The sequence below is a fragment of the Cherax quadricarinatus genome, chromosome 10 (assembly GCF_038502225.1).
Source record: "Cherax quadricarinatus isolate ZL_2023a chromosome 10, ASM3850222v1, whole genome shotgun sequence".
In the NCBI taxonomy this organism is placed as follows: Eukaryota; Metazoa; Arthropoda; class Malacostraca; order Decapoda; family Parastacidae; genus Cherax; species Cherax quadricarinatus.
Window position 1 is genome coordinate 16,798,202 of NC_091301.1, and position 144,179 is coordinate 16,942,380.

The following is a 144,179-nucleotide window of genomic DNA, read 5'->3' on the forward strand; positions in this document are numbered from 1 at the left end:
GAAAATAAGAAGTGCGTCTGTCTGGCTCTCAGCAGACGGAGGATCAAGCCTCCACCGCTTCTTGCGCTGAATAACCCTCATGGATTTAGCGCTTAATATGAATTATTATTTGAAAGCTGACTGCAAGTGCAAGTAATATGCGCAAAATAGGATGACTTGGAAGATGTATAAATCTGTGGTGTAGGGGGAGGAGGAGGGGTAAGGGTCGTCCTAGGAATGGATGGAGGGAGGGGTTAAAAGAGGTTTTCTCTTCAAGGGGCCTGGACAGGCATGTGTAAGCGTGTTAGATGGGAGTGAATGGAGACGAATGGTTTTCGGGACCTGATGAGCTGTTGGAGTGTGAACTGGGTAATATTTTGTGAAGGGATTCGAGGAAACCGGTTACCCGAACTTGAGTCCTGGAGGTGGAAAGTATAATGCCTGCACATTAAAGGAGAGGTCTGGACTATTGGCAGTTTGGAGGGACATCTAAACTGTCGCATCCGCGCGCCTCTGCATAGACAGTGATTATGTGTGAATGATGATGAAAGTGTTGAATGATGGTGAAAGATTTTTTTTTTTTTTTTTGGTCACCCTCCCTCGGTGGAAGACGGCCACCTATGAATGTAAACCAACTGGAACTAAGTTCTACCGTCTGTGATTGTACAATTGTGACAACAGGCGATAAGTTGTGACACAAGGAGTAATGTAAAGAAAAGAACTTTTACTTGTCAACATACCTAATGTTTTTTTTATATTTCAACTTTCTCACAAGGCTTCGTTCACCTGTGGTGAACTTTCTCAAGCGAATCTTCTGTTTCTTCGTTATTTTATTTAACACTCTCTTTAATGATTGTGACACCTTATATCCACCAGAGCTTCCAGGGCTCATTTTGCTTGCTAATAACAACAGCTAATGACCTCAGCTGTTACAACTCCTAAAATAAGCGAACTTCCCCGTCTCCCCGGTCTCTATCCAATGCGTTTAGCTTAATCTGTTGAAGAATTTTTGATTATTAATTATTCGTATACAAACACCAGGACTAAGAATGATGAATGAGACTGGTGCTGGGTGATGCTGGTGTGGGTGATGCTGGTGTGGGTGATGCTGGTGTGGGTGATGCTGGTGTGGGTGATGCTGGTGTGGGTGATGCTGGTGTGGGTGATGCTGGTGTGGGTGATGCTGGTGTGGGTGATGCTGGTGTGGGTGATGCTTGATGAGGGTGATGCTGGTGTGGGTGATGCTGGGTGGGTATGTGGTTAGGTGATCTGGTGTGGGTGATGCGGTGGGTGATGCGTGGTGTGGGTGATGCTGGGTGTGGGTGATGCTTTGATGGCTGGTGAGGGTGATGCTGGTGTGGGTGATGCTGGTTTGGGTGATGGGCTGGTGGGGATGCTGGTGTGGGTGATGCTGGTGTGGGTGATGCTGGTGTGTGATCTGGTGTGGGTGATGTGGTGTGGGGTGATGCTGTGGGTGAGTTGGTGTGGGTGATGCTGGGTGGATGCTGGTGTGGGTGATGCTGGTTTGGGTGATGCTGGTGTGGGGGATGCTGGTGTGGGTGATGCTGGTGTGGGTGATGCTGGTGTGGGTGATGCTGGTGTGGGTGATGCTGGTGTGGGTGATGCTGGTGTGGGTGATGCTGGTGTGGGTGATGCTGGTGTAGATGATGCTGGTTTGGGTGATGCTGGTGTGGGTGATGCTGGTGTGGGTGATGCTGGTGTGGGTGATGCTGGTGTGGGTGATGATGGTGTGGGTGATACTGGTGTGGGTGATGTTGGTGTGGGTGATGCTGGTGTGGGGTGATGCTGGTGTGGGTGATGCTGGTGTGGGTGATGCTGGTGTGGGTGATGCAGGTGTGGGTGATACTGGTGTGGGCTAAACTGGTAGTTGGGTGATTCAGTGAGAGGACTGGTGGAGGTTGGATGTTTCCTTCCGCCAAAACTGTCCGTGTGTTGTGCTTATTTCCTGTCAGCATGAATAACTCATTACGACTGTAACCAGATATGAACAGGTAAATAGTTCATTACCATTGTAACTTGTTTAGCCATCAAAATTTTACGATCCAGTTCCTGCCAACATTATTTGCCTCTGTAATCTTTTCGACTACCGTCAACAGGATGGGTATGGGGTGAATAATAAAAATATTAAGCTAACTGCCTAAACTGTGGGTAGACAGCCTGATGCTGCTGCTAGACAGCCATTACATAGTTGCTCGGAAGATAATGCGAGATATTCCAACGAGGCTTTCATCAGCTAGACCGCAGTAGACGGTGAGATGACTTATATTTTAACTAGCCAGTCTTTAGCTTCTATCCCTCCTTCCCAAGCTAGCCCCAGCTACTCTTTATTAGTGTTTAATGGCCCCCAATAACGAACCCTATCTCAAGACCCTGCTGCTTTTCCCCATTCCAAGCCCCAGGAAGGATGTCTCTCTCTCTCTCTCTCTCTCTCTCTCTCTCTCTCTCTCTCTCTCTCTCTCTCTCTCTCTCTCCCGCTCTCTCTCTCTCTCTCTCTCTCTCTCTCTCTCTCTCTCTCTCTCTCTCTCTCTCTCTCTCTCTCTCTCTCCCCTGCATTTCTTGCGTTTGTAGCTGACTCTTCCTTCTACCGTCCACGAAATGGTAAAGGTATATTTCCTCTTTCTTCCACCATGGTGCTCCACCACTGGTGCTCCACCACCGGTTCTCCATCACTGGTGCTCCACCACTGGTGCTCCACCACTGGTGTTCCACCACTGGTGTTCCACCACTGGTGTTCCACCACTGGTGCTTCAACATGGTGCTCCACCACCGGTGCTCCACCACTGGTGCTTCAAGGTACAGCAATTAAAACTTGAGAGCTGATTTTGATGACAGAGCGACTCCCCCCTCCTGGAAAGTTGACTGAAAAATGACCTCCAAGCCTGTGTGTGTGTGTGTGTGTGTGTACTCACCTATTTGTGGTTGCAAGAGTCGAGTCATAGCTCCTGGCCCCACTTCTTCACTGATTACTACTGGGTCCTCTCTCTCCATGCTTTAAATTGTACCTCGTTGTGAACTACTTTCCTTCAAAGTTCATTTTAGTCACTTTACGGAGGTCTTCTTAAAATGATCGCTTAGCAAAACACCGAGAGAATTTCGATTAAAGGAACATTGCTTCAGGAGAGGATAAATTGACCTCTCGGATCTTTAAGCAGAAAGAGGTGAGTACGATGACTTGAGGCCAAGATCAATCATAACGAGTACATGATGAATAATATACATAATGATGAATAACACACATAATGATGAATAACACACATAATGATGAATAATATACATGATGAATAACACACATAATGATGAATAATATACATGATGAATAACACACATAATGATGAATAACACACATAATGATTAATAACACACATAATGATTAATAACACACATAATGATGAATAACACACATAATGATAAATAACACACATAATGATTAATAACACACATAATGATTAATAACACACATAATGATGAATAACACACATAATGATGAATAATATACATACTAAAGAATAACACACATAATGATGAATAACAACACACATAATGATGAATAACACACATAATGATGAATAACACACATAATGATAAATAACACACATAATGATGAATAACACACATAATGATGAATAACACACATAATGATGAATAACACACATAATGATGAATAACACACATAATGATGAATAACACACATAATGATGAATAACATACATACTAAAGAATAACACACATAATGATGAATAACAACACACATAATGATGAATAACACACATAATGATGAATAACACACATAATGATGAATAACACACATAATGATGAATAACACTCATACTAAAGAATAACACACATAATGATGAATAACAACACACATAATGATAAATAACACATATAATGATAAATAACACATATAATGATAAATAATAAACATGTACAACATCTGAGTATTTTTTCCTGATACTCAGTTGTTTTACAGGTGTCTTATACATCATTTTCTCGAAATTATATATATATTTTTTTTCCCAAATAAAGCTCCTCTATACAGTATATTTTTCTGTAAATGTGCTTACAAAAAGAAAAAAAAATAATTTAAAACTGAATAACACGTACTATGAAGGCCTTTCATATGCTATTAAATTATCTAGGTACTTTCTCAGTCGCATTTACAAAAAAAAAAAAAGAGCGCTGTACATTAGGGCTTCATAAGAAAGGTTTCTACGTACACGGTCACTAAGATGCCTTTTTAACACTTCACGTAGACATAAACTGTTCGGTAATGAGCTGGTGTCAGAAAGTTTGGCTAATTAAAATTATCATTCAGTCCACGAACAGCACTACCTGGAGTGTACCTGGAGAGGGTTTCGGGGGTCAACGCCCCCGCGGCCCGGTCTCAGATCAGGCCTCGTGGTGGATCAGGGTCTGATTAACCAGGCTGTTACTGCTAGTCGCATGTAAACCTACGTACGAACCACAGCCCGGCTGATCAGGTAGTGGCATAGGTGTCTGCCCAGTGCCTTCTTGAAGACAGTCAGGGGTCTGTTGGCAATCCTCCTTATGTATGCTAGGAGGCAGCTGAACAGTCTTGGGCCCCTGACACTTATTGTGTCTTTTAGTGTACTCCTGGCGCCCCTGCTTTTCATTGAGGGAATGTTGCATCTCCTGCCGAGTCTATTGCTTTCGTAGGGAGTGATTTTCGTGTGTAGGTTTGGTACTAATCCCACTAGGATTTTCCAAGTGCATATTATCATGTATCTTTCTCGCCTGCGTTCCAGGAAATACAGATCAAGGGACTTCAATCGTTCCCAGTAAATTAGGTGCCTTATCGTACTTACGTGTGCAGTGAAAGATCTCTATACTTTCTCCAGGTCAGCAATTTTGCCTGCCTTGAAGGGGACAGATAGTGTACAGCAGTATTCCAGCCTAGATAGAACAAGCGATTTGAAGAGAATCATTATGGACTTGGCGTCCTTAGTTTTGAAGGTTCTCATTATTCATTCTATCATTTTTCTAGCAGATGAGGCAGATACACTGTTTTGGTCTTTGAGGGTGAGGTCCTCTGACATTATCACTCCCAGGTCCTTCACATTAGTTTTTCGCTATATTGTGTGGTTAGAATTTGTTTTATACCCTGATAAAGTTTTAATTTCCTCAAGTTTTCCATAGCTGAGTAATTGAAATTTCTCTTTATTGAACTGCATGTTGTTTTCTGAGGCCCATTTAAAGATTTGGCTGATGTCCGCTTGGAGTCTTGTGGTGTCTTCGGTGGAGGACACTGTCATGGCAATCCGGGTGTCATCCGCAAAGGAAGACACGGAGCTATGGCTTACATCTCTGTGTCAGATATGAGGATGAGGAACAGGATGGGAGCGAGTACTGTGTCTTGCGGAACAGAGCTTTTCACTGTAGCTGCCTCAGAGTTTACTCTGTTTTCTATTACTTTTTGTGTTCTATATGTTAACAAGTTATAGATTCATCTACCATCTAAGGCAACAGAGGGTAATATTACATCCGATAAAGGGGTGGGTATCTCCACTTCCTTTGGATCCGCATAAAAGTGTCAGAGACTATTCACAGCTGCTCGTTTCGGTCACTTCCTCAGAAACATTATATGACTGGATTACAGACAAGATGATATATTTAAGGCGGTAAATGACAGAGATTAAACAGTTCTTTGAACAGATGGCGTAAATGTCAATACTGTTGTGCTAGATACAAGACACAGACGATGTCTGGAAGGAAGCATAGTAAGGAGGAGGAGGAGGAGGATGTGAGTGAGAAAGAGAAAGGCTATCATTTTTTGATAAAAAATAGAATACATCAGCAATGTGCTGCTAACCTATTCTGTATGATAGTTACGCAGTGGGAACTAATTTGGGGAAATGCGATGGAGAGGTATAAGGAAGTAAGGGAGAGGGAGAGTTTGGGAGACGAGAGAAGATATCAAGTCAGTCCCCAACTCCTGTAGCAGACAGGAGTTGGGGACTGACTTGATAAAGCTTTGCAAAGTTTACAAAGAGCGAAACGTTGTCGCAATACAAGCTTACTCTGCACCTGATTGAGAAGATCTCCCTAACTCAGTCTGTTACGGCTCCAGTACATGCAAAATCAGGCGAGAACGAATGTAACACTATACAAATCAATTAAAAAAATCAGAAACAAAAGAAATGCTTAGATGATTTTTAGCTACACAGAATCTGTCTCTTACAAATACGCCGCAGTTAAACCACTGAGACAGTGAAGGACGAGGAGTGAGCCTTCTGTTATACTATACTAATAACCTTAAGCTGACAGCAGTTAGTTCACAGTAGATAACCTTAATATGGACTCTAAGGTCTTCTATTTTTGCCTTTTCCCATGTACTCCCAGGTACTCGCTTGTCTATCATCTCCAACTCTCTCACTCTCTACCTTTCTTACTTCTCTCCTATGCTTTCCTCCCTACCCAGTTTCTCCTCTCTTCCTGCTCTCCACTAACTCTCACTCTCTCTGTCACTCTCCGCCCTCACTCACACCTTCCTACCTCAGAGCGACGCGGATGAATCAATACTTCTTGTTGTATCAAGGAAGGAACAAGAAAATATAGAAAAATCTTTTGACGGTGATGTCACAGGCACCTAGAGAGAGAGAGAGAGAGAGAGAGAGAGAGAGAGAGAGAGACAGACAGACAGACAGAGAGAGAGAGAGAGAGAGAGAGAGAGACAGACAGACAGACAGACAGACAGAGACAGACAGAGACAGACAGAGACAGACAGAGACAGACAGAGACAGACAGAGACAGACAGAGACAGCTCGAGCTCCACCATGACTCTCCCAGGGGAGTCATCATTACCTCACCTTCATTAAGCTAACTTTTGTCAGCCGTTGTCAGCTTCGGAAAATTGACGCTTTGTGCTGCGTCTCGACCCAAGTGATATTGAGGGCACTTTGTCGCTGCCTTCTCTGTGGGCCTTTTGACACTGTGCTTTGTGGGTCCTTTGACATTTTGCTTTGTGGGTCCTTTGACACTTTGCTTTGTGGGCCCTATTGACACTGCACTTCGTGAATCGTTTGACACTGTACATCGGGACAACTTTCGACACACTGTTCTTTGTGGATCTTCTGTCTCTTCTTCGTGGACTTTATTGACGCTACGTTCTCTGTGGGTATTTTGACACAACGGTCTTCGAGAGATCTTGAAAACAAGGTCATTCTTGTACCTCTTTTCACTGCGTTAACGAGGATCGAGACCAACTTTCTAATACAGTATGTAAATTTACACCCGATACCTATCTGCGTATTTACCGTTAAAACTGTATCACCTCTGTTGCCTCTGTCACCTCTTTATCAAGCTCATTTAACAAATTTACCATCTTAAGACTGAAAAGATATTTCATAATATCCCTGTGGCTCATCCGTGTTCTTATTTCACATCTTCGTCCTCTCGTGCCTTGGTCTCGCATTTCGCTCTGTCTGGTCTTCTGTCATTTCCTCTAAGTCGTTATCATGTCTTCCATGGTTTTTTCTTTCTCTCCTAATATTGTTTCCTTCAATGACTCACGTTATCGTAATGACACCACCCGTGGTATAGTTTTTTCATTCAATATTTGGAAAGTTACAACTTTGGAACGTGTGAATTTGGAACGTGTGGATTAACTGCTGGTGTTGTTCGTTAAAAAAAAAATGCTTCGTAAATATCGTGTACAGGTTGCTCAAGGATTTTTACTGCGGCATCTGAGAGCAATCTATGATCTGCTAACTTTCTGTTCGCTGACGATGTTATGTAGTTGACACACACCTTTGGCGATATATTCTGTGTAATAAATACTCCCAGATCGCTCATGCTTGCATTTTATAGTTTATTTCCTCCTAGTTTTTATGCTTGCATTTTATAGTTTCTTTCCTCCTAGTTTTTATGCTTGCATTTTATAGTTTCTTTCCTCCTAGTTTTTATGCTTGTATTTTATAGTTTATTTCCTCCTAGTTTTTGTGCTTGTATTTTATAGTTTATTTCCTCCTAGTTTTTATGCTTGTATTTTATAGTTTATTTCCTCCTAGTTTTTGTGCTTGTATTTTATAGTTTATTTCCTCCTAGTTTTTATGCTTGAATTTTATAGTTTTTTCCTCCTAGTTTTTGTGCTTGTATTTTATAGTTTACTTCCTCCTAGTTTTTATGCTTGAATTTTATAGTTTTTTCCTCCTAGTTTTTGTGCTTGTATTTTATAGTTTCTTTCCTCCTAGCTTTTATGTTTGTATTTTAAAGTTTCTTCCCTTCCACTTCATACTTTGTATCTGGTATTACTCCAGCCTCTTCGATTTGCATGACCTTTCACTTATTTGGAATAAACTCCACTAGCTACTTGCTTCACCATTTATGCCGCCTGTTCGAGTCTTCTTGTTGCCTGTGTCCGTTCTCTTTTTTTCTGGTGTTCTTTCTAACAGATTCACGTTATCAACAACGACCTTTAGGGAACCCTACTTGGCGTCTCACTCATTCTGAGTCTTCATCTGTTACAGTTGTCTGTCTGTTCTTGACGTAACTTCTGATCATTTTTTTTTTTGAAAGAACAGAAGACACAATACCGTGGCTATAACATATTACAAATAATCTGCACCTAGAAGAGGAAGCTTATGATGCCGCTTCGGTACATCCTGGACCATTGTCAAGCCACCACTGAGAGAGTAAAGGCAGAGAAGAAATGAAAACAGGTTGTGAGGAAGGAGGAAAGAGGGAGTTACCATTACCATTACTACTTCTGCTGCTGCTGTTATTTCTACTAATATTAATAATACTAATACTATTATAATTTCTTTCCACTCTCTCTTGCCGACCTTTCTTCTTGTCTTCCCTGCTTTTTCTCTCTCAGTTGTGGCTTGACGATGATCCAGAAACGACCGAAACGTCGTTTTAGTTTCATCTTCTAAGTGGGGGTTATTTGTGAATTGGATTCTTCTTTTTGTACCCCTGCTTGTGTTTTCTATTTTGAACCAACCTCCAGTGTAGTACTCTATGCGTGTGTGTAGTGTGTACGTGTACTCACCTATCTGCACTTATTTGTGGTTGCAGGGGTCGAGTCACAGCTCCTCTGCATGTGTGTGTGTGTCTCCAGTACACAAGCACAGTGTGTCCAGCGGTACACATGGACATGTGTGTGCCCTGTAAGACACACCCCACATTCACCCCTACCAAGGCGGTGGCTCTCACTATCAGCCGGGGATAACAGGGTGATAAACATAGGCCGCAAAACACTCCATCGAGACTCACGTCGGGGCGTAATGGAATTAACACACCTAATTTAGAAGTTCCCCATAATTCCCCCTCTGGTAACTTGAAAATCCTGAGTAATGGGGAAATCTTCGGAGTCAGCGAGAACGAAATTGCAATTACATTTCTGAGCGTGTGTGAGGGGCGAGTGGGGAGACGAGAAGATTTTTCTTTCTCACAGGAAGTGAAGGGAAAATGCCAACGGGGAGTTGGGGTGACTAATTAGTGATGCCAGACCAGCCACACTCGTGGAAAGAGTGTTTTCAACACCTGTTAGATGGCCCGTTGTTTGCGAGACAAACTTGTTGTTTACAAGACAAACTTGTTGTCTGCGAGACCAGTTTATTGTTTACGAGGCAAACTAGCTGCTTGAAGAAGCCAACCCGTTGTTTGGGAGGCCAACTCATTGCTTGGTTACGAGGCCAACTCGTTTGCGGAACAAAACTCCTAATAAACAACTGCACCATTTTCCTAAAGGCTGATCATATATTCACTATTTCTTACGTGAGGACCAAAACCTAAACAAAAAATGCAATATCGTTTATACTTTTACTAGCATATAGTTTTTAATATCGAAATTCTTTAGATGAAATATAAGAGATTTTCAATATTTTCAAGACCTACATTACCCGCAATGCTTCATTGTAAAAGCTCATTATGCTGCAGTTATTTTATATACATTTCAGACTCCCATAACAAAATGCTTTAGTAAATACTGAGTTTTAAATAAGTCTGAAAAGACAAAAGAATGTAAAGCAAGCGATAAGCTGTGAGCGTTACTGCAACACGTAGGTACAATAACAGTGAATAGGAAGTAGAACAGTTTCGAAATACTCCATGTAAAGATACGCAAGAACAAGGGGGGATAGAGGATAGCCCATAGCAATATCAAAGGGATCTCTTCTGCATCCTAGCCACACCATCAACAATTTATTACGCGCTAGACAGCACAGGGGCAAAGATGACAAAGGAGTGTATTTTCTCCCTTGAGAACATGTTCGAAAAAATATGTGGAAGATACTGGAAACAAGTTTGATTGAATGGATTTATGAACACAGAAGATTGTTAGAATATTGAAAGCAATAATGTGTGTTATTATTTACTCTGCTGCAACCATATTATGCAAAGAAAATTGGAAACTGTTTAAATTTAAAAGTTTTATATAAGTTTCGAAATGTAGCGTCAAACTTTACGGCATCTGTTTAAAACTTTAATTTGTTTGTAAGCCATTTTATTTCGCTTTAGCTGGTGGTAATCTCCACAAAACAATCAGCAATATATTACTGAAGAGGCCCATTTAATGTACCACAATGATATTGGTTCTGGATAGTCATAATATATATAAATATATATATATATATATATATATATATATATATATATATATATATCATGATGAAAGTGTGTTCAGCACTTGTCGATGCTGAAGAGTACCTCAAATGTCGATAAGAAAACAGCACTCGAAATGAGATTATATATTTCGACTCTCAAATGGAGTTCTCATCAGCAGGATAAGAATAAAATCACGAAAGGAGTTGGTAATCACACTCTTACGTCTTGGTAATTCTGGATTTGATCTGAGCGTATTTAACCCAGCGAGCCCTTGTGGTTGACGACGTAAATTGGACGTGACAGCAGCGGAAATTCAATTATTTTACAGCTGATGAAGTGGTGACAGTCGGAGCCCACAAGGATCCTTGGGATCCCAGACCAAGATGGAAGGTAATCTTCCTAAATCTGGCTGTGTGAGTACTTGCGCCTGCTTGCGCGTCTGTCTATCAGTGTATGGGTCTGCCTGCGTTTCTGTCTGCCATTGTATGGGTCTGCTTGTATATCTATGATTGTATGGGTTTACTTGTTTGTTTGACTGTCTTTCTGTGAGTGGGACTGATTGCTTGTACGTTTATCAGTGTGTTCGTCTGTTTGTTGATTGATTGCCTACCAATGAGTAGATCAGCTTACATGTCCAAAAGTTAAAGTTTTTGCTCGTGTAAGGGGACTGCCTCCTTGTATGGCTGTCTGTGTGTGTGGTTCTGCTTATTAAACTGCCTGTCTGGCTCTCTGCTTCCCTGTACATCCGCCTGACTGACTGTGTCTCCCTGTCTTTTCACCTGTGTGTCTGCCTACTTGTATGTCTCTCTGTGCCTTTTTATCTATATGTCTGTTTTCCCTCTCTTCGTTTGTCCTCCTCATATATTTGTATTTGCATTTGTTTAATATCTCATCTCATGAAGAATGTGTCACTTGTGCAACATCTGGGAATCTTTATTCCGTGATAATGATTCTCAAATGTTACACATGTGTCTCATTCTTCAACTTGTCGGTTGTCTAAACCATTTATATCACATATCATCTACGAGATTTTAATTTTTATCTTAGATATATAGCTTCTCTTATCCTCTCACTCCTTCCTTCCTTCCTTCACAGATTTACTACTTCCTTACCTGCCTCTTATTCTCTTCCCTACCTTTCTCCCTCATTACTTCCTTCCCACTCTCTCTCCCTACCTCTTTCCCTTCCTCACCATTGTCTCTATCTCTCATTATCTCTCCCACACCCTCTCTCTGACTCACTGTCTACTCTTAGCCAAAAATCGCACAAAGTGTTGTGCGTGCGCCAACACACAAGTTTGTCTCACTTTCTCTGTCGAGTCTTCACCTGTAAACTTTACCTCTCCCTCTTATGTAAAGTCTGAGTCTTCATTCTGTTTAACTTGGACAAAAGTTAACAAGAGACGATCTGTTATGTCAGGAAGGAGGCGGCTTATTTTTATACTGATATTCTTATTAAGTTTTGTTGTTAGTTATTTGCTGAATAACTTGCAAAAGATGATGATAAAGGAGTTTAGATGGAGTGATGATTATTATCATGATGATTATTATCATGATTGTTCCCTCGTATGATAGTTACCAATTGTTAAACGCACCTGTCCATAGATACTTGGCCTGTTTTGCGGGCGTGTGCTTGCGTGCGTGCGTGTGTACTCATCTAATTGTACTCACCTAATTGTGGTTGCAGGGATCGATTCATATCTCCTGGCCCCGCCTTTTTATTGGTCGCTACTAGGTCCTCTGTCCCTGCTCCATGAGCTTTTTCATACCTCGTGTGTGTGTGTGTGTGTGTGTGTGTGTGCATGCGTGCGTGCGTGCGTGCGTGCGTGCGTGCGCTCAACCCATAATTATAAGAAACAGTCGTAATTCCGAATGTTTCTCATCAGTCTTCATATCAATGTTGTGAGATTATCGTCACTGGTGTTCTCTAATGACTACACCAATAAATCATTGTTGAAGCTTAATATATTTAGCTGATGTTTTCCTAAATTCCTGCTCTATGAACTGTTATCTGCGTTCAGGAGCTACAGTTAAAGAGAAGTAAATATACGGCTTCCTTGGTGTAACATTTCGGTCATCTGAATCTACGGCTTTACAGAAGTAAGATTAGAGACAAGATTGGCCCACTTAAGAGTATCTCTGGTCAGATCACTGACAGTGATAAGGATAAACCATATCACGGACGGGGATAGAAATTCTCAATACCTACTTCCTCTCAGTTTTCACCCAGGAAAATACTAGCGATATTTCTGAAATAAAAGATTATGTAGAACAGGACGATAATAAACTATGCACGATTGCGGTAACTAGTGACATGGTCCTCAGACAAATAGAGAAACTAAAACCTAACAAATCCCCAGGCCCTGATGAAGTGCTTACAAGGGTGTTAAAGGAATGTAAAGAGGAACTTAGCATACCTTTGGCTAATCTTTTTAACATATCACTACAAACTGGCATAGTGCCTGATAAGTGGAAAATGGCAAATGTAATACCTATTTAAAAGGCAGGTGACAGGTCCTTGGCTTCGAACTATAGACCAATAAGCCTTACCTCCATAGTGGGAAAATTTATGGAGTCAATAATTGCGAAGCAATTCGTAGCCATCTTGATAGGCACAGATTGATTAATGAATCTCAACACGGTTTTACAAAGGGGCGTTCCTGTCCTACGGATTTACTAACTTTTTTCACTTAAGTGTTTGAGGAGGTAGATCATGGTAATGAATATGATATTGTGTGAACATTAAAATGGTATAAAATACCGACAGATTGTTAGGTAAGACACATATGCAACAGTTAGGTATCTTTATTTCGAAACGTTTCGCCTACACAGTAGGCTTCTTCAGTCGAGTACAGAAAAGTTGATAGAAGCAGAAGATACTTGAAGACGATGTAATCAGTCCATCACCCTTAAAGTTTTGAGGTGGTCAGTCCCTCAGTCTGGAGAAGAGCATTGTTCCGTTGTCTGACAACGGAACAATGCTCTTCTCCAGACTGAGGGACTGACCATCTCAAAACTTTAAGGGTGATGGACTGATTACATCGTCTTCAAGTATCTTCTGCTTCTATCAACTTTTCTGTACTCGACTGAAGAAGCCTACTGTGTAGGCGAAACGTTTCGAAATAAAGATACCTAACTGTTGCATATGTGTCTTACCTAACAACCATGATATTGTGTAAACAGACTTCAGTAAGGCTTTCGATAGAGTTCCACACCAGAGGCTATTGAGGAAACTTAAGGCACACGGAATAGGAGAAATTTTTTACTGGGTAGAGGCATGGCTGACAAATATGCAGAGAGTTTGCATAAATGGGGAGAAATCAGAATGGGGGCACATCACAAGCGGTGTTCCTCAGGGGTCAGTGTTGGGCCTCTTGTTGTTCACAATTTACATAAACGACATAGATGAGGGAATAAATAGCGACATAAGCAAATTTGCTGATGACACCAAAATAGGCCGTCCAATTCATTCTAATGAGGACACTAGAGCACCCCAGGATGATTTGAATAGACTGATGTAATGGCCGGAGAAGTGACAGATGCAGTTTAATATAGACAAATGCAAAGTTCTAAATGTTGGACAGGAAAATAACCATGCGACATATAAACTAAATAATGTAGATCTTAATACTACTGATTGCGAAAAGGATTTAGGAGTTCTGGTTAGCAGTAATCTAAAACCAAGACAACAGTGCATTAGTGCTCGCAATAAAGCTAACAGAATTCTTGGCTTCATACCAAGAAGTATAAATAATAGAAGTCCTCAGATTGTTCTTCAATTCTAGATATCCTTGGTTAGGCCTCATTTAGACTATGCTGCTCAGTTCTGGTCACCGTATTACAGAATGGATATAAATGCGCTGGAAAACGTACAAAGGAGGATGACAAAGATGATCCCATGTATCAGAAATCTTCCCTATGAGGATAGACTGAGGGCCCTGAATCTGCACTCTCTCGAAAGGCGTAGAATTAGGGGGGGATATGATCGAGGTGTATAAATGGAAAACAGGAATAAATAAAGGGGATGTAAATAGTGTGCTGAAAATTTCCAGCCAAGACAGGGCTCGCAGCAATGGTTTCAAGTTGGAAAAATTCAGATTCAGGAAGGATATAGGAAAGCACTGGTTTGGTAATAGAGTTGTGGATGAGTGGAACAAACTCCAGAGTACAGTTATTCAGGCTAAAACGTTGTGTAGTTTTAAAAATAGGTTAGATAAATACATTAGTGGGTGTGGGTGGGTGTGAGTTGGACCTGACTAGCTTGTGCTGCTGGGTCTGGTGCCGTGCTCCTTCCTTGAGTGGAGGTGACCAGACAGGGTGGGTCATTGGGCTAGTCCGGGGGGATGGGGGACATGTACCTGCTCCGCATGGGTCGGTGGGCCTGCTGCGGTGTTCCTTCTTTCTTGTGTCCTTTACCGGAAGCCGGTCATCATCTCGGGAGGCTGAATACTCCATCCTGCCTCTGATATTACTGCTTGGCTTCCAACACCACTTGTCGGTTATGATATAATGATAATGAGTACGAAAAAAAATATTGGTATTGCATATAAAGAGGGTTGTAGAAGAATAAAAATAGTCAAATTGTTTCGATGAGAAGTCTCACTTTTTTTCCTTGTACGCCATGGTCCCCATTGTGCGTGCGCGCACACACATAAGAACATAAGAACATAAGAACGAAGGAACACTGCAGAAGGCCTACTGGCCCATGCGAGGCAGGTCCAAGTCCCTACCGGCTTAAGCCAATGCACCCAACCTAGTCAGGTCAGGTCACATTGACTCAAGGGAGGAACACGGCAACCGACCCGTTAGCACAAGCTATCAGGTCTAACTCACACCCACCCACATCTACTCATGTATTTATCCAACCTATTTTTAAAGCTACACAACGTTCTGGCCTCTATAACGGTACTTGGGAGTTTGTTCCACTCATCCACAACTCTATTACCAAACCAGTACTTTCCTATATCCCTCCTGAATCTGAATTTTTCCAACTTAAAACCATTGCTGCGAGTCCTGTCTAGGCTAGATATTATCAGCACACTATTTACATCCCCTTTATTTATTCCTGTCTTCCACTTATAAACCTCAATCATATCCCCCCTAATTCTACGTCTTTCTAGAGAGTGCAGTTTCAGGGCCCTTAGTCTATCCTCATAGGGAAGGTTTCTGATACATGGGATCATCTTTGTCATCCTCCTTTGTACATTTTCCAGAGAATTTATATCCATTCTGTAATACGGTGACCAAAACTGTGCAGCATAATCTAAATGAGGCCTAACCAAGGATGTATAGAGTTGAAGAACAACCTGAGGACTCCTATTATTTATGCTTCTTGATATGAAGCCAAGGATTCTATTAGCTTTATTGCGAACACTTATGCACTGTTGTCTTGGTTTCAGATTACTGCTAACCAGAACTCCTAAATCTTTTTCGCAATCCGTAATATTAAGATCTACATTATTTAGTTTATATGTGGCATGGTTATTGTCCTGTCCAACATTTAGAACTTTGCATTTGTCTATATTAAACTGCATCTGCCACTTCTCCGACCACTGCATCAGTCTATTCAAATCTTCCTGGAGTGCTCGAATGTCCTCGTCAGAATGAATTCGACGGCCTATTTTGGTGTCATCGGCAAACTTGCCGATGTCGCTCTTTATGCCCTCATCTATGTCGTTTATGTAGATTGTGAACAGCAGGGGGCCCAACACTGACCCCTGTGGAACACCGCTCGTGACGCTTCCCCACTCTGCTTTCTCCCCATTTATGCAAACTCTCTGCTGCCTATTTGTCAACCATGCCTCTATCCAGGAAAAAATTTCTCCTCCTATTCCATGTGCTTTAATTTTCCTCAATAGTCTCTGATGTGGGACCCTGTCAAAAGCCTTACTGAAGTCCATATACACAATATCATATTCGTTACCATGATCTACCTCCTCAAATACCTTAGTGAAAAAAGTTAATAAATTCGTAAGGCAGGAACGTCCCTTTGTAAAACCATGCTGAGATTCGTTGATTAATTTATGCTTTTCAAGGTGGCTACGAACTGCCTCGGCAATTATTGATTCCATAAATTTTCCCACTATGGAGGTTAGGCTTATTGGTCTATAGTTCGAAGCTAAGGACCTGTCACCTGTTTTGAAAATAGGTATCACATTTGCCATTTTCCACTTATCTGGCACCATGCCAGTTTGTAGTGATATGTTGAAAAGATTAGCCAAAGGTGTGCTAAGCTCCTCTTTACATTCCTTTAGAACCCTTGCATACAGTTCATCAGGGCCTGGGGATTTGTTAGGTTTTAATTTATCTATTTGCCTAAGGACCATGTCACTTGTGACCCTAATAGTGCACAGTTTATTATCGTCCTGTTCTACATAATTTATCATTACTGGAATATCACTGGTATCCTCCTGTGTAAAAACTGAGAGGAAGTATGTGTTAAAAATTCTACACATTTCCTTATCACTGTCAGTGAGCTGACCCGAGGAACTTTTGAGTGGGCCTATCTTGTCCCTGATCTTACTTCTGTATACCTGAAAGAATCCTTTTGGGTTAGTCTTCGATTCTCTTGCAACTTTAACCTCATAATCTCTTTTTGCTTTTCTAATTCCCTTTTTTATTTCTCTCTTTAACTGAATATATCGATTTCTTAATTGCCCCTCTCCTCTTTTGATTTGCCTATATATGCCTCTCTTTTGACCAATCAGATATTTTAATCTATTGTTCATCCATTTAGGATCATTTTTGTTTGATCTGATTTCCCTATTTGGAACATAATTTGACTGAGCAGCTAGAACTATGCCCTGGAAAGCATCATATCGGCAACCATCACCACCTACCTGACCCCTAGTCAGGTCATTCCAGTTCAGCCCACCTAAGTAATTTTTCAGTCCTATGAAATCAGCCAAGCGAAAGTCAGGGACGGAGACTTGATTGCCATTATTAGGGGAATTCCATGATATGTTAAAACTGAGTGATTTGTGATCACTCTCCCCAAGCTCATCATTAACCTCAAGATTATTAATTAGTGTTTCCCTACTGGCAAGAACCAAGTCAAGGAGGTTATTTCCCCTAGTTGGCTCTGTCACAAACTGTTTTAAAAAACAATCCTGGATCGTATCAAGAAAGTCACCCGACTCTAAATTTCCTGTCAAATTGCTCCAGTCAATCTGTCTATAGTTGAAATCTCCCATTAGCACAACATTTTCGTATGTAGATGCCTTACGAATTTCGTCCCATAGAAGTTTACTGCACTCCCTATCAAGATTTGGGGCCCTGTAAATCACACCCAAAATTAGTTTTTCTCGGCCCTCGAGAAGCTGTAACCAAACAGATTCAGTGGCTGACGCTTCTAATTTAATATCTTGTCTAACACAACAATTTAAATTGTCTCTGACATACATCGCTACTCCACCACCTTTCCTGTTGACCCTGTCAGTGTGGAATAATTTATAGCCTTGTATGTGACATTCAGATGGCATCTCTCTATCTTTCAGATTGAGCCAGGTCTCTGTTATAGCAATAATATCTATGTTTCCTGCACTTGCAATTAATCTTAGCTCATCTATCTTATTTCTAACACTCCTGCTATTAGTATAGTAAACCTTAAGGGAGCTAGTCCCTTGCTGCCCTCTGCTGTCCCCCTTTGTTTTCTGACCTGTTCTATTGTCTTTATTTATAACTTCATGCTGAATGCCTTTTATACATTTACTGTTTCCAACCCTAGTGTTGCAACCTGCTTGTTTCCCACACACACCCATACCTCTATCTTCCATCAGTTTAAAATCATAGGCATTTCACCAATGGCCTTCTCAATCGAGTCTGCAAGTGCTACCACCCCTGCCCCAGAGAGATGAACCCCATCCCTTGCATACATATCATGTTTGCCATAAAAGTTGTTCCAGTTGTCAATGAATGGGATTGCAAGTTCCTTGCAGTATCTGTCTAGCCAGCAATTTACACCAATTGCCCTAGACAACCATTCATTTCCTACTCCCCTTCTAGGCAAGATGCTACATATGATTGGGATCCCTCCCTTAGACTTAATGAAATCTATAGCTGACCTGTACTTATCTAGCAGCTCTTCTCTCCTACCCTTCCCAATATCATTTCCACCAGCACTGAGACAGATAATGGGCTTGTTCCCATTACCTGACATGATATTATCCAGTCTGTTGACAATGTCCCCAACACCAGCTCCAGGGAAGCACACTCTATCTCTCATCTTCTTATTCCTATTACAAAAAGCACGGTCAACATATCTTACCTGAGAGTCACCAACCACAAGAATGCGCTTACCTTCATTAGCAGGGGCAGTAGTACCCTTACCTTCACTGGCCACTGAAGTACATTCATCCTGGAGAACAGAGAAGCGATTTCCTACCTTCAGATCTTCACTCTTAACTTTCCTTACTCTGATGCGCCTCCCATTACTGTGAACAACTCGCCACTTGTAGCAGGTGCTGGGCTGCACCTCACTGCTGGTACCCGTTGCTACCTCCCCACCTACAGCCTCCTCACAGTGAGAGACAGACTGCACCTCACTGCTAGAAGCCTCATTCCCCACATCTCCAACCACCTCACACTCTCTCCCAGGCCCATTGAGGTGGACCTTCAGCCTCCTAATCTCCTCCTGGAGAAGCAAGACCTCCTCCTTCAACTCTCCAAACTCAGTTTTTAAAACACTGCAGAAGCAAGCCATGCTTTGTAACCGTCCACGCTAATCCCCAAAGCAGCTCAGGGTCTGTGACCTCACGTGACGACTGACCACTGAACACACACACACACACACACTATATATATATATATATATATATATATGTATATATATATATATATATATAATGTATATATATATATATATATATTATATATATATATATATATATATATATATATATATATATATATATATATATATATATATATATATATATATATATATATATATATATATATATATAAACACTGATCTCTAGCCGAAGGAGACTCGAACCTACGAACCTTGGAACAAGGTACGCAGTGCGTATCTTGTTCCAAGGTTCGTAGGTTCGAGTCTCCTTCGGCCCGAGATCAGTGTTTGTGTATATTTCGCCTGCTCTTGCGAATTCCTTGCATATATATATATATATATATATATATATATATATATATATATATATATATATATATATATATATATATATATATATGGGCTAGTATATATTACTAAATGTAAAAGGAGAGACTTTCGTTTTTCCTTTTGGGCCACCCCGCCTCTGTGGGATACGGCCGGTGTGCTGAAAGAAAGAATATATATATATATATATATATATATATATATATATATATATATATATATATATATATATATATATATATATATATATATATATGGTTGTGAAATTTATTAAAAAAAAAAAACTGAAAAAGAGATACTCTGGGAATCTGAGATCTGAGATTTGACATCTCAGAGTCTACATCTCAAATACTTCATCCAGCGTTCTAGCAGAATGCTGCGGGCGTTACCCCTCTGGATAGCAACACTGATAATTGCCAAGGAAGATGGGAGACAATAACCACTAGCTCTCGCAAGGTTACCGTCTAAGTAGAAAGGTTAAGACAGAGGATAACTTGGACATCTTCCAGGTCAACAGTCAAATAGTCTTCCTTCAGCACCGTAGCGAAATTATTTTGTTTGATGTTAAGATCTGTGACAACATCTTTTGAAGATGTACCTGTGAAGGAACATGTTTGGATGTTTGTTCTTTGTGGAGCAATGGGCGGAAGTTTGAGATTAATCTCGCTACACTGACTTTACTTCCCATTCAACATTCCTGGCGTCTGTTTTTTTTTTCAATAACATTGATTAAAAACTTCAATTATGAGCAGAGATAAAATAAATTATTTGGCATACCTGGCAAAAAAAAAAAATCCTTTAGAGACAAACGTAGATGAATAAGGAACAATATTCGAGCATTTCACAGAAAAAATGTGATATTTTTTTTTTGACAAAGTATCCAGCCATCGTCAACATGCCGATAATATATAAGGAAAAAAAATTGGGGAGAAAATTGTTTTCACTGGTTGGCAGCAGCTCGGCCCTTGTCAGGTTCTTATCTCGGATGTTATCAGTAGGTATTGATAACCCGGGGGATGGAGGGGGGGTGAGGAAAGTGGGGTTGAGGGGAAAGAGGGAGGAGGTAATGGTGAGGTAGTGAGGGAAGGAAGCGAGAGGCCTGGGCAACTATAATTAAAGGTGATGCTTCTTGTCCTGTCATGTCGTTATCTTGCTAATAGCTTGTGATGGTGGGAAGATGTTACTGGCGACGAGAAGGAAGAAGAGATGGAGAGAGAGGGAGGAAGAATAGAGGGAGGGGGAGGAAGAGGAGGAGGAGAGGAAGAGGAGGAGGAGAGGAAGAGGAGGAGGAGAGGAAGGGGAGGAGGAGAGGAAGGGGAGGAGGAGAGGAAGGGGAGGAGGAGAGGAAGAGGAGGTGTGAAGGCTTACTCAGCCCTGTAATAACTTCAGACAGTATTACTCAGGCTGGCTCCTCCTCAGGAAAATTAATGAATAGAAAAAGAAATAATAACAGACAAACATAAACACTTTATTATATAGAAAATATAAAATATAAAACACTTAAATATGAAATATTAATCCTACATTAAAGAAAATGAAAAATGAAAAATATAAATGATAACTGAATTCAACTCTAATGTATATAGGGGTGTCTGGTGTTGGTGACACTGTGTTGTTGAAATCGTAGCCGTTGCTGATGATGGGGGGGGGAGGGGTCGCAGGTGTTGGTTACGACGCACTGGGTAGTTCTTCACAATATAGCCTTGAGTATTATATCCCGATGACAGGAAAGCAGGTTCTTTACCGCTGCAATGATGAGGGGCTACGTCCTGCAATTTCATACAGGTGCACAGGTAATTAAATCCAAAAAGGGGAAGTCTCAGGACGTTAGTCCATCTCCACCAGTTCTTCTCATTGATTGACATGTGACCCTCTCTGTCATCCAAGCTGAAAAGATAGACAGGTTACCCACTGCTTAAATAATCACTCTCCATGATAAGTACAATACCTAAAAGATGTGGTGATTATTACAACAGTCAACATAAAGCAAGGCTGAAAAGACTAAGTTTATTATTGGTCAAAAGTGAAGCTTTCAACCTATAAATCCACTAGAATACAAGGCAGGCATGTACTTACAGTAGTGCTGGGAGCTGTGAGTCTAGTGATTACTGTTTGGACCAGGACCCCACACGTCACCTTTCGGGGGGTGGGGGGGAAGGAGGAGGGGAAGGGATAGTGGGAGCTAGACTGACCCTACCTTAACAAGCAGCCGGCAGTCAAACTATCACTTTCGGGGTGGGGGAAAAAGGCGGGAATAGCGGGAGCTTGACTTACCCTACCTTAACAAGTAGCCGGCAATGAAACTATTGTTACTATATACTCCCTCGCTACTCCTATCTATTGAATTTTTCCCTCACAGGAGGAGAGGAAGAGGAGGGGGAGGAAGAGGAGAAGGGGAGGAAGACGAGGAGCAGAAAGAGGGGAGTCTACCTACCTGGATTCTACCTGGAGGGTATTCCGGGGATCAACGCCCCCGCGGTCCGGCCCACGACCAGGCCTCCTGGTGGATCAGGGCCTGATCAACGAAGCCGTTACTGCTGGCCGCACGCAGTCCAACGTACGAACCACAGACCGGCTGAGGACGAGGGCGAGGGGAAAAGAGAAGGAAGAGAGGGAGGAGCAGGAGAAAAACGAGACATAGGTAGGAGTAAGAGGGCCAGAAGAATGAAAACGAGAAGAGAAAGAGAAGGTGGAAGAAGAGAATAAAGAGGACAAACAAGAGGAGGAGGAAACTTAAGAGAGGTAAAGGTAGTGAGGTACCAGTAACACATTTTAACATATAATTAAACTTACTTGCAAACAGTTCACTGTATGTAGCTACATGGAGCTACTCTTCATACCGCTAAACACACACAGATCCAGCAGACATCATACAACACGTGGTGGGTGGAAGGCAATTACATCTGATTCAGGAACGGAAGAGTCTAAATTAAAATTTTTGAACGCAACCAATCAGTCAGGATTATATGAGGCAGAACTTAATTTTTTTTTAGTGTCATTCGTGGCAGATAGATTAAATTTGCTTCTAGAACTCGTTGCGGTTTAAGACTTTTTTTAAGGTAGAAAGAAGAAAGTTTCAGAGAAAGTGCTTTATTAAGTCGAGGCGCAGGATAATACACGAAATATATGTTGAAGAATACACTGCTAGACTGAGAATGAGAGTTTACCATATCTTAGAGATTAGGATATTCTGATGGTGAACAGGTGATATCCTTAACGGCCACTGCGTAGCCTACTTTAAACCTTGTAAACCAAGAATCTCTTAGGATACTGATAAAAATAAATCTACATGACAAAAAAAAAAAGTAATAATACATCTGCGTAGACCATCTAGACAACTACTCAACATTACACTTAATTAAGCACTAAGTAAAGAGGAAGTTATTATCCTGGCGAGTAAATCACTTTCTTTTTTTATTATTATTCTTTTCTGTTTTCTGGGGATAACTCAATAAAACGGAAAGTTTTTAAAATTAATCTGTAGTGTCTTTTCAATCTTTGCTCTCTGTTTTAACTAAGAAAACGAAAAAACTGAAAAAAGGAAGCTGGTCCCTATGATGTTAAACCAAATAATCGATTAGTTAACAAAATAAAAGGCAAACAAAACGAAAGAAAAAATAATAAATAAGAAGCATAATAATGTGTTTTTTGGGGGTCAGAGGTTCATTAACAAGCTTCCTCGTGGGGCAAGTCAGTTCTATAGAAACAAGGAACTTGACTCAGACTTGAGGATCGAAGGAAATCATTCATGTGTTGCTAAAACTTTTGTTTTTTTCGTTTTTTGAACTTTTTTTTTTACTAAACTTTAATAAAGGCAAGAAAAACAGTACAATTTTACAACAAGTTTAGTAGGCATATCTAGAACAAGAAGAAAAAATGTCAGGGTTCGAGTAGGTAGATTACTTTTACACCTTTCCTGAATCTCCGCTGTGTACACTTGTTGTGGACATTCAGTACTGTTTCCGTGCTTTAAAATGAGTCCATTTGTTCAGATTTATGTACAGAAGCATAAGCTGCTTTTAAAATAATTCTGACATGACTCTATCAGCAAAACACTAGTACTGTAATATCCTCTAATGTGCCTTGGTAACAAGTCTTGCGGACCGGAACGATCCACTCCTACTATAGGCAGCAGACAACCCCAAGCAAAACTCCTAAGATGGTGCCTCGACTGGCGATCCTGAGGGCATTTCTACCACAGGCAGGAGACATCCTCCCCAGCAGGATGCCCAAGATTTTCGGGAACGCCTGTGCCGATGATCCAGAAGACGATGGGATCCCATTTGCCCTAAGTTGATGTTTCTTTTCTGACAAGTGAACGATGTTCATGTGTGCATTAGTGGGTTCTCTCCTCATTGGGCACTCTTAATGATGGTTTCTCTCACTCAGAAACGTATTTAATTTCCAGCTAGGCATGGATCCGTCAGGCATGATCTCAAGCTGCATAATAGCTTATACAGTAGAGTTTGATCTCAATGCTAAACTATTAGTCAGATAGCAGGATACAGGTCATGTTTTGAGAGGGAGATCCTGGGAAGAGAGCAGAGTTGTTTCAGCAATAGGAAAGATGTAAGAGCGGCAGGAAGAGAAAGGTGAGGGATGGCAGGATGGGAAGAAGTGAGGGACGGCAGAATGAGATGCGAGAGATGGCAGGAATAGAAAAGGTAAGAGATGACAAGATTAGAAGAGGTGAGGGATAGCAGGATGAAAGGAGGTGAGGGATGGCAGGATGAGAAGAGGTGAGGGACAGCAGGATGTGAAGGATCATCCCACTTATTTCAATAGCAGTATCGTGTTTTGCTCATCTTACCTAATTGTGGTTGCAGGGGACGAGTCTCAGCTCCTGGTCCCGCCTCTCTGTTGGCCACTACTGGTTGGTCACTTCATGAAAGTAATCGATTTATGCATTGTGTTTTATCCAGCCGTTTTAACCCTTCACTCCCTGTTTCTCGTCTTTTACCTCTTCTATCATCCTACCCTCCCATCCATTCCTATCCTGTCCTATTTCCCTGAATATCACCACTTTCGGCTAGGAAGCAAGCACGGAGAGTTTGCATATATTTAAATGGTAGAGAGGAGCTTGACTTTCTTATCGTTGATCTCCTTGAACTTCTTGAAGATGACCTCGAGGGTGGCCACGTCGGGGGCGCTGGAGCCAGGGATGTTAGCGATGGTCTCCGTCAGACCCTCCGTCACCTTCTGCAGCTCTGACCAAGTGTCGCACAGCGCCTGGACCTGGTGGGGAAGTAAGGTGCAGGTGAATGCATTTGTTATATACATCAGATGACTGTATATTCTTCTAATGTTCATAAAATAAACGAGTGTTATTAGACAATTCTAAAGTCTGGAAACTTACAAAAAAGTGGCACTTCGCACGCTCACCTATAAATGACCTTACTGTAGTTTTTTTTATATTAAACTGCTGTGTATGTGTGTGTTTGTGTATGTGTGTGTGTGTGTGTGTGTGTGTGTGTGTGTGTGTGTGTGTGTGTGTGTGTGTGTGCGTGTGTGTGTGTGTGTGTGTGTGTGTGTGTGTGTGTGTGTGTGTACTCACCTATTTGTACTCACCTATTTGTGGTTGCAGGGGTCGAGTCCTAGCTCCTGGCCCCGCCTCTTCACCGGTTGCTACTAGGCCCTCTCTCTCCCCGCTCCATGAGCTTTATCAAACCTCGTCTTAAAACTGTGTATGGTTCCTGCCTCCACTACGTCATTTTCTAGGCTATTCCACTGCCTTACAACTCTATGACTGAAGAAATACTTCCTACTATCTCTCTGACTCATTTGTGTCTTCAACTTCCAATTGTGGCCTCTTGTTTCTGTGTCCCCTCCCTGGAACATCCTGTCTTTGTCCACCTTGTCTATTCCACGCAGTATTTTATATGTCGTTATCATGTCTCCCCTGACCCTCCTGTCCTCCAGTGTCGTCAGGCCGATTTCCCTTAATCTTTCTTCATAGGACATTCCCCTTAGCTCTGGAACTAACCTTGTTGCAAACCTTTGTACTTTCTCTAGTTTCTTGACGTGCTTTATCAAGTGCGGGTTCCAAACAGGTGCTGCATACTCCAGTATGGGCCTGACATACACGGTGTACAGTGTCTTGAATGATTCCTTACTAAGGTATCGGAATGCTGTTCTCAGGTTTGCCAGGCGCCCATATGCTGCAGCAGTTATCTGATTGATGTGTGCTTCCGGAGACATGCTCGGTGTTATACTCACCCCAAGATCTTTCTCCTTGAGTGAGGTTTGCAGTCTTTGGCCACCTAGCCTATACTCTGTCTGTGGTCTTCTGTGCCCTTCCCCTATCTTCATGACTTTGCATTTGGCAGGATTAAATTCGAGAAGCCATTTGCTGGACCAGGTGTCCAGTCTGTCCAGGTCTCTTTGAAGTCCTGCCTGGTCCTCATCAGATTTAATTCTCCTCATTAACTTCACATCATCTGCAAACAGGGACACTTCTGAGTCTAACCCTTCCGTCATGTCGTTCACATATACCAAAAATAGCACTGGTCCTAGGACCGACCCCTGTGGGACCCCGCTCGTCACAGGTGCCCACTGTGATACATCATTACGTACCATGACTCGTTGTTGCCTCCCTGTCAGGTATTCTCTGATCCATTGCAGTGCCCTTCCTGTTATATGCGCCTGATGCTCTAGCTTCTGCACTAATCTCTTGTGAGGAACTGTGTCAAAGGCCTTCTTGCAGTCCAAGAAGATGCAATCAACCCACCCCTCTCTCTCTTGTCTTACTTCTGTTATTTTATCATAAAACTCCAGAAGGTTTGTGACACAGGATTTGCCTTCCGTGAATCCGTGCTGGTTGGCATTTATACTCCTGTTCCGTTCCAGGTGCTCCACCACTCTCCTCCTGATAATCTTCTCCATAATTTTGCATACTATACACGGGAGGCCAGGAGGCCTGGTCACAGACCGGGCCGCGGGGGCGTTGACCCCCGAAACTCTCTCCAGGTAAACTCCAGGTAAACGTCAATGACACAGGTCTATAGTTTAGTGCCTCTTTTCTGTCTCCTTTTTTGAAAATGGGAACTACATTTGCCGTCTTCCATACCTCAGGTAGTTGCCCAGTTTCCAGGGATGTGTTGAAGATTGTGGTAAGTGGTACGCACAACATATCTGCTCCCTCTCTAAGGACCCACGGAGAGATGTCCGGTCCCATTGCCTTTGAGGTATCGATGTCCCTTAGCAGTTTCTTCACCTCCTCCTCATCTGTATGTATGTCGTCCAACACTTGTTGGTGTATTCCTTGTTGGTGTCCCCATCTGGTCTGTCCCCCCAGAGTCCTTCCTGTCTCTACTGTAAATACTTCCTTAAATCTCGTGTTGAGCTCCTCACATACCTCTTGATCGTTTCTTGTGAGTTCTCCACCTTCTTTCCTCAGCGTTATCACCTGGTCCTTGACTGTTGTCTTCCTCCTAATGTGGCTATACAGCAGTTTCGGGTCAGATTTGACTTTCGATGCTATGTCGTTTTCATACTGTCGCTGGGCCTCCCTCCTTATCTGCGCATACTCGTTTCTGGCTCTTCTACTAATCTCCTTGTTTTCCTGGGTCCTATGCCTCCTGTACCTTTTCCATTCTCTGTTGCACTTAGTTTTTGCCTCCCTACACCTTCGGGTAAACCAAGGACTCGTTTTGGTCTTCCTATTATTTCTGTTTCCCTTGGGAACAAAACTTTCCTCTGCCTCCTTGCACTTTGTTGCCACATATTCCATCATCTCGTTTACTGATTTTCCTACCATTTCTCTGTCCCACTGAACCTCCTGCAGGAAGTTTCTCATACCTGTGTAGTCCTCCCTTTTATAGTTTGGCCTGTCCCCTTCAGTTCCTGTTACCTTCTCCACTTGTAACTCTACTATATAGTCAAAACTCAGAACCACATGATCGCTAGCTCCAAGGGGCCTCTCGTAAGTGATGTCCTCAATGTCTGAACTGCTCAGGGTGAACACAAGATCCAGTCTTGCTGGCTCATCCTCCCCTCTCTCTCTGGTTGTGTCCCTGACATGTTGATGCATGAGGTTTTCAAGTACCACATCCATCATCTTGGCTCTCCATGTTTCGGGACCTCCATGTGGCTCCAGGTTTTCCCAGTCGATCTCCCTGTGGTTGAAATCGCCCATTACCAGTAACTTTGCTCTGCTCGAGTGAGCTCTTCTTGCCACCTCAGCCAGTGTGTCCACCATCACCCTGTTGTTTTCTTCGTACTCCTCTCTTGGCCTCCTGCAGTTCTGTGGTGGGTTATACATCACTCCAATGACTACTTTATGTTCTCCGGACTGAATTGTACCTACAATGTAGTCTCTTTCTCCAATCATGTCCATGCCTTCCATTTCCTCAAATCCCCATTGGTGTTTTATGAGCAGTGCAACCCCTCCTCCCCCTCTACTCCTTCTATCTTTCCTCAGGATCTGATATCCTGTTGGGAAGATTGTGTCTGTTATTGTCTCAGCGAGTTTTGTTTCTGTGACTGCTATGATGTCTGGGGATTTTTCACTGATTCTTTCATTCCACTCCTCATGTTTATTCGTTATTCCATCCGCGTTTGTGTACCAAACCTTTAGTTTCTTTTCTATCATTGTGGTCATGCAAGTATATTGGGGTTGGGGGAGCGAGAGCCTTGGTGGGGGCCTATATGGGGCTGTGGTGTAGGTGGGGTTTGTGTTGATGGGGGTGGGGTCAGAATGCCCATAAGGGACAGCTGTTGGGGTGAGGTTTGTGATATGGGGGTTGGTGGCAGAGGGAACAGTGAGTGGGTTGTAGTATAGGTTGCTCAGTTGCGTTGGGAATGTCGCGGGTGGAGTCTTTTGGTGGGAGATTCTGTGGGGTGTGTTTGCCCTTCCTCCTGTGTCTGGGTCCTGCTCATTTTCATTGCTTCTCGTTCCTCCTTGCTTCTCTGTACCCTCTCTTTCAGTGTAGTCCTTTCTTCTTGTGTTCTGTCGCGGTCGAGGTATACTCTCTGGTACCCCTCTTTGTCCCTCAGTCTTGCTTTCTCTTGCAGAATCCTGGTTCGAACTGATTCTTCCTTGAAAGTTACTCTGACAGGCCGTATCCTTCCACTCGCAAACCACCCAATTCTCTGAAAATTTGTCACCTGGGTCATATTGCCCTCCCCTATTGTTTTCATGATGCCTTCAATCATTTTTTTCTCCTCCTGTTTTATTTCTTCAAAGTTGGCCCCCTGGCCCCCTTGGCTTCTTGGAGCCCGTACACAAAAACTGACCTCGCCCTTTCCTCCTCCCACTGAGTCTCCATCTGCTTCCTCTGAGGCATTTTATTTCCTTCCATTGACATGTTCTTGCCTTCAGTCCCTGTCATATCTGAAACTTCTATTCTCAGTGAACTGTCTTTCATGACCAGCTGTCCCTTGCTACTGCAGTTGGCTGTTAGAATCTCTGCATATAACAAACCTTCATTGTCTTCGGACCTGTGTGTGTGTGTGTGTGTGTGTGTGTGTATGTGTGTGTGTGTGTGTGTGTGTGTGTTTGTGTGTGTGTGTGTGGTGTTGTTGTTGTTGTTGTTGTTATTGTTGTTGTTGTTGTTGTTGTTACTAGTTGTCAAAGGTACCTTAGTACGACGCATAATTTTTAATTTCATTATACTGATATTGCAAGTGTAAATTAAGCTAAATCCTAACAACGCGCTGTAAGTAAGAGTACAGTGCCCTTAGACTGATGAAGTCGTCTTATGTCTGAAGGCTGCCTTGGAAGTTTTAGTCACATGACTATTACCGCGGGAATATCTCCACAGTAACTAGCACCACTACATTTTCTACACAGCTACTAGCACCGTAACAGTTCCTCCCCAGCAAATAGCACCACAACAACCGGCTATCAGTCACTATCACCGCCGGTCACCTTCCAGGGTAAAACTTGGCCAGCAGTCCCCTGCTGCTCACCTTGGCCACTCGTTCGTCAGCTGTCTTCTTAGCCAGGCTCCACCGACCATTTAGTGTTTCCACCTCGTTGTCTGCCTTCGTCTGCTTCTCCATTTTCGACCTGGACTCCGAGGCAGCGTCCAGCTTGCCCTTGTTCTCCTGGCACGCCGTCTCAAACTTCTGCAACACAGAAGTGAAAAGTGTATGTATGGAGGATACTAGCACAGTGTGACGTTACATGTGTGTGAGTGTGTCACCGAAGACTGATCCATTTGCTAGACAGACATAATGGGGTAAAAATGAACCCCTCATCGTGGGTGCCTTCCTGATGGTCAAGGGCTTTTGATCCAGGACGTGTGATCCACCTTCTCCTTCCTCGGATCAATTCTAATTGTTTCCTATTCCCAAAGAGCTGTATAACCCTTTCGATTTTTTCGAGAATATGAAAATGTAATACAAGAACAGTAGAAATAACAATAATAATAATAATAATAAATATAATAATAATAATAATAATAATAATAATAATAATAATAATAATAATAATAATAATAATAATAATAATAATAATAGTAGTAGGGTAAAAGGAAATACACTCTTGTACCACGTAATATCTAGAATAAAAGACGAAGTGACAGCATGGGAAAATGTATGAATATTGGCTAAGGTAATATTCAAGGCCCTTCAGGGATCAGTATCATGACCAATATTATTACTGATATATATAAATAACCTGCCACAGGGGATAATATACTCTTTGTTATCTCAGAGGGATGACGGCGTGAAGCTAGCAATAATTTTAACGGAAGAGTATTGGAATACAAGAAGACTTGGATGACCAAGGAGGAGAATAAGGATAAACCACAAAAAAACTTGGATGACCAGCAAAAGTGGTCAAACAGGTTTGGAATGGGGTTACTGGCTTCATTTAGCGCAAGGTCATGCATGCTGTGGATGATTCGATCATGCCTGAGACAGATGGCAGTTTGGAAGCCACGGAACTCTAAGAATCAATCAAGGGTAACAGTGAACATCTTATTCTCCAGGTGCACTCTGAGTGGGAAGTGGGGGATGTTGCAGTACGAGGGCCATCTAAATTGTAATAGCTACATTATCTAGAAAAAATAGTATTTTTGTCTTTGGGTCACCTTGCCTTGGCGGTGATGTAAATAATAATAATAATAATGATAATAATAATAATAATAATAATAATAATAATAATAATAATAATAATAATAATAATAATAATAATAAACTAACGAAGATATCCAAAAAACTACCATTCATTATCGCGTTTATTAATGCCAGAAGACTCCACCATATCCTCATTTCACACTGTTCATTATCTTAGGTAACTCTCAACGTTAGTTTATGAACGTTCACTGCAATTAGTAAAAAAAAATTAATTTCCAAATGTTATGCTAGATTATACGAGACAAGGTTAGGAAAGGTTAGCTTACATGAACCTGTGAAACGCATATTTGATTGTAAATATGTAAATAATAAAAAAACGAACGGCCGCGATGCGTCTGGCAGTCAGGGGTTTGGGTAAATTCACGCAACGTTGAAATTAGCGCTGGTTCCATGCATGGTGTCAAGCTGGGCTATGTAATTATAACATCAACACTTCCTAAGCTTAGGCTCGGGAGTCCTTGGACCATGTCTATTATACTGACAAAAAATTAAAGTCACAATACCGGTGGCTGGAACAATTCTCTTCTACTATTATTACAACATATTCTTTCACTACTGATACAATATTATTACAATATATTCTTTCACTACTGCTACAATAAATTCTTTCACTACTGCTACAATAAATTCTTTCACTACTGCTACAATAAATTCTTTCACTACTATAATAAATTCTTTCACTACTACTACAATAAATTCTTTCACTACTATAATAAATTCTTTCACTACTACTACAAAAAATTCTTTCACTACTACTATAATAAATTCTTTCACTACTACAAAAAATTCTTTCACTACTACTATAATAAATTCTTTCACTACTACTATAATAAATTCTTTCACTACTACCACTACTACAATAAATTCTTTCACTACTACCACTACTACAACAATTTCTTTCACTACTATTACTATACTCGACACCACTGCTATTACTACAGTCTCATCGCTGTAACATACCTTCACTTCCTCCAGAAGGGCTTTAGCATCTTCGAGCTTGGCCGGCTTATTCAGCTGGGTCTTGATGACAGTCTCAGCCTCCTCCATCCAGGGCTTGAAGTTTTTGACGCCGTAGAGGTATTCAGCGAAGTACTTCTGGTCCTGGGTGATGGAGCCGGCCTCCATCTCCACCTTTTCATGGAGGTCTTGGATAGTCTCTTTGATTGTGTGGAATTCCCTCATGTGGGCCAGGGCCGTCTCGTTGGTCTGTCCTTCCTCAGGTTCTGCAGGAGAAGGAACGGTAAGGCGACCCACGAGAGGTATTGCGAAGAGCACTTAGAAAGTAACTCCAGGAACACTGGCTATCTGATCCGAGCTAAGATACCCTAGCCTGGACAATATCTGAGTTGTACTGAGCTAATTTTTTCAGAGTTATCAATAAGAAAAAGACTAATTGTAGCTTTTTTTTTTAAATGTTAAAAATAACACCGCTGATTAACGTGTTTAAGACAATGTTCAGTTTGGCATAAATTCGCACTGAACGATACGTTGTCTGACGTCCAGTTCTTGAAACGCATATTGTCCAATGTACTTAGCAGCAGTTGATGCTCTGCAGCACATTTTTGCCCTAGATTTTCCCGACTATTTTTTTTTCGTGAAGAAACTCACTATATCATTAAAATGATAATCAAGTTTGCAATGATGAAAAACCAGTGAAAAATACAGTTAGCTCTCTCTTATCAAGCTCCTCTGTCAGACAGCATTTTTTTCTGTAAATGCTGCTGAAAAAGTGCATCGAAAACTGAACAGTGCGTATTATGAAAGCCTCGCCATTGAGCTATTCAATTTTGGACGTGCTAGTTCATCCATATTTACGAAAAACTGCACTGTATAGCAAAACTTTATGAGTATATATCATATCTATGCTAAGAGGGTAAATAAATCTTTTAATTACAAAACAAACGGATAAATGAAGGGAACAGTTCCTTAGGTTTAAAATCTGAAGAAAAACTGCTGTATAAAATTAGCTAAATTTTTTAAGAAACTTTAAACACAGTAAAAATCTATTCTAATCACATTTCCAAAACATGTTAGACTACACAAAAAAATAATGCAACATATTTTATGAATCTATGATAGTCTTAATACATCTTATGTTAGTAGTTAATTGTTAGCCAAACACATAAGAACATAAGAACATAAGAACGAAGGAACACTGCAGAAGGCCTACTGGCCCATGCGAGGCAGGTCCAAGTCTCCTACCGGCTTAAGCCAATGCACCCAACCTAGTCAGGTCAGGTCACATTGACTTAAGGGAGGAACACGGCAACCGACCTGGTAGCACAAGCTATCAGGTCCAACTCACACCCACCCACATCCACTCATGTATTTATCCAACCTATTTTTAAAGCTACACAACGTTCTGGCCTCTATAACTGTACTCGGGAGTTTGTTCCATTCATCCACAACTCTATTACCAAACCAGTACTTTCCTATATCCTTCCTGAATCTGGATTTTTCCAACTTAAAACCATTGCTGCGAGTCCTGTCTAGGCTAGATATTTTCAGCACACTATTTACATCCCCTTTATTTATTCCTGTCTTCCATTTATACACCTCAATCATATCCCCCCTAATTCTACGTCTTTCTAGAGAGTGCAGATTCAGGGCCCTTAGTCTATCCTCATAGGGAAGGTTTCTGATACATGGGATCAACTTTGTCATCCTCCTTTGTACATTTTCCAGAGAATTTATATCCATTCTGTAATACGGTGACCAAAACTGTGCAGCATAATCTAAATGAGGCCTAACCAAGGATGTATAGAGTTGAAGAACAACCTGAGGACTCCTATTATTTATGCTTCTTGATATGAAGCCAAGGATTCTATTAGCTTTATTGCGAACATGATAGAGATAAGCTTAAAAGAGTTTAAATTATTATTGTACAAAGGTTTTGGACCTATGATGTGTGTTTCGCTATTATGTGGGTAATGGCAAACTAGCAACTAAACGTTAAATAAACTACTGGGATAACAAACAACAGTATTAATGATTGTTGGTGAAACTCTCAGGCTGTACTAGGCTTCCCAAGCTTAAGCAAGTTTAACAGTGACAGGCTGAAGAAAATTAATGCAATTATACAAAATCAATTTGTGGATTATTATTTAAGTAATTAAGCATGAAAGTCTACTAAATGAAAAAAACGTAAACATAAATTCATACATAAGTGTAAAATGATAGTAAAATACCCAGAGTAGTAGATCTAAGCAGAAAAAAAATCACCTGATAAGCAATATAAATTTTTAAATATGCTGAAGTATAAATGGAAAATACTATTTAAGTGTGCACATATCTCACTCAAATCCAATAATTTGTTAATAAAGTCTAATGACACGAGGCATCTATAAAATGAAACAATTACTTAACAGAAAATTAAAGTAACACTTATGAAGGAAACATATATTATATATATATATATATATATATATATATATATATATATATATATATATATATATATATATATATATATATATATATATATATATATGTAAATTAGGCAAAAACCGAAAATAACAGAAGCGGCAACAACAAAATATATCTCGTAAAAAAGCTGTGTAAGAATTAACATAGGATTAAAAAATAAAATAATTAATTCATAATTAATAAATTATTTAAAATTAATACTTGGTTAAAATGCAGCCTTCACATGACTCCTCATACACACTTAGGAGATTCATCAGTCTGAAAAATCAGTGAATGGGAGAACATACACTAACCAAACTCATACACGTTGTGTATATGTGTCTACATGTTATCCATATATGTGTTTACGTATTGTGTATACCCATGTTTTGTATGTGAGCATAAATAGTCGTGTGTGTGTGTGTGTGTGTGTGTGTGTGTGTGTGTGTGTGTGTGTGTGTGTGTGTGTGTGTGTGTGAGACATCAATGATCACATCATTAATCAGATTTGTGGCATATAAAAATTTCTTCCTTTCAAAATTGCACAAGATATTACATTCATACAAATTAATATTATATTTAGGGATAGTGGTGATATATGGTTCATTTCAAAATAAAATGAAGGTTATTTTTTAAATTGCATGGAGAAAATAAATCTTAAATAATTTTTTTTTTAATTCTGATAAAAACGACCGAGTGTTAGCACGCTTATAGACATTGTCAGTAGTATTAACAAAATTATAAAACAGTTTTGAAAATAAAATAAATCGTCGATTATTCAAATGAAGAATAAAGTTGCGAGTAACAAAATAAATCAAGAAATTAAAAAACGCCGATGAAATTAAGTTTGCAAAAGCAGTTAGAGTGAACGATGCTTCAGTAGCTCAGAGCTGAGCTTCGAGGCAGCAAGCATGTGTTGATACATATATTAGAGCAGATATTTTTCATTGTGTTATTCACAGTTATGTAGTTTACCAGTTTTTCAATTATTTTTTGTCAAGTTTCTTCAGCGATATCCGTCCTGTGGCGGGATAAACGTTGAGATCACAAATGCTGTAAGAGAAAGAAGCCGCAAGTGAATATTGACACATTCGTGGAAGTAAAATACATGCATTCATGAAGGCAATATACATGGCTGCGTGATAGCAATATACATGGCTGCGTGACAGCAATATACATGGCTGCGTGACAGCAATATACATAGCTGCGTGACAGCAATATACATGCTGCGTGACAGCAATATACATGGCTGCGTGACAGCAATATACATAGCTGCGTGACAGCAGTATACATGGTTTATGAGGACAATACACAAGGTTTGTGAGGGGCCATATACATAGTTCGTAAGGCAGAATAATTAACCTCAGACATCTCTAGACGCATTATTTTTTCTCTGCAAAAAGAATTGCAGTTTATGAACACTGTCGTTTAACTGATTAAAATCATTTTAGGGATGAAAGAAACTACTGGAAAGCCATTTTTAAAATAAAACTCTGTGTTAAAGCTGAGGGATTTATCTTCGAGTTTGTCTTAACTAAACGTCGACCTGGCTCACTAGCGTTGTCTTGACGACTAGATGTGTGCACCATCTCGGAGTCTCCTCCTACCAGCGTCAACTACGTATATTCTGAAGGGATGTAATTCTCTCGATGTGTATGCACAGCGAGCGGTAATGCTTGTAAACAGTGTATATACGCCGATATTTTGCAATAATCCCTATTCCAGTGATTAAGTGCTCCTGACTAGTGTTGTACAAGTGATATGAAGCCTTTAACGACCCTTGTGCAGTCAATACGATTTAACTTAACTAACAACCCTTAAAACCTGTCGCTCAACTCATACTCCCACACTTCATTTGTAGGATAATGAATATAATGCTTAATTTAGTATTGGAGAAGAACGGATCTAAAATAAAATAGAGGGCAATAGATTGGAAACCATAGATTATATGTTTGTCAAAAGAATTAAAAAAAAAAATGCGTACGTGCAAGATAATCCCGACTCAATACGAAAGTATTATAAAATGCTGACAGTGACGGATAGTGACTTTCTGTCAACTAGTAGTAATTCCTCAGTTATTATTGTAAATGCGAAGTTTTGTGTATATTTCATTTTATAAGAAAGAAAGGATGACGTGAAATTCTCTACGTAAAAGTCACTCTGGCTTTTTAGGAATCCAGACTTCCAGAGTGATGAAATGTAGAGAGATAATAATGTTAACAGTATCAAGAAAATGTAAACAATATCTTCGTGGAACCGGTGTTTGCTATTTGTTAAACCGTTAAGTACTAGGAGTTGTGGGTTCGTCAATACCAGGGAGTAAATGTTGTTCAGAATCGTTACCGTTACCTGTATGTTACTACACATGTGTCATACCGGTTGTATGTAACCACACGTGTCATACCTGTTGTATGTAACACGTGACATACCAAAGCCTATACAGTGAAATATATTGGTAACAAAACAAACTGGAAGCATTATTCAAGTTTTCTTATCATATTAGAATAATACAAAAGCCATATTAACGGTATAATACTAGTATAATCAAAGGGTCAACCTACCTTCGCCTGTTGAAAAAAACGGTGTAGGTTGAAGACGGTGTGGGTGAGGTGATGGTGGATGTGGCCGCCACACAGACACGAGGAAGATGGCGCACGGGTCAACAGTGATACAACGAGTGATGAATCATGGAAGAGGAAATAATTAAAAAAATATTAAAAATATATTAAAATTTTGTATTAAAATCGTGGTATCAAGCAAATCGGTATATCAAGAGGAAAATAAAAATAACAAGAGGTAAAGCCGAGGCTTCAGGAGGATTTATAAAATGCAATCAAACTTCAGGAATGTTGAGAACGTACAAGGATTTATTAATAGATAAAACAATAGTAACGTATACAACATCTCTGAATAAACTCACATGCGAAAATTTTCTCAAAATAAATTAACTAAACAATTTACATTGACAAAATTCATAAATGAATTTCCATCTATATTTTCGGGTAAATCACAGTAAATTTTCGCGGTCTCGATCTCGGAATAATGAAAATTTTTAATAAATCTCTTAATAAATTTAAACATGACATTAATTAATGGGAAACCTTTATATTTTTCCGCAGAGTATATATGAGGCATATAACAGAGTGGATAGAGGAGCAATGTGGCAGATGTTGCAAGTATATGGAATAGGTGGTAAGTTACTAAATGCTGTAAAGAGCTTTTATGAGGATAGTGAGGCTCAGGTTAGGGTGTGTAGAAGAGAGGGAGAATACTTCCTGGTAAAAGTAAGTCTTAGACAGGGATGTGTAATGTCACCATGGTTGTTTAATATATTTATAGATGGGGTTGTAAAAGAAGTAAATGCTAGGGTGTTGGGGAGAGGGGCGGGATTAAATTATGGGGAATCATATACAAAATGGGAGTTAACACAGTTACTTTTTTGCTGATGACACCATGCTTTCGGGATTATTATTATTATAATCAAGGGGAAGCGCTAAACCCGAAGGATTATACAGCGCCTGCGGGGGATGTGGAAGGCATTCAGGCTTAATTCGGGGAGCTGGAGCACAGATCCAATTCCCTAAATCAAGAACCCCTCACCAACATCAAGGAACCTTCCCTCAGGGGCGTGCTTTTGGGAGATTCTGAATTAACGTTACAAAGGTTAGTGGACGAGTTTGGAAGGGTGTGCAAAGATAGAAAGTTAAAAGTGAACATTGATAGGAGTAAGGTGATGAAGGTATCAAACGATTTAGATAAAGAAAAATTGAACATCACACTGGAAGGAGGGAGTATGGAAGAAGTGAATGTTTTCAGATATTTGGGAGTTGACTTGTCAGCGGATGGGTTTATGAAGGATGAGGTTAATCACAGAAGTGATGAAGGAAAAAAGGTGAGTGGTACGTTGAGGTATCTGTGGAGACAAAAACGTTATCCATGGAGGCAACGAAGTGAATGTACGAGAGCATAATGGTACCAACGCTCTTAAATGTGTGAAGCATGGGTTGTAGATGCTGTAGCGAGGAGGCGGCTGGAGGCAGTGCAGAGCAGATATGTTTAAGGGCAATGTGTGGTGTAAATATTATGCAGAGAATTTGTAGTGTGGAAATTAGGAGGTGTGGAGTTACTAAAAGTATTAGTCAGAGGGCTGAAGAGGGGCAGATAAGATGGTTTTTTCATTTAGAGGGAATGGAACATTGTAGAATGACTTGGAGAGCGTATAAATCTGTAAGGGAAGGAAGGCGGGGTAGGGGTCGTCCTCGAAAAGGCTGGAGGGAGGGGGTAAAGGTGGTTTTGTGGGCGAGGAGTTTGGACTTCAGCAAGCGTGCGTGAGTGTGTTAAATAGGAGTGAATGTAGACGAATGGTTTTTGGGACCTTACGAGCTGTTGAAGTATGAGCAGGGTAATATTTAGTGAAGGGATTCAGGGAAACAGGTTATTTTTATATAGACGGACTTGAGTCCTGGAAATGGGAAGTACAATGCCTGCACTCTAAAGGAGGGGTTAGGGATATTGACAGTTTGGAGGGATATGTTGTGTATCTTTATACGTATATGCTTCTAAGCTGTTGTGTTCTGAGCACCTCTGCAAAAACAATGATTATGTGTGAGGTGAAAGAGTTGAATGATGAAAGTATTTTCTTTTTGGGGATTTTCTTTCTTTTTGGGTCACCCTGCCTCGGTGGGAGACGGCCGACTTGTTAATATATATATATATATATATATATATATATATATATATATATATATATATATATATATATATATATATATATATATATATATATATATATACGTTTTGTATGGGAATAAAGTGAAGGCGATCGTAAGAAATTTCAAACACAAATCTAATTAACAGTCTTAACAATAATGGAGAAGTAAGAAGAGACAAATGAGGGGTGGAAGAAAGAAAACAATTTATCTCACTGGGAATTCCAGATTTTTTTTCTCACGTAATGTACACACAAATTTTCTTTTAACTCCTATAACTGTATTTTGTTTTGCACTTACCGTCGACGACTGTCAGTGGGTCATTGATCACCACCAGTCAGTGGGTCACATGAGCGTCAGTGTGGCGATGCGATGGACAGACAGAACGAGAAAGCCAAAGAAGAGAACAATATTTATCTTAAAATAGGAAATTTAATCAGGTACTGTATTCTGAATTCGCTGGAGTGAGACGAACAAATAAATACCCAAGAGAAGGAAATTAGACACATATGCAATACCTGGGTATCTTTCCTAGAAGATTCTGAGCAACCATTGGCTTTTCTCAGTCTAAGACAGAGATGCTATACGAAGATAAAGATACTTAGGTATTGTACAAGCGTCTATTTCCTCAGCTTGTCGGGATTGTTTACCAATGTTACGATACTTAATGCAAACATAAATATTATTGATATTAAAAATGATATCGAGAGATTTATAGCCTTATTAAGGAAAACAATTACATTTCTCCCCAACTAAATTACATAGCTTATTGCACTGAAATTACAAATTTCTTTATGTCTAAATGAAGATTAAAATGCGTGCCTCCACTCCATAGAATTAGAATGGCTTATTTAATTTATTTACTAAAAAAATATGCTGGCTATCAACTGTTACAGAAATATTGTTACCCAAAAGATTTCAAAAGATTTGAAAAAAAGTCAAGTGTTTATTTATTGATGATTAATGAACATGCAATCATTATTTTGAAAGTTAGTTTAGGCTTTTGTTTATTCGCATCAGGAGTTTATTGAAAAAAATATATAGAGTATAATTAAATTGCTTTTATAATTTTGTGAATTAAAATACTATGAAAATGGCGTAATCAACCTTTGTAAATATTAATAAAAGTGAATCTGAGGTGAGAAAATTATATTTTCTTGTAGTGTACAAAGAAATGATAAATGAACCACTGGTTAAGTGACACATTAAAAAAGCTAGAAAAGACACACACGAGCACAGACAGACAGACAGACGGACAGACAGAAGGACAGACAGACACACACACACACACACACACACGCACACACACACACACACACACGCACACACGCACACACGCACACACACGCACACACACACACACACACACACACACACACACACACACACACACACACACACACACACACACACACAGCCACAGAATTATCAGGTAGTGGAATAGTCGGGAAAGTCATGTAGAGGAGGCGGGATCCATACATAGTTTTCAGATGAGGTATAATAAAGCTCAAGGAGCAATGAGAGAGTGGACCTAAAGGCGATCAGTGAAGAGATTGCGCCAAGATCTATGGATCGACCCTTGCAACCACAATTAGACGAGTACATTTAGGTGAGTACACACACACAAGTTAGTGGCTTAACTTTTTCCAGGAGTGCTTAGAGTGTCTCGCATTATGTCTGTCTCCCATTCAACTTCTCGCTCTCCCTCGAGACGAAATTAAGACGTAATTGTTAATTAACATTTTGCAGACTGACAGTGATGTAACCCTCATGATGATCGGATCGTTCCACGAGTTAAAAATAATCTACAGTTAGAATTGATGGGAAGAACACAAGAGTTTCAGGAAAAGACTTTAAAATCAATCCGTCTCATTCTCAAAGTCGCAAAGATTGGCAGAATTTCAGGTTTCAGTCTCATGGAGTATTTTCAGTTTAATTTGTAAATATGAATGTATTGTGAGATTCCTCAATTTTTATGTATAAAGTCTATTGTAATTGCGTGAGTTGGGTGAGCGTGGGTCAGCAGTCAACTTGCGTGAGACACTTGTGTTAAGACTGTGTATGAGTCAAGTGACCTTGGATCAACACTAGCCCTGAGGCACTTTGCTTTTGTAATTGAGATGTTGATGTTTCATGACTCAGTTACGTCGTGTTAGTGAAAATGAGAAACATGGCGGGTGAGTTTAGTGAAACTCCAGGTGATTAAGTATGTATTAGGTGACTAAGCGATTAGCAAAGTATTAAGTGACGAAATTAGTAAAGTATTAGGTGACTAGGAGATTAAAAAAGTATTAAGTGACGATGAGATAAGTTAAGCGAATTAGAGACGAGAATGAAGTGATAAAATCACTGAAATGAGAAGAGCAGATGAATCTTGGAGTATGAGTACACGAGGCAGAAAAAAAATGGCAAAAGTGTACTCGCGAATACACATCATTCATACATGTACATACGTGTCCACAGGTACATATGTGCGCTCGCACACACATGTGCACGTACACCAACACACAATAATACCAGAAGTAGCTGACACTGACGACAGATGGCCTGCTATACAGAACAACATGGATATTAAAGACTATCTAACTGGGAGTTATAGAATTGGCACCAGTGCCGCTGCTGGCATCCCGGCTTGGCACTTCCTCCTCACTTTGCTGTTATTTTTAGTGTGTGCTCGACTTACCCGGAACTGATGGGTATTACGAGGACCCAGAGCAGCAGCAGCAGGGGTCCACACCCCACCAGAGTTAAAAGAGAAAATTATTAATAACTCTATATATTATGAGTATAAAGAACGTAGTCTAGGTTAAGTAAACCTGACTAGTCTAATGATACTTTACTTGATATTTACTAAGTTATGGTGCTTGAAATTTGATATATATTGTCTCAAAACAAGAAGATGAATTGAACAGTAGATTAAGTGACATCAAAAATAATGCTTCAGAGGTGAACTGTAATAGATTCAGTAGTTCATTACTTTTTTTTGCCGAATACATCAACACTTGCAATATATATATATATATATATATATATATATATATATATATATATATATATATATATATATATATATATATATATATATATATATGCAACAGCAATCTGCGGCTAGCTGAGGCTGGAACCAGTGTTTTTTAGGCCCAAATCTTGGGAAGCAAGTCAAAAAATCACGATGTATCTAGTAAGATTGATGGTTCAGTTGTTATAAAGTCGTGATTTTTTTTACTTACCTCCAACGAGGCGAGCCAAAATAACGCGGGTTCGATCCCCTGCTAGCCACAGTTTGCTTAAAAATCACTTATTCGTTGCATTTATATATATATATATATATATATATATATATATATATATATATATATATATATATATATATATATATATATATATATATATATATATATATATATATATATTGTACACTTACGGTCAAGAAGGGCGTGGGCCTCTGCTTCTAATGGCTCCAACAGTGGCAGTCTCTCGTTGACCTGCGGACGATAAGGGCAGATGAAACCATCTTAGTGAATATATATTCTTGTCAGTTATGAAAAAAATGAAAAGTAAAGTCTAACTGTAAAGATCAGTACAGTCGCCATACCTGGAGGTTACCTGGAGGTTATTCCGGGGATCAACGCCCCCGCGGCCCGGTCCATGACCAGACCTCCCGATGGATCAGGGCCTGATCAACTAGGCTGTTACTGCTGGCCGCACGCAGTCCAACTGCCGGCTGATCCGGGTATCTGTCCAGCTCTCTCTTGAAGGCAGCCAGGGGTTTATTGGCAATTCCCCTAATGCTTGGTGGGAGGCTGTTGAACAGTCTTGGGCCCCGGACACTTATGGTGTTTTCTCTTAGTGTACCAATGGCGCCCCTACTTTTAATTGGGGGTATTTTGCATCGCCTGCCCAGTCTTTTACTTTCGTAGGGAGTGATTTCTGTGTGCAGAGTTGGGACCATTCCTTCCAGGATTTTCCAAGTGTAGATTATGATATATCTCTCCCTCCTGCGTTCCAACGAGTACAAGTCAAGTGCTTCCAAGTGTTCCCAGTAGTTAAGGTGCTTGTTAAGATGAAATTAAGACACAGGTGCAACATCTGGGTATCTTTATTGTAGACGTTTCGCCATCCAGTGGTTTTTCAATACAAATTCTAGGACATAACTTGAAGACAGTTTCGCCACTGGATGGCGAAACGTCTACAATAAAGATACCCAGATGTTGCACGTGTGTCTTAATTTCATTCAGTTAAGGTGCTTGACAGAACTAATACGTGCAGTAAAGGATCTCTGTACACTCTCTAGATCTGCGATTTCACCTGCTTTGAATGGAGATGTTAATGTACAGCAGTATTCCAGCCTAGAGAGAACAAGTGATTTGAAAAGGATCATCATTAGCTTTGCATCTCTCGTTTTGAACGTTCTCATTATCCATCCTATCATTTTCTTTGCACGTGCGATCGTGGCACTGTTGTGATCCTTGAAAGTGAGATCCTCAGACATTGCTACTCCCAGGTCTCTTACATTATTTTTCCGCTCTATTGTATGGCCGGAGTCAGTAGTATACTCTGTTCTAGTTATTATCTCCTCCAGTTTTCCATAACGGAGTAGTTGGAATTTGTCCTCATTGAACATCATATTGTTTACCGTTGCCCACTGGAAAACTTTGTTTATATCTTCTTGGAGGTTAACCGCGTCCTCAGCAGATGACAGCCTCATGCAGATCCTAGTATCATCCGCAAGCTAACAAGATCGGTACAGTCGTCATAGCTAACAGGATCGGTACAGTCGTCATAGCTAACAAGATCGGTACAGTCGTCATAGCTAACAGGATCGGTACAGTCGTCATAGCTAACAAGATCGGTACAGCCGTCATAGCTAGCAAGATCGGTACAGCTGTCATAGCTAACAAGATCGGTACAGTCGTCATAGCTAACAAGATCGGTACAGCCGTCATAGCTAACAAGATCGGTACAGTCGTCATAGCTAACAAGATCGGTACAGCCGTCATTGATAACAAGATTGGTACAGCCGTCATAGCTAACAAGTACAGCTATCACGGCTAACAAGATCGGTACATTCACTCACTTGTCCTTGAAGATCAAATATCTCCTTAACACGGTCTTCGGGAGAGAGATCGGTGGAGGTGGTGATGAAATTGAGTTTCTCACAGGCAGGCATCATCCAGGCGCGGAGCTCCGCCAATGTGTTGACGAACTTGTGCAGCTTCTGGTTGAACTCGGTCAGCTCAGCCAGCATCTTGTCCACCTTCTCGAAGATGGTTCTTCTCTCATCGATCTCAATAATATCCTTCTCCATGAACTCACGCTTGTCGTCACCGGCCAGAGTGATGATGGTGGTAAAACTCTTCTTGATGATATCGTAGATCTCCAAGCCTGTCTTCTTGAATTCTTCTGCCTTCTTCTTCTTTCTCTCCAGCCAGTCCGTTCCCTTTTTGGGGTCGTAGATTCTTTTGTAGGTCTTGTATTGCTCTTCCAAGGCTTCAATAGGGGTATATATAGCTTGCCGTTGCTGCTCGTATATTTCCCAGTCTTTGAACGCATCTGTGGGAAAATGAAATCACCAGTAGGCCAAGCGTAAGTGGGGGGGGGGACGAGGGGGGTGAAAGCTAAGAGTGGTAAGAGGGAATGGAGTGTGTTTACACACACACTCACACACAGACACATGCATGCACGCACACACATACACGCAACGTGTATAGCAGGGTAATACTTCGTGGAGGGATTTAGGGAAACCGTTCAGCCGGAGTTGAGTCCTGAAGGTGGAGACTACGGTGTCTGCACTCTAAAGGAAGGGTAGGGGGTATTTGCTGTTTAGAGTGACATCTAACCTCTCGCAACTGCTCGCCTCTAGCAAGAGAGTAGTGTGAATGATGGTGAAAGTGTTTCTTTTTCGTGTCATCCTGACTCTTTATATATATATATATATATATATATATATATATATATATATATATATATATATATATATATATTTATATATTTAATTACGTTATATGATACACAAGGCTTAAAAGAGGCACATTCATCGTACTTCATTTAATCGTTGCCTTATCAGAAGTTTGCGGGCATTACGGTTCAGATGGCTATCGGAACTGCAACATTCTGATCCCCCATTCATATTGCATGCACTGTACTTCCTACCTCCAGGACTCAAGTCGAGCTAACCGCTTTCCCTGAATTCCTCCAAAAATGTTACCTTGGTCACACTCCAAAAGCCCGGCTAGTCACAAAAACCGCTCGTCTCCACTCACTCCAATCAAAATCTTTGACATTATTCAGCTGAAGCCTCCTTTACCCCCTCCCTCCATCCATTTCTCGGACGACCCTTATTCCTTCTATCCTCGACCTCAGATTCTTATATCACCTTATTTTGTCTCAACTTCTTTCAGCGTCCAAACTACCTCAACAACCTCTCCTTAGTTCTCCAAATTACAATTCTGGTAACCCTACCCTATTATGCCGAGTTCTCGGCATAATATTCACGCGACACAATACTCTCAAACATATCTCCGTCGTCTCCAGTTTCCTCAATGAAACATTTAAAACTCATGCTGCACTCTGTTTCCTTCCGTGGATAAAGTTCTTTGTCTCAACAGATGCCTCATCTCACCACCCATCTTTTTTCTCTTTTCTACTCTATATTTTAGCTCGTCTTTTACTCCCAGGTATCTGAACGTATTTACTTTCTCTATTATCCCTCCCTCCAATCAGACATTCAGTCTTTCATAACCTAGATTTTTTTGTTACTCTCTTCAACTTTTGCTTATCTGTAATCACACTTAATTTCTTTCTTCTAAATATCCCTCCCAAATTCCTCCACCAACTTTGGCAGCATCTCTTAAGATTCTCCTAAAACAAACATGTCATCGGCAAAGAGCAACTGTGACAGTTCCCATTTTTATCTGATTCATCACTATTTAATCTAAAACGTCTCACAAACACTCCAGTATTCAATTCTTTTACGATCCCATCTATAACTATGTTAAACAGCCATTATAACATCGCGCATCCCTGTCTGAGGCCTACTTTCACTACAGAATAATCCGTCTTCTCTAAATAAAACTGTCCACATAAAAGGTATTTACTGGTTTTAGTAATGTAATATTTATTCTGCATATTTGCTATATCTGCCATATTGCTGTCTTATCCTTCCGATCATATATATTTTCTAAATCCATAATTATAACACTTTGTTTAACCCTTAATTCTTTCACTTATAATTCTTCCATTTATAATTTTCCACACACTTTGTACACTTAACAGGCTTATTCTTATAACCTTTACACTTACCCTTGTCCCTTTTTTCCTTTAACAAAATGGAACTATGTATTCTCGTTGTCAATCCTTAGGTCCCTTCTTTGATGCACATTTGAACAAATACACCAACCACTCCAAAACTATATCCCTACCTCCTTTACTCCTCTTCCATTCCACTCACTGCTTCACTCATACACTTCCCCTACTCTCTCTATCTCTCACACACACAGACGTTATATATATATATATATATATATATATATATATATATATATATATATATATATATATATATATATATATATATATAGATATATATGTATAAATTGACGCTAAAACAGCAGAATTATACCTACAATACTACATTGAAGTTACGGTATATTAAAAAACGTAGCGAATACACTGATGCTCCGACATGTTGAAAACCTTTTAAACCTCACAATAACAAAATACTGCTTAACGATCCAAAGTGAAGCTAGAAAACTGACTTATACTGATGCCACCTATAACCGAAGCAGCAAACTGTGTGAAATCCACTTTGCAACTAAGACTGATGTTGCAAGGTATTAGGAAACTACTTAGCGACCAATATTGAACCAAAGTCTGCCAGAAAACCTCTTAGCGACTTACATGAAAGCCAAAAAATGTTACAGTGAAGCGACGAGGGTTTAGCGACTTACCATTGAGCAGGTTGATGCGCTCCTGAGCCTTCTCGTTGGTGTCCTTCCAAGTCTCCTCCAGTTTCTTGATTTCCCTCTCCAGAAAGGAGGGAGCGTTGGGATTGGCCTTGAGTTTCAGCCCTCGCCTCATCAGCTCATTGTAGATAGGTGCCTGGTTCTCTATGGTCCTCAGCACCTGAAGGCACGTCGGAGGAGGTAATAATGTGGAGTGGGTGGTGCTCTAGTGGGTGGGAATCGGGGAAGAGTATGTGGTGGGTGGATGGTGTAATTAACGCTTCCTCTCTCTCTCTCTCTCTCTCTCTCTCTCTCTCTCTCTCTCTCTCTCTCTCTCTCTCTCTCTCTCTCTCTCTCTCTCTCTCTCTCTCTCTCTAGCTCTCTCTGTCTCTCTCTCTCTCTCTCTCTCGCTGCGCTCTCTCTCTCTCTCTCTCTCTCTCTCTCTCTCTCTCTCTCTCTCTCTCTCTCTCTCTCTCTCTCTCTTCTCTCTCTCTCTCTCTTCTCTCTCTCTCTCTCTCTCTCTCTCTCTCTCTCTCTCTCTCTCTCTCTCTCTCTCTCTCTCTCTCTCTCTCTCTCTCTCTCTCTGGTTCAATTTTTCTTTCTCTGAATGTTCTCGTGTTTGGAAAAAAGTTATTCACATGGGAGAAATCACGAAAGCACTTGGAATTTCACTATTTTTTCGCTGTGGTTAGTTTTCCTGTTGTGATATCACCTGTTTACTGTGATCTTACTGCATATATATATATATATATATATATATATATATATATATATATATATATATATATATATATATATATATATATATATATATATATGCAAAACAACCACCCTGAAAGAATAGAGAAATTCCAAGCGCTTTCGTGACTACTCACATTATCACGAAAGCACTTGGAATTTCTCTATTCTTTCAGAGTGGTTGTTTTGCATATTTTGAAATCACCTGTTTACTGTGATCTTATTGCATATATATATATATATATATATATATATATATATATATATATATATATATATATATATATATATATATATATATATATATATATATATATATGCAATAAGATCACAGTAAACAGGTGATATCACAATATGCCAAACAACCACTGTGAAAAAATAGTGAACTTCTAATCGCTTTCATGATTTCTCACATTATCAAGGAACTGTAAAAATAATACAACAACAGAAGGCATATAAATCTGAGATTTATCTCACGGTCAACATATGACACCTCACTCTTCCCTTTATGATGATGTGGGTGAGATGGTCAAGGACCTGTCTAACATAGCTTGTATACTTCCCAAATTTTATGTTTCTAACTTGTCAAACATAGCTTAAATTCTTCCCAAATTTTATTAATAATAAGTTATTCTAGTTGGTATAATCCTAAACCAATATTCTTATTAAATTCAAAACTATTTTTTATGAGGCTTGATTTAATTATATTTCTCTCAACCATGGACCTACTTGATACAACTTTCTTGCCTTTTTAAAATAAATTGGATGGTTAAAATCTATCATATGAAAAAAAATATTACGTTTTTGTCCAGTTCTAATGTTATATTTATGTTGTTGTAATCTTAGTTCAAGGTTTTTCCCAGTTTGATCTTAATAAACTTTATCTCAGTTTTTTACAAGGAAACTTATAAACTCAGCTGTCAGCAGTTTCGTGGGGGAACTTTTAATCAAACTCTTTTTTTTTTACTGTATCAAGATTTTTCAATTCAACTTTGATTTTAAAATTCTTAATTAGAGAAGGTATAATAAGAAAGTTTTTTTTTTGGTAGGGAAGAACCAACACATTCTTCGTTAAATAAGACTGTTTGTCCTCTTTTTGAATTGTAAAAAGTATTTCCAGCAATTTTAAAAGATCTATTAGTCAAGTATTTTGGGTATTTTAGGTCATTAGCCGTTTCATAAATCTTCAGTATTTCTGCATCTATGAACTCTGGGCTACAAATACGTCAGGCTTTCAAAAACACTGATAAGAATACAGAAAGTTTGAGTCTATCATGATGTGAAGAATAGTGTACATAAGAATAACTATTTGCTGCTTTTTTTTTACTGTATTTTGAATTTAAAATCATGGTTCCCCTTAATAATTAAAATATATAGAAAAGGCAATGAGTTATTTTTTTCAAAGTCAACAGTAAGATTTATAGAATGAGCTAGACTATTTAATTTGTATTCTTGGGAATTAGACACAAAGCAGATATGATGATGACGACTAACCCTTTCTTCAGTTATTCTAAAACAATTGATGCCCAAGCAATTAAGGAAGGTGACTCACCTACAGTACCGAAGCCCAAGCAATGAAGGTAACCTGCCTTTTCTACAGTATCGAAGCCCAAGCAATGAAGGAAAGTGACTTGCCTTTTCTTGCTTGTCGATCTGCTCCTCACACATGTCCATGTTGTGTGGGTGTATCTCCTTGCAAGACAAGTGCCGCTGCTCGTTCAGGACCTTCATCACCGGGTGAATGTCATCACCGAAGGCGTAGCATTCTGAGTAGTGGTCTACCTTACCTGCAGGAGGCAGGTGATGTGGAGAAGACAGAGAGAGAGAGAGAGAGAGAGAGAGAGAGAGAGAGAGAGAGAGAGAGAGAGAGAGAGAGAGAGAGAGAGAGAGAGAGAGAAGTGATGATACATTACTGTTACTGCTCCGTGCATACTGATGACCCAATTTTCGAGCCATCATTAGCACAGGCAGGAAGAAACATTGTTAATATTATCAACACATAACGAATGACATTATTAATATCAAGACTAATTAGTAATAAATTACAAGAGAACCAATTAGTTCAAAAAAAAAAATAAAAGAATATTAAAGAGAAAGTTTAAAATATATAAAAAAAATTACCATTAGCATACAGACATAAACACAAAATAATGGAGAAAATTAGAAGAGATCATACATTTTTTAGTGAAAGTTGAGAGTCGAGTTAGTTGAAACTTGCTATTTTCATAATTATTATTGTAGTATTCACTGGGGAAACTCTAAACCCATAGGGGTCATGCAGCTCCTGTGGAATGGGAGGTAAAAAGGCTTGATCCGAGGAAGAAGAGGGCACTTTAAATTCCTTGGATCAAGAGCATTTCACCTTCTTCAAGCCACAATCCACTAGAACGATAAAAGAGTCACAATATGTATCTATTTACACATGTATATATATATATATATATATATATATATATATATATATATATATATATATATATATATATATATATATATATATATATATATATATACATATATTAAAAATAAAGTAGGCAGATTGGGGGGACGGAGGACTGAAGATCATTAAAAATAAAAAAAAAATGTTGATAAGAATGATGATAAGGAATCTAGAACGAGGAAAGTTTGAGAAAACACAAACACACGGATCACTTCTGACATCACGAACGGATCTATGACGTCACAGCTAAGCATCCGGATCAGTGGAGCTTGGAGGTGCTCTAAGGGTTCGTGGATCCCACAATCAAGGCACAAAGAAGGTGGCTGGTAGCTGTTCTATGGCTGCTAGGGGCTCTGTGCTCTGTATCTCTCTAGCTACAGGATCTCACGCAAGGCTTTGTCTCTCCTATGTGTGTGTGTGTGTGTGTGTGTGTGTGTGTGTGTGTGTGTGTGTGTGTGTGTGTGAGTGAGTGTGTGTGTGTGTGTGTGTGTGTGTGTGTGTGTGTGTGTGTGTGTGAGTGAGTGAGTGAGTGTGTGTGTGTGTGTGTGTGTGTGTGTGTGTGTGTGTGTGTGAGTGTGTGTGTGTGTGTGTGTGTGTGTGTGTGTGTGTGTGAGAGTGAGTGTGTGTGGGTGTGTGTAAATATGTGTCTGTTTTTTTTTTTTTTTTTTTTTTTTTTTTTTTTTGTTGTGTGTGTGTGTGTGTGTGTGTGTGTGTGTGTGTGTGTGTGTGTGTGTGTGTGTGCATCTTTGTGGCTTCACTCATCGGAATGCGTGCACAGACACTGGCTCAAAATCTTATGAAAGCATACGAAGTCCTGAGATCACTTCTTCGTGCCTTCTGAAATACCATCACCTCCATCTTGCTACAAGCACATAATTTTGAAACCCCTGTTTACACTGATTAGAATTAAAGGTCAATGAGAGCCCAGGTGGCATCGAGAGTTCCCTAGAAAGCGAATCTGAGTTACATCTTGACGTTACGACTCACGAAATCGTAATGACACGATTGCAAACAGACCACGGTACGGGTGGGAAGTGAACTCGCGGCCAGTGAGTCATAAAACTCCAGACCGGCACGTTAGCCACTGGGCCAGCTGGCTACAATAAGATTCATCCAACTAGGTATATTTATACACCGTGGGAAGTTTAGCATGGGCACCACTGTGACCACAAGTGCAAGTTTTTACGGATGAATTTCTAGCTAGCGTGGCCGTGATGAACACTAGCTCAAGTACCCTCAAAGCCTTCATCATGACTCACGGAATCGTAATGACACGATTACAAACACTAGCCACGAGTTCAAGCCCCGCCCGTACCGTGGTTTATCTTGACGTTTCTCTTTCGAATGTGTGTACATACATTCGCTTGAGATTTTTTATTTTAGTCTGGATGATCCCGAGGTAGCATGTACACCTGTTAATCACAGTGTACACTGTGTATGTATATCTGGTGTATTGTACGTTCTGCTGAGCGTATAAAAATGCACAGTGTTGACTATGCATGTAACTGAGGTCAGTATTTAAGCTGGCTGCTAACACTAGCCTTTAAAACTTAAAGCTCCAGGAAATAAACTTTACGACGGACAGTGAGCTCTATTACTACTTTAACACAAGTGAACTGCAAAGCGAAATAACATTCAGACAGACACCAGACACCGACTCTTATCTGGTTTATTTAATTAAAGCTAAATGGGTTTGAGCTGATCTACCGCTTTATAATTCTCGCAAGTTTAATGTTTGAAGTCTGGGTAGGAAGGAGGAGAGGAAGCACAGAGGAGATGGGTATTGATTCTCAATTTGGACAAAGCAACAAGAAATATTCTCCTTTCCTGTCTGTTTTCTATGAACGTCGAACTGCCAAGGGAAAGAAATTACTGAAATAAAAGCTCTGACTACAAAACAAAAATTGTCAAAGATCTTTCGAATGACGAGAAAACATTAGCGACAAGTTCTCCATCATGAGACGGCTTTAGATGATGCCCACAAAAGTATGGACACTGACACTGCCGCTTTAAGGATGCACTCAGCCCTCTACTGACACTAATTGTTACGACATTCATTTGAATGTCAGGATGCGCTTGTTGAATTTACGTGTGTTTCTTGAAAAATCTATATTATCCAGCGGTTGCGTCTTGCACCGAGTGTCTCTGGAGGTCACTTTACCAGATTTATGATGTTTCAATTGTGAACCAGTGCAGTTATCAGAGGGCGATGGAAGCGCTCAGATAAAGGCTTCCGGTGTTAAGAAACTCGGACTTGAGAAGTTTCTCCATCTTGAAAGATCTCCCTCTAGGGCTTTTGTCATAAACGACCCCAGGCCTTTTCATTCGTAAGGATTTCGACTCTGAAGAAATTCAGTCTTCACGGAGTTTAAAGCGAAAAGAAATTTCATATTGAAAGATTTCCAGCCAGAAGTTTTCTGGATTAAATGACTTCCAGTGTGAAATAATGTTACTCTCTGGATTTTTTTGCATGCTAAAGTTCCATCCCACTGATCCTCCAGATGGAAGAATTTTATATGTGAGTGGCCTCCAGGAATATCCCAACTTGAAGTCCTTCAGTCGTAAAGGACAGCGATGCAATGCAATCTCCTTCAGGAGGGATATTCATGCTGAAAAGACTTTGCTTAAGTTTTTGAAAAGATCTCCCATCTGAGGATCATAAAGTATGATATTTTCACTTAAAAAAAAGAGTAGAGTTCAAATTATCTCATTTTAGGCCGAGTGTAAGATCTTAATTTAGGCACTAAGCAAAGGAAATCTTTTACAAAACACTACAAACAAGGACTCTGAAAAATACCCAAAAAAACATTAATATTTTTTTTAGCTGATTGTTGAATAAGTTGCCAGAAGTGTTGACGGTGCAAATTATGCTTTAAAAATTTCTAGTCAAATACTCCTTTAAAACCACATTTTTAAAATAAGCTCATTGAGAATAATATACGACCAAATACGATGAGATACCTCTCAGACAAGTCCATTAGATATGTTTTTTTTTTAAGTTTCCAGAGTGACATTTCTTCATGATTATTCAAAAGATTATTTAGAGGAGTTTGAGTGTCAGTAAGGGAATAAAAATGAAAATCATCGGGAGTCATCACAGCTTCTGAGAGAAGTCTGTACTCTGGTGGCAAGATTGTCAAAACTCACCGATCGTCCGACCTTCACTTCGATGACCTAACCTACACACCTCTGGTCTGGTCTCTACACCAATAACCTAACCTTCAAGTCTCTTCTAATTGACTGCTGCAATTGATGAACTGCTTGAGATTCGATTCGTGCATCTACACAATAACTCTTCATCTGGTTACCTCGGTGGACTAGTGAAAAAGAAGACACGACGAGATATAAACCGAAATAAAATTCTTGGGTCTTAGAGGAATATGAACAGAAAGAGAAATGGATTTCCCAATTTTTAACTCTAGTGACTAAGGTGTACATGAGAAACGACACGAAGTATAAACAAAATATAAAATTATTAAAGGTGATGCCTGGAACAAGCCAGACTCTTTTAGTTCCCGTTAACACACAGAAGTTAACTAATCTGTGAGGGTAACTTCTGTGCGGCTAACAAACTCCATCAAATCCCCTGATTCCAAATAAACGAGGGAGATGCAAGTTATAAAACCGGTTAACGAACACTTGTCTACATAGACAGACAGCATATTCTTTAGCTTGAAAAGGACAGGGGAGTCACTAAATGTAGAGGTAGTAATCGAAACAGTGAACGAACACTTGCTTAGTTAACGAACTTCAGCCAAAACTTCTAGCTTTAGCCAAACCATCTATCGTCTCGTTACAGAGAGAGTGAGCCACTAGCGTGAGAGATCGAAGCTCGCGCCCTTCCCTACAACCTGTGAGTGCCAGTCACGTACTCTGTGCCTCCATGGTAGGTCCCATGAGCCCGGTGTGGCGCTCTATCATAGCCTCCAGCTTCTTCTTCTCCTGCGCCTTCACAGCCTTGTCGCGTCCAGAAAGGTTCTCCTCTCCCTCGCTGCTGTGGGCAGACAACTTCTCCAGCATCATGTCTAGCCACGACTTGGTGCCTTCCTTGTCCAGGTCTCGACATAGTGACTGATGGGATGGACGGGGCAAGGAGAGAGAAATAATGGAAGGGGGAGAAAGGGAGAGGTGAAGGCATAAAAAAATGGATGGATGTACAATGGAAGAGCGAGCGATTAAGAGATAATGAAAATAGAAGAAAGAGATAGGTGGAGAGGTAACAGAAGAAAACAAGAAAAATTTGGTAAAAAAGAAGTTGCCGAAAAGGTCATATACGAGAAGTGGAGAGATGGAGTAACCAGGAAGCGAAAGATCACAGAAGAAAAAGTCGTATCGCAGAGGTCATAAGAAGTTAAGAAAGAGTTCAAAGGATGTAGAGATTAATAGGAAAGAAGAGAGAGAGAGAAAGAGAGAGAGAGAGAGAGAGAGAGAGAGAGAGAGAGAGAGAGAGAGAGAGAGAGAGAGAGAGAGAGACAGAGAGAGAGAGAGAGAGCCATGGATAAGATATACGAGATGAGGTTCAATGCACGACAGCGTTCAGATAAAAAGTTCGGTGACAGAGGAGAGGCAGAAGATAGGATGCGGAGGAACATTTGAGAGAGGATGAAGAAAGAGGAATCAGGTTTTACACACGGGAAAGTTGTTTACGACGAGGGAGGTAGAAGGATGGAAGAGAAAGAAAGAAAAGAAAGTGTAATTAGACGTGTGGGAGATAGAAGGTAAAAAATAAACAAGCAAAAATTGCAAAATATTCTTTCATCCCAATTTCGAGCAACTGGGAGAAAGATTAACTTAAGTTTATCAAGTTGAAACTTTAAAACTTTGGACTTATGGATGTATAATTTATTTTTTATTTCTAAAATAAACATAAAAAAACATATTTTAATGAGATTAATAAAGATTATTAAACTCGACATATTTAAACTGAAAAAAAAATGCTTCTGTATAAATTCATTCGTAAATAAATTTCATTATGCTTTCAACCTGAAAAAAAAATAAAAAAAAAAATAAAAAAAATCTGTTCTCAGGCAATTTTAAAATACGAAACTGTCAGCATAAGTATGATGCATGCACGAGTTATGTTCAATATATTTCAACATGCACACACTAAACACGAGTTCAAGTGAACACAGTTACAAAGAAATAACCTAGTGTATGAGGCTGTCATCTACAACCCTTCACCCAATAACAGAAAAAAATACATGGCAAGACTTGAGACCTATACAGAGTCAGCTGTGTGCTCCTCCTCCCCAGACTTCAGGCAGAGTAATCTCTGTGAGCTACCCTGGGGAGAACCCAGGGTAAAGGTATTCCTCTCCCTCCACAGATATCAGAGGGAAGGAAATATATGTACAGCTATTCCCGCTCTGCGCAATTGTCTGTTTCGTTAATGTGAGTGGCTGGCAGGATGGAGGCGAGAGTTGTACAGCCTCGCAGTGGAACTCAACCTCATATCTTAGTGATTATTTTATTTTTTTGCTGGGTCGCTTGCACCCATCGCCTGGGTCTGGGTCGCCTGCACCCATCGCCAGGGTCTGGGTTGCTTGCACCCATCGCCTGGGTCTGGGTTGCTTGCACCCATCGCCTGGGTGTGGGTCGCCTGCACCCATCGCCTGGGTGTGGGTCGCCTGCACCCATCGCCAGGGTCTGGGTTGTTTGCACCCATCGCCTGGGTGTGGGTCGCCTGCACCCATCGCCTGGGTCTGGGTCACCTGCACCCAACGCCTGGGTGTGGGTCGCCTGCACCCAACGCCTGGGTCTGGGTCACCTACACCCAACGCATGGGTCTGTGTCACCTGCACCCATCGCGAGGATCTGCGTCACCTGCACCTATCGCCTGGGTCTGGGTCACCTGCACCCATCGCGAGGATCTGGGTCACCTGCACCCATCGCCAGGGTCTGGGTCTCCTGCACCCACCGCCTGGGTTTCTTGGCAGCTGTTATTTACCTCACATGAATCTCTTCTGGGCCCTGATGTTGCTGCAATAAAGATATTCTTTATTTTTTGAAGTATTACTGATATTCTCTTGGTCTTTTTTCAAATATATATATATATATATATATATATATATATATATATATATATATATATATATATATATATATATATATATATATATATATATATATATATATATATATATATATATATATGCACAGAATTTATCCAGTAAACTTGACTCATTCATTTACGTAACTCCGAAGCTTTAAGCCGGTGCTGATCAGACGCCGGTCCTGACGCCGACGCAAACGTTGAGACTGTACAAAGAGAAAGAAGTTAAGATAGTGAGCTCGAGGCGACAATTCAGGGCCCACGACGCCTTCTATTAACCCTCTCCAAAACAATTTGGGTTGAAGAATTATGAGACCACTAGCCAGAGATATAGAGCCGTTCCATAATAGACCAGGCCAAGTCTTTCTCCAAATTGGATACATATTTTGCAAGTTTGATTCAGCTGCTGGGCGGTGGTGTGAGGGTGGTGGTGTGAGGGTGGTGCTGTGAGGGTGGTGCTGTGAGGGCGGTGGTGTGAGGGCGGTGGTGTGAGGGTGGTGGTGTGAGGGTGGTGCTGTGAGGGTGGTGCTGTGAGGGCGGTGGTGTGAGGGTGGTGGTGTGAGGGTGGTGGTGTGAGGGTGGTGGTGTGAGGGCGGTGGTGTGAGGGTGGTGGTGTGAGGGTGGTGCTGTGAGGGTGGTGGTGTGAGGGTGGTGGTGTGAGGGTGGTGCTGTGAGGGTGGTGGTGTGAGGGTGGTGGTGTGAGGGTGGTGGTGTGAGGGTGGTGGTGTGAGGGTGGTGGTGTGAGGGTGGTGGTGTGAGGGCGGTGGTGTGAGGGTGGTGGTGTGAGGGTGGTGCTGTGAGGGCGGTGGTGTGAGGGTGGTGGTGTGAGGGTGGTGGTGTGAGGGTGGTGGTGTGAGGGTGGTGGTGTGAGGGTTGTGCTGTGAGGGTGGTGGTGTGAGGGTGGTGGTGTGAGGGTGGTGTTGTGAGGGTGGTGGTGTGAGGGTGGTGCTGTGAGGGTGGTGCTGTGAGGGTGGTGGTGTGAGGGTGGTGGTGTGAGGGTGGTGTTGTGAGGATGGTGTTGTGAGGGTGGTGTTGTGAGGGTGGTGGTGTGAGGGTGGTGTTGTGAGGATGGTGTTGTGAGGATGGTGTTGTGAGGGTGGTGGTGTGAGGGTGGTGGTGTGAGGGTGGTGGTGTGAGGGTGGTGTTGTGAGGGTGGTGGTGTGAGGGTGGTGCTGTGAGGGTGGTGCTGTGAGGGTGGTGGTGTGAGGGTGGTGGTGTGAGGGTGGTGTTGTGAGGTTGGTGTTGTGAGGGTGGTGTTGTGAGGGTGGTGTTGTGAGGGTGGTGTTGTGAGGGTGGTGTTGTGAGGGTGATGTTGTGAGGGTGGTGTTGTGAGGGTGGTGTTGTGAGGGTGGTGTTGTGAGGGTGGTGTTGTGAGGGTGATGTTGTGAGGGTGGTGTTGTGAGGGTGGTGTTGTGAGGGTGGTGTTGTGAGGGTTGTGTTGTGAGGGCGGTGGTGTGAGGGCGGTGTTGTGAGGGTGGTGTTGTGAGGGTGGTGGTGTGAGGGTGGTGGTGGTGTGAGGGTGGTGGTGTCTTGGTGGTGGTGTGAGGGTGGTGGTGTGAGGGTGGTGGTGTGAGGGTGGTGGTGTGAGGGTGGTGGTGGGAGGGTGGTAGTTGTGTGAGGGTGGTGGTGTCTTGGTGGTGGTGTGAGGGTGGTGGTGTGATGGTGGTGGTGTGAGGGTGGTATTGTGATGGTGGTATTGAGAGGGTGGTGTTGTGATGGCGGTGGTGTGAGGGTGGTGATGTGAGGATGGTCGTGAGATAGTGGTGGTGTGAGGGTGGCGGTGTGATAGTGGTGGTGCGAGGGTGGTGGTGTGATAGTGGTGGTGTGGGGGTGGTGGTGTGAGGGTGGTGGTGTGATAGTGGTGGTGTGAGGGTGGTGTTGTGATGGTGGTATTGAGAGGGTTGTGTAGTGATGGTGGTGGTGTGAGGGCGGCGATGTGAGGGTGGTGGTGAGATAATGGTGGTATGAGGGTGGTGGTGTGAGGGTGGTGGTGTGATGGTGGTGGTGTGATGGTGGTGGTGTGAGGGTGGTATTGTGATGGTGGTATTGAGAGGGTGGTGTTGTGATGGCGGTGGTGTGAGGGTGGTGATGTGAGGATGGTCGTGAGATAGTGGTGGTGTGAGGGTGGCGGTGTGATAGTGGTGGTGCGAGGGTGGTGGTGTGATAGTGGTGGTGTGAGGGTGGTGGTGTGAGGGTGGTGGTGTGATAGTGGTGGTGTGAGGGTGGTGTTGTGATGGTGGTATTGAGAGGGTTGTGTAGTGATGGTGGTGGTGTTAGGGCGGCGATGTGAGGGTGGTGGTGAGATAATGGTGGTATGAGGGTGGTGGTGTGAGGGTGGTGGTGTGATGGTGGTGGTGTGAGGGTGGTGTGAGGGTGGTGTAAGAGTGGTGTGAGGGTGGTGTACGGATGGTGTGATGGTGGTGGTGTGAGGGTGGTGGTGTGAGGGTGGTGGTGTGAGGGTGGTGGTGTGATGGTGGTGGTGTGAGGGTGGTGTTGTGATGGTGGTGGTGGTGTGATGGTGGTGGTGTGACAGTGGTGGGAGGAAGGTTCTGGTGTGAGGGCGGTGGTGTGAGGGTGGTGGTGTGAGGGTGGTGGTGTGAGGGTGGTGGTGTGAGGGTGGTGTGAGGGTGGTGGTGTGATAGTGGTGGTGTGAGGGTGGTGTGAGGGTGGTGTAAGAGTGATGTGAGGGTGGTGTACGGGTGATGTGATGGTGGTGGTGTGAGGGTGGTGGTGTGAGGGTGGTGGTGTGAGGGTGGTGGTGTGAGGGTGGTGGTGTGATGGTGGTGGTGTGAGGGTGGTGTGAGGGTGGTGTAAGAGTGGTGTGAGGGTGGTGTACGGATGGTGTGATGGTGGTGGTGTGAGGGTGGTGGTGTGAGGGTGGTGTGAGGGTGGTGTAAGAGTGGTGTGAGGGTGGTGTACGGATGGTGTGATGGTGGTGGTGTGAGGGTGGTGGTGTGAGGGTGGTGTTGATTCGTATGATAAGGTGTGTTAGAGTGCCTCAGGATGCCGGAAGATGTGAGAGAATTCCACGGAGAGTTAGAGTAAAAGGGTTCTGCTGGATGCCAGTGTGTGTATATTTTAGTTACAAGGATTGCCAGTGTGAACGTGTGTGTGTCACTGTGTGAGAGAGGGAGTGTGTGTGTGTATGTGTGTATGTGTGTGTGTGTGTGTGTGTGTGTGTGTGTACTCACCTAATTGTATTCACCTAGTTGTTTTTGCAGGGGTCGATTCATAGCTGTTGGCCCCGCCTCTTCTCTGGTTACTACTAGGTCCACTCTCACTTCTCCATGAGCTTTATCGAACTTCTTAAAGCTATGTATGGATCCTGCCTCCACTACATCTCTCTCTAGCTTGTTTCACTTCCTGGCAATTCCATGACCGAAGAAATACTTCCTAACATCTCTGTGATTTATCTGAGTTTTCAACTTCTAGTTGTGATCCCTTGTTCCTGTGTCCCATCTCTGAAATATCTTATCCCTATCCACATTGTCAATTCCTCTCAGTATGTCGATATCATGTCCCTATCTCTCCTGTTTTCTAGTGTCGTCAGGTTGATATACCTTAACCTCTCCTCGTAGGACCTACCCCTTAACTCCGGGACTAGTCTTCTTGCATACCTTTGCACTTTCTCTAATTTCTTGATGTGCTTGGCCAGGTGTGGGTTCAAAACTGGTGCTACATAGTCCAATATAGGCCTGATATACACGGTGTACAGTCTAGAACGACTCCTTACTGAGATGTCGGAATGGTATTCTTAGATTAGCTAGGCGCCCATATGCTGCAGTAGTTATTTGGTTCATGTTCGCCTCAGGAGATGGGCTCGATATACTCACCCAAGATCCTTTTCCTTGGGTGAGGTTTGTAGCCCGTGGCCCCCTAGACTGTACTTTGTCTGCGGTCTTTGCCTTTACCCGCTCTTCAAGACTTTGCACTTGGTGAGGTTGAACTTCAGAAGCCAGTTACTGGACCAGGCCTGCAACCTGTCCAGAACCTTTTGTAGTCTTGTGTATGTGTAGAGGCGGTGGGACTCACCTATTAGTGGTTGGAGGAGTCGAGTCACAGCTTCGGGCCCTGCCTCTTCGCTGGTCGCTACTAGGTCCACTCTCTCCCTGCTCACTGTGTGTGTGTGTGTGTGTGTGTGTGTGTGTGTGTGTGTGTGTGTGTGTGTGTGTGTGTGTGTGTGTGTGTGTGTGTGTGTGTACTCGCCTATTTGTGATTGCAGGGGTCGAGGCCACAGCTCCTGTGTGTGTGTGTGTGTGTGTGTGTGTGTGTGTGTGTGTGTGTGTGTGTGTGTGTGTGTGTGTGTGTGTGTACTCACCTAATTGTACTCATCTAATTGTAGTTGCAGGGGTCGAGATTCAGCTCCTGGCCCCGACTCTTCACTGAACGCTACTACTAGGTCCTCTCTCTCCCTGCTCCATGAGCTTTTCCATACCTCGTCTTAAAGCTATGTATTGTTCCTGCCTCCACTACATCACTCGCCAGACTGTTCCACTTCATGACCACTCTATGACTGAAGAAATACTTCCTAACATCCCTGTGATTCATCTGAGTCTTCAACTTCCAAGAGTGTCCCCTTGTTTCTGTGTCCCCTCTCTGGAACATCTTGTCTCTGTCCACCTTGTCTTCTCCACGCAGTATTTTGTATGTCGTTATTATGTCTCCCTTAACCTTCCTGTCCTCCAGTGTTGTCAGGCCGATTTCCCTCAACCTTTCTTCGTAGGACATTTCTTTTAGCTCTGGAACTAACCTTGTCGCAAACCTTTGCACTTTCTCTAATTTCTTAACGTGCTTGACCCGGTGCGGGTTCCAAACTGGTGCTGCGTACTCCAGTATGGGCCTGGCGTACCCGGTGTACACTGTCTTGAAAGATTCCTTACTTAGGTATCGGTGTTATACTCACCCCAAGATTTTTCTCCATGAGCGAGGTTTGCAGTCGTTGACCACCTAGCCTATACTCTGTCTGTGGTCTTCTTTGCTCTTTTCCGATCTTCATGGCTTTGCATTTGGCAGGGTTGAATTCGAGAAGCCAGTTGCTGGACCAGGCGCCCAGTCTGCCCAGGTCTCTTTGAAGTCCTGCCTGATCCTCATCTGCTTTAATTCTCCTCATTAACTTCACATCATCTGCGAACAGGGACACCTCTGAGTGTATCCCTTGTGTGTGTATCTAAGAGAGAGAGAGTGTTCCACGGGGTGCCAGAGTATGTGAGCATGCCAAGGGGTGCCAGAGTGTGTGTAAGAGTGCCACAGGGTGCCAAAGAAAGAGTAAGTAGGGTTGGCACTGTGGACAGGCCGGCTTGACCAAGAATACCTCACAAGACCAGTGCATGTCAGCCAAGAACTCACCACCACCACCATCTCTACCATTAACACACTACTAACACCGCTACCACCATCATCACCACTACCACTAATACCACCACTACCACCACCACTACCATCATCACCCTCAGATATTGCCACTATCAAATCTTTAATAACAAACAATAACATACAGGTTTGATCAATTGTATCAGCACTCTCTCTCTTTCCCTCTCCTCCTTTACCTCACCCTCTTCCTTCATCGAATCTTCTCCCTTCCCATCTTCTCTATTTACCTACCTCTCATTTTCTGCCCAGCTCACCCAACCTCCCTTCTTCAGTCCTGTTCTTCCACTTCCTTCCCATTCTTTTTTATCGACAGCTCTTTCTATATTACCACCTAGCTCACCTTCCAAGCATTCCATCCCCCACAACTATCCCTTCCTTCCTTTACTCATCCAGTTATTCCTGTCGTCTTGGTTATGACCGTCATACCTTCACGGCAACATGGCTACACAGCGTTTTAAAGGCTTTAAAATACAGCAAATATTGCGCTCTGCAGTTTATTTAAAGTAGCCACATGCTGGGCCGCCCCTCTCACAAACCCAGCCAGGACTATCATGGGTTATAACCCATGAGAGATGGATCTGTTGAGTTAGACGTGTCAACACTTAGGTATATTCATTGTTGATACGTTTCTCGCCTAGGCAGCAGGCTTCTCCAGTCTAATACGGGCAGGAAACAGAGTGGAGAGGTAATTTTACGGGGATCAGTCCCTTAGCCTAAAACAAAGGCATGAAAACTCACTTTCAGCTCTATAATATAGGCCTTCCTGCCTCGTGCCTCTGCTTTATGCTAAGGGACTGACTACCTTCTATCGAAAATGAGGGACTAGTCACTTTAAAATTACATCACTTTTACTGTCTCCAGCTTTATAATAACTTGTATTCAACTGAAGAAGCCTGCTGCGCAGACGAAATGTTTCGACAATAAATATACGCAAGTGTTGTGTTTGCGTCTTACTCATCAACTCGTCAGTACTGTATACCATTTACAATGATACGATAGACGGGTACGAGTGAGTAAAGTGAGTAAGGCTATGATAACATAAGATAGGCAGCTGCGAGTGAGTAAAAAAACTGAAGAACTGGGATAACCCAAGAGAGACAGCTACGAATATGCAAAGCGAAATAAGAGAGACGCTAACAACAACAAAAACTGTTATAACAGAATTCACCTCTGCAAAACCTGCGTCATAATTTCCTTCAACATGCAAATTTCTGTCGCCAGGTTGGCGAGGCATGACCTACCAGTTTATCGAAAACACTCGGCCGCTTAGCGGCAAATTTGGCGCTTAACGAATGTGTCAATCATGCACGGACCGACATTACCTCATCAGCATCTAAATTGTAGTCATTACAACACTGTCGGGCGTCCATAACAAACAAAAAAAAATAAATCGAAGGGAACTAAATGACGATAAAATAAAAGAGGCCACATAATAATTTGAAAATACCGAATAGACGATTTTTTTTTTTTGGGAGGGGGGGACTAAAGAAAAACTTTATTAGGACTAACTCCTGAGGATAAATGAACCTGGATAATCCATGAGTCAAAGACAGTGGTTTATTTTCACTAGACTGTTAGGATATCTCACGATGCCATCTACAACAGTCTATTAACTTCTATGCATTTACCTTTAATTCGGCCTTCTATATTCTAAGTCGATTTCCCACACACTGCAATGAAGATGCCAGAATGTTGCTCGTGTCTGTTATTCATCTACATGTCTGTATTATTCGCCATTTATATAATTATTCTGACACACCTTTGCGGTCATCAGCTGGGTAAACATGGATACCAGGTGTTGATACGCTAGTCCATACATCCCCTCACGACCTCCAGTGAATCCTCTGGACTGAACGCCCCGGACTGAACGTTCTGGACTGAACGCCCCGGACCGAATGCTCTGGATTAAATGCCATAGATTGAGGTAAGAGGCATTCACTGCTGAAAACTAACAGCTGCATTTATATAATATCTCTAAGACATATTCTTCAAGTTTGATCGTTAGGAGTTAGGCAAGAAATGTGTGGTGTAAAAATTGTCTTCATAAGAACATGAGAACAGAGGAACATTGCAGGCCTACAGGACCAGGAACACTGCAGTAGGCCTATAGGAGCACGAGCACTTCAGTAGAGCTACAGGACCAGGAACACTGCACTAGGCCTACAAGACCAGGAACACTGCAATAGGCCTACAAAACCAGGAATACTTCAGTAGGCCTACAGGAACAAACTAGGCATTAGCAAAGCTTCGAATTATATTGAGCACCTCACCCAATGACAGACCCGAATATCTGCTATTTCCCTCAAGTTCATCTTTCAGATGTACACTTCAGACTGGGTTACGAGTCCCCTCTAAACTAGCAGCCCCCACTACACTAGCAGTCAACTGCACTAGGAGTCCCCACTACACTAGCAGTCCCCGCTACACTAGCAGTCCCCACTACACTAGCAGTCTCCGCTACACTAGCAGTCCCCGTTACACTAGCAGTTCCCGCTACACTAGCAGTCCCCGCTACACTAGCAGTCCCCGCTACACTAGCAGTCCCCACTACATCAGCAGTCCCCGCTACCCTAGCAGTCCCCGCTACACTAGCAGTCCCCGCTACACTAGCAGTCCCCGCTACACAAGCAGTCCCCGCTACACTAGTAGTCCCCGCTACACTAGCAGTCCCCACTACACTAGCAGTCCCCGCTACACTAGCAGTCCCCGCTACACTAGCAGTCCCCGCTACACCAGCAATCCCAGCTACACTAGCAGTCCCCGCTACACCAGCTGTCCCCGCTACACTAGCAGTCCCAGCTACACTAGTAGTCCTCGCTACACTAGCAGTCCCCGCTACACTAGCAGTCCCCACTACACTAGCAGTCAACTGCACTAGGAGTCCCCACTACACTAGCAGTCCCCGCTACACTAGCAGTCCCCACTACACTAGCAGTCTCCGCTACACTAGCAGTCCCCGTTACACTAGCAGTTCCCGCTACACTAGCAGTCCCCGCTACACTAGCAGTCCCCGCTACACTAGCAGTCCCCACTACATTAGCAGTCCCCGCTACCCTAGCAGTCCCCGCTACACTAGCAGTCCCCGCTACACTAGCAGTCCCCGCTACACAAGCAGTACCCGCTACACTAGTAGTCCCCGCTACACTAGCAGTCCCCACTACACTAGCAGTCCCCGCTACACTAGCAGTCCCCGCTACACCAGCAGTCCCCGCTACACTAGCAGTCCCCGCTACACCAGCAGTCCCAGCTACACTAGCAGTCCCCGCTACACCAGCTGTCCCCGCTACACTAGCAGTCCCAGCTACACTAGTAGTCCTCGCTACACTAGCAGTCCCCGCTACACTAGCAGTCCCCGCTACACTAGCAGTCCCCGTTACATTAGCAGTATCCGCTACACCAGCAGTCCCCGCATCACTAGCAGTCCCCGCTACACTAGCAGTCCCCGATACACTAGCAGTCCCCGCTACACTAGCAGTCTCCGCTACACAAGCAGTCCCCGCTACACTAGTAGTCCCGGCTACACTAGCAGTCCCCACTACACTAGCAGTCCCCGCTACACTAGCAGTCCCCGCTACACCAGCAGTCCCCGCTACACTAGCAGTCCCCGCTACGCCAGCAGTCCCCGCTACACCAGCAGTCCCTGCTACACTAGCAGTCCCCGCTACACTAGCAGTCCCCGCTACACTAGCAGTCCCCGCTACACTAGCAGTCCCCGCTACACTAGCAGTCCCCGCTACACTAGCAGTCCCCATTACACTAGCAGTCCCCGCTACACCAGCAGTCCCCGCTACACTAGCAGTCCCCGCTACACTAGCAGTCCCCGCTACACTAGCAATCCCCGCTACACTAGCAGTCCCCGCTACACTAGCAGTCCCCGCTACACTAGCAGTCCCCGCTACACCAGCAGTCCCCGCTACACCAGCAGTCCCCGCTACACCAGCAGTCCCCGCTACACTAGCAGTCCCCGCTACACTAGCAGTCCCCACTACACTAGCAGTCCCCGCTACACTAGTAGTCCCCGCTACACTAGCAGTCCCCGCTACACTAGCAGTCCCTGCTACACTAGCAGTCCCCGCTACATTAGCAGTCCCCGCTACACTAGCAGTCCCCGCTACACTAGCAGTCCCCGATACACTAGCAGTCTCCGATACACTAGCAGTCCCCACTACACTAGCAGTCCCCGCTACACTAGCAGTCCCCACTACACTAGCAGTCCCCGCTTCACTAGCAGTCCCCGCTTCACTAGCAGTCCCCGCTACACTAGCAGTCCCCGCTACACTAGCAGTCCCCGCTACACCAGCAGTCCCAGCTACACTAGCAGTCCCCGCTACACCAGCAGTCCCCGATACACTAGCAGTCCCAGCTACACTAGCAGTCCCTGCTACACTAGCAGTCCCCGCTACACTAGCAGTCCCCGTTACATTAGCAGTATCCGCTACACCAGCAGTCCCCGCTTCACTAGCAGTCCCCGCTACACTAGCAGTCCCCGCTACACTAGCAGTCCCCGCTACACTAGCAGTCCCCGCTACACTAGCAGTCCCCACTACACTAGCAGTTCCCGCTACACTAGCAGTCCCCGCTTCACTAACAGTCCCCGCTACACTAGCAGTCCCCGCTACACTAGCAGTCCCCGCTACACTAGCAGTCCCCGCTACGCCAGCAGTCCCCGCTACACCAGTAGTCCCTGCTACACTAGCAGTCCCCGCTACACTAGCAGTCCCCGCTACACTAGCAGTCCCCGCTACACTAGCAGTCCCCGCTACACTAGCAGTCCCCGCTACACTAGCAGTCCCCGCTACACTAGCAGTCCCCGCTACACTAGCAGTCCCCGCTACACTAGCAGTCCCCGGTACACTAGCAGTCCCCATTACACTAGCAGTCCCCGCTACACCAGCAGTCCCCGCTACACTAGCAGTCCCCGCTACACTAGTAGTCCCCGCTACACTAGCAATCCCCGCTACACTAGCAGTCCCCGCTACACTAGCAGTCCCCGCTACACTAGCAGTCCCCGCTACACCAGCAGTCCCCGCTACACCAACAGTCCCCGCTACACTAGCAGTTCCCGCTACACTAGCAGTCCCCACTACACTGGCAGTCCCAGCTACACTAGTAGTCCCCGCTACACTAGCAGTCCCCGCTACACTAGCAGTTCCTGCTACACTAGCAGTCCCCGCTACACTAGCAGTCCCCGCTACACCAGAAGTCCCCGCTACACTAGCAGTCCCCGCTACACTAGCAGTCCCCGCTACACTAGCAGTCCCCACTACACTAGCAGTCCCCGCTACACTAGTAGTCCCCGCTACACTAGCAGTCCCCGCTACACTAGCAGTCCCTGCTACACTAGCAGTCCCCGCTACACTAGCAGTCCCCGATACACTAGCAGTCCCCGATACACTAGCAGTCCCCACTACACTAGCAGTCCCCGCTACACTAGCAGTCCCCACTACACTAGCAGTCCCCGCTTCACTAGCAATCCCCGCTTCACTAGCAGTCCCCGCTACACTAGCAGTCCCCGCTACACTAGCAGTCCCCGCTACACTAGCAGTCCCCGATACACTAGCAGTCCCTACTACACTAGCAGTCCCCGCTACACTAGCAGTCCCCGCTACACCAGCAGTCCCCGCTACACTAGCAGTCCCTACTACACTAGCAGTCCCCGCTACTCCAGCAGTCCCCGCTACACCAGCAGTCCCCGCTACACCAGCAGTCCCCGCTTCACTAGCAGTCCCCGCTACACTAGCAGTCCCCGCTACACTAGCAGTCTCCGCTACACTAGCAGTCCCCGCTACACTAGCAGTCCCCGCTACACTAGCAGTCCCCGCTACACTAGCAGTCCCCGCTACACTAGCAGTCCCCGCTACACTAGCAGTCCCCGCTACACTAGCAGTCTCCGCTACACTAGCAGTCCCCGCTACACTAGCAGTCCCCGCTACACTAGCAGTCCCCGCTACACCAGCAGTCCCCGCTACACTAGCAGTCCCCGCTACACTAGCAGTCCCCGCTACACTAGCAGTCCCCGCTACACTAGCAGTCCCCGCTACACTAGCAGTCCCCACTACACTAGCAGTCCCCGCTACACCAGCAGTCCCCGCTACACTAGCAGTCCCCGCTACACCAGCAGTCCCCGCTTCACTAGCAGTCCCCGCTACACTAGCAGTCCCCGCTACACTAGCAGTCACCGCTACACTAGCAATCCCCGCTACACTAGCAGTCTCAGTAATAATACAGTATTAAAGCTTCTTCCCAGAACTCTCAGTGTGACTTATAAAATTTTAATAGATGTGCACCTCGTAGCAAGATGCTCTGAGAGTTGCTGGTGGAGTACAGACTCTGCTCTCACAAGTGTTATACCACAAATTGGTCTCACTAACTCCCTTTAATCTCGCAGAATAAACTTAGGTTCTGGCCAAACTTTTGATTAATTAACTTGAGCAGGTCAAGACAACTTGACTTGTACAATATTTAACCTTCGTTAGTATCTTAAACCGAAAAAATTATCTTGCGTATGTATATATATATATATATATATATATATATATATATATATATAGAGAGAGAGAGAGAGAGAGAGAGAGAGAGAGAGAGAGAGAGAGAGAGAGAGAGAGAGAGAGAGAGAGAGAGAGAGAGAGAGAGAGAGAGAGAGAGAGAGAGAGAAAGAGAGAGAGAGAGAGTATATATTGTATACTAGATAACATGAGGTCTAGCGGCATGTCTATGCTGAACGTTTTAGCAACTGATAACCTCCTAGTATGAGTGCCACACTGTTCGTGTCACAGCTAGCGCTAGTGCTTATAGTGTTATATTCGCCTGCATTCGACTGAAATAGCCTGTTGTGCACACGAAAGGTTTCGACCATAAATAAACCAAGCGTTGCAAATGTGTCGTATTCATCAATCAATCCTGTAGTCCTTGTTGGTCCTGTTATTCCAACAGGACTTTGAACAATAAGGAGAGGCTGATGGCTGTTCTGTTATGTGCAAGTACTTGTTTATTTAACTTCCCATCACCTGGGAATGATGGTGAGGTGACGCGGGTGTTTACCATGTGATGACTCTTTTGACGCAGGTGCTAGGTGGGTGTTAATCATAATGAAGACTCACTGGAGTTACTGACCTCTTAATAGACGGTTTTCTATCACGTAAAGAATCTAAGATATTTAGGTAGATCAAGCCTGCATTTTTTTTAACCACACCGGCCGAACATCTCAAATATAGGACGAGACAAAAGGGGTAACATTCACCATCATTCATTAAGAAACTGCCGAGCCAGAAGTGCGCAGACATGACAATTCATCTGACCTTCTGAACTATAACATCACCTCACAAATACCATCTTCACAGTGCAGGCAACGCACTTACACCTCCAGGACACGAGTCAGTTTTCCCTGGATCCCTTCACAAGCGTTGCTTTGCTCACACTCCAACAACATTTAAAATCCCAATACTCTCTACGAAGCCTTTAAATATAACCGTTTTTATAATAAAGCTTTATTCTATATGCCCTTGATTTACCAGGAGATTTTGGCCATTTGACCGACGCCTCTCACTGACAAGACTTGGTGTTCAAGGCCTATCACTAGTAAGACGTGGTGTTCAAGGCCTATCACTGGCAAGACTTGGTGTTCAAGGCCTATCACTAGTAAGACGTGGTGTTCAAGGCCTATCACTAGTAAGACGTGGTGTTCAAGGCCTATCACTAGTAAGACGTGGTGTTCAAGGCCTATCACTAGTAAGATGTGGTGTTCAAGGCCTATCACTGGTAAGACGTGGTGTTCAAGGCCTATCACTAGTAAGACGTGGTGTTCAAGGCCTATCACTGATAAGACGTGGTGTTCAAGGCCTATCACTAGTAAGACGTGGTGTTCAAGGCCTATCACTAGTAAGACGTGGTGTTCAAGGCCTATCACTGGTAAGACGTAGTGTTCAAGGCCTATCACTGGTAAGACGTGGTGTTCAAGGCCTATCACTAGAAAGTCGTGGTGTTCAAGGCCTATCACTGGTAAGACGTGGTGTTCAAGGCCTATCACTGGTAAGACGTGGTATTCAAGGCCTATCACTGGCAAGACGTAGTGTTGAAGGCCTATCACTGGCAAGACGGAGTGTTCAAGGCCTATCACTGGCAAGACGTAGTGTTCAAGGCCTATCACTGGCAAGACGTGGTGTTCAAGGCCTATCACTGGCAAGACGTAGTGTTCAAGGCCTATCACTGGCGAGACGTGGTGTTCAAGGCCTATCATTGGCAAGACGTAGTGTTCAAGGCCTATCACTGGCAAGACGTGGTGTTCAAGGCCTATCACTGGCAAGACGTGGTGTTCAAGGCCTATCACTGGCAAGACGTGGTGTTCAAGGCCTATCACTGGCAAGATGTGGTGTTCAAGGCCTATCACTGGCAAGATGTGGTGTTCAAGGCCTATCACTGGCAAGACGTGGTGTTCAAGGCCTATCACTGGCAAGACGTAGTGTTCAAGGCCTATCACTGGCAAGACGTGGTGTTCAAGGCCTATCACTGGCAAGACGTGGTGTTCAAGGCCTATCACTGGCAAGACGTGGTGTTCAAGGCCTATCACTGGCAAGACGTGGTGTTCAAGGCCTATCACTGGCAAGACGTGGTGTTCAAGGCCTATCACTGGCAAGACGTGGTGTTCAAGGCCTATCACTGGCAAGACGTGGTGTTCAAGGACATCCACAACACTTGAAAAAAAAATACAAACATTTGTTGATTATAAGATTATCTTGGAAGGTTATCAGCCATCAACTCACTTATATCTGGAAATGTTCTAAGAATAAATCAATCCAGTGAAACAAAATCGACTTATCATATGAATGCCCTGGCTTACACGAGAGAGAGAGAGAGAGAGAGAGAGAGAGAGAGAGAGAGAGAGAGAGAGAGAGAGAGAGAGAGAGAGAGAGAGAGAGAGAGAGAGAGAGAGAGAGAGAGAGAGAGAGAGAGGGAGAGAGAGAGAGAGAGAGGGAGAGAGAGAGGGAGGGGAAAGAGAGAAGAAGAGGGGCAAGGAAGAAGAGAAGACGAAGCCAGCGACAGCTAATGATATAACATACGGACTCCGTTATATCATTAGCTGCACACTGGCCAGAGGAAGTGTGTCACCACTCTGACCAGTGTGGAGGGAGGGTGTCACCACTCTGACCGGTGTGGAGGGAGGGTGTCACCACTTTGACCAGTGTGGAGGGAGGGTGTCACCACTCTGACCAGTGTGGAGGGAGGGTGTCACCACTCTGACCAGTGTGGAGGGAGGGTGTCACCACTCTGACCAGTGTGGAAGGAGGGTGTCACCACTCTGACCAGTGTGGAGGGAGGGTGTCACCACTCTGACCGGTGTGGAGGGAGGGTGTCACCACTTTGACCAGTGTGGAGGGAGGGTGTCACCACTCTGACCAGTGTGGAGGGAGGGTGTCACCACTCTGACCAGTGTGGAGGGAGGGTGTCACCACTCTGACCAGTGTGGAGGGAGGGTGTCACCACTCTGACCAGTGCGGAGGGAGGGTGTCACCACTCAGACCAGTGCGGAGGGAGGGTGTCACCACTCTGACCAGTGTGGAGGGAGGGTGTCACCACTCTGACCAGTGTGGAGGAAGGGTGTCACCACTCTGACCAGTGTGGAGGGAGGGTGTCACCACTCTGACCAGTGTGGAGGGAGGGTGTCACCACTCTGACCAGTGTGGAGGGAGGGTGTCACCACTCTGACCAGTGTGGAGGGAGGGTGTCACCACTCTGACCAGTGTGGAGGGAGGGTGTCACCACTCTGACCAGTGTGGAGGAAGGGTGTCACCACTCTGACCAGTGTGGAGGGAGGGTGTCACCACTCTGACCAGTGTGGAGGGAGGATGTCACCACTCTGACCAGTGTGGACGGAGGGTGTCACCACTCTGACCAGTGTGGAGGGAGGGAGTCACCACTCTGGCCAGTGTGGAGGAAGGGTGTCACCACTCTGACCAGTGTGGAAGGAGGATGTTACCACTCTGACCAGTGTGGAGGGAGGGTGTCATGATTCTGACCAGTGTGGAGGGAGGGTGTCACCACTCTGACCAGTGTGGAGGAAGGGTGTCACCACTCTGACCATTGCAGAGGGAGGGTGTCACCACTCTGACCAGTGTGGAGAGAGGGTGTCACCAATCTGACCAGTGTTGAGGGAGGGTGTCACCACCCTGACCAGTGTGGAGGGAGGGTGTCACCACTCTGACCAGTGTGGAGGGAGGGTGTCATCATTCTGACCAGTGTGGAGGGAGGGTGTCACCACTCTGACCAGTGTGGAGGGAGGGTGTCACCACTCTGACCAGTGTGGAGGGAGGGTGTCACCACTTTGACCAGTGTGGAGGGAGGGTGTCATGATTCTGACGAGTGTGGAGCGAGGGTGTCACCACTCTGACCAGTGTGGAGGGAGGGTGTCACCACTCTGACCAGTGCGGAGGGAGGGTGTCACCACTCTGACCAGTGTGGAGAGAGGGTGTCACCAATCTGACTAGTGTGGAGGGAGGGTGTCACCACTCTGACCAGTGTGGAAGGAGGGTGTCACCACTCTGACCAGTGTGGAGGGAGGGTGTCATCATTCTGACCAGTGTGGAGGGAGGGTGTCACAACTCTGACCAGTGTGGAGGAGGGTGTCATTACTCTGACCAGTGTGGAGGGAGGGTATCATCACCCTGACCAGTGTGGAGGGAGGGTGTCATCATTCTGACCAGTGTGGAGGGAGGGTGTCACCATTCTGACCAGTGTGGAGGGAGGTTGTCACTACTCTGACCAGTGTGGAGGGAGGGTGTCATGATTCTGACCAGTGTGGAGGGAGGGTGTCACCACTCTGACCAGTGCAGAGGGAGGGTGTCACCACTCTGACCAGTGTGGAGAGAGGGTGTCGCCAATCTGACCAGTGTGGAGGGAGGGTGTCACCACTCTGACCAGTGTGGAGGGAGGGTGTCACCACTCTGACCAGTGTGGAGGGAGGGTGTCATCATTCTGACCAGTGTGGAGGGAGGGTGTCACCACTCTGACCAGTGTGGAGGGAGGGTGTCACTACTCTGACCAGTTTGGAGGGAGGGTGTCACTACTCTGACCAGTGTGGAGGGAGGGTGTCATGATTCTGACGAGTGTGGAGCGAGGGTGTTACCACTCTGACCAGTGTGGAGGGAGGGTGTCACCACTCTGACCAGTGCGGAGGGAGGGTGTCACCAATCTGACCAGTGTGGATGGAGGGTGTCACCACTCTGACCAGTGTGGAGGGAGGGTGTCACCACTCTGACCAGTGTGGAGGAAGGGTGTCACCACTCTGACCATTGCAGAGGGAGGGTGTCACCACTCTGACCAGTGTGGAGAGAGGGTGTCACCAATCTGACCAGTGTTGAGGGAGGGTGTCACCACCCTGACCAGTGTGGAGGGAGGGTGTCACCACTCTGACCAGTGTGGAGGGAGGGTGTCATCATTCTGACCAGTGTGGAGGGAGGGTGTCACCACTCTGACCAGTGTGGAGGGAGGGTGTCACCACTCTGACCAGTGTGGAGGGAGGGTGTCACCACTTTGACCAGTGTGGAGGGAGGGTGTCATGATTCTGACGAGTGTGGAGCGAGGGTGTCACCACTCTGACCAGTGTGGAGGGAGGGTGTCACCACTCTGACCAGTGCGGAGGGAGGGTGTCACCACTCTGACCAGTGTAGAGAGAGGGTGTCACCAATCTGACTAGTGTGGAGGGAGGGTGTCACCACTCTGACCAGTGTGGAAGGAGGGTGTCACCACTCTGACCAGTGTGGAGGGAGGGTGTCATCATTCTGACCAGTGTGGAGGGAGGGTGTCACAACTCTGACCAGTGTGGAGGAGGGTGTCATTACTCTGACCAGTGTGGAGGGAGGGTATCATCACCCTGACCAGTGTGGAGGGAGGGTGTCATCATTCTGACCAGTGTGGAGGGAGGGTGTCACCATTCTGACCAGTGTGGAGGGAGGTTGTCACTACTCTGACCAGTGTGGAGGGAGGGTGTCATGATTCTGACCAGTGTGGAGGGAGGGTGTCACCACTCTGACCAGTGCGGAGGGAGGGTGTCACCACTCTGACCAGTGTGGAGAGAGGGTGTCGCCAATCTGACCAGTGTGGAGGGAGGGTGTCACCACTCTGACCAGTGTGGAGGGAGGGTGTCACCACTCTGACCAGTGTGGAGGGAGGGTGTCATCATTCTGACCAGTGTGGAGGGAGGGTGTCACCACTCTGACCAGTGTGGAGGGAGGGTGTCACTACTCTGACCAGTTTGGAGGGAGGGTGTCACTACTCTGACCAGTGTGGAGGGAGGGTGTCATGATTCTGACGAGTGTGGAGCGAGGGTGTTACCACTCTGACCAGTGTGGAGGGAGGGTGTCACCACTCTGACCAGTGCGGAGGGAGGGTGTCACCAATCTGACCAGTGTGGATGGAGGGTGTCACCACTCTGACCAGTGTGGAGGGAGGGTGTCACCACTCTGACCAGTGTGGAAGGAGGGTGTCATCATTCTGACCAGTGTGGAGGGAGGGTGTCACAACTCTGACCAGTGTGGAGGGAGGGTGTCATTACTCTGACCAGTGTGGAGGGAGGGTGTCATCACTCTGACCAGTTTGGAGGGAGGGTGTCATCACCCTGACCAGTGTGGAGGGAGGTTGTCATCATTCTGACCAGTGTGGAGGGAGGGTATCATCACTCTGACCAGTGTGGAGGGAGGGTGTCATCACTCTGACCAGTGAGGAGGGAGGGTGTCACCACTCTGACCAATGTGGAGGGAGGGTGTCATCACTCTGACCAGTGTAGAGGAAGGGTGTCATCATTCTGACCAGTGTGGAGGGAGGGTGTCACCACTCTGACAAGTGTGGAGGGAGGGTGCCACCACTCTGACCAGTGTGGAGAGAGGGTGTCATCACTCTGACCTGTGTGGAGGGAGGGTGTCACCACTCTAACCAGTGTGGAGGGAGGGTGTCACCACTCTGCCCACTGTGGAGGGAGGGTGTCACCACTGTAACCAGTGTGGAGGGAGGGTGTCATCACTCTGACCATTGTGGAGGGAGGGTGTCACCACTCTGACCAGTGGTAATGGAGGGTGTTACCTCTCTGACCAGTGTGGAGGGAGGGTGTCACCACCCTGACCACTGTGGAGGGAGGGTGCCACCATGCTGACCAGTGTGGAGAGAGGGTGTCACCACTCTGGTCATTGTGGAGGGAGGGTGTCACTGCTCTGACCGCTGTGGAGGGAGGGTGTCACCACTCTGACCAGTTGTAATGGAGGGTGTTACCACTCTGACCAGTGTGAAGGGAGGGTGCCACCACTCTAACCAGTGTGGAGGGAGGGTGTCACCACTCTGAACAGTGGTAATAGAGGGTGTTACCTCTCTGACCAGTGTGGAGGGAGGGTGTCACCACTCTGACCACTGTGGAGGGAGGGTGCCACCACTCTAACCAGTGTGGAGGGAGGGTGTCACCACTCTGACCAGTGTGGAGGGAGGGTGCCATCACGCTGACCAGTGTGGAGGGGGGTGCCACCACGCTGACCAGTGTGGAGGGAGGGTGCCATCACGCTGACCAGTGTGGAGGGGGGTGCCACCACGCTGACCAGTGTGGAGGGAGGGTGCCACCACTCTGGTCGCTATAAATGGCCCGGTGGTGGCAGCAAGCAGCATGCCATGAGCTCAGGCCACAAGGTGTAACCCGAACACCGTGATGCCAAAGGCTGGCACTGCCTGGCTGGCACTAGTTTCCCTAACTCCCTGTCCCTTCCTTGCCCTCCTCTCCCTGCCTGTCCTACCCTGTCACCACCTACTTGCTTGACCCTCATATTCCACCCACACGACACTCCGATTTGTTCAGGATAAACTCTGACCTTCCTTGGAATATGTTAACACTCTCTCTCTCTCTCTCTCTCCTAGGAAGAAATAAAATCCATCTCTCGCTCCCAAAAGATGTCAAACACTTTTCATTACTCGTGGGATTCAACAAACCTTCCTCTGTCTCCTAAGAAGCCACAAACTCTTCTCTTTGTCTCTCTTTCTCTATCCTATTATTCAACAAACTCCCTCTCTCCCTCCTAGGATGCAATAAATTCTCTCTTCATCTTCTAGGATGCAAGAAAATTCTTTCCTGCCTCCTAGGATGCAACAAATTCCAGTAAATGATTCTAACACAGTGGAACCCCGCTGTCTGAACTTAACTGGGTCCTATATGGTGTTCGAACTGCGAGAAGTTCGATGTCCGAAAAAGTATTTCTCAGGCTTTATTATCAGCCTCACACACAACAGTGAGATGCTAAATGACATCTGCACCTGTGTGATGGAGTAAAACACAAATTTATAACACGCTTCCGTTCCCACTACGTAGCTGTCATGTAGAGTAGGACAGCTGTTAGTTATTTTGACTACTGTGTTGTACATCCCATACCCTTCCTGTGGACAGCAGTTATCGGGTTATAAATGCACATAATGGGTCGAGAGATTGAACCTCAATAGTTTCTTAGTTACTACTGTAATTACTATTTGAGTCACGAATGATAAATGATAAATCCATTTAATAAATTAAATCATAAGGGAAAGCCGGAAACTACTCAAAACACAAGAGCCTCTCATCTCTGAGTCATATGCCGGACAATTCACCCACGTTCCTGTCAAGGTTACCCGTCTTCTTGGTTAAATGTAGACCCCTCTTGTTTCCTTTCTTGCGTGTGGCACCACTTGTCAAAGGCACTTGTCGATAGACATTTTTCTCTTTTTTTTTTTTTGTGTGTGTGTGTGTGGGAGGGGGGACTGGGTAGGTATTTTCAGTTGGCTTTTAAGCACATTCCTGAGTGAGATTTATTTGTAATTTCTTGGAAATATTTCCACTGCAAACGTCAGTCTCTGAGTGCAAGATTTTTTGTGAGTGTATATATTATCGTTTGTGTACGTGAGAAAGTGTGTGTGTTTGTGTGAGTGCATATGTTTGCACATTGTCGTCTGTGTTCGTGAACGTGAGAGGGCGTGTGTATAAGTGAGAGGGCGTGTGTATAAGTGAGAGGGCGTGTGCATAAGTGAGAGAGCGTGTGTATAAGTTAGAGGGCGTTTACATGTGTACAAGCTATATATATATAAAATCATGACCAAGGCCACGGGTGTCGACCTCAGTTCTCATAGTAGAGGGAGAGAGAGTGAGTTAACTCGCTCCTTCCCTCCCTATCTCCCTTAAGGTTTGACTTGGGTGACGTATATTAACCAATATTTTCCCTACCTCTAGTCTACCTGGAGATTGTTTCGGAGGTCACCACCCCTGCGGTTCGGTTCACGACCAGACCTCACGGTGGATCAGGACCTGATCAACCAGGCTGGTACTGCCGGCCGCACGCAATCCAACGTACAAACCACAGTCCGGCTGGCCAGGTACCGACATTAGGTGTCTGTCCAGATCCCTCTTGAAGACAGCCAGGGGTCTATTGTAATCCCCCTTATATGTACTGGGAGGCAGTTGAACAGTCTTGGGCCCCTGACACTTATTTTGTTATCTCTTAGCGTACTCATGACGCCTCTGCTTTTCATTAGGGGGATGTTGCACCACCTGCCGAGTCTCTCGCTTTCGTAGAAAGTGATTTCCGTGTGTAGATTTGGGACTAGTCCCTCTAGGATTTTTCAGGTGTAAATTATGATGTGACTTTCTCCCCTGCATTCGAAGGAGTACAGGTCAAGGAACTTCAAACGTTCCCAGTAATTAAAGTGCTTGATTGTATTTATACGTTCAGTGAAAGTTCTCTGAACATTCTCTAGATCTGCACTTTCGCCTGCCTTGAAAGGGACCGTTAATGTACAGCAATATTCCAACCTAGAAAGTACAAGCGCTTTGAAGAGAACCGTCACTGACTTGGCATTCCTTGTTTCAAAGGTTCTCATTATTTCATTTTCCTAGCAGATGTGATATAGACATTGTTGTAGTCTGTGAAAGTGAGATTCTCTGACATTTTCACTCCCAGGTCCTTCACATTGTCTTTTCGTTCGATTGCGTGGGAAATGTCAAATATTGCTTAGTTATTTTCACATATAAGGCAACAAATGTGGTCAAATCATACCCCGGCCAGGATTGAACCCACGGTCAGAGAGTCTCAAAACTCCAGCCCGTCGCGACGGGCTGGAGTTTTGAGACTCTCTGACCGCGGGTTCAATCCCGGCCGGGGTATGGTTTGTTTGCAATCGTGTCATTACGATTTCGTGAGTCATGTGGTCAAATGTTAGAAATTCAGGTAAAGAATTTTCCGACTAATATGACATTCGTGGCCTCGCCTGGGCACTGACCTCGTCACTCGTGGCCTCGCCTAGGGACTGACCTCGTCATTCGTGGCCTCGCCTGGGGACTGACCTCGTCACTCGTGGCCTCGCCTGGGGACTGGCCTCGTCACTCGTGGCCTCGCCTGGGGACTGACCTCGTCACTCGTGGCCTCGCCTGGAGACTGACCTCGCCACTCGTGGCCTCGCCTGGGGACTGACCTCGTCACTCGTGGCCTCGCCTGGGGACTGACCTCGTCACTCGTGGCCTCGCCTGGGGACTGGCCTCGTCACTCGTGGCCTCGCCTGGGGACTGGCCTCGTCACTCGTGGCCATGCCTAGGGACTGACCTCGTCACTCGTGGCCTCGCCTGGGGACTGACCTCGTCACTCGTGGCCTCGCCTGGGGACTGACCTCGTCACTCGCGGCCTCGCTTGGGGACTGACCTCGTCACTCGTGGCCTCGCCTGGGGACTGACCTCGTCACTCGTGGCCTCGCCTGGGGACTGACCTCGTCACTCGTGGCCTCGCCTGGGGACTGGCCTCGTCACTCGTGGCCTCGCCTGGGGACTGACCTCGTCACTCGTGGCCTCGCCTGGAGACTGACCTCGTCACTCGTGGCCTCGCCTGGGGACTGACCTCGTCACTCGTGGCCTCGCCTGGGGACTGGCCTCGTCACTCGTGGCCTCGCCTGGGGACTGGCCTCGTCACTCGTGGCCATGCCTAGGGATTGACCTCGTCACTCGTGGCCTCGCCTGGGGACTGACCTCGTCACTCGTGGCCTCGCCTGGGGACTGACCTCGTCACTCGCGGCCTCGCCTAGGGACTGACCTCGTCACTCGTGGCCTCGCCTGAGGACTGACCTCGTCACTCGTGGCCTCGCCTGGGGACTGACCTCGTCACTCGTGGCCTCGCCTGGGGACTGACCTCGTCACTCGTGGCCTCGCCTGGAGACTGACCTCGTCACTCGTGGCCTCGCCTGGGGACTGACCTCGTCACTCGTGGCCTCGCCTGGGGACTGGCCTCGTCACTCGTGGCCTCGCCTGGGGACTGGCCTCGTCACTCGTGGCCATGATTAGGGACTGACCTCGTCACTCGTGGCCTCGCCTGGGGACTGACCTCGTCACTCGTGGCCTCGCCTGGGGACTGACCTCGTCACTCGTGGCCTCGCCTGGGGACTGACCTCGTCACTCGCGGCCTCGCCTGGGGACTGACCTCGTCACTCGTGGCCTCGCCTGGGGACTGACCTCGTCACTCGTGGCCTCGCCTGGGGACTGACCTCGTCACTCGTGGCCTCGCCTGGGGACTGGCCTCGTCACTCGTGGCCTCGCCTGGGGACTGACCTCGTCACTCGTGGCCTCGCCTGGAGACTGACCTCGTCACTCGTGGCCTCGCCTGGGGACTGACCTCGTCACTCGTGGCCTCGCCTGGGGACTGGCCTCGTCACTCGTGGCCTCGCCTGGGGACTGGCCTCGTCACTCGTGGCCTCGCCTGGGGCTGGCCTCGTCACTCGTGGCCTCGCCTGGGGACTGGCCTCGTCACTCGTGGCCTCGCCTGGGGACTGGCCTCGTCACTCGTGGCCATGCCTAGGGACTGACCTCGTCACTCGTGGCCTCGCCTGGGGACTGACCTCGTCACTCGTGGCCTCGCCTAGGGACTGACCTCGTCACTCGCGGCCTCACCTGGGGAATGACCTCGTCACTCGTGGCCTCGTCTGGGGACTGACCTCGTCACTCGCGGCCTCGCCTGGGGAATGACCTCGTCACTCGTGGCCTCGACTGGGGACTGACCTCGTCACTCGCGGCCTCGCCTGGGGACTGACCTCGTCACTCGCGGCCTCGCCTGGGGACTGACCTCGTCACTCATGGACTCGTTCGTGTGTAAGACTTAATTCATCTGGTGTGGCTTCTGCATGGGGATGGGGTACCTTGAGGCTGGTCAAGGGCTCTTGATTAAAAGGAATTAAAACAACAATAACAACAACAACAAGAGCAGCAGCAACAACAACAGCAGCAGCAGCAACAACAAGAACAGCAGCAACAGCAACAACAACAGCAGCAGCAGCAACAGCAACAACATCAACATCAACAACAACAACAGCAGCAACAGCAACAACATCAACAACAACAACAACAACATCAGCAGCAGCAGCAGCAGTAATATTTATAATAATAATTATAACATTATTTCAACAACAACAAAAAACAATATAAACAAACAAGTAAAACAACAAAAATATCATAACAACAACAGCAACAAGTACAGTATTTATCGCCTCTTTCACGGTTATGTTCACGCTTCGAGAGATAGATTATCTATCGAGCAAGAGGGAAAAACGTCCCTTATTTTTCCTTCGTCGTCAAAGGATCCCTCCAAAGTTTCCTTCGTCGTCAAAGGATTCCTCTAAAGTTTCCTCCGCCACTGGAGGAGCCACTTCTTTCGTTGTTTTCTGCGTCCAAGAATGTGTCTTAGGGCTTAATTCACCAGCTTGAGGCGGAGTTTTTTTCGGGTAATGCTCTCTTGCGGAATTCCTCGGCGTTTTATGGAGGCCCTACCATTCGGACCTTACTGGAGAAGGAAAAAGTGGTGCGACTGTCGGTTCAGCGTCACTGAGATGCACAGATCTGGTTGTCAAGACCACACTAGAGGTCCCTCTGTCATTGTGATACGTAGATCTGGTCGTTAAGACCGCACTAGTGGTCCCTCTGTCACTGAGATACATAGATCTGGTCGTTAAGACCGCACTGGTGGTCTCTCACTGAGATACATAGATCTGGTCGTTAAGACCGCACTGGTGGTCCCTCTCTCACTGAGATACATAGATCTGGTCGTTAAGACCGCACTGGTGGTCCCTCTCTCACTGAGATACATAGATCTGGTCGTTAAGACCGCACTGGTGGTCCCTCTCTCGCTGAGATACATAGATCTGGTCGTTAAGACCGCACTGGTGGTCCCTCTCTCACTGAGATACATAGATCTGGTCGTTAAGACCGCACTGGTGGTCCCTCTCTCACTGAGATACATAGATCTGGTCGTTAAGACCGCACTGGTGGTCCCTCTCTCACTGAGATACACAAAAGAGCCAGGTATTTGCCTCAAGATCAACACAAGAAAAATACTTACCCGGAAACCACTAACACCATTAAAAGTAAATGGAAATTGGTTTGTTCATTTTGTGTGAATACTGAACTGGTGCGGGACACATTCCGCGCAACGCCTTATGGAGGCTCGATCCTCCGTCCAATAATCGCGAGGCAAAACACGTTACAGATCTGACCGCACAGAAAATAAGATTCAGCGAGAAACTGACTCGATAGAAAATGATTTCCAAGGGAATATTTAGCGAGATAGCAGTTCGAATAAGAATGAATCAAAATTAATTCATCTGGGAAGTGTGTGTGTGTGTGGAGAACACCATCATAACACTGCCCAGATGACGCTATTTCAGGATCTCTGAACCTATTTTTCCTCTCATGATTAGTCCAATTTTAAATCTTCCTTCAACGAACAGCTTTTAGTGTAGTAAATATATTTTTTCTTGCTTAGAGATCTATATTCGTTGCGAGGGGATGAAAATAACTCTGCGCTCTGACGTCATGCTGATAGCGTCATGACACACGTAGAGTGATGAATCACTGTCAGCCAGGACACGCTACATTATCCCTGTGGCTGAATTAATGAGAACCGCTAGTAACGAACACATCGCTTATTTATGTCGGTGGTAACGATCCCTGGTGTTATATTTATCTGTATGAAGTTAATAGAAGCACAAGAAGCAATGTTATTGACGAACTTCGTTATTTTAGACTTTAGGAATGAGACACTCGTGTAACAACTGGGAATCTTTATTACGGAAACTTTTAGCCAGCCAGTGACTTCTTCGGTTCATTACAGAGAACGGTGGACCGAAGGAGTCACTGTTGGCGAAACGTTTCCGTAATAAGGATTCCCAAATGTTGCACAATTGACTAATTTCTCAAATTGTCGGTATTCTCAATCATTTGCATCATATTTTAGATTTCCGTGTTGACATGTGTAATAACCACACTTGATTTTCTTACTGTGATGAACGACCTCCAACATCAGCTCAAGATATCCCAGCTTAGTTTACTTTGGGTTAAGGCCAATTACCCAAACTAAAAAAGAAACAGCATAAATTAACCCCCAATAAACTGAACAATACGTAACTGCGATAGAACATTACGATCAAGGAACACAGCATGGAGAACAAGGAACACAGCATGGAGAACAAGGAACACAGCATGGAGAACAAGGAACACAGCATGGAGAACAAGGAACACAGCATGGAGAACTAAGGAGGAATAACTGGTAACAAATATACCACAAAACCAACGTTCACATATTTGTGTATATTGTTTTTTTTCGGTTTGGGAGGAAGAGTTGCCATCAGCGACCACATCAGTAATATACACATACAGTAACCTCTCTTATGGACCTCTTATATATAATGAAGTTTCGTAAAACTGAATAGCATATACTCTGAAAGTTTTTCCGTACACCACCACTACTACTACTGTTACTACAACTACTGCTAATACTACTACTACTGCTACTACCATAATTACTACTACTAAAGAATAAAATGATACAATACCGTGACATTTGCATATATGTTCCTCACTCTTGTTGTGATGTTATAGAGCCACTGACAGTATGTGCCGTATCGAGTCCCGATACTTAGGGGAAACTTACGACGACGTTTCGGTTCGAAAAGTTGTCAGAAGATTCTTTCTCCTATGTGCGGGTTACCTGTATACTACTACTATAACTACTACTACTACTACTCCTACTACTCTAATGATAATAATAATAATAATAAGAAGAATAAGAATATTAAATCTTTATTGCATCACTATTTGTTAAGATTTACTTCTGCAAGTATTTACTTCCAGCGTTGACACATTTAACTAAGATCATTCTCCCTCGAATCATTCTCCCTCGAACTATTTTCTTAAATATTCTCATGAAAATCATTCTCTTTCGGGTCAATTTCTTGCTAATCATTATTTCTCAAAATTTTCTCTAGCTAATCACTTTCCAGTCTTTCTCTCCTGAATAATTCTCTTGAATATCATCCTTATTGCGAATCATTCTAGTGTTACTCATTCTCAATGCGAACGATTTTCTCGTTAATCATTCTTACTGCGAAAAAATTCTCTCCCCAAAAATTCTCATTCAAGTCGTTCACATATGAATAAAATTCACAGGTATCGTTCTGTAACATTCACCGACTTTTATGGATTCCCAGTCCATGATAGAACGACTGCATACAGCTCAGGAAACGGTCCTGAAACCAATTAGGGTCCTGAAACCAGCTGGCCAATGAGTTTTATGGGACTCGATACGGCGCAAGCTGTCAGTGGCTCTATAGCAACACAACAAGTGAGGACATGTATGAAATAATAATATGTTTTTTTTTGACAACGTTCCACTCATACAGTGGGACTTTTCATGACATGAAAAGCACACTGTATGAGCGAAATGATCTGAGATCACTGCATTTGTGTTTTGGTTTCCATCTTTTCGGTATTTTACAGCATTTCACTCCATGAAGAAATGAGTTTCCGGAACAGCTTGCTATGGGTTTGAATTCTCTATGTTCACTGAGGCAAAGCTGATTCATCTTTCAGATACAGAAACGAATCTGAGCTTGTAGTGCGTCCTCAGAAGCTTTCCGGAATGCTTCGAGGCATATTCAGTGTTTAAAACTCTAGTTTAGAGTGTTTTCTTGGTATTGTGACGGAGAGAACAGAGTTCCTACCCTTTCCCCTGTTCTTTGTGCCACAGGGCAGGGTACCATCTATCCACTTGTACATACCCAGCTTCTTCCACTGCGAGTGTAAGCAAGAAAAGCGGACTTTTGTATCAACCACATGTTTCTGGTATTTTTGTTTCCTGTGCGCTACAGTACATACCACAACATTCCTCCCCTTTTCTCCTCCATCTTGTGTGAAGGCATACGACAAGAAAACAGGTAACTTTTGTTTCCTGTATCATACAGAATAGGATAGCAGCATACTGATTATGTATCTAGCTTATCTTAACTATAAAAATATCAACCACATACTCTTTCCCAAAAGTTGGTTCAGCTCTCGACCAAACCATCCATCTCTACCATAACTAAGGGCTCATAAGGATGACAAGTTGAGGGTGTAGTTGCCGGAGGTGGAAGTAGGGTAGGGGTTGAAGGGGGCTGGACTGCCATTGCTGACATGGTAGCCGCTTAGCCATGTAAGGCGTCATGACACACATTACCCGCCAGAAGCACTTACTTGAAATGGGTATCCCTGGGCATAAATACCCTCTCATCACTCCCTAGGCCATGTGGGCTTCTTTTGTTGCTTGTTGCTGCTACCTGTTGTTGTTGCTTGCTGCTGTTGTTGTTTTGGCTATTGTTTTGTTGTTCTAGCTGTTGTGGTTAATTGCTTTTATGTTGCTACTGCTGTTGTTGCTGCTATTGTTGCTCCTGTTGTTGCTGCTGTTGTTGCTGCTGTTGTTGCTGCTGTTGTTGCTCTTCCTGTGGTTGTTATTGTTTTGCTGCTGCTGCTGTGTTTTTTATTTTTGCTATTACGTTGACGTTGTTTCGCTCTTGATGACTAACGTTTCACTGGTAATTATCGAAGAAAAGACATAGGTATAGAGAGAACTTTAATTACCACAAAGTTTCGGTTTATGTAGAGCTTTAGAGAGCCCAAAGAACGAAATGTTGTCGAAATACTAGCTTGTCTTGTGCCTGTATGTGTCTTTATTACTGTCGACAGTATGCTGCGGCATCCACATTTTCGTTGATGCTATGTGCGTCATATATGATGAATGGGACTGATTACCTCAAACTCCTCCTCTCCTTACCGATTTCTACTTTGTATTGGACTGATGAAGCCACTGTGTGACGAAACGTTTCTTCAATATATAAATATATATATATATATATATATATATATATATATATATATATATATATATATATATATATATATATATATATATATATATATATATATATATATATATATATATATATATATATATATATATATATATATATATATATATATATATATATATATATATATATATATATATATGTCGTGCCAAATAGGTAAAATTGGTCAATTAGCAAAAACTTATTTAAAATTAAGTTATTTCTAAAATTTTCTCTTATACGTTTAAAGATATATTTTTTCATTTATATTAATGTAAAAATTAATAATTTTGAACCAAAAGAATCTTAGAAAACTTACCTAGCCTTATTATAACTAGTGGAATTTAATTTAGCCTAATCCAGCTAAATATATTTTTAGATAAGTTTACAATAATTTAATAAACATACACAATGAAATATATTTTTCGTTAGGTTCAGAATTATTTTTGCGAAATTATTGCATTCCCAAATTTTTGCTTGCCTTATTCGGCAAGAAAAGCGCTGCTATTCACGCCAAAATAGCAAGTTTTACCTATTCGGCACGACATTATATATATATATATATATATATATATATATATATATATATATATATATATATATATATATATATATATATATTATTGTAGCCACGAACAAGTGGTATTGAATCAATAACAACACTGTGGACTTGCCGAGGATTCGAACCCGTGTTGTTTTTGCCCGCCTCATGGTGAGGAAAAATTCCACGACACTCTAACCCACGGGACCATACAATAGTACAAGATTCACGCACCCAGCAGTGCTAGGTGTTGTACCGTGATCCGAGGACATACGATGGTGTGGGTGCTTCATAACTAATTTCATCCTCCCCGCTTGGTGTACTAGCCTCCATTAGCAGTATATATAGTATTGCAACAACGAACAAATGGTATTTAATCAATAACAACACTGCGACTAGACGAGGATTCGAACCCGTGTTGTTTTATCCCTCCTCATGGTGGTGGGTTAAAACAACACGGGTTCGAATTGTTACAATGATATAAAATACTGCTTGTTGAGGCTAGTACACCAAACGGGGAGTAGAATGATATTATGAAAGTTAAGACACATGTGCAACATCTGGATATCTTTATTGTAAACGTTTCGCCATCCAGTGGCTTTGTCAATACAGATTCTAGGACATACTTAGAAGACAGTAGAACTATATACAAAAGATGAGGTAATCAGTCCCTCAGCCTTGGAGTTAGTGTTCACAGCATCGTGGTGGAGGAGAATCTGGAGCAAAGGCAAGAAGACTGGCAGTTATATAGGCGCCAGTGGATAAGGACGGGCAACAGACGAGGGCAGTCACTGGTAGGCGGGATTCCCCAGTGGAAGTAGGTCCTACCCAAAGAGATGGGTTAGTTGCAGCAGCCGTGAAGAAGGTCTTGTAGATGTCCTCTGAACCAAGATTCCATGATGTTGCAGTGTCTGACAAGTTGTGCAAGAAAGGTATAAAATACCGACAATATGAAAGTTAAGACACATGTGCAACATCTGGATATCTTTATTGTAGACCGCCAGTCTTCTTGCCTTTGCTCCAGATTCTCCTCCACCACGATGCTGTGAACACTAACTCCAAGGCTGAGGGACTGATTACCTCATCTTTTGTATATAGTTCTACTGTCTTCTAATTATGTCCTAGAATCTGTATTGACAAAACAACTGGATGGCGAAACGTCCACAATAAAGATATCCAGATGTTGCACATGTGTCTAAACTTTCATATTGTCGGTATTTTATACCTTTCTTGCACAGAATGATATTAGCTCAGAGGCACCCACACCACCGTATGTCCTCGGATCAAGGTAAGACACCTAGCTCTGCTGGGTGCTTGATTCTTGTAGGATTTCGTGATCCTGTAGGTTAGTGTCTCATGAGATTTTCGCTCACCATGAGGCTGGCCAAAACGACATGGGTTCGAATCCTTGGCTAGTCGCAGTGTTGTTATTAATTAAATACCACTCGTTCGTATACACAATGTTTGTAAATAATTTCGCCTGTTTGCGAATTGTTAAACATTTCAAATCTCTTGTGTTGCCCACTGCATGTGGAAGGATTTGATGAAATAACTTGAAAACAAGTCTGGTGCCCCGGGGTATGGGCAAACATCGTCTAGCTCCGGCAAGGCGCCCATACTTATCCGGGGTCTGGCGTCGTGGATAAAGTACTGTGTACTCTGATACAGAGTTTGCAGGTTTGAGTCCTGCTGTGGACGTAGAGACAATGTTTGAGAATTGTATATATATATATATATATATATATATATATATATATATATATATATATATATATATATATATATATATATATATATATATATATATATATATATATATATATATATATATATATATATATATATATATATATATATATATATATATATATATATATATATATATATATAAGGCAGCCGGAATTGATGGGATAAAGATAGAAATGTTAAAAGCAGGTGGGGATATAGTTTTGGAGTGGTTGGTGCAATTATTTAATAAATGTATGGAAGAGGGTAAGGTACCTAGGGATTGGCAGAGAGCATGCATAGTTCCTTTGTATAAAGGCAAAGGGGATAAAAGAGAGTGCAAAAATTATAGGGGGATAAGTCTGTTGAGTATACCTGGCAAAGTATATGGTAGAGTTATTATTGAAAGAATTAAGAGTAAGACGGAGAATAGGATAGCAGATGAACAAGGAGGCTTTAGGAAACGTAGGGGGTGTGTGGACCAGGTGTTTACAGTGAAACATATAAGTCAACAGTATTTAGATAAGGCTAAAGAGGTCTTTGTGGCATTTATGGATTTGGAAAAGGCGTATGACAGGGTGGATAGGGGGGCAATGTGGCAGATGTTGCAGGTGTATGGTGTAGGAGGTAGGTTACTGAAAGCAGTGAAGAGTTTTTACGAGGATAGTGAGGCTCAAGTTAGAGTATGTAGGAAAGAGGGAAATTATTTCCCAGTAAAAGTAGGTCTTAGATGTGTGATGTCACCGTGGTTGTTTAATATATTTATAGATGGAGTTGTAAGAGAATTAAATGCGAGGGTCTTGGCAAGAGGCGTGGAGTTAAAAGATAAAGAATCGCACATAAAGTGGGAGTTGTCACAGTTGCTCTTTGCTGATGACACTGTGCTCTTGGGAGATTCTGAAGAGAAGTTGCAGAGATTGGTGGATGAATTTGGTAGGGTGTGCAAAAGAAGAAAATTGAAAGTGAATACAGGAAAGAGTAAGATTATGAGGATAACAAAAAGATTAGGTGATGAAAAATTGGATATCAGATTGGAGGGAGAGAGTATGGAGGAGGTGAATGTATTCAGATATTTGGGAGTGGACGTGTCAGCGGATGGGTCTATGAAAGATGAGGTGAATCATAGAATTGATGAGGGGAAAAGGGTGAGGGGTGCACTTAGGAGTCTGTGGAGACAAAGAACTTTGTCCTTGGAGGCAAAGAGGGGAATGTATGAGAGTATAGTTTTACCAACGCTCTTATATGGGTGTGAAGCATGAGTGATGAATGTTGCAGCGAGGAGAAGGCTGGAGGCAGTGGAGATGTCATGTCTGAGAGCAATGTGTGGTGTGAATATAATGCAGAGAATTCGTAGTTTGGAAGTTAGGAGGAGGTGCAGGATTACCAAAACTGTTGTCCAGAGGGCTGAGGAAGGGTTGTTGAGGTGGTTCGGACATGTGGAGAGAATGGAGCGAAACAGAATAACTTCAAGAGTGTATCAGTCTGTAGTGGAAGGAAGGCGGGGTAGGGGTCGGCCTAGGAAAGGTTGGAGGGAGGGGGTAAAGGAGGTTTTGTGTGCGAGGGGCTTGGACTTCCAGCAGGCATGCGTGAGCGTGTTTGATAGGAGTGAATGGAGACAAATGGTTTTTAATACTTGACGTGCTGTTGGAGTGTGAGCAAAGTAACATTTATGAAGGGGTTCAGGGAAACCGGCAGGCCGGACTTGAGTCCTGGAGATGGGAAGTACAGTGCCTGCACTCTGAAGGAGGGGTGTTAATGTTGCAGTTTAAAAACTGTAGTGTAAAGCACCCTTCTGGCAAGACAGTGATGGAGTGAATGATGGTGAAAGTTTTTCTTTTTCGGGCCACCCTGCCTTGGTGGGAATCGGCCAGTGTGATAATAATAATATATATATATATATATATATATATATATATATATATATATATATATATGTCGTGCCGAATAGGCAGAACTTGCCATCTTGGCTTAAATAGCAACGCTCATCTTGCCATATAGGACAAGTAAAAATTTGTGTATGCAATAATTTCGCCAAAATCATTCTGAACCTAACGAAAAAAATATATTTCACTGTGTTTGTTTAGTATTAAATTACTGTAAACAAATCTAAAATATATTTAGTTGGGTTAAGCTAAAATAAATTGCTCTTGTTATAATAAGGTTAGGTAAGTTTTCTAAGATTCTTTTGGTGCAAAATTAAATTTTTTTACATTAACATTAATGAAAAATATATATCTTTAAACGTATAAGAGAAAATTTTAGAAAGGACTTAATTTTAAATGAGTTCTTGCTAATAGACCAGTTTTACATATTCGGCACGACAAATATATATATATATATATATATATATATATATATATATATATATATATATATATATATATATATATATATATATATATATATAAACATCTGATACCTGTGTGTGTGTGTGTGTGTGTGTGTGTGTGTGTGTGTGTATATATTCAAAGAAAACTAACTGTAACGAGTATATTTCTCAGTTTGCATACAGTGAGACTTTACTTTAGTCTCTCATGCAGGGATTAATGTTTCCACACGAGACACAGTGTGACGGAGGGAGCCGGGCACTCTTTACCTGTCTAGGTGGCGTCGACGGCGGCGGCGGCGGTGGCGGCGGCGGTGGCGGCGGCGGCGGCGGCGGCGGCAACAGCAGCAGCAGCAGCAGCAGCAGCAGCAGCAGCAGCTGAGCCAAGTATAGCCGAATCACCAGCGTGATTCAGGTCCCCCGCATACTAACATACCGAGGAAGATCTCGATGGCAGGGGAGTCCCTCGGCCTACCATCACACGGCAGAAGGCAGGAGGGCCCCTATCGCAAACCAAATGGCAGGGGTGGTCATGCGCCTTCTATCACGTGGCAGAAGGCAGAGGATCCCATATCACACTGTAGATGCAAGGGGGTTCCCTATGACTGCTATTATACGACAGATGGCAGGGAAGGGTCCGTCCTTCAGCCTGCTTTCACGCAGCAAGTGCCGAGAAGGGGTCTCTTGGGGTATGGGGGGGAAGCTGTTTCTGTCCCCTGTACAGCTTCGGAGGAAGCTTATATTTCAGTCTCCTCTCCGCTTCGTATATTCGCATCTTTACACTGTTTATCCACTAGCTTCCATTGCTAGCTGTATTATCACTTTACTGTAAATGAATTTGTAATGTGCTTCCTGAGATCACCAACTCCAGCACCAATATACCAGTGGTCGCTGCTGCTTTGGATCGACACGATGGCTCTATGGCCTTTGCACTGGTATCCGTAGATAACACCGGCCTCTCATATTTCACTTTACAACATGACCCCAGATTAGATTTTAGATTTAGCCACCGAAGCGGCTAGTTTACAGTGCACTACATATTAATCTTGTGGACGTTAGCGGCTGGTTTATTGTGTACCCCACATCTATCGTATAAACCGTAGTAGCTAGTTTATTGTGTATCCCCATATCACTGGTGTAGATGGCAAGTGCTAGTTAAGTTTGTGCACTCCCTATCTATTCCATGTACAGTTCACGAGAACATACAGAAACACAAAAGTCCAATGACCCTATGACTTAACTGTTAATGCTAACTCCTTAGTAAGGCTTTTCCACGCCCCGGCATTAGGCCAAAGGCACCACTGAGCAGGAAGTTGCAGCTTTAAAACCCTCCTCAGGTGTTTTTCTCCCCTAACACATACACCAGCACAAAGTTTATTAGCTTAACAGATTAACATGCGTTTTTCAGCATATACTACAGAGAAAATCAATTATGGGATGATTCATTCTAGTTAACAGTGTGTGAGTTTATGAAGTACTGGATGAACTCTCCCTCGTCCCCACAGAAGCACATCGGTCTCATGGTAGTTTGGAAGTGACTGTGGAAACTAACGCCATTTACAGGCAATAAATTTGTAAAACAAGTCGTATGAGGTTAAAAGGTGTCACTAGGAGCCAAGGCTCAACACCGACCAACACACACACTAATTAGCACACGCCCTTGCAAGTGACATTCCTCTGATACTCTATACCCTTGATTGAATTCTGGTCAACCGAGTCACTTTGGTTTTTACATTTAAATGAAAAATACTGACTCGGGGGAAGGAGGAAGAAGGAAGGAGGACAAAGAGAGATATTATCAACACAAATAGGACCTTAAGACATTAAAAGAGGATTGAATTTTTCTTCGAGATACCAAATCCTTCGAGCAAACTTTTGTTGAAAATAAGACTCCACTTATCTGTGTGGTTAGGCTTTTCCCTCGCTTATTAACTTATCTTAAAATCAGTCTCTAACTAATTTACAGGAGTTACGAGTTATGATAACATGTAATGCTTATCTATGAAGCATATATCTGATGTTCTCATTTGTTGTTGTAAAGTAATTTTTGTAGTAACATGTACTGTGTACTTTTATGTTGTCGGTCTTAGGCTTCTTTGTTATGGTGTGGAGAAACTAAAACAACGTCTTACGACGTGATAATGTTTTTTTTTTTGTCTACAGGATCAGCTGGTCAGCTGGAGCAAAGCCATGGTCAAATGACCATTTACATTAGCTCATGATGTTTTTTGTTGCAATGAGCCAAATTTGTCTTAGAGAGCCTCTCCTGCAGTCGTGAAAAATGGCACAAGACCGACAAGTGGACAAGATGTACATATTTTGCAGACTTTATGGAGACGTTTTCCCTATAGAACAGTGTTCTTCTGGCCAGGCAGTGAGGTCACTCCGCCCACTCCGTGACCTCACTTCCCGGCCATTACTTGATTGCGATTGTTGTCTCCTGTGTATTGGCTAAAGAAGCCTGTTTTACAGGTGGAACGTCGTCATAAAATTCCTTTCTGTAACTCGTGTGACTTTTCCTCTCCTGCAGTTCTGCCACACTCATAAAGTTGCGTTTCAATGAAGGGATAAGCCTCTGCGAGTCATTCAGTGCAAGTAGTGGTGAAAACTCCATTTTCAGTTCGTTAATCGCGGCCGTTGGTGATTGCCCTGTGCACACATCTTGTAAAGATGAATGCAAGCAGTCGTGCTTTCAAGAGAGGGAGAGAAAGCTTGGCACTGGATGGGAGAAGCTGCGTGTCTTACAGCTCAGTTGTTTCATACTTTTAACACGAGTCACAACTAACTCACAGTCTGGGGAGAAAGTTTTAGACACTTCGGTCCTTTCTGGACCATTATCAAGTCGCGATATAATGGTCCAGGTGGGACAGATTGTGGGTTAGTTAATAATCGTGGTAGCCACGGTGCTGTGAAATTTACTCTCGTAACATATTTGTTAGACTTCCTACTGGATGTCGCAATTCACTAAGGAACTACCACAGAACTACGTGCTGCTACAAAGCATCAGCTACGTGCCTCAGTGGCCTCTGTATCTCACCACAGAGTTACGTGCCGCTAATAAGGTATCTACTATACGTCTGGTAGCTACACACACTGGTGGTACGTACAGTGAAGGTGTCCTTGATAATCTTGAACTCCTTAGCGGTGTACTGGGTGTTAGCCATCACCTTGCCGATGATAGCTTCGATGTTGTCCATCCATTCCAGATACTTCGAACACCGGAAGTCATAGACCTCCTTGACGAAGCCGTAGTTCTCCTGCCAGAAGGTCATGCTGGAGGCCCACCTGGAGGTCGAGAGGGAAGTGAGGTGGCCACGTCTGAGGCACTACCCACATCGACCCCTTCACTACCCCCTCGCTTATGACATCCCCTTCTTTGGATGGGCGGGGCGTCCCTCACCCCACCCAATCACCGGCATCTCCTCTACAGGCCGCACACCTGTTTGTTGGCACGGTGCCACAGGTAGGGGCGACACTCCCCCTCCCCCATATTAAACTCCGCAACCACTACCTTACTGCTGCCACTCCTCATTGATCCTCTCTTGCTCCCATCTGTTAAAATATTATACGGGAGGTTAAAATCGTATGGGTTATCACAAAGAGTGTTGGAAACTCGATCCTCCAACCTCTCGCAACCAGACTTCCCTGATGTTCTCTGTGACCTACGCGAGTTTAGCGCATATACTGTAATATTAATAGCACGACCCTTAGCCCTTGCCTTCACTAATATTACTTTCCGGCCACGAGTAGCAAGACTCTCTATAGATATAACTACTTTGCCGTTATAATAATTGGCAACACTATCACTGCTCAAATCAATACGATCATCTCATCTACTAACATCCATCATATATTGCCACTCATCATCACTGATCACCACAACCACCACAACCACCCTTGGCACAGGGCCACCCCTTCTCCATAGCGCGCCACTTTCAACGTCATTCAAGGCGGTCAGTAATGTTAGCCAAGTCACTCAGTCTTCCACACCAGTAACCTCACTCCTCTATCTCACTGACCCGGATATTCTTTTATACACAACCTCGGGTTATAAATATACCTTGCCACTGTAATTACACACTGCTGAAAACACAACCTATCCTTTTACAACGTTAATTTTCTAACGCAGTACCCAAAGTTAATTAGGTCTCTGTGAAGAGAATAAGAAATATGTGCAACACCTGGGTCTTTATTGCCCTAACTTTTCGCTTGTGCAGCAGGGCTCTTCAATCGAATACGTGTGAATACAAAACTGGAGGCAGTAAAGCAAGTGTTGCACATGTGCCTCATTCGTCAGCTTAACTGTATTGTGCACCATCACTAACGTAATTCTTGTTGAACACAGCAACCCTATGATATCCTGGAACAGGGAAAGTCTTCTGCAACTCTTTGGGTAAACAAATGTTTAATATGGCCTACTTGTATTAATGGGAAACACTCACATGTGACCTTATCTCCAGCTTCTCACTTTTGCTCCAGCACATGAAGTCTGGCCTCTGTCCTCTGCTTTAGGCGGCCGAAAGACTGACCACCTTCTATCAAGGCTTAGGGACTGATCATCTCAAAATTACTTCTATTGTCGTCTTTGTCAAACTTTAAACGCTGGTATAACTTTGAGAAAAAGATTTGAGTTGATTTTGGATCATACAGATGTCAATTAACAATTTTTATAGACGTAATCGGGATATCAGATTTTATTTTGTATATTGTGAATACCTCTTCCTATTGGCTTCAGATCTTCGATGCTGATATTTTACTGCATCAAAACCTATACTAGTAAAAGTTATTTACGTTAATTGACGTATAGGATCATTAACGTATAGGGGGCTGGGTTTAAGGGATACAGTGATGTCTTTCTAGGATCAAGGAGGCTGGGTTTAAGGGATACAGTGATGTCTTTCTAGGATCAAGGAGGCTGGGTTTAAGGGATACAGTGATGTCTTTCTAGGATCAAGGAGGCTGGGTTTAAGGGATGCTGGGGATAACTTTCTTTGATCAGATTCGTATATTTTAGCCACAAACGTGAAAATTAGAATAATCAGCCGCGATGCGTCTGGCAATGAGATTTCCGAACTTAACTAGGAAGGGTAAAGATTTGTACGTTTATAAGGCGTCGTGTGAGAAGGGACTGGATAATGAATTTGGGAATGGACTGGATAATGGATTGGATAACGGATTGTAGAATAGATTGACTAGAGGCATGCTATAAATCTGGTTGGGATAGTTTAACTTAGCTATTCTTAATACCATGACACGTGGTAAAGTCAATCAAAACTGTAGAGATAGGAAAACTGGGATGGAAGGATCGTCTGCTCTGTGGGATGGAAGAGTGGACTCCATCACAGGATGGTGAAGTGGGTTCCATCATGGAAGAGAGGGTTCCATTACGGAAGAGAGGGTTCCATCATGGAAGAGAGGGTTCCATCATGGAAGAGAGGGTTCCATTATGGAAGAGAGGGTTCCATTATGGAAGAGAGGGTTCCATCATGGAAGAGAGGGTTCCATCATGGAAGAGAGGGTTTCATCATGGAAGAGAGGGTTCCATTACGGAAGAGAGGGTTCCATCATGGAAGAGAGGGTTCCATCATGGAAGAGAGGGTTCCATTATGGAAGAGAGGGTTCCATCATGGAAGAGAGGGTTCCATCATGGAAGAGAGGGTTCCATCATGGAAGAGAGGGTTCCATTATGGAAGAGAGGGTTCCATCATGGAAGAGAGGGTTCCATCATGGAAGAGAGGGTTCCATCATGGAAGAGAGGGTTCCATCATGGAAGAGAGAGTTCCATCATGGAAGAGAGGGTTCCATTATGGAAGAGAGGGTTCCATTATGGAAGAGAGGGTTCCATTATGGAAGAGAGGGTTCTATCATAGAAGAGAGGGTTCCATTATGGAAGAGAGGGTTCTATCATGGAAGAAAGGGTTCCATCATGGAAAAGAGGGTTCCATCATGGAAGAGAGGGTCCCATCATGAAAGAGAAGGTTCCATCATGGAAGAGAGGGTTCCATCATGGAAGAGAGGGTTCCATCATGGAAGAGAGGGTTCCATCATGGAAGAGAGGGTTCCATCATGGAAGAGAGGGTTCCATTATGGAAGAGAGGGTTCCATCATGGAAGAGAGGGCTCCATCATGGAAGAGAGGGTTCCATTATGAAAGAGAGGGTTCCATCATGGAAGAGAGGGTTCCATCATGGAAGAGAGGGTTCCATCATGGAAGAGAGGGTTCCATTATGAAAGAGAGGGTTCCATTAGGAAAGAGAGGGTTCCATCATGGAAGAGAGGGTTCCATTATGAAAGAGAAGGGTTCCAACATGGAAGAGAGGGTTCCATCATGGACGAGAGGGTTTCATTATGAAAGAGAGGGTTCCATTATGAAAGAGAGGGCTCCATCATGGAAGAGAGGGTTCCATTATGAAAGAAAGAGTTCCATCATGGAAGAGAGGGTTCCATCATGAAAGAGAGGGTTCCATCATGAAAGAGAGGGTTCCGTCATGGAAGAGAGGGTTCCATCATGGAAGAGAGGGTTCCATCATGAAAGAGAGGGCTCCATTATGGAAGAGAGGGTTCCATCATAGAAGAGAGGGTTCCATCATGGAAGAGAGGGTTCCATCATGAAAGAGAGGGTTCCATCATGGAAGAGAGGGTTTCATCATGGAAGAGAGGGTTTCATCATGGAAGAGAGGGTTCCATCATAGAAGAGAGGGTTCCATCATAGAAGAGAGGGTTCCATCATAGAAGAGAGGGTTCCATCATAGAAGAGAGGGTTCCATCATGGAAGAGAGGGTTCCATCATGGAAGAGAGGGTTCCATCATAGAAGAGAGGGTTCCATCATGGAAGAGAGGGTTCCATCATAGAAGAGAGGGTTCCATCATGGAAGAGAGGATTCCATCATAGAAGAGAGGGTTCCATCATGGAAGAGAGGGTTCCATCATGGAAGAGAGGGTTCCATCATAGAAAAGAGGGTTCCATCATAGAAGAGAGGGTTCCATCATGGAAGAGAGGGTTTCATCTTAGAAGAGAGGGTTCCATCATGGAAGAGAGGGTTCCATCATAGAAGAGGGGATTCCATCATGGAAGAGAGGGTTCCATCATGGAAGAGAGGGTTCCACCATAGAAGAGAGGATTCCATCATGGAAGAGAGGGTTCCACCATAGAAGAGAGGGTTCCATCATGGAAGAGAGGGTTCCATCATGGAAGAGAGGGTTCCATCATAGAAGAGAGGGTTCCATCATGGAAGAGAGGGTTCCATCATGGAAGAGAGGGTTCCATCATGGAAGAGAGGGTTCCATCATAGAAGAGAGGGTTCCATCATGGAAGAGAGGGTTCCATCATGGAAGAGAGGGTTCCATTATAGAAGAGAGGGTTCCATCATGGAAGAGAGGGTTCCATCATAGAAGAGAGGGTTCCATCATGGAAGAGAGGGTTCCATCATGGAAGAGAGGGTTCCATCCTGGAAGAGAGGGTTCCACCATAGAAGAGAGGGGAAGAGAGGGTTCCATCATGGAAGAGAGAGGATTCCATCATAGAAGAGAGGGTTCCATCATGGAAGAGAGGGTTCCATCATGGAAGAGAGGGTTCCATCATAGAAAAGAGGGTTCCATCATAGAAGAGAGGGTTCCATCATGGAAGAGAGGGTTTCATCTTAGAAGAGAGGGTTCCATCATGGAAGAGAGGGTTCCATCATAGAAGAGGGGATTCCATCATGGAAGAGAGGGTTCCATCATGGAAGAGAGGGTTCCACCATAGAAGAGAGGATTCCATCATGGAAGAGAGGGTTCCATCCTGGAAGAGAGGGTTCCACCATAGAAGAGAGGGTTCCATCATGGAAGAGAGGGTTCCATCATGGAAGAGAGGGTTCCATCATAGAAGAGAGGGTTCCATCATGGAAGAGAGGGTTCCATCATGGAAGAGAGGGTTCCATTATAGAAGAGAGGGTTCCATCATGGAAGAGAGGGTTCCATCATAGAAGAGAGGGTTCCATCATGGAAGAGAGGGTTCCATCATGGAAGAGAGGGTTCCATCATGGAAGAGAGGGTTCCATCATAGAAGAGAGGGTTCCATCATGGAAGAGAGGGTTCCATCATAGAAGAGAGGGTTCCATCATGGAAGAGAGGATTCCATCATAGAAGAGAGGGTTCCATCATGGAAGAGAGGGTTCCATCATGGAAGAGAGGGTTCCATCATAGAAAAGAGGGTTCCATCATAGAAGAGAGGGTTCCATCATGGAAGAGAGGGTTTCATCTTAGAAGAGAGGGTTCCATCATGGAAGAGAGGGTTCCATCATAGAAGAGGGGATTCCATCATGGAAGAGAGGGTTCCATCATGGAAGAGAGGGTTCCACCATAGAAGAGAGGATTCCATCATGGAAGAGAGGGTTCCATCCTGGAAGAGAGGGTTCCACCATAGAAGAGAGGGTTCCATCATGGAAGAGAGGGTTCCATCATGGAAGAGAGGGTTCCATCATAGAAGAGAGGGTTCCATCATGGAAGAGAGGGTTCCATCATGGAAGAGAGGGTTCCATCATGGAAGAGAGGGTTCCATCATAGAAGAGAGGGTTCCATCATGGAAGAGAGGGTTCCATCATGGAAGAGAGGGTTCCATTATAGAAGAGAGGGTTCCATCATGGAAGAGAGGGTTCCATCATAGAAGAGAGGGTTCCATCATGGAAGAGAGGGTTCCATCATAGAAGAGAGGATTCCATCATAGAAGAGAGGGTTCCATCATGGAAGAGAGGATTCCATCATAGAAGAGAGGGTTCCATCATGGAATAGAGGGTTCCATCATGGAAGAGAGGGTTCCATCATAGAAGAGAGGGTTCCATCATAGAAGAGAGGGTTCCATCATGGAAGAGAGGGTTTCATCTTAGAAGAGAGGGTTCCATCATGGAAGAGAGGGTTCCATCATAGAAGAGGAGATTCCATCATGGAAGAGAGGGTTCCATCATGGAAGAGAGGGTTCCACCAAAGAAGAGAGGGTTCCATCATGGAAGAGAGGGTTCCATCATGGAAGAGAGGGTTCCACCATAGAAGAGAGGGTTCCATCATGGAAGAGAGGGTTCCATCATAGAAGAGGGGATTCCATCATGGAAGAGAGGGTTCCACCATAGAAGAGAGGATTCCATCATGGAAGAGAGGGTTCCATCATGGAAGAGAGGGTTCCATCATAGAAGAGAGGGTTCCATCATGGAAGAGAGGGTTCCATCATAGAGGAGAGGGTTCCATCATGGAAGAGAGGGTTCCATCATGGAAGAGAGGGTTCCATCATGGAAGAGAGGGTTCCATCATGGAAGAGAGGGTTCCATCATGGAAGAGAGGGTTCCATCATGGAAGAGAGGGTTCCATCATGGAAGAGAGGATTCCATCATGGAAGAGAGGGTTCCATCATGGAAGAGAGGGTTCCATCATGGAAGAGAGGATTCCATCATGGAAGAGAGGGTTCCATCATGGAAGAGAGGGTTCCATCATGGAAGAGAGGGTTCCATCATGGAAGAGAGGGTTCCAACGCAGGAAAATAATGTATGAAAACAAGAGAGAGTAAACACTTATTAAAAATTTTTCATTAAACTATGATTCACGAATGAAATTTTAGGAGTAAAGAGTAAGAAGAAGAAGACAGAGAGAGAAAGAGAAGAGGAAGAAGGCATAGAAGTTGTGGAAAAGCTTTCTAATGCATCACTGATCCGATGAACCTGAGGGGAAACGGGGGGCGTTGATCCCTCTGAATACTCTCCAGGTATATCTGATTATTCTTCCACTTGTGTCATATTGTTTTTGTGTTGAATTCATCATTACTGAAACAGTTTAATTCTGAAAATCATCACTGAAACAATCTTAAAAAAAAAACTCACGAAAACCTCTTCAAATTTGTTGTCAGGACTGAAGAGGCAGAGATGAGATCCTGGACCTTCCTCAGCATCCAGCGTCCGAGCCTCAGTAACCCGAGGCGACGGAGCAGAGTGTTATAGAAATCCCATAATTATTTTCTCCTCGGAGGTCCCCACTCACTCAGCCTGTTATAGCCCATTCCCTGGAACACAGCACCTCGTTGGTCACGCTAACGCCTCTTCCAGTCGCTCTCAGTCACTCGTGGCTGAGCTCAGGAGATGGTTAGGTAGCTAGGAGAGCTAGGTAGCCAATAGAGCTAGGTAGTCAGAAAATCTGGGAAGCCAAATGAATTAGGTAGCCCGGAGAGGTAGGTAGCCATGGGAAGTAGGTGGCCAGGAAAGGCAGGTAGCCAGGGTAGGTAGGAAACCAGAAGAGGTAGGTAGCAAGGAGAGATAGGTAGCTTGGAGAAGTAGGTTCCCAGGGGAGCTAAGAAGACAGGAGAGGTGGGTAGCCGGGAGAGCTAGACAGGTTAGCTGAGCTCTGACTCGTCAATAGTGCTAGGTAGGTAAGCTAAGCTAACCAAGGCAGTCAATCTTCACTGTGATAGTCAGGCAAACTGCACTCTGCAGACAGACTAACCACAGAATATCATCTGAACGACTGCCAAAAAAATAAAAGAGTCTCCTGATCTATACTCCCACAATCAAAAATCATAAACAGTAGACAACATGTCTCCCACGACATGACCCAAGATAACACAAACACTTCGTATTAGTATAAAACACACGCCTTAAAACAGTGTAACTCTCACTCCTAAAAAACATCTGTGATAACATTATTTTATATTTCAAATAAAATAAAATAAGAAAATATCTTTGTTGCTTTCAAAACAAAAAAAAAAAAACTCGCAGAAAGTGTTTTTGCTCTAGGTACATTCCAGCCTCTGGCCTCACGCTTCCCTGGATTTCCAGTATTTTTTCATAAGAGCAGACTACATTCACTTCTGGTTGGAGGCAAGATGTCAATGTTTTATATATATATATATATATATATATATATATATATATATATATATATATATATATATATATATATATATATATATATATATATATATATATATATGTATATATATTATATATATATATATATATATATATATATATATATATATATATATATATATATATATATATATATATAAGTATATATACATGGTCATTTAGAGAGAATGGATCAAAGTAGAAAGGCATGGAGAGCGTATATATCTGTAGGGAAAGGAAGTCGGGGTAGGGGTCGTCCTCGAAAAAGTTGGAGGGAGGGGGTAAAGGAGGTGTTGTGGGCGAGATGTTTGGACTTCCAGCAAGCGTGCGTGAGCATGTTAGATAGGCGTGAATGGAGACAAATGGTATTTGGGACCTTACGATCTGTTGGAGTGTGAGCAGGGTAATATTTAGTGAAGGGATTCACGGAAACCGGTTATTTTATATAACCGGACTTGAGTCCTGGAAATGGGAAGTACAATGCCTGCACTCTAAAGGAGGGGTATGTGATATTGGCAGTTTGGAGAGATATATTGTGTATTTTTGTACGTATATACTTCTAAACTGTTGTATTCTGGGCACCTCTGCAAAAACAGTGATTATGTGTGAGTGAGGTGAAAGTGTTGAATGATGATGAAAGTATTTTCTTTTTGGGGATTTTCTTTCTCTTTAGGTCACCATGCCTCGGTGGGAGACGGCCGACTTGTTGAATATATATATATATATATATATATATATATATATATATATATATATATATATATATATATATATATATATATATATATATATATATATATATATATATATATATATATATATATATATATATATATATGCAAAACAACCACTCTGAAAAAATAGAGAAATTCCAAGCGCTTTCGTGACTACTCACATTATCAAGGAACTATGAAAGTAAAGCATCCAAGGAAGCTATATAAGGGGTCTGGCCAGCACCTCACTATCAGATCCCACAACGGTTAAACACCTGACGCGCGGCGACCCAACTTGGATAGGTCCTTTGCACAACTCACCCCACAAACTATTCTACCCAAGAAAATTTAAAAATTATTTTTCCAGTGTACTATTAAATTCTTCCCAAATTCTATTAATTATAAATGGATCTAATATATATAAACCAAAGGAAATATTCATATTATTGTCAAAACTGCTTTTTATGAAACAATATATATATATATATATATATATATATATCAATTGAGATATATATATATATATATATATATATATATATATATATATATATATATATATATATATATATATATATATATATATATATATATATATATATATATATATATATATATATATATATATATATATATATATATATATATATCAATAACAACACTGCACTAGCCAAGGAGTCGAACCCATGCTGATGTGGCCCGCCTCATGGTGAGAGAAAACGCTAGACCACTAGATTGTGTTGGCTAGTGCAGTGTTGTTATTGATCAATACCAATTGTTCCCTGGGTACAATTATATATATATATATATATATATATATATATATATATATATATATATATATATATATATATATATATATATATATATATATATATATATATATATATATATATATATATATATATATATAAAATATATATATATATATATATATATATATATATATATATATATATATATATATATATATATGTATATATATATATATATATATATATATATATATATATATATATATATATATATATATATATATATATATATATATATATATATATATATATATATATATATATATATATATATATATATATATAAATCCCCCAAAAGAAAATACTTTCATCATTCAACACTTTCACCTCACTCACACATAATCACTGTTTTTGCAGAGGTGCTCAGAACACAACAGTTTAGAAGCATATACGTATAAAAATACACAACATATTACTCCAAACTACCAATATCCCAAACCCCTCCTTTAGAGTGCAGGAATTGTACTTCCCATTTCCAGGACTCAAGTCTGGCTATACAAAAATAACCGGTTTCCCTGAATCCCTTCACTAAATATTACCCTGCTCACACTCCAACAGATCGTCAGGTCCCAAATACCATTCGTCTCCATTCACTCCTATCTAACATGCTCATGCACGCCTGCTGGAAGTCCAAGCCCCTCGCCCACAAAACCTCCCTTACCCCTTCCTTCCAACCTTTTCGAGGACGACCCCTACCCCGCCTTCCTTCCCCTACAGATTTATACGCTCTCCATGTCATTCTACTTTGATCCATTCTCTCTAAGTGACCAAACCACCTCAACAACCCCTCTTCAGCCCTCTGACTAATACTTGTATTAACTCCACACCTTCTCCTAATTTCCACACCCCGAATTTTCTGCATAATATTTACAATACACATTGCCCTTAGACAGGACATCTCCGCTGCCTCCAACCGCCTCCTCGCTGCTGCATTCACAACCCAAGCTTCACACCCATATAAGAATGTTGGTACTACTATACTTTCATACATTTCCTTCTTTGCCTCCATAGGTAACGTTTTTTGCCTCCACATATACCTCAATGCACCACTCACCTTTTTTCCCTCATCAGTTCTATGATTAACCTCATCCTTCATAAATTCATCCGCCGACACGTCAACTCCCAAGTATCTGAAAACATTCACTTCTTCCATACTCCTCCTCACCAATTTAATATCCAGTTTTCCTTTAAATCATTTGATACCCTCATCACCTTACTCTTTTCTATGTTCACTTTCAACTTTCTACCTTTACACACACTCCCAAACTCATCCACTAACCTTTGCAATTTTTCTTTAGAATCTCCCATAAGAACAGTATCATCAGCAAAAAACAACTGTGTCAATTCCCATTTTGTATTTAATTCCCCATAATTTAATCCCACCCCTCTCCCGAACACCCTAGCATTTACTTCTTTTACAACCCCATCTATAAATATATTAAACAACCATGGTGACATTACACATCCCTGTCTAAGACCTACTTTTACCGGGAAGTAGTCTCCCTCTCTTCTACACACCCTAACCTGAGCCTCACTATCCTCATAAAAACTCTTTACAGCATTTAGTAACTTACCACCTATTCCATATACTTGCAACATCTGCCACATTGCTCCCCTATCCACTCTATCATATGCCTTTTCTAAATCCATAAATGCAATAAAATCTTCCCTACCTTTATCTAAATACTGTTCACATATATGCTTCAATGTAAACACTTGATTTACACATTCCCTACCCACTCTGAAACCTCCTTGCTCATCCGCAATCCTACATTCTGTCTTACCTCTAATTCTTTCCATTATAACCCTAATGTACACTTTTCCTGGTATACTCAGTAAACTTATTCCTCTATAATTTTTACAATCTCTTTTGTCCCCCTTCCCTTAATATAAAGGGACTATACATGCTCTCTGCCAATCCCTAGGTACCTTCCCCTCTTTAATACATTTATTAAACAAAAACACCAACCATTCCAACACTATATCCCCCCTCTGCTTTTAACATTTCTGCCATGATCCCGTCAGTTCCAGCTGCTTTACCACCTTTTATTCTACGTAATGCCTCACGCACCTCCGCCACACTCACATCCTGTTCTTCTTCACTCCTAAAAGATTGTGTCCCTCCCTGGCCAGTGCATGAAATTAACGCCTCCCTTTCTTCGTCGATATTTAAAAGTTCCTCAAAATACTCTCGCCATCTACCCAAAACCTCCATCTCCCCATCTACTAACTCCCCTATATATATATATATATATATATATATATATATATATATATATATATATATATATATATATATATATATATATATATATATATATATATATATATATATATATATATATATATATATGTCGTGCCGAATATGTAAAACGTCAATTAGGAAGAACTCATTTAAAATTAAGTCCTTTCTAAAAATTTCTCTTATACGTTTAAAGAAATATTTTTTTCATTAATGTTAATGTAAAAATTTTTAATTTTGCACCAAAAGAATCTTAGAAAATTTACCTAACCTTATTAAAGCAAGAGCAATTTATTTTAGCCTAACCCAACTAAATATATTTTAATAACGTTTACAATAATTTAGTGCTAAACAAACACAATCAAATATATTTTTTTCGTTAGGTTCAGAATGATTATGACGAAATTATTGCATACACAAATTTTCACTTGTCCTATATGGCAAGATGAACGTTGCTATTTAAGCCAAGATCGCAAGTTCTGCCTATTCGGCACGACATATATATATATATATATATATATATATATATATATATATATATATATATATATATATATATATATATATATATATATATATATATATATATATACATATATATATATATATATATATATATATATATATATATATACATATATATATATATATATATATATATATATATATATATACATATATATATATATATATATATATATATATATATATATATATATATATATATATATATATATATATATATATATATATATATATATATATATATATATATATAACAAATATGCATAACCAAGGATTATTTTCGTGAACTCTTACTGTATCAAGGAATACTCTTCATTGTGGTTATATTGCATATTAAGATGTATACACAAATATCCCGCTCAATGGATGGAGAAGCTTCTGACGACTTTTCGGTCGTTGGATCGTTTACAAATTACACAGTGTGACTTATTAATGATCCAAGTCGGACCGAAACGTCGTTATAAACATCTATCTTCTATGTACGGGATATCTGTGTACTTTTCCAGTCACGTTAGTTAGTTAGTTAAAGATTAGCCGGGATTCTCCCGGCCCGGGCCTTTTCCAAGTGGTGTCCCGGCCTTGGCTCCCTCTTTAGGGAGTGTCTGAGACCTAAGTCTCCCATGGGAGGAGGCACAAGTACCTCCTCATCTTTGGGACCAACTGTCCCCAGGCCTAGCCACAAGCTAGGCCTCTCTGGTCTGCCATCCCCGCACCAAGGGGGCAAATGGGAATGACAGTCTTATGAGCTAAAGGCTCGGGCTCAGGCACCTACCCTACCCTAGAAGGGCTAGGCATGGTGTCGATCTCTGTTCCAGTCACGGTATTGTACCGTTTTGTTCTTTATTAAGGTGTGTAATGGGATCCACCTCGAGTGCAAGTCATGAGGACCCACAACCTCGGAAAAGCAAATTAATTAAAATAAAATATATTTCGTTTTCTTTTAGAAGCTCAAGTAATATTTAATTTTCAACCAACCTATGTTTTATGGATAAATTTATTTATTGGTGCGGGTCTCTTGAGAACTTTTCACATGTATGCACAACTATGGAAATTTTAGTTGTTAAATGGAGAGTTAAAACCTTTCACTACCATGTTCTAAATATTTCTGCTGACATCTTAATTTTTTTTTGTTTGCTAGGATTTGAATCGGTTGTATCGGAGGCGGGGAGCGTGCTGGGGTGGGGGTTGGAGAGGGGAAGCTGGGGATGGAACTGGGGTGAGGGGTGGGAAGTGGATTGGAGAGGGTGATGGGGGGAGGGAAGGTGGAAGTCAGGCTTGAATATTTCAAGTTCTTGTTATGGGTCATCAGTAAGGTCAGAGCAGCAACGTGAATGTATCATCCTCATCTCTCCCCCCCCCTCTCTCTCTCTCTCTCTCTCTCTTTCTTTCTCTCCCTCTCTCACTCTTCTCACCCTTCCCTGGAGTTTTTTCCCCCCCTCCTGCTGTCTCTCTTCCTTGGCTTCGTTCAACTCTGTTTCAATGTTTTTTTAAGGTTCACTTTTTTTTCTCAATGTTTTTGTTACAATTTTTGTGTGTGTTATTTTTGGCTTCTCTCACGATATTTTCTTCCTGCCAGAATGTTATGTTTTATTTCTCTCTTTTTTAATGATTTTGATATTGCTGTTACTGCTGCTCTTGTTACCAATACTTATTCACCTACTTCTAGTACAACAATAACTATTACTACTACTATTACCTCTATTACTATTACCTTTACCATTACTTCTACCATCACTTGTACCACTATTAATGATATTTTGATGTCTTGATGCTGGTGAGGAGTTCTTGATCTAAGGAGCTGGAGTTATCCTCCACTTTCGCCAGAAGTAAATACCTCCTCACTCCCCAGGCGCTAGGTGACCTCTATGGCTTTAGTGCTTTTCGTCGTCATTAAAATAAAATTCTCCTGATGGAATAAATAACGATGGTTTAGTTTCTGGCTGACTTCTTTACTTCCAGCAGTGACATACTGAGGTGCTCCTGACTTCTACACTGCGCCATCGCAAGACACACTGAAGCTTTGGCACATTCCCCTAAGAAAAAGAAGAGAAGATGTAAACTAGAGAGACGCTCCCTCTACAGGCGAAGGTGAAGAATCATAGTCAGTCTGAAATATGGAAGGAGGCAGTGGCTAGTGATTTTTTTTTTTGGGGGGGGAGGGGGTTGGTGGAAAAAAATCTGCAATTTTACAACTCTACCTGTGACTATGTCTTCACCTGCTGCATCTTCTGGTTCCAGTAAACAGGCCACCACGTTCATACACTTATTTTGGTTTAATCAAGGTTGAGGGACTGAACACCTCTAATTCAAATCTCTTCTTCTTCAACTGTCTCTGGTGATTAATTTTTATAATTTCGAAAAGTTTTCATAAATAAAGATGCCCAGGTCTTCAACATGTGTCTTATTCATCATAATATCTATTGTCTTGAAATTACCAAATTACCTTCTGTAAAAAAAACCATACCACAGGCTGGGTTAGAACCCGCGATCAGAGAGTCTCAGAACTCGACTAGGTATACCTAGCTGGATGAATCTTATTGTGGCTAGCTGCCCCAGTGGCTAACGCGACGGTCTGGAGTTTTGAGACTCTCTGATCGTGGGTTCTAACCCCACCCGTGGTATGGTTTGTTTGCAATCGTGTCATTACGATTTGGTGTCAGTTACCTTCTGTGTTTTTTTTAGATTTTACCACCGAAGTGACTAATTTATTGTGCACCTGTTGCAACCCCTGAATGGGTTGCAATGATTAATGTGTATATATATATATATATATATATATATATATATATATATATATATATATATATATATATATATATATATTTATTATTATTTTTTATTATCACACTGGCCGATTCCCACCAAGGCACGGTGGCCCGAAAAAGAAAAACTTTCACCATCATTCACTCCATCACTGTCTTGCCAGAAGGGTGCTTTACACTACAGTTTTTAAACTGCAACATTAACACCCCTCCTTCAGAGTGCAGGCACTGTACTTCCCATCTCCAGGACTCAAGTCCGGCCTGCCGGTTTCCCTGAATCCCTTCATAAATGTTACTTTGCTCACACTCCAACAGCATGTCAAGTATTAAAAACCATTTGTCTCCATTCACTCCTATCAAACACGCTCACGCATGCCTGCTGGAAGTCCAAGCCCCTCGCACACAAAACCTCCTTTACCCCCTCCCTCCAACCCTTCCTAGGCCGACCCCTACCCCGCCTTCCTTCCACTACAGACTGATACACTCTTGAAGTTATTCTGTTTCGCTCCATTCTCTCTACATGTCCGAACCACCTCAACAACCCTTCCTCAGCCCTCTGGACAACAGTTTTGGTAATCCCGCACCTCCTCCTAACTTCCAAACTACGAATTCTCTGCATTATATTCACACCACACATTGCCCTCAGACATGACATCTCCACTGCCTTCAGCCTTCTCCTCGCTGCAACATTCATCACCCATGCTTCACACCCATATAAGAGCGTTGGTAAAACTATACTCTCATACATTCCCCTCTTTGCCTCCAAGGACAAAGTTCTGTCTCCACAGACTCCTAAGTGCACCACTCACTCTTTTTCCCTCATCAATTCTATGATTCACCTCATCTTTCATAGACCCCATATATATATATATATATATATATATATATATATATATATATATATATATATATATATATATATATATATATATATATATATATATATATATATATATATATATATATATATATAATTATTACCTTTTCATATAATTTTATATTGCTTGTATTTGCGATAATAGCTAAATCGTAAATATATGACTTCATATTATTATTTGACTTGGTCATGTTGTTAGGTAGGATGTAACATATGTGCTCAGTTCAAGTCTTGATTGTCTAACTACTGTAATTATCGCTCTTTGCTCGTTAGACCGCCGGCTTCTGTTTCTGAGCTGCAGCTGTCCACGGAGCTATCATGTGATCGAGGGGGGGGTGTCCTCACCTCGCCTGAAGTATTCAGTCTGGTCTACACTCTCTTGGTGGTTGGACAGATTGTCTGTCTCATTATTCTTGTTAGTTCTGTAGAACTCTGTTCACAGAACATTGTATAGACTTAGTGATTTTCGACGTTGCACTGAGGTTGTGTGTCGCATAGACACTCTGAACAACTCAGGTCCTGAGCTTTAGCTTCTGACCTAACTTGTACTGGTATCTGTGTATTATCACAGTTGGGGATTTTCTTATGCTGAACTTAGATTCAGTAGTATGGGAGATGTGTGACTTTTGTGGAGGATCTGCAGATGGTCCCTACTTAGTGTCGTTATATTATCTCCTTGTTCCTGATTCTGTGTCGCAGTTGCTTGTTATATTGCTATTGGGCTTAGCATTCTTTTTATTGTTCAAGCAAACTGTTCTGATTGCCAGTTGGTCAAGAAGTTAGTTTATTTGAGGACTTTGTCAGTCACTTGTTTAAGTCTAGTTGAGTCGTGAGACATAGCGAACTACTTAGAACACTTACACACATTCACAAACTTACTTGTACATATTTGTAATATCTTATTAAATGTTAATGTACCAGACGGTACTTAAGAATTATAAATGAGATATGTGCTTTCAGCACAATAATACTGTAAACGAGAGAAGTGATTATTATTATTTTGATTATTATTAATTTGTTTGAATTGATTAATTTAATTTAATTTGATCATATACCTCTAGACGATACTTAATAAATTTATTAAATTTTAATTTCTCTAGTTAGTAGCCTACCAGTTGTAATCCTGAAGCACTATTGAATCATACTGAATTCTAATGGATAAATGGACCAGGATACTGACTAATTGTTACGAAAACCCAGTAACAGGCTGGATGCTAGAAGGGCAGTCCTTTCTAGTATTCACTGGAGATCTCTAAGCTTTTAGAATCGCGTTTTTATGTAACAGCACCCTATATCCATCCTGAGGACGGTAGCGCAAGAGCATATGGATACACAAAAGGCCTAGGAACTAGGCCCCAAAAGGGTTAACAGGTGTACATATGGGTTTATATATACAGTTCACCTATCTGTTACATGCAAATTTAGGAAATTTGCTTAGTATATCTGGAATCTTATTTTCATTAATAAGATATCTAGACATGTCACTTAGGTTATTATACTGTCTATCTCTGTATTCCTCAATAAATGGACAATTAAGCACATAGTGTTCAAGACAGTGACCATATGACTGATCACGTAATTTGCATTTAGTTTGATTATCTGTGTGTTTCCCAAACTGCCAGAAGTACTTGTAACCAAGCCTAAGCTTGGCCACTGCAACATCAGTCAGCCTGTTCACATTGCAAGTGCTCCATAAACATATTTATCTACGTTCATGTTGTCATAGTGGGTTATAGATCTACTAGGGCTTCTAACTGCATTCCTATAACAATCATTTTCATTATTTACTTCTCTCCTAATATTATTCCTATAGCTAGACATAGGTATGCCAAAGTTATATTCTACATTCTAATTCTGGGTACTCCTCTTGGCTAACATATCAACTTTATCATGAAGGAGTAATCCAATGAGTGATTCATAGCAATTGTACACTAATTCATTTGTCACTGATGTTTGAGTATCTACACCTGGCTTCTCTTCTGTGTTTGTGTTAGTAATGGCAGATAAAACACGCCACCTCTTCCTAACTTTCTGGGCCTCAGTAACGTACATTCACCTCCTCGTCCAGTAAACTTAGTTCGCCTCTTAGTTGCTTAATCCAACTAATCTTGGCTGCTTCACTAGGTCGCTTCGTCAAACTAACGACTGAATTACCTATTTCTCTTCATCCCAGTCTTCACCAGCTGTATAATGGCATCTTTAAATTTATGTAAAGATTCGCTTACGAATCGGACCGTGATACAGAAGAATTCGGTTCGGGATGCTGGCGACATTACCAGCGCAGATGTCAGTATCGGCTGGATGTACCAATTTTTCAAGGCGTGTAGCTGCTCCTGTTTTGCAATCCGTCCGATCAACGAAACAGGAAGAAAATGTAGCTTGTTGGACGGAAAATATAGCTTTATTTGGCGAAACCTTCCGCGCCTCTCCTTTCATTTACTGCTCTATTTTCTGGAAGCAACTTCGCATTTCTCCACGAAGTTTCTGTCTTTTTCTCCTCCAGGTGTCACCTGAGTTTGTCGACGACGCACCAGCGAATAAACATGTAAAGAGAAAAAAAATCCCAATTTTCCTCATTGCTCAGTATTTAAAGTTGCGTGGCATCATCTACGCCATATAATAATAATAATAATAATAATAATAATAATAATAATAATAGTAATAATAATAATAATAATAATAATAATAATAATTATTATTATTATTATAATTATTATTATTATTATTATAATTATTATTATTATTAAATAAATATTTATTATTAATAATAATAATAATAATAATAATAATAATTATTATCATTATTATTATTATTATTATTATTATTATTATTAGGAGAAATGTTATAAGCTTGAAAGTGATAAAGTACCTGGGAATCGGAAGGCAATCTGATTAGAACCGAAGAAGTGCAGATTGACTCTAATTCTTATGATCAAGAGCCCTTCATTAGCATCAAGGTGCTCCTCCTCCTCCACCCCTACACATCTTGAAATGATGTTCTTCAAGCTCTGTATAAACACTAGTACCTCTGTACTAGTATGTGCAATGTACAGACCTCAGTGGCAACATGCAGACCCCATCAGCTTCCTAATGGAAAATATTGACTCCCTTCTGCTACAACACAACTGTCAACATATCATAATTGTTGGTGACCTCAACCAGCACCTTATACAGAGGGATTTTGATGACCTTCTTGCAGTGTTTGACATGAGAAACTTTGTTGATTTCCCTACTCACATCTCTGGCTCCTCCCTTGACCCAGTAGTGAGTGATCTGGCAGAACGCATAGCCACTTGTCAACCCCTCGGCTATGTTGGATCGTCTGACCACAAGGCTGTTTTTACCACACTTTAGATCCCAACAGAACGAGGTGAGGAGTCCACACGCACAACCTGGCTATGGAAAAGAGGTAATTGGCCAGCCCTTTGCTCTGAGCTCGCCACCACCGATTGGAATGCTCTTCTCCAAGGGGATGTTGACAACCAAGTGAAAGCCTTCACTGGACACATCCTTAATCTACAACAAGAACACATTCCTCACCGGCAATATGTGACGAAGCCTACAGATCAGCCTTGGTTTGGCTTTCGTTGTAGAGAGGCTGCTACTGCTAAGTACAAAGCATGGCGAAGGTATAAGAGACATCTTACCACCTATAACTGGAACTTGCACAGGCAAGCCTGTAGGTATATGGGTGACGTTCAAAAGTGGGCCATTGCTAAATGGGAGGTGGACACTAAAAGAAAGCTAGCATCAGGTAGGGTAGGCTCCAAAACCTGGTGGTCCCTGGTCACGGACAGACAAGGTTATCTGCCTGATGAACTCATTCCACCTCTAAATCGACAGGATGGGACCACCTCTACTAGTAGTCAAGAGAAGGCAGACCTCTTTGCTGAACAATTTGCTACCAAAATGCAAGTTCCTGATCCAGCAAGGGACCCTCCTTGGCTAGCTGCAAGAACTGTGTCAAAACTGTCAGTGGTGACAATAAGGCAGGAGGAGGTGCATTTCCTTCTTAAATCGCTTGACCAAGAAAAGGCCCAGACAAGTTGAGCTCAAGATTGCTGAGAAGATGTGCAGACCAGCTAGCAGCACCTCTAACTCGCATCTTTCAGCACTGCCTAGTACAGTGTAAATGGCCCTCTCTATGGAAAGAGGCAAATGTAGTCCCTGTTCACAAAAAGAAGAGAATAGCAGAAATCAGCAACTACAGACTAGTGTCACTCCTGTCAATCACTGGTAAGATCCTTGAGACAATAATCTCAAGACAAATGACAGAGTTTTTTGATCACCACTCACTACTTTGTGATCGTCAATATGGCTTCAGGAAAGGTTACTCTGCTGCTGATCTGTTAAACCTCTCCACTAAGTGGCACCAGTCACTGGATGAATCCAAAGTCAGCTGTGTGGTAGCACTGGACATTGCTGGCGCTTTCGACCGGGTGTGGCACCAGGGCCTCTTAGCAAAACTTCAAGCACTGGGAATTGCAGGCTCTACGCTATATCTCCTCAGTGATTACCTTCATGGTAGATCTCTAAGTGTAGTTCTCAATGGAACGGAATCAGCAAGACATCCTATTGGGGCAAGTGTTCCGCAAGGAAGCGTGCTGGGACCATTGTTATCGAATGTCTACTTCAACGACCTTCTTCATCTCATCCCAGAATCACATGCATATGCAGACGACTGTACACTGACATTCACTTATCCAAGAGAAGAATGCCAGCTTCTCTAAGCTACACCAATCACCAGCTGAGAGCTATATCAGCTTGGGGAAATAGATGACAAGTAACATTTGCACCTGAGAAAACGCAAATAATGATCATCTCTAGGCACCATGATGGTAATGCTGGTGCATTACCATCATGGGAGGGTGTTGGCACCTGGAGAAGAAGTTGATATCCTTGGGGTGAAATTTGACTCCAAACTAACCATGAAGAACCATGTTGTAAATCTTGCAAACAAGGCAGCCAGAAAGCTTACAGCACTTCGCCGTATCTCGCATCTGCTTGACAGTAGGGGTTGCAAGATTCTGTACGAGGCACAAGTACGCTCACACCTTGAGTATGCTCCACTTTCTTGGTTTGCATGCCCCCCCCTCTCATCTGCGACTGCTTGACAGAGTAGAGAACAGAGCAAGACGTCTCATCTCTCGCCTGGACCCATCCTGGATAGATCTGGCATTTCAGCAGAGCCTTCAACACAGGAGGGATGTGGGTGGCCTTACTGTTATGTACAAGGCCAATGTTGCCAAAGTACCACACTTGGATCCACTTCGAGGACAGCGTGAAACAAGCTTTTATGCCACAAGACGGGCAGAAAGCAGCAACTTCACTCTGGCTGTACCCTTCTCCAGAACATCACTCCATCTAAAATCATATATACCCAGGATGACTTGAGTACGGAACACATTCGTACAGCATAATGATGTCAACGAGATAAAATCAGTTGATCAAATGAAAATACTGGCCCATAGATGGCTCCAACTTCATCCTGTTCCCTACTTGTATGTCTCATAACAATAAAAATGCTTTCAAATGAGCTGATGTAGGTAACAGCTCTTAGCTTGTCAATAAAGTTAGGAATCCTTAACCTGTAATTAGCTTGTCAGATAAGAGAGGGATCCTTAACCTTGTCAAACCCTGTGAGAGAGAGAGAGAGAGAGAGAGAGAGAGAGAGAGAGAGAGAGAGAGAGAGAGAGAGAGAGAGAGAGAGAGAGAGAGACTGCTATTGCAAATTCTCACTTTATCTGTCTTTTTCCGGTGTGTCAGTCTGGCGGTTTCACAACGTTGTCACATAAGAATTGCACAATTGACGGTTGTTGTTTTTTCTCCTGGCCGCCTGACGTGAAGCAACCAGCCCGAAGTAGTCTACCTACTTAACGTGAAGTGACCAGCCTGAACTAGTCTAGCCGCCTGACGCGAAGTGACCAGCCTGAACTAGTCTAGCCGCCTGACGTGAAGTGACCAGCCGGAACTAGTCTAGCCGCCTGACGTGAAGTGACCAGCCTGAACTTGTCTAGCCGCCTGATGTGAAGTGACCAGCCTGAACTAGTCTAGCTGCCTGACGTGAAGCAACCAGCCCGAACTAGTCTAGCTGCCTAACGTGAAGCAACCAGCCCGAACTAGTCTAGCTGCATGACGTGAAGCAACCAGCCCGAACTAGTCTAGCTGCCTAACGTGAAGTGACCAGCCGGATCTAGTTTACCTCCCTGACGTGCAACGACCAGTCTGAAGGCGCCTGGTCACCCGACGTGAAGTAATATAACAAGTGGTCGAGACCAGAAAATCTCGCCGTATGTGTGCTGATATCGAAGTAGTGAGGATTTGTGGACGGTGAAGGACTGGGAGGATTAGGAAGAGGTTTAGGATTAGGATTAGAATTAGGATTGAGAAGAAGTGGGGGAGACTGGAAAGATGAAGAGAATAGGAGGAGAGAGCTGTAAAGAAGGAGAAGAGGAGGAGGAGGAGAAAAAAGAGGACTTGGAAAGAAATGAAGGGTTATTAGAAGACGCTGCCACAGTGGAGCTGGTCACTGACGATATTACGAAAGTGAAGGAAGAACAGGAGAAGGAGAAAAAAGAGGATGAGGAAGAGGAGAATGAAGAAGACGAAAAGGAGAGAAAAGGGAGGAGTGAGAACACAAGGGATGGCGGCCACTGCCCATATATCTGCCTCAATATTATAATCACCGGTAGTTTTGAACCATGGAAGGGGAGGGGAAGTTCCAATTAGTTGGATCAAGAACCCTAGTAACCAGGAAGTTCAGGGGATCAAGCTTCGAACGAGGAAAGTTATTTTACAGTTTTAATTGGTTGATTTATAGGGTTTATAACCTATCTACTACACGAGGGTCATTAATGCTTCATGTCACCTATGGCTGAAGGAAACTCGAACCTACGAACGTTGGAGCAAGGTACGCAGTGCTTTACCAATCTACCCACACTGGACCAATACCTTGCAGTCCAGCTTGCGCTAGACTTTGATCCAAGGCAGCCAGCTTTCATGGAGAAGGCTTACAGCTTTTCATCTCATCTCCTGCATGCATCAGCCTTACTAGAGATTTTTAACAATGCAAGGAATTCGCAAGAACAGGCGAAATATACACAAACACTGATCTCTGGCTGAAGGAGACTCGAACCTACGAACTTTGGAGCAAGGTACGCAGTGCTTTACCAATCTACCCACACTGGATCAATTGGTCCAGTGTGGGTAGATTGGTTCGAGTCTCCTTCAGCCAGAGATCAGTGTTTGTGTATATTTCGCCTGCTCTTGCAAATTCCTTGAATTGCTAAAAATCTCTAGTAAGGCTGATGCATGCAGGGGATGAGATGAAAAGCTGTAAGCCTACTCCCTGAAAGCTGGCTGCCTTGGATCAAAGTCTAGCTAAAGCTGGACTCCTAGGTATTGGTCCAGTGTGGGTAGATTGGTAAAGCACTGCGTATCTTGCTCCAAGGTTCGTAGGTTCGAGTCTCCTTCAGCCAGAGATCAGTGTTTGTGTATATTTCGCCTGCTCTTGCGAATTCCTTGCATATATATATATATATATATATATATATATATATATATATATATATATATATATATATATATATAAATAAAGTGTGTGTGTGTGTGTGTGTGCGTGTGTGTGTGTATGCGTGTATGTGTGTGTGTGTGTGTGTGTGTGTGTGTACTCACCTATTTGTGGTTGCAGGGGTCGAGTCCTAGCTCCTGGCCCCGCCTCTTCACCGGTTGCTACTAGACCCTATCCCTCCCCGCTCCATGAGCTTTATCAAACCTCGTCTTAAAACTGTGTATGGTTCCTGCCTCCACTACGTCATTTTCTAGGCTATTCCACTGCCTTACAACTCTATGACTGAAGAAATACTTCCTACTATCTCTCTGACTCATTTGTGTCTTCAACTTCCAATTGTGGCCTCTTGTTTCTGTGTCCCCTCCCTGGAACATCCTGTCCTTGTCCACCTTGTCTATTCCACGCAGTATTTTATATGTCGTTATCATGTCTCCCCTGACCCTCCTGTCCTCCAGTGTCGTCAGGCCGATTTCCCTTAATCTTTCTTCATAGGACATTCCCCTTAGCTCTGGAACTAACCTTGTTGCAAACCTTTGTACTTTCTCTAGTTTCTTGACGTGCTTTATCAAGTGCGGGTTCCAAACAGGTGCTGCATACTCCAGTATGGGCTTGACATACACGGTGTACAGTGTCTTGAATGATTCCTTACTAAGGTGTCGGAATGCTGTTCTCAGGTTTGCCAGGCGCCCATATGCTGCAGCAGTTATCTGATTGATGTGTGCTTCCGGAGACATGCTCGGTGTTATACTCACCCCAAGATCTTTCTCCTTGAGTGAGGTTTGCAGTCTTTGGCCACCTAGCCTATACTCTGTCTGTGGTCTTCTGTGCCCTTCCCCTATCTTCATGACTTTGCATTTGGCAGGATTAAATTCGAGAAGCCATTTGCTGGACCAGGTGTCCAGTCTGTCCAGGTCTCTTTGAAGTCCTGCCTGGTCCTCATCAGATTTAATTCTCCTCATTAACTTCACATCATCTGCAAACAGGGACACTTCTGAGTCTAACCCTTCCGTCATGTCGTTCACATATACCAAAAATAGCACTGGTCCTAGGACCGACCCCTGTGGGACCCCGCTCGTCACAGGTGCCCACTGTGATACATCATTACGTACCATGACTCGTTGTTGCCTCCCTGTCAGGTATTCTCTGATCCATTGCAGTGCCCTTCCTGTTATATGCGCCTGATGCTCTAGCTTCTGCACTAATCTCTTGTGAGGAACTGTGTCAAAGGCCTTCTTGTGTGTGTGTGTGTGTGTGTGTGTGTGTGTGTGTGTGTGTGTGTGTGTGTGTGTATGCGTGTGTGCGTGCGTGTGTGTGTGTATGCGTGTGTGTGTGCGTGTGTGTGTGTGTGTGTGTGTGTGTGTGTCTGTGTGTGTGCCCGCGCGCTGCGTAAATACAAGAGGTGAACACGTCGAACTTTGTTCTCCTCCACTCTCTCTCTCTCTCTCTCTCTGGGTCTTCCACACTTTCCTTCACTTTTCTATATTTCCTCCATTCTTTTATACTTCCCTCCATTCTATCACATTTCAGTTTTCTGCCCATTTTCACTCATTACTCTGATTTCTAACAAAACTTAAATCTACTAGCAAGACCTAGTACACTGTACTGGTACTAGACCGTGACTCCAAGTTCACAGGTTAGTGACCTATCGCAGTGTTACAGGTAACATTACCACAGTGTTACAGGTAACATTACCAGCAGTGTTGCAAGTAACATTACCAGCAGTGTTACAGGTAACATTACCAGCAGTGTTACAGGTAACATTACCAGCAGTGTTGCAGGTAACATTACCAGCAGATTTACAGGTAACATTACCAGCAGAGTTACAGGTAAAGTTACCAGTAGTGTTACAGGTAACATTACCAGCAGTGTTAGAGGTAACATTACCAGCAGTGTTACAGGTAACATTACCAGCAGTGTTACAGGTAACATTACCAGCAGTGTTACAGGTAACATTACCAGCAGTGTTACAGGTAACATTACCAGCAGTGTTACAGGTAACATTACCAGCAGAGTTACAGGTAACGTTACCATCAGGGTTACAGGTAACATTACAAGCAGTGTTACAGGTAACATTACCAGTAGTGTTACAGGTAACATTACCAGCAGTGTTACAGGTAACATTACCAGCAGTGTTACAGGTAACATTACCAGTAGTGTTACAGGTAACATTACCAATAGTGTTACAGGTAACATTACCAACAGTGTTACAGGTAACATTACCAGCAGTGTTACAGGTAACATTACCAGTAATGTTACAGGTAACATTACCAGCAGTGTTACAGGTAACATTACCAGCAGAGTTACAGGTAACGTTACCAGCAGGGTTACAGGTAACATTACCAGCAGTGTTACAGGTAACATTACCAGCAGTGTTACAGGTAACATTACCAGCAGTGTTACAGGTAACATTACCAGCAGTGTTACAGGTAACATTACCAGCAGTGTTACAGGTAACATTACCAGCAGTGTTGCAGGTAACATTACCAGCAGTGTTACAGGTAACATTACCAGCAGTGTTACAGGTAACATTACCAGCAGTGTTACAGGTAACATTACCAGCAGTGTTACAGGTAACATTACCAGCAGTGTTACAGGTAACATTACCAGTAGTGTTACAGGTAACATTACCAGCAGAGTTACAGGTAACATTACCAGCAGTGTAACAGGTAACATTACCAGCAGTGTTGCAGGTAACATTACCAGCAGTGTTACAGGTAACATTACCAGTAGTGTTTCAGGTAACATTACAGTAGTGTTACAGGTAACATTACCAGCAGTATTGTTACAGGTAACATTACCAGCAGTGTTACAGGTAACATTACCAGCAGTGTTACAGGTAACATTACCAGCAGTGTTACAGGTAACATTACCAGCAGTGTTACAGGTAACATTACCAGCAGTGTTACAGGTAACATTACCAGCAGTGTTACAGGTAACATTACCAGCAGTGTTACAGGTAACATTACCCAGCAGGTAACATTACCAGCAGTGTTACAGGTAACATTACCAGGAGAGTTACAGGTAACATTACCAGCAGTGTTACAGGTAACATTACCAGCAGTGTTACAGGTAACGTTACTAGCAGTGTTACAGGTAACATTACCAGTAGTGTTACAGGTAACATTACCAGCAGTGTTAGAGGTAACATTACCAGCAGTGTTACAGGTAACATTACCAGCAGTGTTACAGGTAACATTACCTGCAGTGTTACAGGTAACATTACCAGCAGTGTTACAGGTAACATTACCAGTGTTACAGGTAACATTACCTGCAGTGTTACAGGTAACATTACCAGCAGTGTTACAGGTAACATTACCAGCAGTGTTACAGGTAACATTACCAGCAGTGTTTGTAACATTACCAGCAGTGTTAGGTAACATTACCAGCAGTGTTACAGGTAACATTACCAGCAGTGTTACAGGTAACATTACCAGTGCAGGTAACATTACCAGCAGAGTTACAGGTAACGTTAGCAGGTTACAGGTAACATTACCAGCAGTGTTACAGGTAACATTACCAGCAGTGTTACAGGTAACATTACCAGCAGAGTTACAGGTAACATTACCAGCAGTGTTACAGGTAACATTACCAGCAGTGTTACAGGTAACATTACCAGCAGTGTTACAGGTAACATTACCAGCAGTGTTACAGGTAACATTACCAGCAGAGTTACAGGTAACATTACCAGCAGTGTTACAGGTAACATTACCAGCAGTGTTACAGGTAACAGTGTTGCATGTAACATTACCAGCAGTGTTACAGGTAACATTGCCAGGAGTGTTACAGGTAACATTACCAGCAGTGTTACAGGTAACATTACCAGCAGTGTTACAGGTAACATTACCAGCAGTGTTACAGGTAACATTACCAGTAGTGTTACAGGTAACATTACCAACAGTTTTAGAGGATTTTTTACCAGCAGTTTTGCAGGTAACATTACCAGCAGTGTTACAGGTAACATTACCAGTAGTGTTACAGGTAACATTACCAGTAGTGTTACAGGTAACATTACCTGCAGTGTTACAGGCAACATTACCAGTAGTGTTACAGAGACCATTACTAGCAGTGTTAGAGGTAACATTACCAGCAGTGTTACAGGTAACATTACCAGCAGTGTTACAGGTAACATTACCAGCAGTGTTACAGGTAACATTACCAGCAGTGTTACAGGTAACATTACCAGCAGTGTTACAGGTAACATTACCAGCAGTGTTACAGGTAACATTACCAGTAGTGTTACAGGTAACATTACCAGCAGTGTTACAGGTAACATTACCAGCAGTGTTAGAGGTAACATTACCAGCAGTGTTGCAGGTAACATTACCAGCAGTGTTATAGGTAACATAACAAGCAGTGTTACAGGTAACATTACCAGCAGTGTTACAGGTAACATTACCAGCAGTTTAACAGGCAACATTACCAGCAGTGTAACAGGTAACATTACCAGCAGTGTTGCAGGTAATATTACCAGCAGTGTTACAGGTAACATTACCAGCAGTTTTGCAGGTAACATTACCAGCAGTGTTACAGGTAACATTACCAGTAGTGTTACAGGTAACATTACCAGTAGTGTTACAGGTAACATTACCTGCAGTGTTACAGGTATCATTACCAGCAGTGCTACAGGCAACATTACCAGTAGTGTTACAGGTAACATTACTAGCAGTGTTACAGGTAACATTACCAGCAGTGTTACAGGTAACATTACGGGCAGTGTTACGGGTAACATTACCAGCAGTGTTACAGGTAACATTACCAGCAGTGTTACAGGTAACATTACCAGCAGTGTTACAGGTAACATTACCAGCAGTGTTACAGGTAACATTACCAGCAGTGTTACAGGTAACATTACCAGCAGTGTTACAGGTAACATTACCAGCAGTGTTGCAGGTAACATTACCAGCAGTGTTACAGGTAACATTACCAGCAGTGTTGAAGGTAACATTACCAGCAGTGTTACAGGTAACATTACCAGCAGTGTTACAGGTAACATTACCAGCAGTGTTACAGGTAACATTACCAGCAGTGTTACAGGTAAAATTACCAGCAGTGTTACAGGCAACATTACCAGCAGTGTTGCAGGTAACATTACCAGCAGTGATACAGGTAACATTACTAGCAGTGTTGCAGGTAACATTACCAACAGATTTACAGGTAACATTACCAGCAGAGTTACAGGTAATATTACCAGCAGTGTTACAGGTAACATTACCAGCAGTGTTACAGGTAAAATTGCCAGCAGTGTTACAGGTAACATTACCAGCAGTGTTACAGGTAACATTACCAGCAGTGTTACAGGTAACATTACCAGCAGTGTTACAGGTAACATTACCAGCAGTGTTACAGGTAACATTACCAGCAGTGTTACAGGTAACATTACCAGCAGAGTTACAGGTAACATTACCAGCAGAGTTACAGGTAACATTACCAGCAGTGTTACAGGTAACATTACCAGCAGTGTTACAGGTAACATTACCAGCAGTGTTACAGGTAACATTACCAGCAGAGTTACAGGTAACATTACCAGCAGAGTTACAGGTAACATTACCAGCAGTGTTAGAGGTAACATTACCAGCAGTGTTACAGGTAACATTACCAGCAGTGTTACAGGTAACATTACCAGCTGTGTTACAGGTAACATTACCAGCAGTGTTGCAGGTAACATTACCAGCAGTGTTGCAGGTAACATTACCAGCAGTGTTGCAGGTAACATTACCAGCAGTGTTACAGGTAACATTACGGGCAGTGTTACGGGTAACATTACCTGCAGTGTTACAGGTAACATTACCAGCAGTGTTACAGGTAACATTACCAGTAGTGTTATAGGTAACATTACCAGCAGTGAGTAACATTACAGTGTTGCAGGTATCATTACCAGCAGTGCTACAGGCAACATTACCAGTAGTGTTACAGGTAACATTACTAGCAGTGTTAGATGTAACATTACCAGCAGTGTTACAGGTAACATTACGGGCAGTGTTACGGGTAACATTACCTGCAGTGTTACAGGTAACATTACCAGCAGTGTTACAGGTAACATTACCAGTAGTGTTACAGGTAACATTACCAGCAGAGTTACAGGTAACGTTACCATCAGGGTTACAGGTAACATTACAAGCAGTGTTACAGGTAACATTACCAGCAGTGTTACAGGTAACATTACCAGTAGTGTTACAGGTAACATTACCAGCAGTGTTACAGGTAACATTACAAGCAGTGTTACAGGTAACGTTACCAGCAGTGTTACAGGTAACATTACCAGCAGTGTTACAGGTAACATTACCAGCAGTGTTACAGGTAACATTACCAGCAGTGTTACAGGTAACATTACCAGCAGTGTTACAGGTAACATTACCAGCAGTGTTACAGGTAACATTACCAGCAGTGTTACAGGTAACATTACCAGCAGGGTTACAGGTAACATTACCAGCAGTGTTACAGGTAACATTACCAGCAGTGTTACAGGTAACATTACCGGCAGTGTTACAGGAAACATTACCAGCAGTGTTACAGGTAACATTAAAAGCAGTGTTGCAGGTAACATTACCAGCAGTGTTACAGGTAACATTGCCAGGAGTGTTACAGGTAACATTACCAGCAGTGTTACAGGTAACATTACTAGTAGTGTTACAGGTAACATTACCAGTATTGTTACAGGTAACATTACCAGCAGTGTTACAGGTGTCATTACCAGCAGTGTTACAGGCAACATTACCAGTAGTGTTACAGAGACCATTACTAGCAGTGTTAGAGGTAACATTACCAGCAGTGTTACAGGTAACATTACCAGCAGTGTTACAGGTAACATTACCAGCAGTGTTACAGGTAACATTACGAGCAGTGTTACAGGTAACATTACCAGCAGTGTTACAGGTAACGTTACCAGCAGTGTTGAAGGTAGCATTACCAGCAGTGTTACAGGTAACATTACCAGCAGTATTACAGGTAACATTACCAGCAGTGTTGCAGGTAACATTACCAGCAGTGTTACAGGTAACATTACCAGCAGTGTTGAAGGTAACATTACCAGCAGTGTTACAGGTAACATTACCAGTAGTGTTACAGGTAACATTACCAGTAGTGTTACAGGTAACATTACCAGCAGTGTTACAGGTAACATTACCAGCAGAGTTACAGGTAACGTTACCAGCAGGGTTACAGGTAACATTACCAGCAGTGATACAGGTAACATTACCAGCAGTGTTACAGGTAACATTACCAGCAGTGTTACAGGTAACATTACCAGCAGTGTTACAGGTAACATTAAAAGCAGTGTTACAGGTAACATTACCAGCAGTGTTACAGGTAACATTGCCAGCAGTGTTACAGGTAACATTACCAGCAGTGTTACAGGTAACATTACCAGCAGTGTTACAGGTAACATTACCAGCAGTGTTACAGGTAACATTACCAGCAGTGTTGCAGGTAACATTACCAGCAGAGTTACAGGTAACGTTATGAGCAGTGTTGCAGGTAATATTCCCAGCAGAGTTACAGGTAACGTTACCAGCAGTGTTACAGGTAACATTACCAGCAGTGTTGCAGGTAACATTACCAGCAGTGTTACAGGTAACATTACCAGCAGTGTTACAGGTAACATTACCAGCAGTGTTACAGGTAACATTACCAGCAGAGTTACAGGTAACATTACCAGCAGTGTTACAGGTAACATTACCAGCAGTGTTAAAGGTAACATTACCAGCAGTGTTGCAGGTAACATTACCAGCAGTGTTGCAGGTAACATTATCAGCAGTGTTACAGGTAACATTACCAGCAGTGTTACAGGTAACATTACAAGCAGTGTTACACATAACATTACCAGTAGTGTTGCAGGTAACATTACCAGCAGTGTTACAGGTAACATTACCAGCAGTGTTACAGGTAACATTCCGAGCAGTGTTACAGGTATCATTACCAGCAGTGTTACAGGTAACATTACCAGCAGTGTTGAAGGTAGCATTACCAGCAGTGTTACAGGTAACATTACCAGCAGTGTTACAGGTAACATTACCAGCAGTGTTGCAGGTAACATTACCAGCAGTGTTACAGGTAACATTACCAGCAGTGTTGAAGGTAACATTACCAGCAGTGTTACAGGTAACATTACCAGCAGTGTTACAGGTAACATTACCAACAGAGTTACAGGTAACATTACCAGCAGTGTTACAGGTAACATTACCAGCAGTGTTACAGGTAACGTTACTAGCAGTGTTACAGGTAACATTACCAGCAGTGTTTCAGGTAACATTACCAGCAGTGTTACAGGTAACATTACCAGCAGTGTTGCAGGTAACATTACCAGCAGTGTTACAGGTAACATTACCAGCAGTGTTGCAGGTAACATTACCAGCAGTGTTACAGGTAACATTACCAGCAGTGTTGCAGGTAACATTACCAGCAGTGTTGAAGGTAACATTATCAGCAGTGTTACAGGTAACATTACCAGCAGTGTTAAAGGTAACATTACCAGCAGTGTTGCAGGTAACATTACCAGCAGTGTTGAAGGTAACATTATCAGCAGTGTTACAGGTAACATTACCAGCAGTGTTGCAGGTAACATTACCAGCAGTGTTGAAGGTAACATTATCAGCAGTGTTACAGGTAACATTACCAGCAGTGTTACAGGTAACATTACCAGCAGTGTTACAGGTAACATTACCAGCAGTGTTACAGGTAACATTACCAGCAGTGTTACAGGTAAGATTACCAGCAGTGTTACAGGTAACATTACGAGCAGTGTTACAGGTAACATTACCAGCAGTGTTACAGGTAACATTACCAGCAGTGTTGCAGGTAACATTACTAGCAGTGTTAGAGGTAACATTACCAGCAGTGTTACAGGTAACATTACCAGCAGTGTTACAGGTAACATTACCAGCAGTGTTACAGGTAACATTACGAGCAGTGTTACAGGTAACATTACCAGCAGTGTTACAGGTAACGTTACCAGCAGTGTTGATGGTAGCATTACCAGCAGTGTTACAGGTAACATTACCAGCAGTGTTACAGGTAACATTACCGGCAGTGTTGCAGGTAACATTACCAGCAGTGTTACAGGTAACATTACCAGCAGTGTTCAAGGTAACATTACCAGCAGTGTTACAGGTAAGATTACCAGTAGTGTTACAGGTAACATTACCAGTAGTGTTACAGGTAACATTACCAGCAGTGTTACAGGTAACATTACCAGCAGAGTTACAGGTAACGTTAGCAGCAGGGTTACAGGTAACATTACCTGCAGTGATACAGGTAATATTACCAGCAGTGTTACAGGTAACATTACCAGCAGTGTTACAGGTAACATTACCAGCAGTGTTACAGGTAACATTAAAAGCAGTGTTACAGGTAACATTACCAGCAGTGTTACAGGTAACATTGCCAGCAGTGTTACAGGTAACATTACCAGCAGTGTTACAGGTAACATTACCAGCAGTGTTGAAGGTAACATTACCAGCAGTGTTGCAGGTAACATTACCAGCAGTGTTGCAGGTAACATTACCAGCAGTGTTACAGGTAACATTACCAGCAGTGTTACAGGTAACATTACCAGCAGTGTTACAGGTAACATTACCAGCAGTGTTACAGGTAACATTACCAGCAGTGTTGAAGGTAACATTACCAGCAGTGTTACAGGTAACATTACCAGCAGTGTTACAGGTAACATTACCAGCAGTGTTACAGGTAACATTACCAGCAGTGTTGAAGGTAACGACGTATAAGTCAGATATATGGCACACAATACCCAGGAAAAACAATGGCAACATTATCCTACCATGAAGTCAGAGGCGCGATAAATTACGTGTTTATAATTAATTAAGAACATAATGTTTATTCAGATTTTTTTTAAATATTACCTGAAAGAATCACACAGACATCGTCTTCTGTTTTGTAATCAACTGACTAAGCAAATTTTGCCCAAAATTTCCATTGAAGTCGATTATATCGAGAATCGTTATTTCGAGGTTCGTTATATCAAGGGTTTATAACAACAACAAAGATAAGAACAACAACAACAACAACAACAACAACAACAATCTTTGTTTCTGTAAGTACATGTAGAAGGTATACAGGCCTAGGCAAATTAGGTCAGTTTTGTCCCCAGGATGCGACCCACATCAATCGGCTAACACCCAGGTACCAATTTTACTGCTAGGTGAACAGTTTCAGCAGGTGTCTCAATTAAACCCGTCATAATGTTTCCACCCGTACAGGGGACCGAACCACGGACCTCAAATGTGCGAGCTGAGTGCGCTACCAATTAAGTACGGGACACACTACTGGTCTAAAAATGATCGGCAAAGCATTTTACACCAACTAATTACTGTCATAAGCAGAAATGTCCCACACTAAATAGGTTATTAAGAATAATTAAATTTTAAATTTTACACCTTATGAGAGGTCTCACAACGCCTGGGTAATGAGAGGTAATTAGGTATGATCCGAATGAATAGAAGGATTGCTCCAGTTTCTTGGATCATGAGCCTCTGATTAGTATTAAGGCAACCTCCATCCTTCACGGGAAAGGCTTGTTAAGCAGGCAAGGCAATTACTGTTTAAGTTTACCAATTAACCTTGCGTGTGCAGCCAGTAATGTCTTCCATTACACTAAGAGCCTCGTTTGGATCCACTGGACTGTTGCTGCTGGCATTCTTTTGTGTTACTTTGTATACATTAGCGCAAAACGGATTTTTGTACAGCTGTTTTCCCGTTTTATTTTTTTTTGTGGCGCAAATGACTCTTGTAAACATTTAAGATATGTTCTTAATATTCTTCATTCTTCCCTCTCTCTTCTTTATTCACTCTCCCTTCTCTACTCTCGTTCATCCACTCTCGTTCCTCCACTCTCGTTCCTTCATTCTCGTTCCTCCACTCTCGTTCCTCGACTCTCGTTCCTCCACTCTCGTTCCTCGACTCTCGTTCCTCCACTCTCGTTCCTCGACTCTCGTTCCTCCACTCTCGTTCCTCCACTCTCTTTCCTCCACTCTCCCTCCTCCACTTTCTCTTCTCTCTCTCTCCCTCTCTCTCTCTCTCTCTCTCTCTCTCTCTCTCTCTCTCTCTCTTCCAAAAACTCACCAATGACGCTCACACTGATAAAAAAGAACGGTACTAATGCCCGGGCTCTCAGTAAATTGGTCGCTTTCAATAAAAGATCGCAGTCCATTTGTGAGAAAGAGGATGGGATTGCTTTTATAGATCTTTGGAAGAATTTTAATAGTGAAAGAAGCTTGTTTATTAGCGAGCGGGTTATTCCTGAGCTGAATACGTGATAAACTTGGTAGAGCTTTTTAACCACAGTGCCAGAGATGATATCAGCAGCCAGACCAGTCAGAATTTGGCACTCTTGACCTCAAACAGAGCTAGTGGTAAGATTTAAGTTGCTAGAGTCGTTATTTGACAATAACAGTTCTAATATGATCAAATCGAAGACTCCTGGTAAGCCAGCCACTGCTGGTGCCATGACCCACCATAGTGCCATCAACCTCTCCATCATCACGTATCCTAAAACTTAATGACTGGTTGGTTAATTGGGCTTACAGCCCATCAACTACTCAAAGAGCCATTAAGCTTGTATATCACCTGTATCCCTCCAGTCAAGAATAATTTAATACCTAAAACAGGGACTAAACTCCATTACATTTAAATACTTAAAAATAAGGATTAAAGTCAACTCTCAGTATATATACATTGTGAGAGCGTGTATATCTGGTGGCACAGCATCCTGCCTCAGCTCCTGATATAGCATTTATCTTGTGTCAAAGATCAGTGCAATATTTTTCCTGTCTAACAAGTTACAAACAACTCGAGGCTCTGGAAAATGCTTGTCACGACTGCCAGACGGAAGAATAATCATTTCTTTCCTAATTCACTAAGTTGTCTGCTCAAACGAAGCGGTTCCATTGTTCATGCTCACTTTGGGAAATCGGAGGTAATTTGGTTTGATTCAGGGAAGGGGAGCATAGCTACAATTAACTGGATGAAGTGCCCTTTATCAGCAGCAAAATATCCCCCATTAAGAGAATTTATTTTTAATTGGCTTAGTGTTAATTAAAACAAATAATTTTGAAATCAAGCAGCAAGTTAATTAATTCACAATTCAGTGGTTCTCAACCTTCATGATTTCCAGGGATTGTTTGGTAGACTCAAAATAAATTGTCACTGACCTCCATATGCTTAAACTGCAATTTTTACACTTCGTTAATTGAGAAAATCCGGAGCTGGTTGGAAGAGCAATTTTTGCTGCCAAGCATCGCCGACTACTAGGAATAACTCAGGGGTCCTCAGCTCACTCAGGGGTTCTCAGCTCACTCAGGGGTCCTCAGCTCACTCAGGAGTCCTCAGCTCACTCAGGGGTCCTCAGTTCACTCAGGGGTCCTCAGCTCACTCTGGGGTCCTCAGCTCACTCAGGGATCCTCAGCTCACTCAGGGGTCCTCAGCTCACTCAGGGGTCCTCAGTTCACTCAGGGGTCCTCAGCTCACTCTGGGGTCCTCAGCTCACTCAGGGATCCTCAGCTCACTCAGGGGTCCTCAGCTCACTCAGGGGTCCTCAGCTCACTCAGGGGTCCTCAGCTCACTCAGGGGTCCTCAGCTCACTCAGGGGTCCTCAGCTCACTCAGGGGTCCTCAGCTCACTCAGGGGTCCTCAGCTCACTCAGGAGTCCTCAGCTCACTCTGGGGTCCTCAGCTCACTCAGGGGTCCTCAGCTCACTCAGGGGTCCTCAGCTCACTCAGGGGTCCTCAGCTCACTCAAGGGTCCTCAGCTCACTCAGGGGTCCTCAGCTCACTCAGGGGTCCTTAGCTCACTCAGGAGTCCTCAGTTCACTCAGGGGCCCTCAGCTCACTCAGGGGTCCTCAGCTCACTCAGGGGTCCTCAGCTCACTCTGGGGTCCTCAGCTCACTCAGGGATCCTCAGCTCACTCAGGGATCCTCAGCTCACTCAGGGGTCCTCAGCTCACTCAGGGGTCCTCAGCTCACTCAGGGGTCCTCAGCTCACTCTGGGGTCCTCAGCTCACTCAGGGGTCCTCAGCTCACTCAGGGATCCTCAGCTCACTCAGGGGTCCTCAGCTCACTCAGGGGTCCTCAGCTCACTCAGGAGTCCTCAGCTCACTCTGGGGTCCTCAGGTCACTCAGGGGTCCTCAGCTCACTCAGGAGTCCTCAGCTCACTCAGGGGTCCTCAGCTCACTCAGGAGTCCTCAGCTCACTCTGGGGTCCTCAGCTCACTCAGGGGTCCTCAGCTCACTCAGGGGTCCTCAGCTCACTCTGGGGTCCTCAGCTCACTCAGGGGTCCTCAGCTCACACAGGGATCCTCAGCTCACTCAGGGGTCCTCAGCTCACTCAGGGGTCCTCAGCTCACTCAGGGGTCCTCAGCTCACTCAGGGGTCCTCAGCTCACTCAGGGGTCCTCAGCTCACTCAGTGGTCCTCAGCTCACTCAAGGGTCCTCAGCTCACTCAGGAGTCCTCAGCTCACTCTGGGGTCCTCAGCTCACTCAGGGATCCTCAGCTCACTCAGGGGTCCTCAGCTCACTCAGGAGTCCTCAGCTCACTCTGGGGTCCTCAGCTCACTCTGGGGTCCTCAGCTCACTCAGGAGTCCTCAGCTCACTCAGGGGTCCTCAGCTCACTCAGGGGTCCTCAACTCACTCAGGGGTCCTCAGCTCACTCAGGGGTCCTCAGCTCACTCAGGGGTCCTCAGTTCACTCAGGGGTCCGCGACCCCCGCTCTCAGAACCTCTAACCTTTATGATAAAGGACAGTTTTTTTGTTTTTAGCTAAATAACAACTTTCACAGTGTTACTTGAGAAACTATTGATTTAGCTGTTCACCAAATTTTTTATTTTTTAACCTTCATCATCATCAGTTTTTCATTTGCAATTACCTTGTAATATAATTTTTACAAGACGGTTTTTTAAATCATGTGTTCAGATGAGGAAAATTTAATATTTGCTTAAATGTCATTATAATGAAACTTAAAACGAACTTTTAGACGGAAATTTTACTGAAAACTAAAAATATGGCTTAGACTCACTGAAAAATTACTTTACATCAAAAGTGAGAACATACAACACTAATATAAAAATAAAATCCCAAATTATTGAAAAAAAAAACACGAATATATATGTAGGGAGAGAAAATACTCAAACATCTTTGGGAAGAAATCTATAGATTTTCCTGAATTACGTTTCCCTGGTACTTTTGCATATTTTGATATATATATATATATATATATATATATATATATATATATATATATATATATATATATATATATATATATATATATATATATATATATATATATATATATAAATAGTCAACAGACATTATACATAAAACTCTAAGTTTGCTTCTCTGCAGATTTGAAGTTAAGAGCTTCACTCTGAAGTTTAAACTATCGTAAACAACTCCTTCATAAAGTTGTGGAAATTTGAAGTCTCAGAAAACTGGTTCGGGCAACAGTCTTCCTGGTTCTCAGAATTCACGAGCTTCTAGCCAGCCTATAATGTATTATTTAGGAATGTGTGTAGCAATTCTGGTGAGGTTCTGCTGTTTCGTGGCAGCTGTTCCACCGTGTGAACTATACTCACTGATATAATCAAACATGGAAAATTTGAGTTGCATTCTTCGTTGTTTAAACACTCGTAGTGTTAAGGTACACGACACATGTGCAACACCTGTGAATCATTATTCATAATAAACAAATAACCCGCACATAGATTATTTGTGTATTGTTCCAGTCGCGGTATTGTGCCTTTCTATTCTTTGCTGTTAATCTAAAGATTTATTAAGGCTAAAGAACCGAGGACCGTAAACTCATAACACAATAACACTAGCAAGTATCTAAAGTTCCGAATCCACGTTAAACGTTGCTCCTTTGATGGAATGAGTAGACAGAAGAATGGACGGAGACTCGAACCGTGGTGCTGACATTTAGCAAGTCCAATACGGTTCGAGTCACTGTTCATTCTTCTCTTTATTCATCGACAATCGTTCATTACGATACTAAAGAATATCGAAAATAGGTTAAATATTAAATATTCTTAGAACTCTCGATTTTATAACAGCTTTAAGGAATGGAATTATTCTTTCATCAACCTTACTCTTGTGTTCGAAAAAAATATATGAAAACCCAAAATAGAAGAATTCTTCTGCATTAATATAATATTTATAATTTATAAAAGTTTTCTCTTATTGTATTATCTCTGTTCTTTTTTTTTATTGATTAATTTTTTAGATTTTATTTTGCATTTTAAAGTCTCTTGTCTCTCGTCTTACTCTTGTTCCTCCTCTTTTTCTTCCGTCTCTCTTCCTCCTCCTTCTCTTTCTCATTGTCTTCCTAGTCTTCAATTTCCCATCCTCCTTCTTGTCCACTGTCACTTCCTCCTCTTTCTTTTCTTCCCTTTCTACCTCCTCCTTCCCCTCCTCCTCCTCTTCCTCGTCTTTCTCCTGTTCATCTCCTTCTCCTCCTTTTAAAATCCGGCTCTTTCTTCTCTTCTTCTGCCTCCTCCTCTTCCTTCTTTTCCTTCTCCATCTCCTCTTCTGACTCTTCTTTCCCTGACATTTACTTCAATCTAATTATTGCTTCTTATTTTCTCCATCTCTATTCCCTGTCGCTATCTGTCTGCCTCTTCTTCGACTCAAGTAACTCTTCTTCTTCCCTACTCTTCGTTTTAGATCTCCCTCATTACACTTCATTCCTCTCCATTAACTCTCGGAACATATTGTCTTCTTCCTCTCTGTCTCCTTTCTTTTCTCTTGCTTCCACATTTTCCCCTCTTTCCTTTCGTAACTTACTCCATTTTCCTCAGAGTCCCTTCCTTCACGCTCCTTTTCTCCTCTTTCCTGCCTTTCACCCTCACCTCATGCAACCCCTTCGTCATCTTCTTTCTCTTCCTAGTCTTTGTTCCTCTCCTGTTCTCCTTCTATTCTTTCCTCTATGTAATGCTTCTTCACTATTTCCACACAATCCCTCACTTCCATGTGAGGTCAGAACATACAACAGGAGATTGAAATAGCTTGAATCCATGCTTGAGGCTGACTGACGTGCCCGGGCTGGGAAAGAAACATGGCTTGTGAACCAGGCTGCCCAGCTTATGTGGCATTTGTGGCTGAGTGAATAAGGACGCTGCCTGGCAATCTTGGCCGTCTCAGTAGCAGTATCGATATGTGTGTATATATATATATATATATATATATATATATATATATATATATATATATATATATATATATATATATATATATATATATGCAAAACAACCACTCTGAAAGAATAGAGAAATTCCAAGCGCTTTCGTGACTACTCACATTATCAAGGAACTATGAATGTGAGTAGTCACGAAAGCACTTGGAATTTCTCTATTCTTTCAGAGTGGTTGTTTTGCATATTTTGAAATCACCTGTTTACTGTGATCTTATTGCATATATATATATATATATATATATATATATATATATATATATATATATATATATATATATATATATATATATATATATATATATATATATATATATATATATATATATATATATATGTCGTGCCGAACATGTAAAACTGGTCAATTAGCAAGAACTCATATAAAAATAAGTCCTTTCTAAAATTTTCTCTTATACGTTTAAAGATATAATTTTTTCATTAATTTTAATGTAAAATTTTTTTTATTTTGCTCCAAAAGAATCTTAGAAAACTTACCTAACCTTATTATAACAAGAACAATTTATTTTAGCCTAACCCAACTAAATATATTTTAGATTTGTTTGCAATAATTTAACACTAAACAAACACAGTGAAATATATTTTTTTCGTTAGGTTCAGAATGATTTTGGCGAAATTATTGCATACACAAATTTTCACTTGTCCTATATGGCAAGATGAGCGTTGCTATTTAAGCCAAGATCGCAAGTTCTGCCTATTCGGAACGACATATATATATATATATATATATATATATATATATATATATATATATATATATATATATATATATATATATATATATATATATATATATATATATATATATAAGAAGTCAAAAAAGCGGCTGGGGGGCTCCTTCCGGAAAAGGCATGCGTCTGGAGGGCTCCTTCCGGTTCAGGGCCTTCCACTGGGAGGCTCCTTCCGGTTTAGGCCTTCCACTGGGCGGTGTATCCGGTCTAGGACCAGCGGCTGGAGGGTCACCTTTTCACACCTAGGTGTTACTTCCGGTTTTGACCATGACCTCGCCCTCGAGACTACCTCACCCTTGACCCCCCAACCAATACCCCCACCCACGACCCCCCCCCCCTTCGCGACCCCGCCGTCTCGCCGCGCGCCCGCCCCGCGCGCCCGCGCGCGCGCCCGCCCGCGCCCTTCGCGACCCCCCCCCCCCCGCCGCGCGCCCGCCCGCGCCCTTCGCGACCCCGCCCGCGCCTTCTGCTGCGCCTTCTGCAGCGTCATCCGGATCGCCCCCACGCCCCGATTTTTTTCCGATTTTTCTCGAATTTTTTTTGAATTTCATTTTCTTGTGCTCTCCATCTCCTCAGATCAAATTTTTGAGGTTCCCCCTCTCACTTTCACCCCCATCCCAAAATTTCTCGATATTACCAAGTTTTTGGATTCCCCCCTATGGGGGTTTCGATAGTCTCCATCTCCTCGGATCCCCCTCCCACTTTCACCCCCCAACCCCAAAATTTTCTCGACAATACAAGTTTTTGGATTCCCCCCAATGGGGTTTTCGAAAGTCTCCATCTCCTCGGATCAAGTTTTTTGGATTCCCCCCTATGGGGTTTTCGAAATTCTCCATCTCCTTGGATCAAGGTTTTTTTTTGGGTACCCCTCCTTTCACCCCCCATCCCCCAAAAATTTCTCAATATCAAAGTCTCCACTTCCTCGGATCCCCCTCCCACTTTCACCCCCCCCCAACCCCAAAAAATTTCTCGACAATACCATGACTCCATCTCCTCGGATCGAGTTTTTTGGATCCCCCCTATGGGGTTTTCGAAATTCTCCATCTCCTCGGATCAAATTTTCTCGACAATACCATGACTCCATCTCCTCGGATCAAATTTTTGGATTACCCCTCCCACTTTCACCCACCCCCCAACCTCAAATTTTTCTCGATAATACCAAGTTTTTGGATTCCCTCCTATGGGGTTTTCGAAATTCCTCGGATCAAAGTTTTTGGAATCCCCCCTCTGGGGGTAAGCATTCAAAATAGACTCCTCCTATGGGGGCATGCTTACTACAGGTCTAAACATCTTCCCCTTATTATTTTAAAATGAACTAAAAGTTTCCGCTCATTAAGTCAAATGAACTAAGAAGGGTGTTTACTCGGCGGTCAGTGACGTCACGCGCACACAGGTTGAATCAGGTCGCCCCCTATGTCAGTGACGTCACGTGATGACCGCGCACACAGGATGAATCTTGTCTACCCTTTTACCCACCCTCCCAAACCCTCACACTCCAACCAACACCTCACAATTTTCACTCATAACCCCCCAATTTTTCTCGTTTTAACCCTTTTAGTTCATTAAAGTTAATAAGGGGACACATGCATCAGAAAGTCACCACATCGCTTACATCCACTTTTCGTTAAATTCACTACTCACAATTTTACATATTACGAAGTTAAATACGCACACACACCTCACTTGAACATCTTCAAAAACACTCTCATAAATCATTTGAATACTCACAAAAATACCTTTATACATTTCCAAACAACACTGAAATACTCCAAAAACATCATTCGAACACCCCCAAATCACCTCTGAATACTCCCAGAACACCTTCATAAGTACTCTTGCACATCATTTGATATATATGTATATGTATAAGTATAAGTATATGTATAAGTACTCTCTTAATCATTTGTACACCTTCAAAAAACGCCTTTGAATACTCACATAAACACCCTTGAACACCTTCAAAACACCTTTGAATAACCTCAAAACACCTTTGAATACTCACATAAACACCCTTGAACACCTTCAAAACACCTTTGAACACCTTCAAAACACCCTTGAACACCTTCAAAACACCCTTGAACACCTTCAAAAACATCATTTGAACACACTCAAAACACCTTTGAACACCTTTGAACATTTCCAAAACACTATTTGAGTACTCCCAAATAAGATTTGACATCTCTAATTTATCTGCACTTACACATTTCATTAAATTACAACTCATCCCTCAGTCTCCAGACTTCACAACATTATCACAAAAACTAACTCAAACACTTTACTTTGAACACCCCCAAAAACACTCTCATAATCATTTGAATACTCACATAAACACCCTTGAACACCTTCAAAACACCTTTGAATATCGTTTTTAAACTAATTTCATCACAACCCACTTATATCATCTTTTTTCGGTAACTCTAATTCGACTACACTACCCTCATCAATTACCAACAAATTTTACTCGTTTTAACTAATGTCATCACTGTAACCAAGATTTTCACAAAAAAAAAAAAACTCTATGACACCTAACACACACGCACACACACCCCACAACACCCACAATTTTTCTCGTTTTTACCCTTTTAGTTCATTAAAGTTATTAAGGGGACACAATACATCAGAAAAAAAGTCACAAAAACTAACTCAAACACTTTACTTTGAACACCCCCAAAACACTCTCATAATCATTTGAATACTCACATAAACACCTTTGAACACCTTCAAAACACCTTTGAATATCGTTTTTTAACTAATTTCATCACAACCCACTTATATCATCTTTTTTCGGTAACTCTAATTCGACTACACTACCCTCATCAATTACCAACAAATTTTACTCGTTTTAACTAATGTCATCACTGTAACCAAGATTTTCACAAAAAAAAAACTCTATGACACCTAACACACACGCACACACACACCCCACAACACCCACAATTTTTCTCGTTTTAACCCTTTTAGTTCATTAAAGTTAATAAGGGGACACAGTACATCAGAAAGTCACAACAACAACATCCACAACCCACAATTTTTTCTCGTTTTAGCCCTTTTAGTTCATTAAAGTTAATAAGGGGACACACTACATCAGAAAAAGTCCCCCGCGCACACAGGATGAATCTTGTCTACCCTTTTACCCACCCTCCCAAACCCTCACACTCCAACCAACACCTCACAATTTTCACTCATAACCCCCCAATTTTTCTCGTTTTAACCCTTTTAGTTCATTAAAGTTAATAAGGGGACACATGCATCAGAAAGTCACCACATCGCTTACATCCACTTTTCGTTAAATTCACTACTCACAATTTTACATATTACGAAGTTAAATACGCACACACACCTCACTTGAACATCTTCAAAAACACTCTCATAAATCATTTGAATACTCACAAAAATACCTTTATACATTTCCAAACAACACTGAAATACTCCAAAAACATCATTCGAACACCCCCAAATCACCTCTGAATACTCCCAGAACACCTTCATAAGTACTCTTGCACATCATTTGATATATATGTATATGTATAAGTATAAGTATATGTATAAGTACTCTCTTAATCATTTGTACACCTTCAAAAAACGCCTTTGAATACTCACATGAACACCCTTGAATACCTTCAAAACACCTTTGAATAACCTCAAAACACCTTTGAATACTCACATAAACACCCTTGAACACCTTCAAAACACCTTTGAACACCTTCAAAACACCCTTGAACACCTTCAAAACACCCTTGAACACCTTCAAAAACATCATTTGAACACACTCAAAACACCTTTGAACACCTTTGAACATTTCCAAAACACTATTTGAGTACTCCCAAATAAGATTTGACATCTCTAATTTATCTGCACTTACACATTTCATTAAATTACAACTCATCCCTCAGTCTCCAGACTTCACAACATTATCACAAAAACTAACTCAAACACTTTACTTTGAACACCCCCAAAAACACTCTCATAATCATTTGAATACTCACATAAACACCCTTGAACACCTTCAAAACACCTTTGAATATCGTTTTTAAACTAATTTCATCACAACCCACTTATATCATCTTTTTTCGGTAACTCTAATTCGACTACACTACCCTCATCAATTACCAACAAATTTTACTCGTTTTAACTAATGTCATCACTGTAACCAAGATTTTCACAAAAAAAAAAAACTCTATGACACCTAACACACACGCACACACACCCCACAACACCCACAATTTTTCTCGTTTTTACCCTTTTAGTTCATTAAAGTTATTAAGGGGACACAATACATCAGAAAAAAAGTCACAAAAACTAACTCAAACACTTTACTTTGAACACCCCCAAAACACTCTCATAATCATTTGAATACTCACATAAACACCTTTGAACACCTTCAAAACACCTTTGAATATCGTTTTTTAACTAATTTCATCACAACCCACTTATATCATCTTTTTTCGGTAACTCTAATTCGACTACACTACCCTCATCAATTACCAACAAATTTTACTCGTTTTAACTAATGTCATCACTGTAACCAAGATTTTCACAAAAAAAAAACTCTATGACACCTAACACACACGCACACACACACCCCACAACACCCACAATTTTTCTCGTTTTAACCCTTTTAGTTCATTAAAGTTAATAAGGGGACACAGTACATCAGAAAGTCACAACAACAACATCCACAACCCACAATTTTTTCTCGTTTTAGCCCTTTTAGTTCATTAAAGTTAATAAGGGGACACACTACATCAGAAAAAGTCCCCCGCGCACACAGGATGAATCTTGTCTACCCTTTTACCCACCCTCCCAAACCCTCACACTCCAACCAACACCTCACAATTTTCACTCATAACCCCCCAATTTTTCTCGTTTTAACCCTTTTAGTTCATTAAAGTTAATAAGGGGACACATGCATCAGAAAGTCACCACATCGCTTACATCCACTTTCGTTAAATTCACTACTCACAATTTTACATATTACGAAGTTAAATACGCACACACACCTCACTTGAACATCTTCAAAAACACTCTCATAAATCATTTGAATACTCACAAAAATACCTTTATACATTTCCAAACAACACTGAAATACTCCAAAAACATCATTCGAACACCCCGAAATCACCTCTGAATACTCCCAGAACACCTTCATAAGTACTCTTGCACATCATTTGAACACCTTCATAAGTACTCTCATAATCATTTGTACACCTTCAAAAAACGCCTTTGAATACTCACATAAACACCCTTGAACACCTTCAAAACACCTTTGAATAACCTCAAAACACCTTTGAATACTCACATAAACACCCTTGAACACCTTCAAAACACCTTTGAACACCTTCAAAACACCCTTGAACACCTTCAAAACACCCTTGAACACCTTCAAAAACATCATTTGAACACACTCAAAACACCTTTGAACACCTTTGAACATTTCCAAAACACTATTTGAGTACTCCCAAATAAGATTTGACATCTCTAATTTATCTGCACTTACACATTTCATTAAATTACAACTCATCCCTCAGTCTCCAGACTTCACAACATTATCACAAAAACTAACTCAAACACTTTACTTTGAACACCCCCAAAAACACTCTCATAATCATTTGAATACTCACATAAACACCCTTGAACACCTTCAAAACACCTTTGAATATCGTTTTTAAACTAATTTCATCACAACCCACTTATATCATCTTTTTTCGGTAACTCTAATTCGACTACACTACCCTCATCAATTACCAACAAATTTTACTCGTTTTAACTAATGTCATCACTGTAACCAAGATTTTCACAAAAAAAAAACTCTGACACCTAACACACACGCACACACACACCCCACAACACCCACAATTTTTCTCGTTTTAACCCTTTTAGTTCATTAAAGTTAATAAGGGGACACAGTACATCAGAAAGTCACAACAACAACATCCACAACCCACAATTTTTTCTCGTTTTAGCCCTTTTAGTTCATTAAAGTTAATAAGGGGACACACTACATCAGAAAAAGTCCCAACAACAACCCACTTATAACATCTTTTTTCGGTATCTCTAGTTCGACAACAACACCCACATCCCACAACACCCACGAACATTTCCAAAACACTATTTGAGTACTCCCAATTACACCACTGATTACTACTAAAACACCACTGAATTCAATCAAAACACCCTTCAACACCTTCAAAACACCTTTGAACACCTTCAAAACACCTTTGACACCTTCAAAAACACCTTTGAACATTTCCAATCAACACTGAAACACTTCCAAAAAAACACAATTTGAGTACTCCCAATTACACCACTGAATACTACTAAAACACCGCTGAATTCAATCAAAACACCCTTCAACACCTTCAAAACACCTTTGAACACCTTTGAACACCTTCAAAAAAACAACATTTGAACACACTCAAAACACCTTTGAACACCTTTGAACATTTCCAAACAACACTGAAACACTTCCAAAAACACCATTTGAGTACTCCCAAATACACCACTGAATACTAAAACACCACTGAATACACTCAAAACACCACCAAAATCACCATAAACTAAGATCAACACCCACATCCCACAACACCCACAACCCACAACACCCACAATTTTTTCTCGTTTTAACCCTTTTAGTTCATTAAAGTTAATAAGGGGACACAGTACATCAGAAAGTCACAACACCCACACCCCCCATTTTTTTTCTCGTTTTAACCCTTTTAGTTCATTAAAGTTAATAAGGGGACACACTACATCAGAAAAAGTCCCAACAACAACCCACTTATAACATTTTTTTTTCGGTATCTCTAGTTCGACAACAACACCCACAACACCCACATCCCACAACACCCATGAACATTTCCAAAACACTATTTGAGTACTCCCAATTACACCACTGATTACTACTAAAACACCGCTGAATTCAATCAAAACACCCTTCAACACCTTCAAACACCCTTGAACACCTTCAAAACACTCTTGAACACTTTTCAAAAACACCTTTGAACATTTCCAATCAACACTGAAACACTTCCAAAAACACCATTTGAGTACTCCCAATTACACCACTGATTACTACTAAAACACCGCTGAATTCAATCAAAACACCCTTCAACACCTTCAAACACCCTTGAACACACTCAAAACACCCTTCAACACCTTCAAAACACCTTTGATCACCTTCAAAACACCTTTGAACACATTCAAAACACTCTCATAATCATTTGAACACACTCAAAACACCTTTGAATAACCTCAAAACACCTTCGAACACCTTCAAAACACCCTTGAACACCCTTGATCACCTTCAAAAAAACAACATTTGAACACACTCAAAACACCTTTGAACACCTTTGAACATTTCCAAACAACACTGAAACACTTAGAAAACACCATTTGAGTACTCCCAAATACACCACTGAATACTAAAACACCACTGAATACACTCAAAACACCACCAAAATCACCATAAACTAAGATCAACACCCACATCCCACAACACCCACAACCCACAACACCCACAATTTTTTCTCGTTTTATCTAATTTCATCAGAAAGTCACAACACCCACACCCCCCATTTTTTTCTCGTTTTAACCCTTTTAGTTCATTAAAGTTAATAAGGGGCCACACTACATCAGAAAAAGTCACAAAAACAACCCACTTATAACGTCTTTTCGGTATCTCTAGTTCGACAACAACACCCACATCCCACATCACCCACATCCCACATCCCCCCCACACACACACACAGACACACACACACACATCCCTAACCTAGCCTAACCTAACCTAACTTATCCTAACCTAACCTAACCTAACCTAACCTAACCTAACCTAACCTAACTTATCCTAACCTAGCCTAACCTAACCTAACCTTACCTAAATTATCCTAACCTAACCTAACCTAGCCTAACCTAACCTAACCTAACTTAACCTAACCCAACCTAACCTAACCTAACCTAGCCTAACCTAACTTAACCTAACCTAACCTAACCTACCCTAACCTAACCTAACCTAACCTATCTTAACCTTACCTAACCTAACCTAGCCGAACCTATCCTAACCTAACCTAAAATATATTGGAACACTTCCAAAATACATTAGAGTACTCCAGAATTACTTTGAACGACTCCATTTTTGGATATTTCCAAATTAGTTTTGAAAACTTTATCGTAAAATCGAACATTATTTTCTTGTTGGTAAAACACACTCAATGGTAGAAATATTTACTCGATTTCCGAATAGAAGCACTGTCCTCGCTCTGAGAGACTCATTGTGGGTCACCCCAACACATGGTGTAATGCGCTTCACACCCAAGGTAGAACATAACACCTGCGTCAACTCAGGACAGACAGGCGCCATGTAATGCGGGTAACATCCAAGGTAGAAAATCATCTCTTTCCAGACCAACTGTCTATCCTAACCTAACCTAACCTAACCTAATTCCTAACCTAACCTAACCTCACCTAACCGAACCTAACCTAACTCCATCAATCACCTCTATCCTAACCTAACCTAACCTAACCTAACCCAACCTAACTCCATCAAACACCTCTATCCTAACCTAACCTAACCTATCCTAACCTAACCTAACTCCATCAAACACCTCGAATACTACCTAACTTAACCTAACCTAACCTTACCTAACCTACCGAACCTAACCTAACCTAACCTAACCTATCCTAACCTGTCCCAACCTAACCTAACCTAACCTACCCATTTGGCGCATAAAAAAAAAGCATGAACACAAACCTAATACGCAAACACTTAGTACATGATCACCATCAACTGAAAACATATCTTATACACACACATAAGACAATCACCAACTACAATCACCCATGTTCACTTACCTCAAAATCACTAATATCACAGAAAACAATCATTTTTATAAACATTTCACACACACACACACACACACACAAAAAAATCATATTTGACAATATCTAAGCGCACTCACCTCACTACCACCAACACACGATGTCTCACCTCACAGGACCGACGAGCTCACCTCCAGTGACGTCACACTCCCATTGTGTTACTTGGTGGTTGGTAACATCACACCTAACCCCCTTGTTTCAATCTGTTGTACCCTACATTATCTAAGAACACTATATCCAAGACGATTACCAGATTTTATGATCCCCAACACCAAGATCACAGAAAACACACATTTTTATAATTATTCACACAAAAATCACGATCACCAATTCCATATCATGTTTACCGTCATCTATCAACACTAATCACCAAGATCACCAAAAAATCTAAGATCATGCATCTCAAAACTACTATGATCACTGAAAACACTTATTTTAAACATTCGCACAAAAATAAGACATACACAAAAATACCACAACACTTCCACCAACATCTATAACATAACATGAGCACTATAACATATCACTATCACAAAAAAAAATAATACACAAACACCCACATATTATACATTTCAATTGGAAATTTAAGACATGAGACATACACACCAAATCTAAGACATTCACCTCCAACTAAGACATACACATCACCCCTAAAACTTCCTTCCTTATTCATTCCGCATATCTCCTAGAGCTGTTTTAACCCCGACGGATCCACCACGACGTAGGAGCAAGAGTGTAGTAGGTGGTGTTGGAGTGGTGATGGTTCCTCTGGCTCCTACGTCGTGATGGATCCGTCGGGGTTAAAACAGCTCTAGGAGATATACGGAATGAATAAGGAAGGAAGTTTTAGGGGGTGATGTGTATGTCTTAGTTGGAGGTGAATGTCTTAGATTTGGTGTGTATGTCTCATGTCTTAAATTTCCAATTGAAATGTATAATATGTGGGTGTTTGTGTATTATTTTTTTTTTGTGATAGTGATATGTTATAGTGCTCATGTTATGTTATAGATGTTGGTGGAAGTGTTGTGGTATTTTTGTGTATGTCTTATTTTTGTGCGAATGTTTAAAAAATAAGTGTTTTCAGTGATCATAGTAGTTTTGAGATGCATGATCTTAGATTTTTTGGTGATCTTGGTGATTAGTGTTGATAGATGACGGTAAACATGATATGGAATTGGTGATCGTGATTTTTGTGTGAATAATTATAAAAATGTGTGTTTTCTGTGATCTTGGTGTTGGGGATCATAAAATCTGGTAATCGTCTTGGATATAGTGATCTTAGATAATGTAGGGTACAACAGGTTGAAACAAGGGGGTTAGGTGTGATGTTACCAACCACCAAGTAACACAATGGGAGTGTGACGTCACTGGAGGTGAGCTCGTCGGTCCTGTGAGGTGAGACATCGTGTGTTGGTGGTAGTGAGGTGAGTGCGCTTAGATATTGTCAAATATGATTTTTTTTTTTTTGTGTGTGTGTGTGTGTGAAATGTTTATAAAAATGATTGTTTTCTGTGATATTAGTGATTTTGAGTAAGTGAACATGGGTGATTGTAGTTGGTGATTGTCTTTATGTGTGTATAAGATATGTTTTCAGTTGATGGTGATCATGTACTAAGTGTTTGCGTATTAGGTTTGTGTTCATGCTTTTTTTTTTATGCGCCAAATGGGTAGGTTAGGTTAGGTTAGGATTGGGACAGGTTAGAGAATAGGAAGAGATTAGGAATTAGGATTCGGAACAGAATGGAGGTGGCAGAATTGGGGTTAGTTAGTTAGTAGTATATTCGAGGTGTTTGATGGAGTTAGGTTGAGGTTAGATAGTTAGATTAAGATTAGATAGAAGGTGTTTGATGGAGTTAGAGTTGGGTTAGGGAATTAAAGGTTGAATTAGTTAGGTGAGATAGAAAGGTGATTGATGGAGTTAGGTTAGGATTCAGTAAACTAGGTGAGAGGTTGAATGCAGAGTAGAGGATGAGATTAGGAATTAGGATAGACAATTGAGTCTGGAAAGAGATGATTTTCTACCTTGGATGTTACCCGCATTACATGGCGCCTGTCTGTCCTGAGTTGACGCAGGTGTTATGTTCTACCTTGGGTGTGAAGCGCATTACACCATGTGTTAGGGGTGACCCACAATGAGTCTCTCAGAGCAGGACAGTGCTTCTATTCGAAATCGAGTAAATATTTCTACCATTGAGTGTGTTTTACCAACAAGAAAATAATGTTCGATTTTACGATAAAGTTTTCAAAACTAATTTGGAAATATCCAAAAATGGAGTCGTTCAAAGTAATTCTGGAGTACTCTAATGTATTTTGGAAGTGTTCCAATATATTTTAGGTTAGGTTAGGATAGGTTCGGCTAGGTTAGGTTAGGTAAGGTTAAGATAGGTTAGGTTAGGTTAGGTTAGATTGGGGTAGGTTGGATTGAGTTAAGGTTGGAATTAGGTTAGGCTAGGTTGGAGGTTAGGTTAGGTTGGGTTATGGTTAAGTTGTTAGGTTAGGTTAGGCTGAGCTAGATTAAGTAAGGTTAAGGTGGGTTAGGTTAGGTTCAGATTAGTTGGGTTAGTTCCAGTTAGAGTTAGAGGCTAGGTTAGGTTGGGAGTTAGGATAATTTAGGTAGGTTAAGGTTGGGAGTTAGGGCTGAGTTAGGATAAGTTAGGTTAGGTTAGGTTAGGTTGGAGGTTAGGTTAGGTTAGGTTGGGAGGTTAGGATAGATTAGTTAGGTTAGGTTAGGCTAGGAGTTAGGGATGTGTGTGTGTGTCTGTGTGTGTGTGTGTGGGGATGTGGGATGTGGAGGGGTG

The 144,179-nt window shown here is 42.5% G+C and overlaps 1 protein-coding gene across 1 annotated transcript; it reads right to left on the reverse strand.

Annotated features, from left to right (window-relative positions):
* Window positions 1–22,757: 22,757 nt before the first annotated feature.
* Window positions 22,758–92,467, reverse strand: LOC128687978 (muscle-specific protein 300 kDa-like). The gene is made up of 10 exons (XM_070083679.1): window positions 92,303–92,467; window positions 53,873–54,071; window positions 49,196–49,347; window positions 46,829–47,003; window positions 43,957–44,432; window positions 42,300–42,364; window positions 33,771–33,787; window positions 31,726–31,988; window positions 29,593–29,751; window positions 22,758–24,918 (listed from the first exon to the last, which is right to left on the reverse strand). The coding sequence occupies exons 1-10, from the start codon at window positions 92,465–92,467 to the stop codon at window positions 24,745–24,747; spliced, it is 1,845 nt and encodes a 614-aa protein (XP_069939780.1). The 3' UTR covers window positions 22,758–24,744.
* Between the last annotated feature and the right edge of the window lie 51,712 nt (window positions 92,468–144,179).

Excerpts from the sequence above, each read along its gene's own strand:
- LOC128687978 (XM_070083679.1), bottom strand. The coding sequence starts at position 92,467 with ATGACCTTCTGGCAGGAGAACTACGGCTTCGTCAAGGAGGTCTATGAC. Across the intron at positions 54,072-92,302 it reads TTATCAAGGACACCTTCACT|TCACTATGTCGAGACCTGGA; the intron begins GTACGTACCACC and ends CCATCCCATCAG. Across the intron at positions 44,433-46,828 it reads GCGCATCAACCTGCTCAATG|ATGCGTTCAAAGACTGGGAA; the intron begins GTAAGTCGCTAA and ends ATTTTCCCACAG.